The sequence below is a fragment of the Mercenaria mercenaria genome, chromosome 12 (assembly GCF_021730395.1).
Source record: "Mercenaria mercenaria strain notata chromosome 12, MADL_Memer_1, whole genome shotgun sequence".
NCBI classification, from domain to species: domain Eukaryota; kingdom Metazoa; phylum Mollusca; class Bivalvia; order Venerida; family Veneridae; genus Mercenaria; species Mercenaria mercenaria.
The window spans coordinates 74,041,261-74,185,439 of record NC_069372.1 but is presented as its reverse complement, the minus strand read 5'-3'; the positions used below and the strand labels follow the sequence as shown (position 1 = coordinate 74,185,439).

Genomic DNA, 144,179 nt, shown 5'->3' with positions numbered 1-144,179 from the left:
TTTAATTTTGTGGTTGTTTAGTAATCATTGTAAGTCTTTTGTTTCTCTAAGTCCACGAAAAAAACTCCTTACCAGGTAGAGATGTCTTAAAATACACCTAAAATTTGAAAGTAACATCCAGGTTGTACCACAGAAAAGTGGTCTTGTTTTTTCCCCTGTGGTCAATTATAAAAATATTACAACATAAGTTATTTATAGTAACAACTAATGGAAGTTAATCTTAAAAAAAAAAAGAAAAAAAAAATGTAAGTCCACACAAAAATCTTTACTAGGTAGAGACTGGTCAAAATACACCTCAAAATTGGATGTAGCATGCATGTTGTACTACTGAAAAGTGGTCTCGATTTTTCCCTACGACTAGTAATGAAAAAGTTACAATAAAAGCTATTTAAAGTAACATCAAAGGGAAGTAATTCTAAAGAAGGGAACTGCGCATGACACTTCGTCTCATGATGGTGTATAATTGTGCCAAGTTACATCAAAATCCCTCCATGCATGAAGAAGAAATGCTTCGGACAAAGTCATTCTTGTATCTGACCTTTGGACTCTGTGACCTTGACCTTAGACCTAGGGACCTGGATCTTGCGCATGACACTCTGTCTTGTGGTGGTGAACATTTGTGCCAAGTTATATCAAAATCCCTCTATGCATGAAGAAGAAGTGCTCCGTACAAGGTTTTCATTCTTGTATCCTTTGACCTCTAAGTGTGACCTTGACCTTAGAACTAGGGACCTGGTTCTTGCGCATGACACTCCACCTCGTGGTGGTGAACATTTGTGCCAAGACATATCAAATTCCCTCCATGCATGAAAAAGATATGCTGCGGACAATTTTTTTTAAGAAAATATGATAAAGGAGAATAACTCAAAAAGTAGGCAAGGTAGAGTTATTGTTCTTGCACACTGCACTTCCTCCCAATGTGTTCTATCAGTGTATGAAGTTTGAAGAAATCCCTCCAGTACTTTTGGAGTTATGGTCCGGGCAAAATTTTTTAAGAAAATATGATAAAGGGGAATAACTCAAAAAGTAGGCAAGGTAGAGTTATTGTTCTTGCACACTGCACTTCCTCCCAATGTGTTCTATCAGTGTATGAAGTTTGAAGAAAATCCCTCCAGTTCTTTTGGAGTTATGCTCCGGACAAAGATCGTTGCGGACGCACGGACGGACGCATGGAGAGCATTTCTAATATCCCCTTCGCCTTTGGCGGGGGGATAAATTATTTTGAGCCATAAAATATGTTCTTAGACTAGTTAAAAGTTTCACGTCCTTCTAAGGACATAGGTCTTGGCATCTGCGAGATAAGACAAACTGGTTTGTGGCCACCAACGACAATCCATATTTCAAGGGAACCATCTCAACATAAATTGATTATATTACATGCGGTTGGAAAATAATGCCCGCCATGCTGATGAGGTCTGCCTTATTATGCCGCCTTTTTGCGGTGGCGGATATAGAATTGTCTTTGTCTATCTACCCCTCTAGATCTGTTCGCCGGAGAAAACTTAAATTACACATATCGCTAGAAGTATTTGAACTTCTGTCGTTACACGTTACTGTACTGTTTTTTCAAGATTACAAGTTGTGCATCTATGACAAAGTGGCTTAGGTGAGTTCTGCTGTTACTGAAATGGCCATATCATCCTGGGTCGCTAACTTGATATCGCTGTTTGGCCCTGTATATATATATATATATATATATATATAGTAGGGAGAATTAATGCGAACTAAATCACCACCACAATATACCAGACCAATTACGGCAAAGCGCCTAGCAGAACAGGCGAACACGCACATGCCACAGCAAGTCTACTAACCCAATAAGATTAGTCTCGATGCTGCATTATATACGAGTCCGAATTGCACTACACATTCGAACTGGTTTAACATTTGCATATATATACTCAAATCTCTGTTTTCATGTCTCACAAATCAGAAGTGACATTTTCGTCTTTTTAACTGATTGAGACCAGAGAAGCTATATTTTTTCTCTCTGAAAGTTAACTGGACCTCGAGGATACATTGAATATATAGAGAAAGTTTGCATTAAGGGATATAATTAAATTCAGAACAGTTGACTTTCCCATACGTGAGATCCGCTAGGATACAAGTTCGCATTATAAATTATTATATAGTAGAGAGAATTTATACGAACTAAATCACCACCACAATATACCAGACCAGTTACGGCAAAGCGCCTAGCAGAACAAACGAACACGCACATGCCACAGCAAGTCCACTAACCCAATAAGATTAGTTTCGATGCTGCATTATATACGAGCCCGAATTGCATATATTGCCTCTATAGTTTTTTATTATTTGAGACACTAAACTTTTGTAACCGTAGACAACTTGGTATAGAACGTGATCTAGATTTTCTTAGAAAGTATCTAACCAAATATTTGACCTCTGATAATACAGTTTCAAACTTCCTCTAGATTTTATATAAAAACATTGACTTTTTTTCATACAGGTTAGCTCGAATATGGTCTCTAGATGGTTTACAGCAGTGTTGTTTATGGCGGCCGTAAAAAATCTCTCCTTTTCTCTCCGTACCTTCAATCAGAGCTGTTTTTTTTTCGATCTCTTCAGATGGTTCTGCACGGCATTTATGTTGTATCAGCATATCACAGAAACTGCCAAAAGACAAAATTGAAAAGTAGGCACCATATCCAAGGGGTGCATGAATAATAACCAAAGCTATTGGAACTGCCCGAAATGTTCAAGCTGAAAATTTTAACAGTACACTCATACAAAAGAAATGTCGTGCTGAACGATCGGAAGAGATCAAAATATAACAGCTCTGATTGAAGGTACGGGGAGCCACACGGCACAAACAACGCTGCTGTGATAATAAAATAAAAAAGAGGAAAACAACAGGTTTCTCAACACGATATAAACGAAACTGTTACAGGCTCGGTTTCATTGAGCCTATTCATGGACAGGACCCTTACCTTACCCCTAACCTTGTTCAAACCGAGTCTGCAACATTTTCGTATATGTCGTTTTGGGCGGCCTGTGATTTTCCACTTTTTATTTTACAAAGATTTACTACGTTTTGATATAGTGACCTAGTATTTTGTGATATAAACTAAACTTCATGCAGACAAATACCAAATATTTTCTCGATAGTGTTAAGAATATTTTCTAAAGTTTAATCTAGTTACCTAAATACTGAACTAAAAAATCCGGTTTTTAAACTGGACCAAGATGTTACAAAAATACAAACTTTCTGACATTTTTATGTAGACAGTTACATATGGACCCTATTGTGTTCAGAATGTTTTTGGTTAATATGCCTGTTAATATAGTTTTGTATTCCAGATAAACCTATTTCAAATAATTCTACATTTTATAAACAGAATAATTTTGATTATGTATCTTATAGAAAATATGGCATCTAGAGTATTTAGAATGATTTTCATTGATATAACTTTGTGAACAATCGAACAACCTTTTAACCCCAGATGGCTAAATCTCAAACTTTACCTAGATTTGTATAGGAATTGTACAGATCAGATAAACAATGTAGTCTCCCGAGAGTTAACAATTCTATTATTTGGCTTATTGAACTCGCTTTCTTTTCGGTTTCAAACCTAATTTGATTAAGGCGGCAAAATTCTGATTCGGTTTCATCAGATTCAGTTCAGAATATTGCCTCTACGATTAAAAATGCCTTTTCTATGATATAACCTCGTGATCCAGCCTTTGATCTCAGATTATGCAGGGTTTTTTTATATAGGAAAACATTTAGTAGATTTCGTACAGGTAAAATTCATGACATCTAGTATGTTTACAACTTTTTTAGTATGTATTTGAGTCAAGATGACTCAGTTTCAAACTCTGCCGAGATGTTAATACAAACATTCTGATTAAGTTTCTTTACGATGTTATTAAAAGATAACCCAATAGTATTGACAGTGAAATTGTGAACGACGGACGACGGCGGATGACGACGGACTTAGTGCTACCACAACAGGCCACCTTGAGACTTGTGCTAACCTGAGCTAAAACTCCTATAACATTTTCATAACGGTCGTTCAATGCTTTTGGCGGTATGTTTCTGATGGACGAAAGCCAAATTTACATCTTTCACCGCATACTCGTAGCATTATATGCCAGACCTTATTACCGTTACACCGGCATGTTTTTCCTACTGCAGATAAGATAATTAATTTATGTTGAGATGTCCCAATCCCAATTACTCAAGAACGTAGCCACATCAAATATGCAAAACTCTATCTGATTTTTAGATATGAGCATAAAAATATATTTTCAAAAATACATAGATGTAATAAAACAAGAAGGTATCTCTCTCCAAAGTTTCAAATGTAAAACAAGAGGTGTTACAAGAGAGTATTTTGCCGAATGACTTTGGAAACTAGCATGAAGATACAGAAGAGGAAATTTTTATTACAGAACTTTATCTTCCCAACATTCTAGGAGGCGTAGTTTTGGTTATTTTGTCAGTTTGACAAATCTGAAAGGTCTTTACCAAAAATACCATCAATACATTGCTCAAATTTTGTGAACATGTTATTGAAAAATACCTTTTATGGTATCTGTATTTCTTTGAATAAAGTGTTGTTTCGTCCTGTTCTGTTTTGTTTAGAAAGCAATTGTTAATGTCTAATAGGTCGATGCTCGCTGAAACTTTCTTACTCTTCGGAACGTTTAATATCATCACATCACGAATGTATGATATTCATAAACAATAAATGGTTTTTACTCAGATGAGTTAATTCATTTAAATGGTTAAATCCTCTCAGTCTGTCGACATTTTATCTGATATATTTGTATCTATTAGATAAATGAGTCGAATATTTTAGTGCCAAGCAAATGATGTAAATGCATTTCAACGTTGCATTTTTTCCGTGATGAAAATAGAATCATCTGATAAGAGATGTATCATTTTCAATTTCGCTTGCAATTTTCTGACCGTCAGCAGCTGCATTCGCATAATAACTTTATCAGGGTTCTTGTACTTTGTTGCAATAGTATCAATAACAGTTATATGATAACATGATAGGCTTATTTAATATATTTGGCAACTTAGAGTAATTACACCCGGGTAACTCTATGTGGGATCGACAATACAATGTGGGAACATGAGAAACTCTAATGTACAATCAAAAGATTCAAAGTCATAGTATAAATAGTGCATCATTTATTTTGTTTCTGTTAGGTTGAGAGTCATATTGACAAATTGTCAGTCAAATGGCGACACTTCCATCTTTATATAACGGATGAGGACCCCAAGTCCCTACCGGGCTTTGTTTCAGGCATGCATGGGCCATAACTAAAACCACAAACCTTTCCTAAAAGTAAGAAAGGATACGAATATATATAACATGAAAATGCCTGTGTAAACAATTATGAAAACAAAACAGAAATACCTTCGCATGTAGAGGGAAGAGTAACAAGACAGTCACAACAAAGGACAGCAGTAGTTGACACTTGTAATAAGATATTTCTAGCAAATTATTTAACTGGAGACCGATGTAAATGTCCAATGAACTATTAGTGAATGCTTGTTTCATACCATGCCTTTACGGTTTTTCTTAAGGTCTCTTTAACATCACAATCGACAACAGTGTATAAGTATAAGAAAGTAGTATATTTACGATGACCTCTGGTACAATTTTACAATACCCAATGTTATAATATAGAACTGATGTAAAATTATAGCGAGTAATGGCGATGTATGGCGAGTGGTATAGTAATGGTGCATCGAATTGAGTGCATTTACTGGCCGAGTGGACATAATGTTACTTGCCGCTTACCTCTGTAAATTCCAGTTATATCGCGTCTTTATGTCATGTAACTAGGTCGATCATTAAACCCATCTGTGGAAAGATATCAAGCGAGGCACCCGGTGTCATCCATCGCCAGTAAATCGTAACATTTGCTGTACAGACTAATACTTTGGGTGAGATTTTGAAACCCATCCAAGTAAATAAACAAAAGAAATTGCTACATTTTAAATTTTGATATTTACATTAGCCATTACTCTTTTCCATTGCCAATTGATGTTCATTTGTTATGAACAGCAAAAGGAAAGGCGCCCAAAGTTACGTCAACGCTGCTTATTGATAACGTCCTTGTATAGACAACGAGAACGTTTCTTAGATGACGTCGCAGTTGCTCCGTCTTGTGAACAGAAAGGTCGGGAAGCTCAGTTTAATGTCAAATGAAACAAAATGGGTGCAATCTATAAAATAACCTTGTTCACAAATGGAAAGGAAATATAAGATGTAAATATAAGAAATGATTTTTGTCGGAGTTCATGCGAAGTGAACGGCAAATTAAACATGACTAGCGCGATTCATGGATTTGCCGGTCCTATTCTGTTGTTCATTTCCCATGAACTCCAAAAAAAAAATCTCTTTTTTTGCATTATTATTCTTAATGTTTCGCACGCAATTCTGTGTTTGTTATACAAAGAACAACGTCGAGGCTAGTACTTTAATCAACAGATTTGTGAAAACATATCATCCTACCTATTTGTCTTTAGAACTGAAAGAATAAATGTATATTTACAGTTCTGTTCTCTTGCATAACGACACGTATTTGGAACTTTGATTAATCTATTAGCTTTGCTTATAGAGAATCCGGAGCAACTAAGGCCAGTTTTAGAAACAGTGATTTATAGCGTTCGAAGCATGTTCTTAACAAATGACTTTCTTGCCAGTTATTGTGTTTCGTCCAGTTAACCTTTAAGGATACATGCTTACTCCTAGTCAGAATTTTTAGAAACATATCTGGTTGTAATAAGGTAATTAATTATAACAACAATAATAATAATAATTATAATAATAATAGTAATAGTAATAGTAATAATTGTAACAGTAATAATAATAAAAATAATAATAATAAGCCATTTCATAAATAATTGGAATTCTGCTAGTAGTCAAGCTGACACTTTCAATCATAATTTCAAATTTAATGAGAATCATTGAATTAGAAGCATTTAAATAACTTTTACATATATGAGTTCGTTTTAAGCTCACAACTTATCATTTGATATCTTGCACTACGGTTTCTTCGAAATTAATTGCAGTGTTTATTTGATGTGCTTTTTAAAAACTTCATTGAAAATAAAAGTTGTCCCTAAAATTACACCATCTTCTACAGCATGTATAAGATCTTTTAAAATGTTTTTGTTTTAATGAAATGTGTAAAAGGTTTATGATAATTATATAACATTACAGTGACATATGATACGTTCAGCAGGTGTATCTTTGAATTCAATATAATATGGTGGTTTTGCCTGCTGTATCAATGTTTGTGTACTGTTTTTCATATTGTTCTTGCAATACGAATGTTTTGCAATTTTATCAATATTGCGCTTTCGATAATATTTCTACTGGCATTAGATGTTCATACCAACGAGTTTTCTAGACGTTTCTTTGAAGTGTCTGGCACAAAATCACCGCATTTTTTCTCTCTCTCTGTCCCACTTTGTATATAGCAAATATGTGTTATGGCTATTCTCAATGTACGGAATGTTTCTTAATTGTGATCTAATGAAAAGTTTCTTACAATTGATTTCGACGTCTTGCTTATTTAGAAGCAGAAAAGCATGTCATTAACAAAGGGGAATAAAAATATACAAACAGCGGGTGGGAAATTCGGAAAGAAATTCAATAAAACAAACAACACATGACTTTGATAAGTGACTCGTAGACAGGAGGTTACTTTACTGTTACAACATAGCAGAACAATTTATGCTGGAGAAAGCAGTTGTTGCACGTTCTTGGTTTGATAAACGTACTGTTTTTGTGACATCATGAGTTAGATTCTACAAATATATTTCAATCTACTGACAAAAACACGCATCTAATGACTATATTTTATCATTGAAGTCACTTGTTAATTTTTCAAGTATTATTAACTTACTAATAACAAATAAAGTGCATTCATAAGAACACAATCATACTAAGGAGGTAGGTTACCTTGTAAATTCAAATTAGCTGTACCGCAACGATTTTTTATATTTTGTGTAATTTAATGTTTTAACTGCTACAATCTCAATTTTGTTTATCTCTGTCCTTTCAAGTACAATTTTCATCTAGGTTTGAAGTACATGACCCTTCAAAGGTATTTCATGTTGAAAGAAGACGGAAAATACGGATATTTAACACGTAATAATAAATAACCTTTCACAAAACTATATTCTCAATAACATTACTTACCATCATCCATTTTCTGACATTCCGCATAACATATTTCAATATCACAACATAAAAGAAGCAAACATTGATCATTATTCGGAGCGCATGACTCATGAAAAATATTTCAGCAAGTAATGGCTGTTAAAAAATAGTCCAAATAAAGAAAATGCACAGAGGTACGTACTTTCAAAATAAAAGCGGTAACTGACACGTAACGTTATCACGTCAATGACGTCATTTTAAGGCAACAATGTTTTGAAGCGTTTCTGCGACAATTAATTCAGTATTTCTGCATTATTAAACCATTAATCATCAGATCGGAGACAGGTTCATGTTTTTTTCAGAAGAACTGGTATACAAACACATTTAGTTTGTTGTAAACGTAGTCGTAAATCGTCAAGTTAGCTTCCGGTTGGGCATGCGCAAATATAAATATTAAAGTAACTTACCTCCTTAAGATTTCCAAAGATAAATACGTATTTGTACAGTGAACTGAAGGATAATATCTAGCTTTATAATACGGTAGCCCACAGATACAATATAAAGTGTACATAAAGCTTGATTTATTCAGTGAAATGATAAGGATATAATTTAGTTTTAGATTTCTGTTGTCCACAGATAAATATAAAGTAAAAATAAAAGCTTAACTTACTCAGTAAATTAATAAGAATGTAATCTAGCTTTAAATTTCAGTGACCCATAGATGAATATGATGTATACTTAAGTGAATTGATAAGGAAATAATCTAGATATAAATTTCAACATTCCACAGGTACATGTAAATATGAAGAATAGATTTATATTAATGCTGACTAAAGTTCTCTTCTTAAAAGTTAGATCTGATGAGAGCCTGTTGATGAGAGCCTGTTCAAACTCATCTTTCTCTAAAATCGGATTTCCAATATTGTTATTTTTATTTCCACCAATCTATTTTAATTTGAACGAATCAGACGACTCGTTTCATCAGGGGACTCGACTCGGATTTTGGCTAAAATATTGTTACTTTAGAATATTTTGTTTGTTTGTTTTGTTTTGGGTTTAACGCCGTTTTTCATGGAACGGCGGGCAGTAAACCTAACCAGTGTTCCTGAATTCTGTTCCAGTACAAACCTGTTCTCCCGCAAGTGACTGCCAACTTCCCCACATGAATTATCAGAAGTGTAGGACGAATGATTTCAGACACAATGTCTTTTATCAAATCGTCACGGAGAACATATGCCCTGCCCGGGGATCGAACTCGCGACCCTTCGATCCGTAGCCCAACGCTGTACCTACTGAGCTAAGCGAGCGGGTTTTCTTTAGAATAAAAGTTTCGTCATGTTATGAACATAAGAACATGAGATTTTGTTTCTAAACTACCTTAAAAAATGTGAAATCAAAACAAAGTCACACCCAAGTGGGTGCCGCAAATTTCCTGCCACCACAGAGGAACACGTTCTTATCAATGGTTGAATATAAAGCTTTATGGATAAAGCGGCTAACCCGCACATTGTGGTGTCAGATTAAAAAAAAAATCTAACTTCTGCTATATTCACATATATGTCCTCAGATCCAATGCGTATCAATATTAGGAGATGATTTTAATCATATTGTATATTAATGTTAAATCACTATAAGTAACGTACAGATGCTTGTATTTGGTAATAAACGACATATTGTCGGGATAATTCAAAGGAGTAGAATACTTGCATATAAATACACGTATGCGTTAACTATAATGATAATCTGACGTTCGGACCAGTGACACCTAACAATTGTAACGAGTGAAAGAAAACAAACAACGCAAGTAAAACAAACAAAGAAAGCAGAGGCTGGTGTGCTTGAAACCTTTAAACATACTGATATATGAACGTGTGTATACAAAACAAAACTGAGAACGTTAAAAGTGACGGAAGAAATAAAGCAACACTTAACATTGCAAATGTAAGAATTTGTGAATATGGCTCCACTTTTTTTTAACTCTAACATAGATTGAGCACATCAAGAATGAATTTGAACTTTATCTAACTTTGTCATATTTGAAACATAAAACGGCTGCGTTGCAGATTGTTCGATTCTTTGCAATCTCGGTATATAATATGTATCCATAATGAATATAGATATTTTTTCTTTATAAATGACTACATTGCTAGATAAAAATGTTGATGATAAGAAGGAAAAGCTATATGAACTTCGTTCATACAGAATTGATTTTAGGGAACAAGAATAATAATTAATAAGAAAGATAGCAAATCATGTGTATACAGGACCACAGTCATTATAAATATAAACTAGAACATTTTGCTGCATTCAGATTAGTTCAACATTAATCAACCTCTTCGGCGCAATAGTACATGCTTTTAAATACACTTAAAACAGGCTCGAGTTAAATATTAAGGGTTGTGGAGTTCGACAAGTTTTCTGACTTTCTGATATTCTTGTAAAAATAACAATGAAATAAACTCTCACCTGCGTAAAAATCAAAAATCATCCTCTTGAATAAACCAGAACATGCTTTATTTCCACATTATTAAACATTTGACTCGGACAACTACATGTCCAAAGCGCTGAAAATTTCACTTCCAGTTCCAGACTCAGGTAAAAGATTTTAAAATTTTAAAAATCACTAAATTTACACTGATCCAAGAATTATAATTAACTGATCCAAGAATAATAATTAACACAAATACTTTTGCTAATACTTAATAAAATGTGCATGCCTTAAATTAGGCATAAACCAAGAATAAGTATACATTGTCAAGTGTATTGTAAAGCTTTCCAAGAATCGATGCATGTAAAGATTGTGATGCCATGATGAAAGTTACAGTGTGATGTCATTCAGTGAGCTATTGTCTATGTGTAAAATGTAGAGACAGATATATTCAGGGAAATTTGTTGAGATTACAGAATCTATTTAGAAAAAAGTTGTGCAACATCAAAACTGGGCTCTGTAATAAAATTCAATCTTGAAGGATTTTGATGTAAAAACTAGTCCGTCAGTATGTGAGGAGCTTAATTTTGATATCAGGTCAATGGCCTGATATCAAAATAAAATATCAGGCAAGTGATATCAGGTACTTTGCATAGTAGTTGCATGATTAGGAGATTTACATAGTTTTTCTCGCGTAATATGATATAAACATTAGATATGTTTTAAGGTGTGCACTGCTGCTATTTTATTAATCTAATAATCTATTTTTAGAAAAATGCAAAACAAAACGCTACAAACAATGATGTTTTACTGGCATGTTAAAAGATTATGCCGAAGTATTTTTTAGTTTTAACTCTAAAGTGTTTATCATTTTAACACTGCAATGCATAATATTCTACATTTAATTGTGTTACATTTTTTATCTCCCAATCAATGACTCTGAAGGACTTCATTTCTTGTCTATTGTAATTTCATAAAGGGTTTCTTAAATTAACGATGATGAAGAACATTTAGTGTTGGGAGAGATATATCGTAAATAAATAAAACAGCAATATAAACACGAAACACCACAGGTGTAATGATTGTTCAACAGTAGTTATTCAATAAGTTGTTGATAAGCTAATGGATTCTTAAAGACTCGCAGACAGAACACAACTTTGATTTTCGGGCATATTATATCTTTTTTTTCACAGCAGGCTGGTACGATGTCTCAACTTACATCCTGAGGTATTAGGTTTCTGGTTTGATGTCAAAAACGTATTTTCGTCTTCATTTTATTTTTGTAACAGACATTTTTGAAAGGTATGATACTCTTCCAGTATGTCTGTACGGTTAATTCTGCAGTTTAGAGATGGTACCTACCCAAGAATATTTAAGGGGAAAATCTCTATATTGACCAATAAACTGAAGCTAACTGAAGCTAACATAAAACATTGGTCAAAAGTGAAGGAAAAATTAAATAAAATATTAGGTCCTTTTCCCAACAACTGATCAGGCATGCAAAACATGACCCATACATGTTTAAATCTTTGTATTCGATATACAACCTGCACCCTTTTCTCATGGGTTACACTGACAACAATTTTATAAGTTATGCTGATGCCCTGCTAGAAAGTTTAGTAGTGCATCAAAATAAAATAATGCATAAATTCCGTTCAAGAAATTTTACTACATTAGGAAACGTTACCTCGGAGATTTAACTTTTGGCTCTCCGCAATTTCCGTGTTATTATGTATATGTAAGCTACAATTATTCGACATTCTCTGGAAGTAACTGTAGCTTAACACGGTCATTGTTTTCCATAAAAAAATGAAAAATGCTAAAAATGCATATGGAGAATACGTACCATGACAATACAGGTCCACTACGTTACAAGGTGGTAAACAAAGTAAGCGAGTAACTTCAGATATTCTCAATAATTTACGACTTAAACTGTTCACACAACTTGAAAACAGGTCTTGTTGGGACCTTTCATTTGCATTTTTATCAACAATTATCACCTGAATTGAGTGCATTCATGAGTGGCAAATATTGATGGTAAAATTGTGTAGGGGTTTGTTTACATTATAAAATCTTTAACAACTTCTTTCAGATCAATTTTTGGTAAGCCTATGATACACTGCATGTCATTCTCTTTCACTCAGATGTTTTTCAGGAGTTTAAGACTCTTGGTTGGTCTACTAAAAGACAAAAGAAAGTTAAGTATAGGCTCTTTCAAAGTGTTGAAAGCAAACTAAACTTACGCTTTACTCTTTTGAATTTTTAGCTATAAATGGAGACTTTTGATATAGACCACAATCGGTTAAATCCCCAAATCAATGAAAAATTGTCAATACAAGAGTTGTTAATTTTGCTTCAAATATTTTTATATTTTTAGAAGGTCATTTTTAAATATAAATTATTTCTATTTTTACATAGAGAGGAAGAAAAACATCAATATATTTAGTAAATTGGTGTACTTACCTATCATTTCACATTGAAAAATACATGTGAAGATCAATTTGAATTTTTTAGGTAACAACTCTATATAGATCTTATTGCTTATTGCTGAGTACTTGTCCGTACAAAAATATAGAATTAAATTGCAAAAATGTCCCCTTCCGATAAAACGAGTAAATACTTTTGAAACGTTTCGTTATCATTTAATATCATAATTCATTGATATCTCGTAAACTGTGCAAAACATTTTGTGTGAAGTTAAACCTGAACTAAGTAATATGATTCCTACCGCAGATATAGAAAATTGCTGCCTTCTAAAAATCGGTAAAGCGAAGAGGAAAGGACGAAATCAGTTAGTGGGGATTATTACATGATACCTTTATCTTGATTTATGTAAATTTGGTTTCTGTTATGGACGGGCGTTCAAAGAATATAGGACAATGCTTACAATAAAATGTGTAGAAAAAGTTAACACTTCTAATATTTACTTGTACTTACATTTCTGACGCAAGCACTGACATATTTACCATATATCATTGTTTTATATTTGAATTCTACGTCAAAAAATACAAGAAGTGACAGGAATACTTACCCTAAATATGCATTTATTGATAGAGTGCAAAATATTTTAAAAGCCCATATCAAATACACTTGGCGTAAATAATCAGTGAACTACAATATGTAAAATAAGTTTATGTTCTTTTTCACTTGAACAGAATTGTTGGCTATATAAATCCATATCATTTTGAAAATCGTTTAGTAATGTACAGCTTTCTTTGACAGAAATCATTTTATTCATCTCTTTGTCTGTATCATTACTCTTCCAAATTCATCAGTCAAGGAATAATAATTGATATTGATAAATCAGATCAGGACAGAGACGAGTAACAAAGAGGTTCAAGAAATCTACGACATCATAAAGAACTCTGGAATCTATATTTGACGTTTTGTATAAAAAGTATTTACTTGTTTTATAGTTTATTTGGTACCACAAATATTTATGGGACAATAAACTTTGGTTCAGGTATGATAAAATTATCTCTAAATGACAAACCCAGGCAAAGCTAGCCAGAAAAGTATTTAAATGTTATAAACAGGCTTGTGTGTTTGCTCAAGATAGAAACGCGTGTCATTTATGACTACAATAATATCCTGCAGCGAGTAAGTATATATAGCATGAATTTAGTTTATGTTACAATTCTTGATGATAAAGCAGTTGCTCAATTAGTCACGAAGAAAATCGGTCTCCAAAAAATATACTTACTGTCTGATCTTTACCGCGGTAGGAATTATAAATATGGAACTTATTTGTACATTTCACTAGTACTGGATGTTTTGACGAAGTAGAAATATCTATTGAAATAAAAGAAAATGTGTCCGTAACTCTCCACCCAACACATGGGTTTGAATCCCCCCACCACAAAAAAAAAATTACAAGAAAAAGTGGAATTAAGTATAGGTGTACATATCATTTATGTTTTCTGCTTAGCTCGTTTGTGATCATAGACGGAATCTCAGTTCTAGAAATTATTGAGTATTATGAAGGTTTCATTTTCTAAGAACAGCGTCCTCTGAACAACATAGTGTACTCTAAGAAAGACAGTTACCCTACCACCATGCATAAATATGATTTGACTATTGTCAGTGTTATGAACAATTCAAATATAATCATTTTGTGTAGCTGTGGTTATCGCATGCAGTTTGTTATCATGTGCCATTACAACAAAACGGCTAGACGTATAATCTTTTCCAGTTTCCATAAACATGACAATACTTAAGTTACAGTCAAGAAGAAGAGAAAACCACTCTTCGGAATGCAAGCGAAAGATAAATTCATTTTCTAGCTCACACTGTCACTTTCTTGCACTTGCTTAAATACGTCATATTACGCTTTCTGAGATATGTGCATGTACATGTACCGGAATTTTCTTTGGTAACCACGTATTGTAAACATTAGAACGTTTACTAATCAATATAAAGTTCTGCGACAAACACATTGGATGTATTGAAAACAAAAATGAAAGAGGAAAGATAATAAATGAATGACGGTTTGTGTAGTTGGTATGAATTCCGCGGTCACGTTTAAATTAAGCCTAATATAATCAAAACCAATGTGTAAACTACACAGTTATGCTAAAACATATCATATACAGTATATCATATACAGTAATGTTTATAATAAATACTGAAAATAAATAATAAACACCAAGTGTTGTGATATTTAAAAGAAAATATCTGTCTGTTCTGGTACTTTGTTTACAAAGTTTGTTTAAAGCTGATATATGTATAAATACGAAACATAAAGAGTTACTGTTTATTTTTATGCATAAATGAAGAGATTACCTTTCACATCTAATCAAACTAAAATATAGTTAAGCATAGAAATTGAGTGAAAACTACTGCTCTTCTGAAAAGGCCATGCTAAAACAATTCAGTGTCTGTTTTTCAACGTGTGAAAGCACGATTTCACCGTTTAAATCAACAATTGCACACAAAACGAGTAGTTCTTGGACCTAATCATTTCCTTTAATGTATAATTTGGTGAAATGAAATACTATCCACTTATAAACCTTTAGATATTTTTTCGCGCAGAGCTACCCCTTATTAGCGAAACTCGCGAACAGAATTACCCCCGAAAAGCGCAACTTACCAATAAAGCTACCCCGAATAGCACAAACCATGAATGGAGCTACCCCAGGATAGCGCAACTCAAGAATTTTTAACTAGTGAAAAAATTAAATGGCGTTAACTCTTTGTTGATAAAATGTACGAGCCGTAGAATTGGTGTTTCAGTATTAATTGTCTTAAATAATGTGATATGATGTTTAATTAGAGTAGGGTGTGGCAAAATTGCTATATTATAATTCTGTTTTAGTCATAAGATAAACAGTTTTTTTCCATTTTATCAACAGTGCGTTTATAATTATTTTTGTATCGACATGCAAAAGATAACACCGAAATGTTGTTTGGTGCATGCTCTGAACGTGTTTGGCACTGTAACACTGCAATACTCATTTTTCTATACTAATTTATTTATATCAACTTGTATTGCGGCCAATAAGTGGGTCTCTTAGAATGCATTCTTTGTCAATTACAATTTCAGAGCGGGGTAATAACATTTAAATTCATACATCTTAAGGAGTTTTTAAAATTGGAGAGGAAAGTCGATAGCATAAATATTAACACCATAGGTAAGTGGATAATTCAGGAAAGCACTAAAAAGTTTGTATACAGAATATTTCATTGATTTTCTGGAATAACAGGTCTTCTTTTATCATAGGATTGTTTCAAATTGCAACACAAGTCTATCATTTTATATTTATGTTATTTAATGGTGTAAAATAGTATTTCTATGTACATTTTTATTAGAGTTGAATCGTAAGTTACTTACTCAGTATGTTAGAACCATGTGGTTGAAGGAAAGAATATGTCTGTACGTACATGTAGATGAAGTACGAAAAAGTGACGCATTTATGATTGATGATCCCTTCCGTTAGTCGCGTGAATATTTCAGAAGAATAAAGCTAAAAAGGGCCCAAGTTTGTGTCGCATGTATCTCAAAAAGTATTTGAAGCAGGATTAAGAAATATTACAGGAATTTTATTCAGCACGTGAAATTCTGCACCTCAGTTTTAGCCAGAGGTATCACACAGCCAGACCAGAGTCATGCCCCTTGACTTAGTCACAAATATGCATAAATGGGCATATAAGTTTGTGTCGCACACATCTCAAAAAGTATTTGACCTAGGGTCATGAAACATCATTGTAATATTACTTAGCATTTGCATTTGTGCTAGTGGAATTTTGTTACGGATTTCTGTCAGTCAGATCAGAGTTTTGGAACTTGATTGTCAAAATATACATAAAGGGCATACAAGTTTGAGTCACATGTATCTCAAAAAGTATTAGTATTAAATAAAACATTAGAGGATTGTTACATAGCATGTGAAGTTGCGCATCTGGTGTTTTGTTTTGGATTTCACTCAACCAGAAGAGAGTTATGGTCACTGACTCTGTGAAAGATACGCACAAAGTACAGTCGAGACTGCCTTAACGACCTCCTGAATTTAGCGACACCCTGTCATATGGGACCCTATTTTATGCTCCGGACGCAATTTAATATTAAAAGAGTCTGAATTAAGCAACCCCCTGCATTACGCGACAAGCGACTGTGAAATCAGGCTCCCGATTATCAGACCGTTTTCAGCGACTTTGAGACGCTCCCTCACAAGATTTTACACGATAGAGTTACCGTTCGTTATCTCGCGTGAAGTTGTTTGTGACGAGAACTTACTTGTTTACAAAAAATGGCCGATGAAAAAAAAACATATAAAAGGACTGTTTTGAAATTAGAACAGCGTGTTAAGGCACTTGAATTGCTCGATTGGGGAAAACCAGCGTATAAAGTCGCTGAAGAATTCGGAGTCGGTGCATAAATTAACAATGTTCCTGGTGAAACAAAAAGATGGCGGTATTTATTAGGAGACGACGAAGAAAACACGGATTAAAGATGCAGTCAATAAACGGATAAATGTCAATGGACAATTAATACACAAAAATATAAATACCATAAGCCTCAGTGTGTAAAATAGTTCTAATGGAACATTTATATTTTACTGCTCCCCTTTATTTTCTCGCCTGATCATGAGATCAACATCATACTGATGATGCAAATTATTTGAAATTTATATTTTGTCAATATGCAATTAAAGAAATAGTATTTATTCATTTTTCACTCCTACCTTAAAAGAGGCCTATATATAAGTATCCGATATACATGTACTTTAACTGGAAAAATGTATAAAACCAACGTCATCCAGTTAAGTGAGACTGTTTTAAGAGACTCCCTGTCATATGTAACCTTTTTTGCTGCTTCCCAAAGTCGGTCTCTTAAAACAGTCTCGACTGTACCTAAAAGTTGCATAGTATGCATGTGTTGCATATATCGTAAATATTATTTCAGCTAAAGTCATGAAACAATGTAGCATGTCATTTTGTTTGTGTACCTGCGTTTTTCTTTTCTATTCCATTTTGCAAGACCAGAGTTATGGCCCTTGACTAAGTCAGAAAATACAAGTTTGTATCCCATATACATGTATCTCAAAATGCACTTTACCTTGAGTCATAAAACATTAAAGGATTATTATATAGCATGTAAAGCTGGGAATCGGGTGTTTTGGGTGTCGCTCAGCTAGGGCAGAGTTATGGTCCTTTCCATAGTGAAAAATACACATTAGGTGCTTAAAAGTTTGTGGTGCATATATCTTAAAAATAGTTCACATAGAATCATGAAACAATGTACAGTGACAGGAATGGGGGTGGGGGTGGCATTTGTTTCCTATTGACACACATGTTATTCAGTCGAGCAAAATATAAAGTGATATTGTTGAAGGTGGTGATAAAGTAAAGAGATTTCAAAAGTAATATATACAGATATTTACAGATATTTAAAAGCTCAGAATGAGAACGGAGTTACATGATAAATTATCTTACTATACTTTTGATTTTAAAATTTTATACCATCAAGAATGTAAAACATGTAGATATATGATGTAGAAAAGAATAAAAACACACGTCTTATCCACCTTTGTTTTAAAATTAATCAATTGTTTAATCTTTTTATTTGAAAAACAAAGTACTATGCTTATCATATGCACAGGACTATATTGTAAATTTACATCAACGCCACAAGTAATATAAACTTCTTTTTCAAGTAAAGTACCATGAGTGCGTTCGAAAACTAATTCTTATTGACATTTTTGAAGACTGTATGAATTACTGTTTGAGTGAACCCGTGCTTCCGTGAAACACACACTTGTATAGAAAACTGACTTTTTGATTTGTAAATTTGTAAATTTACCAACCTAAAAAGAAATAAGTACGACAAATGAATAAATGTAAATGTGGTGCCAAAACATACTTTTATTAGTTGAAACTTTTCAAAATATATTTATTTCGTTTAGCTAAAGTGACATAAACAGATAAATTATAAGAAACAAACCTTACGTTTTCTGTTAAAGATAATGAATTCCACAGTACAGAAAAGGAATATTGCGAAGTTGTTGTATCATTTTTTACTCAAAATACTTCAATTAAATTATTTTACAGAAAGTTTTGCCACTTTTTTCCATGTGATTTGTCAACTGTCGTCCGAAATTTTCTAACAAATTAAAATTTTTATTTGAACCACGATAACATAACTAATAATGCCGATTGGTTGAAGCCATACTTTGTACATGTAAATCAGAAAGTGAGTAAGTAAATAAAGAAGTTCGCTTTATGATCAATAGGTAAGTGATAATATGCAACTTGTTATATTCTCTTATTTATTGTACAATTATTTAGTGTGTTAATATATAGAGGAGATGTACATTTGATCTCAATCACTATTGTCCACAGCTAATGTGAAATTCGTTACTAGGGTGACTAGTCTTGCACACTTGTACATATTTTCATAAGTAGCAAATACATTGGACAACAATTGTGAAATATATATTTATATTAATTATAATATATTAATTTTCTTAATACAATTCACTACTTCATGTAAAACAATGGATATTTACAAAATTATGGCGAAAATACCTAGTCGGTATTTTGATAATTCATAACTTTATCATAACATCACCGTACACCAGGGGTCATAACTGACTAATCAGAGAGCTGCATTTTCGAGTACCTGCCAGTTTCCACTTGGGTATAACGAAGTATATTTACAATGAACATATAGTGACTTTAGAAATAAATATACACTATTTTAAAAATCAAATTAAGATTTTTCAATGCACATGCCCCATATTCTACAAACAACAAAACTTTGAAGTTTCATTGAAATATTATATGGATTTAATACCTTTATTTTAGTTTAAAGTTTGAGATTTTACACATGGAGTCTGTGATGAAGTCCGAGTAAAATGTAATCATTACCCAAGTGAAATTAGTATCATTCCGCAATGTTTTGGACATGTTAAAATTATGAATTTAGTCATTTAACCCGCTTTGTCATCTAAGAAATGGATTTTCCCAAACAACACATTTCGTTATTTATCCATTTCTTCTCATTGTTGAAAAGTCACAAAAATACACATTATTAGTTTGTATACGTCAAACAAGCAAGTATCCTGTTTAGGATACAGAGGTGTACAAAAGCAAGCCATCTAAAGATGGAACGTCATTTTGTTTTATGACTTTCCTCCGAAAATAATTACAATTTCTCTACATAAATCAGAATCAGACGTGAGTGACAAGTATCTCTCTTCCAAGGTATCATATTCTGTAAATATTCACGTATAGTGATCATCTTACCATGGAATCTAAATCGCGGCTTTTAAATTGCAAACAAGAGTGGTGTAAAAGTACTATAAGTACTGCACAATATTATGGCGTTCCTATTTTTAGCAATAAGTAAATTAACAAACAGTAGGCCTAGCAGTCTCGTTTAAAACACAAATTAGGATTATAAAAACTTTAATTAATAGCTGGCTTGCTGGCACAGGAGATGAGTGGATGGAATTGTGATCATTTTGTAGTGTTAGACTCTTGCACCAGTCCAAATACTTTCTTTTTATCATGCATTACATACTTTACGTAAGTTTGTTCTTCTACGGTTTCTTATTCATTGATTTGTTCTCATTTTCGTTTAAAATCTGCCGCAGTATCTTAAATTTATCAATAAGGGGAATTAAGGCCGGGCAATGTTTTTAAAGTGAAGTATAAGATTGTCATAAAATTTATAAAACCATCCCGTAGTGCTTTAATGGTGTAATGTTTTCTGAAACTCACCTGTGATATTTTAATTTACATTGGGAAAGTTGCATATAGACTTAAACTTTTGTTATTCTTTTGTTTGTTTACATTTCAAAAGGCCATAATACTGTGCGATAATCATTCGTCCTCAACCTATGATATTCATGTGGGGAAGTTGGCAGTTACTTGCGGAAATCAGTTTGTACTGGTACAGAATCCAAGAACACTGGTTAGGTTAACTGCCCGCCGTTACATGACTGAAATACTGTTGAAAAACGGCGTTAAACCCAAAACAAACAAAATTTATGCATACATTACCTTTATCGCTGAATACATGATCATCTGCTCTGAGAATGTTGTTGCTTCATGTCTGCTGTATTCAGGTTAGGTTAATGTGCTGTTTTCATATTGTCTTTGCAATACAAATGGTTTGCATTTGTGTCAATAAGACGTTCACGAAAATGTGTCTACTGGCATAATCATGCTTTCTAATCGATGCTCAGAAATGTTTGGCACAACATCACCAAATTCTTCCTTTCTTTATGCCCTGCTTTAAAGACCTATGAAAACACACAGACATATTAACATTTGTTGAATAAAGTCAACATAACATTATTCATATTAACATAGTTTTAGACCTATCAGAAATGTTTGGCACAACATCACCAAATTCTTCCTTTCTTTATGCCCTGCTTTAAAGACCTATGAAAACACACAGACATATTAACATTTGTTGAATAAAGTCAACATAAAATTATTCATATTAACATAGTTTTAGACCTATCACATGAAACATGTTCAAGGATTAATTTTGATCCCATTCCTACATGAAAGAACATAAATCGGTTGATTTAGCACAAAACTCATATTTATCTATCTGCGATGCATTTCATGCGACATGTGAGGTAGAAATGATGAAATAGTCTATGGCGAGAAAAAGGTCTGTCATGTTGCAGCATAATTTATTTACTGCGCTCAACAGATTTAGGCTTTGGTCCAGAATTTTCCTGTTCCAGGAGTCCAGCGTGTTTATGGCTGCTTTGTTCTGCATTTTACTAGGTTATAAACAATATATAAACATAATGGCAATACAAAAAATGTACCAGTATGTGAGAATCGCTAAATTCATAACGAGTCAACCATAGTAATGCATCAATCAAATAAGTTTATTAAAACTGAACGTTTTATGTCTTTGTAACTTGTAATCTTACGATATGGATTCAAATCCAATCAATTTAGATTTTTTTCCGTTTAAATAATCATACACTCTGTTATGACTTTAAATATTTCCATAAAAATGATGTGTATCCACATGAAGCAAGAAATAGAATTAAACAATGTAAATGAGCACGATTCAACATTGTTTGAATTCTGGATCTAATTACTCTAACATTAATATGAAAACTGCCTATTCCAATTGTAATCTGATAGATGAAACAGACAACTGCATCAACTAACTAAATATCTTTTGGTTCAATGGAATCTAGATGTGCGTATTCATAACAAGTAAATTTCTTTTATAAATGATTACATTGCCAGATAAACTTTGATAATAAGACAAGAAAAACTATCTGTTCTTTATTATTTCTTTGAATATGTAGAATCATTCAATGATGAGATAATTGAAGACAAAAATAAATCCATATGTCATTAAATTAAATGTTATGGCATAATTTTCTACATTTATATTTGTTCACCTTAATGCAATTTTGTGGATCTACGTAGTTGAGATAGTACATAAAAATTCAAATTACATCTGTTATTACTTTCTAGCGGTATATCTTCATTTCATACTGAATTTGTTTTCATACTTACGTTTTACGCAGAAAACCAATATTTATTTGGAAATAAGTGGTGCTACTCTGGAAAGTAAAAGCCAGTAAAGCCAGTGAAAGATAACTTTCATAGGACAATTTACTGATCTCGATAGTTAATAGCTGGATCCGGATGTGTTTCCAAAAATATATTCTACTTCGAGATGTTTGTTTATCATTCAAACAAAAAAGTAAAAAAAACAAATTAAAACTAACCAACACCTATAATTTTCAAGCAAATTAATTAAAGGAGAGAAATAGTACTTATTACCCCTGAAAAATTACATGTATGATACGATCGTAGAAAAGAAAGCATCATTCATAATACAGATGTTTATAATAAAATTATTATGAATTTTACATCCATCCATTTGTAAAGAATGTCTCATTGGACTGACACCCTAACCCCGAAAGCCATATCAACCACCTTGAAATGGTCAAACGGAGAGCTTTAGGGATTGTGAAGATTATTTTTGTTCTCCCGAACCAGCAGCGTTACCAATACATGTATGCTCCCCGAACTAAAGCTGGAAACCGTATAAGCTGGACGCAACTCCTAAGGAATAACCGTGTTGATACAACCACTGACCCATCACTTCGAAAAGCTAAGACCATTAGACGCTTCTGCTAGATCCGTGCAAGTACAGCAATCTGCCAGAACAGTTTCGCCCTGCCACCGTCATCCTACGGAACTTTCTGACTTATATTACTGTTAACGCTATCACAAGGGGCAACTTTCTTTAATGTGGAAATGGCGTAAGGGTTAGGCTAGAAATTGAGTAAATTTTGAAAATGACATAGGACAAGACTTGTTAAAAATGACGAGAAAAGATTGCTCTATTATAATGATCGAATGTAGGAATCGTATATAAACGTATAATTCTAGTGAATATTCAAAATTATGCTCATATTATAAGACACAATTTGGAATTAGACACGAGGGATTTAAAAATGTATCATAAAAAAATTTAAACCCGTTTTCGTTCACTTGTCGATTTTGATCCTCCTCCACCAAAACGCGAGGAAGGGTTGGGAGTAGTCTCTGTTCAGACCCTGTGTTTTGTTCACAGGAGATAACTCCTGGGACTATGCAAGTTTTGTATAATTATGTCCATTTTCTTCTCAAAACACTGTTTTAATGGTTCCTACCCCTGTGACCTTGACCTTTAACTTATTGACGCCAAAAACTATAGGACCTTTTCTACTTGATATGCCCAACCATGCTACCAGGTTTGACTATTCTAGATTAAGTGACTCTCAAGTTACTAGGCGGAAACCGTTTTAAGGGTTCAAGCCCTTGTGCCCTTGACCTTAGCCATACTGACATCAATAACTATAGTGATCATCTACTTGATAAGCTTAGTCATACTACCAAGTTTGAATGTTCTCGGTCAAGTGGTTCTCAAGTTATTGAGCGGAAATTGTTCACTTTACCGACAGACGAACAAACAGATGGATCGACCGACGTGACGACAGGTACAAAGCAATATACATCCGCTTCTTTGAACGGGGCATAAAAATCTTACGAATAAAAAATGCACAAAGATGTGCATCGGCCGGGAATCGAACCGGGATCGATTGCTTGGAAGGCAACCATGCTGACCTTTACACCACCGATGCTGTTGGTACATGATTTAAATAAAAGGAACACATAGACAACTCTGCTATACAAAATAAATTAGCTTATATGAGAGCCTGTACTGAAACTACACAAGTTTTAAGATCAGATAAATGAGATAATCTTTGCCTCTTTGTTAAACTCTCGTTTTACATTAGCTAATACTAAGCTAAGCTAGTTTCGAAATTGTTACCACAACACATTTAAATATGTTTCATACAGCACAGTGCATAACAGAGCAGATGATTCCGAGTGAGCACATGTACTATTTTAAATGTTCCTACCTCTTTGACTTTGATCTTTGACCTATTGACGCCAAAAACTGTAGGGCTTATATACTTGATATGTCAAACCATGCTCCCAGGTTTGACTGTTCTGGATTAAGTCGTTTTCAAATTACTGGGCGGAAAACATTTCCAGGGTTCAAGCCCATGTGAAATTGACCTTTGTCCTGCTGACATCAATAACTGCAGGGGTCATTTACTTGATAAGCTTAGTCATACTACCAAGTTTGAATGTTCTGGGTTAAGTGGTTTTCAAGTTATTTGGCGGATATTGTTCACTCTACCAACAGCCGGACGGATCGACCGACGTGACCGACAGGTGCAAAGCAATATACATCCGCTTCTTTGAACGGGGCATAAAAATCTTACGAATAAAAAATGCACAAAGATATGCATCGGCCGGGAATCAAACCGGGATCGATTGCTTGGAAGGCAATCATGCTGATCTTTAAACCACCTATGCTGTTGGTACATGATTTAAATAAAAGGAACACATAGACAACTCTGCTATACAAAATAAATTAGCATATATGAGAGCCTGTACCAAAACTACACAAGTATTCCCTGTTTGATATTTGTCTTTGTTTTTATGATAAGATAATTAAGCCTCTTTGTTAAACACCAGTTTTACATTAGCTAATACTGAGCTAAGCTATTTTCGAAAGTGGTTCAATCAAAGTAGTCTGTGTTCAGACCCTGTGTTTTGTTCACAGGAGATAATTCTTGAGGCTATTCAAATTTTGTATAATTATGTCCCTTTTCTTCTCAAATAAGAGCCAAGACTGATGAAGTCAGAATATATAACAGAATTTTACTTTTTCTATTCTTCCGGATTTACTTTATCATACAACATGAAAAAATGAGCAAAAGAACCAAATTAGTTTATCTTAATGATATTTGAATTAGCCTCATCTTAGCACCTAATTTTCTGTTGTCCAGACAATTACTTTTAAATTACTGAAAAGAATGTCATGAAACATGAAATAATGGTAGATGACAACGGATTATGACGTTTAAACTGCGCAGGGGGAATTAAACTGAAAGTGTTGATAAATGGCAAGGATAGTAATTGTACAGCGCGTGCCAAACAATATTGAATCTGTTTAAAATATTTCTTGAACTTTCCTCCTGATTAACAAAAACTTCGAACAGTAGTGTTATAGCAGCTCCTTTGCGATCATGAAATTAATTTAATCAAACTGCAATAGAGCTCTACCTAAAACAATTCTAGGGATACTAATGAGAATGCACGGTCAGCTTTTAACGAGAATTTGCAAAAATTCTCTCCCTTAATTTATTGACTGTGTTAAAGCAATTTCCTTCAAACTGGATTGTCTCCCTTTACATTAGCTAAAGTCGTGTCATTCACGACCCAAGTGAATAATTCTTTGTCATGGATTTTGCATTGATCTAAAATTTTGCTTTAGGTAATACAAGGAAATTAAGCTCGCATGTTACTCAATAAAAAGCAACAATATAACCGTACTTTTATTTAACTTTCATGCCTAGAAGTTTACTCTTTAAACATGATAAAATAAAGTAATAAACTAAGCAATACTGTATTTGACAGGCAATAGCAAACAAACAAAAAAAAAAACACAAAAAACGGAGCAACTAACAAACTTAATAAACATACATGTTACTAAAACACGCACACACATGTTTTATTTACTGGCCTTGATCCTAGGTTTTCCATAAAAAACAATGAAAGAAAAGAATCTATTTAATTATGAAGTTTCTGATTTTTCTTATCAGCACTGGTGTATGTATATCATTGAAATCCGAATTCATTTAAAAAAAAAAGCTCTGATTCACCCTGTCTACTTATTTATAGTGTCTAAGTTACTTAATAAATGATATACATAAATCAAATATGCCATTCAGATATGTGTTTCTTCATATTATACAATTCAATCATGAAATCAAATTTATCTTGCCTGCTACAAGTTTCTTGCATTTCTGTTGGTCAATAGACGTCACGTGGAGACATGATATATTCCATATCCTGCTAGTACATTTCAGATATGAATTTTGATTTTAAAAAATGGCTGCCGTTTTGTTAATTTACAAAATATGAGATTATAGCATGTAAGTAAAGGGTAGTCGGCAAGATAAAATCGTTACACTGCTTGTTGGTGACAGGATACGGGATATACGCTGTCTCGAAAATCCATATCAGGCTCGAGCCTCGAGTGTAACTAATATTATCTTGCAAACTAAAGTCTTTAGCTGTAAAGGCGGCTATTTTGCATGCTTTCCACGAACAAAACCTTGACAAAAAAATGTAGGTCGTACTAAAGAGATAATCCTACCGTGCAAACCCATGGAAAGCATGATATTATAAATGTTTGTTTTTTATACATTTTTTTTCAAGCTTGGATTTCATTTCTAAAAAATAGACATTATATTGCGCGTCTGTTAATTTCACCCTTTCTTTGCACATCGTGGAAACCATACTGTGACTTTTGTTTAAATAGATGTACACATTCTCTCCCCCTCTCACCAGCTTTCAATGAGCGCCTTACTTGCAAATTACACTATTTCATAAGAAAATTATTCTTTCACGTAGTCTTTCTCCTGTCGTCGAATGTTTCAATATTCCAAAAATATTTAGCTTTCAGTCAAAAATAATGTAATTTATGTTGATTCGTATTGTTCTCATTAACAGTTTGGTGAAAAACCAAAGCTCTGTTCTATTCTGTATTGTAATTTTTTCTATTTTTTGACGAATGAGACCATTATGAACGTTATCATTTCAAAAGACTATATTGAATCGTACGTAAGTTGTTGGTATATGCAGTTCCGTAGATTAACACGGTACTTTAAGAAATCCGCAAGTTTTTTTTTCTTTCTTGACACACTTTGAAGTTAGATGGAAGCAAGAAGCATTTGCCCTATTACACTTATAATTATACTATTATATTGTTTACAATGTAAAGAATACCTACATATGTGTTAATAAATTATCATGCTTTGGAAAATATTATTTATTTGCCTATAATCGGATAATTTTCAAGGGGGACAATCTATTATGACAAGCCAATCAAATATAATAAAGTCTGGGGATACTGCATATTTCACAACTTGAACAGTTACAATCAATCCAAGTCTGGTATGTTTCGCTTGGTTGGGTTTTATGTTTCAAACGGAACTCTTTATAGCTGTAATTATCAGTGTGTTTGTTTGTTTATTTAGAGTTAACCGCCGCTTTTCAACAGTATCTCAATTATGTAATGGCGAACAGTTAACACAAACAGTGCTCCTGAATTCTATACGAGTACTAACCTGTTCTCTATAAGTAAATGGCAACTTCTCCATATGAATCAGAGGTTGAGGACGAATGGTTTCAGATATAATGTCTTGTGGTAAAACATAACGGAGAACACAAAAAAAACAAGGATAAACATCAATCAGGGAAATCCACGTTTCAAAAAACGCAGCCTCCCCAACCATTAATCAAGCACGCAGACGAGCACACGACCAACACACACACACACACATACACACACACTCACATAAAGCAAACACACAAACACATACCCTCACACAAAGCAGATACTCTAGGACAAAACGAACAAATAAAGGAGTACAGTGGGGCACCAGTGGCAAAACCACCACTGGGGAGCTTAAACCTGTTTATGGTGCGCACCCATTAGTCTTTTCCGTGGAGGATCGAATTCACGATCCCTCGCTCCGTAAACCTAAGGTCTTGCTACACTATATATATATATATATATATATATATATATATATATATATATATATATATATATATATATAGAATGTGGTTATGACCGAATGTGTGAAGTCGTAACGTTTGCTTCTTTTCACACTGGCGGGAAATTTGAATTTCTCTTAGACTGCTGTTATTCTAAAATGACTAGTCAAGTTCAACGAAGAACTTCATCACGCATTGTATATTCTATGATAAAAACGCGGGTTTGAACAGTGGGGGAGTAAAGTATACACCAAATTGTCACAGAACTATTGCAATGAATGTAATTCAGCATAACTATTATAATTAGCATGGTGGAATAAAAGTAGTCGCTTCGTTTGGTATATTGACTTTTAAACTACGATTCATAGTTCGGACGTTTGAGTCTGAACTCAAAAGTGAATATAAAGTATATATAAATTGCAACAGGTCATAGTACAACTAACGTTGTTTAATTTAACTGATTTCATAACAGATTGCACAGATAACATTCGAAATCAACAACACACGTCACTGATAGGTTACTTTCTTTTTCACTGAAAAGGAGCGAATGAAGTATTAAACATTCAGTCGTGTTTGTCTTGGTCAATTTTGATAGAAATTATTTCGTTATCCTCTGCCTTAATCATTACCCCGCCACATTAGGATTATTTAGGATGGAACACACTAATGTAGATAATAAAAAATACGACATGATGGGGAATGATGGAAGATATATTTGACGTTTTGTATAAACAACTGTTTACTTGCTTTAATGTTTTCTTTTCTCCTTTTTGTTATGTTTTTGCTACCACACATGCTGGTGGGATAATAAACGTTGGTTCAAACATGATACAACTATCTCAAAGTTACGGACCCAAACAAAGCAGAACAAACGTGACAAGTTTATGTGTTTATTCAAGGTAGGTAAATGTTCCATTTATTACAATAATTACTACTGCAGGATGTATGAATATGCAGCATTACATATTAGATACTTTAGATATTCAGATTCTAAATAGGAATATTCAGTGGCTATATCTTGGGACAGTTACTCTAACTTGTTAGAATACCTGATTATCAATAGATGATGTCTTCCAAAACGGCATTTGAAGTACTAGTATACATGTACATGTCACGGTCTAAAAGAGTTTATTTGGAGTAGTTTTTCATAAAGGCTATATGCAGTTTGATATATAATATTTAAGCAAACGATTAGGAAATGTGAACATGAAACATGGCTGCCTATGACAGATTTAATCTGATTTAGAATATTTGATGTTATATTTTTTATGTAAATGCTTTGTTTATTATTTAATTACATGTAACACATTTTATACATGATACAATATATATTTTTGAATTTTGAAATTTAGCAAAACCTACTGCTCCTCAGATATTCAGACAATGTACATCACTATTACCGTTCAAATTTGCCAATTGAATAAAGTAACTATTTAATCTTTAATTTAAATTGTTAATAAAGGAATATACATGTATAATGTCTGTTTTCGAAACCAAATTAGGAACTGGTATTACATTTGGTTATTTGTTCCGCCTTATGGGATATCTGCAGTAAGTATTTTCTCTAATATTCCCGAAATATACAACTTGTGTGGTGAGATAAGTATGCATAAAATTGATAATTTCCCCAGACTGTTATTTGTTCCATCAAAATTATGTTCAAATCATTAAATCAAGCCTTTTACACGATATGTATACGACTGTGTTCTATCGGCACGTGAATAATAATGCTAAAATGTTTCCTCGCGCATGCTCTGATATATGTATCCAAATATGTACTACCTTCATTCCAGACTCTCACTAAATCAATGTTCAATATGCTGATACTGCTATCAATTCGTTCCCTAGAAGCTAAGTCTAGGGCAGGGTTCATCCTTTACTATTCAGTATGGGTAAATGAAATTTGTTATCAATATAAAATCAAATCGAAGGGATGATTTATGAACGAATGTACTGCTGCGCTCGCTCGAAACCATTAGTTTTTATAAAAACTATCGTTAAAGCGAATGATAAATTTGCGTCACAAAACACGTTCGAAATCGGAAACGCCCAAAAAGGCATGCTGATATAGCTAAATATCACGTTTCCTTCTGACGACAATCACCGATTTTATGTAGTTCAGAATACGTTTTATTTAACAATAAAAACAAAAAAAAAAACAAAAACATTATCATTTACGTTTCCTGAAATAAGGTTGTCCTTTGGTGTCTGTTTGATAACATAAACTATCATTTACCTTATATCTCAGAGACTGGTAATACGAACTAATATCGTGATTAGATGTAATTATTATTATAAAACACGATCATGATAGGATATTTCCATTGTTAAATTCAGTCACTTTGGGTACAAAAAAGTCCCAGCAATTACTGTTGGTATTATTAAGTGAGGAATCGTAATAAAACTTCGTTGGTACCAAACAACTTGAATATAAAATATTTTCTTCCTTTCAGAATCATAATTTGGACCGACTTTTACAGAGGAAAAATTGTTCTAGATCATTAGTTTTATATTTACCATGCAGCATTTCTAATAACCACTCCCCGAGACCTTAAGCACGGTGTATGATCATTACCAAATACCGGAAGGTTACGAATTTAACGTACAAAGTAACCTAAATTAGAGTGTTGTTTTCGGAGTTAAAGCAAATTTTATGCTTGTACATCTAAGGTATTTCACGGAACTTTACAATGAGTTATTTACCTAGTATATCCTTTTTAACTCTTTTAACGCTATTGCGTTTTTTCTAAGCTTCAGTTTGCAGAACGTTTTTGTTTACCAGTTAGGACCCCACGCCCCCACGCCCTCTAACGCCGAATTCTTTTACGCATGTGTCTAGGTAAGATTAAACTGTTAACGATAAAAGTCACTTTGGTTTCATCAAATACAGAAGTATTTACGATTATACCAGATGTATTTGCAAAAAAAAACATGCAATAAACAAAACGGGAATATACACTTTGTAAATACAAATGCACAATTTCCAAATTCTGGAATAAATTGAAAACATCTAATACTCCAACATAAACATTATTTTTGTGTAGTCTTATCATATTCGAACAGATGAGCGTCCTAAGTTACGTAATTATTTTGATTCGTTTGAATCTCGGTGTGTGTGTTCTTAACAAAAACTATTTGTTTCCTATTTAAATGTTTACATTGGCAGATAAACTTTGACGATAAAACATAATAAAACGAACTTCCTGCGCTTCGGTTATCATGAAAAGAATTGATTGCAAAATCTAAGAAGAAAGTTTTATGAAATTCAATATAATATTAAGGATTGCATGTATTTAATAGACCTAAGATCGTAACAACAAAGTAAATATTATTAGTTATACTGTTTGTTGGTGACAGAATACGGGATATACGCTGTCGAGGAAATCCATATGAGCCTGATATGGATTTTCGAGACAGCTTATATCCCGTATCCTGTCACCAACAAGCAGTGTAACGATTTTATCTTGCCGACTTCCCTTTACTTCCATTCTACAATCGAAACATTTTTTTAATTAATAAATCTACTTACAGTGCACACTGAAAATCCTGCAATCATTTGTTTGGTCATCATGTTTTGTTTATAGTTGATTAACACCAGACATAAAATGCACAATGAACTGTAATTTGTCTGAAATCACAAAACACAAAAGCTCATTTACACAGGGTATGAACTGTTTTTGATCCGAAACACACAAAAAACTTTGTTTCAGTCTTTCGAAAATCATCAGATTTCACGATGCCAAGAAAACACTAAATTTACTCTCGGAGCTGGAGCTAATTAATAATCTTACTTGATCCAATTACGCCAGTGATGTGGCAGCCATTTTGTTTTAATCAAAATTCATATCTGAAATGTATTGCAGAATATGGACTATATCCTGTCTTCACATGACGTCTATTGACCAATAGAAATGCAAGAAACTTGTAGGAGGCGAGATAACAGTTCCTTCACGCTTACTAACAATTACACAGCTTTGCATCATAGTGAATTTTAATAAAGTACTCAGCAAATCTTTGAAAGCTGCAAATTGTTAGCAAAATTTCAGAGGTTGTTTTAAGTTAATACTTAGATGAGTTAAAAATATTTTGAGGAATTTTATATAGGAACTCTGACTGTGATATATTTTAAAAGTTTATATTGAATTGTGTAACAATAACTAGAAATCACAGCAGTAGTTTGCCACAAATAAACTAAATCCCATTAGTTTACTGTGAAATCAATTAATTTTGAGGGCATGGAATTTCGAGATTTTGACCTCGATAATGATACCTACATCGATAATAATCTAAGAGGCTGTCTGATTTTAAAAGCAAGACGTGCATTTTTAATCAATGTAGCAGATTTTTATTTAGTCTTAATTTTGTCCTGTTTATTTTGAAATCATTTTGTTACGTACAGTTCTCTTTGAATGAAGTAGTTTTAGTCTCCTCTTTGTAGTTATTATCATTCTACCAATTCCAAAGTTAGCGATTTAATTAGTATACATTTATAACTACAAGGCAAGACAGAACAGATCAATCTCAAATGCATATGCTGTTTATATACTACTATTACTACTTGCTAATAATTTCATATTGAACATGAAATATGAGATATCTTTTGAAAATCGAAAAGGTAATTGTATTTTTTCTAAAAATACTTTGTAACAAAGAAACAGTTTCATTCATTCATTAGTAACGTAGAATACCAATTTGCCATTATATAAGATATAGATTTTGGATTCAGAGAGTTGTTATACTTTCATTTAATTATGAAACGCATTCAGTTTTACTGTAATAGACTCCCGCTTTAGCAGCTGACAGGGACGTGAGAGGTATTGCACATTTAAATAACTTTCATTAACAAGCTCAATCAAACAGAGTCTGTTAGTATTTTGCTTGGTGGCATTCTATGCTTCCAATGGGTCTTCTTATAGATGTTATTATTTATCACAACAGTAGTGCTTAAGTGCCGTGTGACGGCTGTAAAATGGTTTTCCGTACGTGGTCTCAGTGTTGATATATTTGTATAGTCCGTCTATTCTATTTTGCTAAAATAACATTCTACTTAAGCCGGCGCTAGAGGGCGTGAGAGGTTTTGCACTGTTCATAACCTCTCATGAAAGACACAATGAAAATATGTCTGATGTCATTTTTCTTGGTTGCGTTCTAAGCTCCATAAGGATCTTCTGGATTTTTATTTCTGTCTCCCCAAGTGAAGTCAGATTCTCCAAAGAGGCTTGATAGAAAAAGGTGAATAAGAAGCATATTTTTTTCTGACTCTGGCACATTCTATTTATATTATTTCACAGAAATATGGCTGTTGATTATCCTGATGTCGAATATTGCATATTTTTATAAAATAAAGGAAAAGTTTAGCAAATCGAAATAAAACAAAAATATGGCTAAAATTGAAATGTAGCAAACGCCATTGCTCTTCGGACACCATAGTTCAAATTAATGTGTGTTTTCTATATGTGACAGCACGAACGTTTCGATCAAAAATAAAAAATCACTGGAGAAAAGGGGCTTTTCAATCTAGATATTATACAAGCTATGTCTGACCTTGAACCATGGAAGGAATTAGCATGTCTCTTAATCGGTGGTTTGATATTAGACAATAAAATATGTGGAAGATTTATCTTTATACTACACATTCTAAAGGAGTAACTGCACTTGCTTTTAGAATGACGCATGTTGAAGAGCTTTTAGAAATGGAGAGCATGCCATTAGCAGCAACACAAACACAATGCACCGTTAATATGGTGTTTGTTTAACAGTTCTAAGACAAAACTTTGATTTTCTGGCCAGTCTTTGTAAATGCAGACTCCTGTGATATTTCAATTTGCATCTTGAGTAATTAAACTTTGTCTGCTATGATGCCAAGAACATTTTTTTCTGTCTACATTTTGTTCAGTGTATTAGTCTTTCTTGATATTTTTGGTTTTCTTTAGTCTGTTCATGGACGGTAGAGAAAATGATTGCTACCTGAAACAACCTCCAGCCCCACGTTGAGCAGAACTCACCATTTGCATATGTTACATGTACTTAGTTCAATCGAGAGACATCCGCACATCCGGCGGTGTACATTGAACCTTAGTGCAAGCGTATGGTTACTTGCACAAGTCGACTTTTACTGAATATAAAACATTTTAAATAAACTGGGTCTAATTTTAAACTGCAATTATGTTAGAAAATTTAGTTTAATCCACATTAGACACACAGGCAAACAACTTAACTAACGCTCATTTAATCTATAATGTTTCATTAGGAGTCTGAATTTACAAAGATTGGCAAGAAAATCAAAGTTTTGTCTTAGAACTGTTAAAAACAGGATGATATTTAATGCCACATTTAGATGATTTCATGGTAACTAAATGCCTCTCCATACTTGCAACATATGCACTCACGATATATGTTATAACTTTTCATAGCAATAGTAAATTTGTCTTGGGACAATAAGCGTCTATATATGTATGTATAAGTAGAGAGAATTTATACGAACTATTCACCACCACGCCTAGCAGTACAAACGAGTGTGCATATTTCACAGAAAGTCTACTTACCCAATAAGATTAATTTTCATGCTGCTTTATATTCACACCCGAAATGTACTGCACATTCGTACTGGTTAAACATTTGCATTTACACTCAAATCTCCGTTATTATGTCTCACGAATCAGCAGTTACATTTTAGTGATTGTTATGGATTAGGTCCAGAGAAGCTATATCGTCTCTGTTTGAAAGTTAACTGGATCTCGAGAATACATTTTATCTATAGAGATAGTTTGCATTGAGGTATATAATTAGATTCAGAATAGTTAACTTCCCCATACATGTGATCCGTGAGGATACAAGTTCGCATTATATATAATTATATCTGTAAAGAGAATTTATACGAACTAACCAGCACCATAATATACCAGACCAATTACGGCAAAGCGCCCAGCAGTACAAACAGTATTTCATGGAAAAGTCCACTAACCCAATAGGATTAGTTTCGATGCTGCTTTTATACATATCCGAATTGTATTACACATTCGTACTGGTTCATCATTTGCATACATACACAAATCTCTGATATCATGCCTCACAAGTCAGCAGTGACATTTTAGTCTTTTCTTTTGCTTACAAAGTTAGAATACACTGAATCTGTAGAGATAGTTTGCATTAATTGAGAAATATATATTTAGATTCATAACAGTTAACTTTCCAATACGTGAGATCTATGCTGATACAAGTTCGCATTATACATTACTATACAAGCATAGAGAATTTATACGAACTAATCACCAACACAATATACCAGACCAGTTACGGCAAAGCGCCTACATTATAGTATTTTTATTATGGTTAAATCTTAACAATAAAAAAGTACTAATGTATCAATTATAGTTTTCAAGCTTGTTACAAGAGAAAAAGTTTGATATTTTCACCATAATAAAATTGATAATATAACTCAACCAAGAAAAATTATTTTTGACTCGGATCGATGCGTCACTTCACGGGAAGTGATGTTAAGGAGGTAGGTTACCTTAATTTTTGTAAGTGCGCATGTCCAACCGGAAGCTAACGTGACGATTTACGACGACGTTTACGACAAACTAAATGTGTTTGTATATCCATTCTTCTGGAAATAAATCTTGAACCTGCCTCCGATCTTATGTTTAGTGGTTTGATAATGCAGAAGTAATGAATGAATTGCCGCAGAAACGCTTCAAAACATTGTTGCCCTTAAAATGACGTCATTGACGTCATGACGTTACATGTCAGTTACCGCGCAAAATTAATAGCTTTTATTTTGAAAGTACGTTATTCTGTGCTTTTACTTTATTTGAACTGTTTTTAAACAGCCATTATTTGCTGAAATACTTTTTATTAGTCTTTTGCTCTGAAAAATGATCAATATTTTGCTTCTTTTATGTAATTATATTGAAATGTTATGCGGAATGTAAGAAAATGGACGATGGTAACTGATGTGATTGGGAATATAGTTGGCTGAAAGGTAACTTATTACGGTCATTTACAAATAAAAAATGGACAGTTTGATTTGTTATACCTATTTCCAAGTTTCCGTTGATAATTTGTTACTTAAATACTAAAACTAAGCTCTAAATTTGTTCAAATTTCAGTATAAAATTATGTTGTCTTGAATTAAATTGATGTTACCATGGAAACGAAGCCCGTGACCTATATGTCTAATTGTAAAATTCAAAAGCGTTGACACTGGTCTATTTAAGAAACACAGCTTCGGCTTTTTATTTTCATTTCAACAATATCCATGAGAATAATAGCAGCATGCAGAACGATTTTTCAATAAATATGTCAGACGAAGGGGACTGCTGTAAGTATTTTAAGCTGTGAAATTTGTTAAATTAACTGCAATTCATACGAAAATATTACTAACGTTAGAAATAAGATGTTTTAAAGCTACATTAACAAGAAAGATAATTTTATATAATATATTTTTTATAAGAAATTACAATAAAAAGCAACATATAAGCTATTTTAAACATCTCTGTTGCCATGGTTACTCTCAAATTTAAGAAAAACATAGTACCATGTAAAGTTCTTGTTCTTTTGCTAATCATATTACCCAAATATTCCATGTTGGTCAATAACAGAATGGCACTGAAGCCGTCGAAAAACCCGTTTTCATACATAATTGTTGAAAAATGAGAGAAAATGCGTTACCATGGAAACACGAGCCCCGCGACATATACATTTTAAGCTTTTATTAGAAAGCTAATGCGCATACTAGTAAAACTATTAATTATGCAGACTTCTACGGATAACATTGAAACCAAAATACACTGAAAAGTGTTAAATATCCGTATTTTCCTTCTTCTTTCTATATAAAATACCTTAAGAGGGTCATGTACTTCAAACCTGGATAAAATTGTACTTGAAGGGATAGAGATAAACGGAACTGAGATTGTATCAGTTAAAACATTAAATTACACGAAATACAAAAAATCACTGCGGTTCAACTAATTTGAATTTACCCTGGTAACAAGGTAACCTACCTCCTTAAGTGCAAAAAAGCCCGTACGTTCCCCACAAGCATCGGTTTAAGGTGTATTATATGTATGATATGTATGGTGACAGATGGTTATAGGTACTTAACCATACAAAAATAGGTTATAAGATTGAAACAGATTATATCTTAAATTTCCTTGACAGCAGGGAATAGAGCAAAATTGCAGCGTCGCTTTTTGCTATAGGGGCTACCTTAGCTGTGACCCTTGTTAAAAATTGCTGAAGGGTAAGGCTTTTTGTTCCCTTTTGTAGTAAAACTCCATGATCAGTCTTGTTGGTCTGTTTACAGATTAATGATACCTTTCCAAACTGTTTATAAACTTTATAGGTATTAAAAATGAATACATGTAACAGAAAACCTTAAAGATTCTGGGACCGTAATTTCATCGAGTGGTATACGCCGCCTAAACGAATAACACTTTAAATTTACATTTATCAGTGATTTTTGTAGATTTCTGCATTGCATAACATAATAAAACAAGATACATTTGAATAAAATGATAAAACTTATGATTTAAATACTAAAGTTATTTAAAAGTGATTTGTAAGATACTTTATTAATGTATGTTTAGATAAAAGAATGATATGAAAATATGCCAAAAATCTATAAATTAGCGTGTATCGTGGCGCAGGTAAGACTTCTTATGCTTGTAGTTCTCTCAGTTACGTTTCTGAATGAAGAGTGTTTCAGTTAATGTATATTTAGTCTCAATAAATGTGCATCTCTGAGCTATGTTTGATTGCAGGTGTTGTGTTTGTTTATTTACATTATATATTTAATATTGTTATATCACCATTGTTGCATTATCATGCTGTTACTGTAGCAATTTAACATAAATAAAGTACTGTCCGATTTGTGGGATGATAGAGGTTAATAAAAATAAAGGTTCATATTGTTATATAGAGGATATTGCATGGGTGTGTTTTCATATTGCGTTTGTTAAACGGGTTGAATAAGATAATAAAACGCGAGGCTCTGCCGAGCATTTTGATAATTTTATTCAGGAAGTTTGATGGAGTCAATGTGGAAGGTCACGGATGTAATATTCTTTTAATCACATGTTAGCTTTTGCTATCGAAACATCAAAAAATTTACTTTCTTTTACTATATAATCAAGTTAATTTGACTAACGTCTTCTTTACTATAAAGGACGTCGACGTCAAGGCTTTATTACACTAGTGTTTTATCATTTTTAAATAATGGCTCTATTACACTTCCGCGACGTCAAACATGTGATTAAAAGATTAAAAGGTGTTACATAATGATGCTAGTCTCTGTCTGTTTTCATTGTTAAACAATCATTATGTATCAATATATAAATATATATATATATAATATCAACTACCCATTACTGTCGCCATATATGTATATGTATGTGTTTGCCACATGGGTCGATGACCTACTTGTGGTTATAAAATAAAATCTTAAAAAAAATCTGTCATGTTTAAAGACATTGCTGGTAATAGACCTTTTCGGGGTAAATCGAAAATGTACACGACTACGCAAATGTATACGTATTTCGATCAATCTCGAGGGTGTTTTCTATAAACACTGGACAACACGATTAAGCAAGGTCAGGTATCTTATCTGGGCACAGTTTAGATACATGTGTTTGAATGGTCAACATAATTACTGCACGAGAAGCAATACATATTTTATTGGAGGTTTAAGGATATTCTTGCTTGAATTAAAACCGATTACAACAGTACTGTCTGAATATGTAAGATATGAAACAGAATATATTTTTGTAGTTATTACGAGCGAAGTGAACGTACTTTTTGTTGAATATTCTAGGATATCCTTTAATTGAAACAAGATTATAACATTTTTATTTCAACTTACCTTGGCTGGAAGGCAGAATGATATGTTAAATACTATAATATTCATTGAGAGCGAAGCTAGCAAAATGTCTTATTAGATTTTAGAATATACTTCATGAAGTTTACTTTCTTTATAACTAAGACCAGACGAAGTAGAATCTGTACCAGTACAAATCTATTCTACGCAAGTAACCGCCCACTTCCCCACATGAATCAGAGATGGAGGACGAATGATTTCAGACACAATGTCTTTTTATCAAATCGTCACGGAAAACATACGCCCTCAAGGATCGAACTCACGACCCCGCGATCCGTAGATCGGCGCTCGCCCTATTCAGCTAAGAAGTAGTTGTGTATCATGAACAGTGAAACAAAACAAAATTAGTTGTCTTCTCCAGAGAAATCAGTTTCTGAAGAAGCATGCAAACAGTAGATAATAAAAATATTGTAATAAAAATAACATCATACGCCTTCTCGAAATTTCCACACCTGCACATTTAACGGTTTTCAGACGTGGAATCCCGTTATATTCGATATCGATTTGTCCGCAACTGAGAGCAGTGTATAAACACTCCTAGAACTCCTTTTTATTACACCTACCGTAATGGATGTCTTAAATCAAATATAAAAGTTGCTTATTTTTGCAGTGCGACTATAATAACATATGTGACATGTCTCTTATTTCAAACCTTTTAATATCAATTAAAATACGTGTTTTGCAGTCTTTAATGTGACACTTTATTGCAAAGTAGCATTGCATTGAAAAAAATGGTTAGCACCAATACTGTGTCCTACGTCACAGCATTCGACAAGATATTTCATGCGTTGATTTAAACATATTGTATTACCTATATATATTTATATACACATATATGTATAGTTCAGTTTTGAGGTCAACGATGTTTTTGTACTTTTAATAGTGGAACGGTCCGTTGATTAGGTAATGTTATTCAGTTCGATAGTGGTTCTTACCTAAAAAAGGCAATGTAAATCATTCAATATACGTGTCTATACATTGAACTCTCAAACGTCAAAATCAAACTATTTTATATATATATATATATATATATATATATATATATATATATATATATAAGCAGAGATTTGTGTATATATGTATATATGTGCAAATGTTGAACCAGTACGAATGTGTAGTACAATTCGGGCTAGTATATAAAGCAGCATCGAAACTAATCTTATTGGGTTAGTGGACTTGCTGTGGCAGGTGCGTGTTCGTTTGTACTGCTAGGCGCTTTGCCGTAATTGGTCTGGTATATTGTGGTGGTGATTTAGTTCGTATAACTTTTCTCTATTATATAATAATTTATAATGCGAACTTGTATCCTAGCGGATCTCACGTATGAGAAAGTCAACTGTTCTGAATTTAATTATATCCCTTAATGCAAACTATCTCTATATATTGAATGTATCGAGATCCAGTTAACTTCCAGAGAGAGGAAATATAGCTTCTCTGGTCCCAATCAGTTAAAAAGACTAAAATGTCACTACTGATTTGTGAGACATGAAAACAGAGATTTGAGTGCAAATGTTGAACCAGTACAAATTTGTAGTAAAATTCGGGCTCGTATAAAAGCAGCATCGAAACTAATCTTATTGGGTTAGTGGACTTGCTGTGGCAGGTGCGTGTTCGTTTGTACTGCTAGACGCTTCGCCGTAATTGGTCTGGTATATTGTGGTGGTGATTTAGTTCGTATAAATATCAGTACAGATAATCTGTACGAACTGATCACCACACAATATACCACATCAATAACGGCAAAGCGCCTAGCAGAACAAACGAATGTGCACATTACAAAACAAGTCCACTAACCCAATAATATTAGTTTCGATGCTGCTTTATATATACACCCGAATTGTACTACACATTCGTACTGGTTCAACATTTGCATATATATTCTAATCTGTTTTTAACTGATCAGGACCAAAAAAGCTATATTTTCTCTCTCCGAAAGTTAACCCGATCCCAATGATACATTGAACTTATAGAGGATATTTTGCATTAAAGACGCGCCTCAGAATAACTGTATTCTTTTGTATTTCCGTGATGGTAATTATATGACAGTGCCAAGACAATGTGTTTAATGTCTAAACATTTTGTTGAATGAATGTAACAGTCTTACTTCATGTATTAAGTTGAGTTTAGACCACACTCAGCTCCTACAGCGTAACATAGTAATTTATCTTTGTTTTTGAAATCATACTAAAAAGAAAATGACTGAATATTAGATAGCGGTACTATACCAGTATTATCAGAATGAATTTCACGAAGTTCATGTGGGAGGAAAAAGTAGGTCACTAGGCTGTAGTGGGTCGTTAAGGGATATAACTAAAATAACATTTTGATATAATTTAAATGCCTCAGATAACTGAATAACAATATACTTGTTGTAGTTTTTGCATGGACAGAAAGAAAAACAGGTACTTAAAACTAGTTGTAGTTTTTGCATGGACAGAAAGAAAAACAGGTACTTAAAACTATTTATTATACATTAACTATATCATGCCACTAATAAAGGTTTTCTCATGAAACGGCCCATATATATACTATTCTGATATTCTTTTCTCTGTTAAAACACTCTTACGCTACAATGACGTCACGTTAACGTGCGATGACGTCAATGTTTTCGTTGCGACCAAGAAAGAGCGCTATATTTTTATCTACTGTTTTAGATTAAGGGCATATTAGAATCGAAATAATTCATAGCAAAACCGTGTTTTAACACAATTTATACACTCGGGCGGTAATACGTCGTACAAATAATTTCACGAGGGCTGCGTCCTCGTGAAATTATTACGCCTGACTTATAACCGCCCATCATGCATATACAAATTGACAGAAACAAAATACCAGTGTAAGGGAACAAATTCAAGCATTATTACGAGGCACGTTCTAGCATTAAACAGACACTTATCATACCTCTAACCAAGTAGTAGAAATTCTTGTAATATTTTATTCCTTAAATTAACCGCTAGTACTGGTTTGATATTATCCGAACGTTTTTTTTTATATAACACATGGCTTACTATCTGTGGTCAACGCCGAACTCAAATGTTAACACGAAGGGAATATCAAAAATATGCTTACGAAACTTTGTGATACGTTTAACCAGAGTAATACTGTTTTTATTGTGGCCTGATTGCAGCAGAATAACGGCATACATTGTACCAGCTGATAATCTTATTTTAAATAAAATAGCTGTTGACGCAGGTGTAAACTCTGCAAAATAAAACAGAAATAATTCACAAATCGTTCACATGCGAAATTTATTTGAATCATTTATATGCTATTGAATTGTTTTAAGCTCAGGAATTTAAATGAAATAATGTTCCTCTAAACAATTAAATTCAATGAAAATGCATATACAAATGTACTTTTATACTTCAGTTTTATTCTAACGGATATAATAATAATGATGTAATACTCACATTCATACTGCTCAAAATGCCTATTTTTGGTAAATAAACAATATATAAAATATAATGATTAGACAGGGTTATCAATAATCCAAAGGTTCATACCAAGCAATCAACATTTTGACTTTACCTCTCAGCACTCAAATGAAACTAATGGCTAGAATCAAGCTATTAGAAATTATTTGTCAATTCAAGTGGGCTTTCTTGCCTCCAATGTCAGTTGTATTTAAGTCAGAAATAAGTCCAAGGACTTCCTTGGTCACATTGTTAAGGTGGATGACATGGATCACTTGCCGCCCTCACCGAGATCACTTGCCGCCCTCACCGATATTGGTTCGAAATCGCGCTTGTGATATAGAATTCGTCATATTAGGAAGCCTCAAGGTCAGTGGTTCTACACAGGTGACCGCCAGGAAGCCATCAAGCTGGCTTCCGCAAGGTCAGTGGTTCTACACAGGTGACCGCCCATACATGGTCTTCCATTACCACCAAAAGCCCGAAAAGTCGCCACGCGACTTAAATTCTGTCGACATGACTCTAAATCCTACACAGATAAGGCCAGGTCATACAATTCCAGTATTTCATATTACGGAATAATAAAACCATTGTTTGTCGTTCAGAAGCGTACTATTGCTGCTCCCTCGTGATATAATTCCTTTGCATCTGAACTCCAAACAATGATTTTATTCAGCGACAAATCGCTAAATGAGATATATTATTTCTTACATAACTACATGACAAGAATCGGAGCAAGTCTATATAATATACCCTATACCTCCTTTTCATATAGGTTACAACATGGATCAACTTTCATATTTCTGTATGTTTTCTATTAAGCTGTATCTATTATTATTAAATATTCTAGCTATTTAACGTTTAATGACAGTTTCAGTTTCTGTCACGTTCTTGTCATTCCATGAATCAAATACAGAAAACTACCACTGAACGAATGTGTAAAAGAATTGAATACTTTGTTTTTAATGCAAGTTCCTGTTTCAAGTGCTGTTCTAAAACATTCAAGTAGCAGAGACATTTTATTGCATCTTAAATCTGCACCAAATTGACAGGATCAAAAGCAGAGACACCTGTTATGCAAGCTTTTTATTGTTTCGTCAGGATATACAGAGAAGATAGCAAGTGACTATAGAAATAGAATATATATATATACATATAATTAAAGGTATGTAATTCAAAGATTTTTATCGCTTTTTTCAAAATTGAGATATAACTGTCACTTTACTGTAATTGTAGATGGAAGGAAAACACAAATTATACAGTGAGTTCTAGGCACTATCAGTTTATATGGTTGTTAAAATGCTTAAATAAATGCAGGACATCAGACGTTCCCGAAAACATTAGCATTTTAACTTCGAATGCCCCAAGCATAGCAATAGATACTGAATAAAACTTAGGAATCATTTTATCAGATAAAACTAACAAACACAAATCTTAATTATATAAATCCTTCGTGTCAGCTAATGCCGGCTCACCTCGGCGAGACTGTGAAAACTAGCTAAAACGTTCCGAACGTTTCAAAGACAGCACGCACAGGGCTTTCTCCTTTCATTACAAATTTAAAAAGTGAGCAACAAAAGCAGATATTTAACTCCATAATCAGCCGCCAAAATTCTCTAATGAAACAGAGAAAAATAATTGAAGAAAAAGTGTTCAGTGAGTCGGAAAGGAACCATGTGGCTTCCGTTTCTGTCTTTCATCCCATAGAAAGAACTAAGCGAGCCGCATTGTAGCTTGTCAAAACTCTAACCTGTATTAATCATATCTATTTGATAAAAATACCAATGTTACTGTCTGCCAGGAACACTGTATAAATGCATTTCAACGTTGCACGTGTTTCATTAATAAAAATGAAAAAGTCTGATAACGGTGTATCAATTTCACTTTCTGCTCCAAATTATAACAAATAATTTATATTTTAATGGCTATTGTTTTCTTTGTCAGCAGTTGCAAACGCATATAAACTACATTTTATATTCAATTTTGATAACAGGGTTCATTATCCATAATAGACATATATTTGATTCATGAGGCAACCGTGTGCTATTTTACCGCAGGATGTAATTTGAAATGTCGAATTTATTGTAAGCTGATAAGGACCGCTAATAAAATTTCACTAAATCACAAAATTACTTTTCACTCTTTCGGATAGACTTACATGTAAAACATTTGTTACTGCCTATAAAGCAAAACAAAAATTCACATATTCCACAATGGAAATTTTCCTTCTTATATTTCTGAAACAACTAGTAATATAATTATCAATATTATCTGGTGACCATACGCCGCTTTTCATGAAATATTCACATGCAACAAAACTTTTCAGCACTTTATGTGTATTTTTCACTAAGGCAAGGGCCATAACTCTGGTCTGACTGAGTGAAATCTCCTAAAAGTGCATAATTTCACATACTGAATAATATTCCTGAAATGTTTCATAATCCTAGGTCAAATACATGACACAAACTTTTAGGCCCTTTTGATGTATACTATCGACTACGTCAAGGGTCATAACTGGTCCGATAGTGTGAAATCCAAATTAAAACAAGAGTACAACTTCACGTTGTGAATAATAATTCTGTGAGGTCTGATGACTCTATGTAATTTTTTGTCGAGCCGACAAGGACATCTGTAAGTGCCCACCGTCTACAATATGGAGGTTGGGGAGTGGTACAAAACAGTTTCACACACAAGTTATCCAATTATGATATCTGTTTAATAACAGCTTCTCTTGTCAATATCTAAGGTTTTCTACATCACACCTTAGATGATAGTGTTAAAACTGAAATAAGGAAAGTTTTTATGAAATACTCAATATGATTAAGCATACCAAAATCAAATGCTACACTTGGTTTATATCAATGGCCGCCAGCATTGTTTTCAATTTCCAATACGTTTGTTTTGCAAATAACTATATACATGAAGTACATATTTCATTGCCTTACAACAGAAATAGTAAGAATTGTACTCTCGTCATCCTGCCAAGATCCACACGAAAAGAAAAATGATAACTACTGCATTTCGTATCTGTCGATAATCCCTAATGAGAATGGTGATAAATGTATTTCCTAACCCAATGCTTACTTCTGTAGACAAGTAAAAGCAGTTCCAAATGGAATTTAACCGGATAACGTGTAGTTAACATGTCCAGAAAGAAACTCAACGTATTTAAAATCACCACCAATGATATTGAGGCATTCTGTTGCAACTATATTTATATGACGTTGCCATGTGTTCTCAATGCTTGATTTTAATCAAATTAACATAATATGTACTAATATCGTAATATCGTACAAGCTTCATTATATGAACGGTGTCACGTATGATGATGATTCGATCGCACAACCGCTGCCCTTTATGCTATAACGAGAGTGGTAAGAGTCAAAAACTTTTGATGCGGAGATTACACATTTTCACCTGTTCATTATTACCATTTGAAATTCAGAAAACACAAACAGTGTATCTACCATCTACGTAAGTTGTAGAGAGGGAAATCCAATTAAAATGAGAATTGCCCAAGTTTCTACCGAGCTTTGGTACATATCTCGAACCGACGTTCCCAATTTAATGGACGCGATCAGTTTATTTTATCAACTTCCGGTTTTCCTTTTTCATGTTTTAAGGCAGAAATGGTGCATCTGCTTATTCCAGTACAATGTACAATAGTGCATAATCGGTGTATCGTAACATTTCCTCACACTGCACTGGTACTTTATTCGGAATATTTTGTGTCATAATAAACAAATGTCGTTTATTAAACATAAGAACTGGAAGTGTTTTTAAATACGTCATTTTGAACAGTGCAATAACCCTGCTTTTGTATCAGATTGTAGACAAATATGGACATGTAACAAACTCACATCTGATACAAATACAGTGTCGGATGAAATCAATACCTTTTCATGAAACAACTGCCGAAATTCCCAACTCGATCACATGCGAAACTTACTTGCATCATTTACATTTTACTGTGCATGTTATTCACTTGAAATGCATTTAAAGCTCAGGAATTTTAATGAAAGATTGTTCTCTGGAACAGGATTTTAATTTGAACGAAAATGCGTATCATGGCATTTATGTATTTATACCCTGAACTCTGATGCACTCTTATTAATGTATTATTTGCGCAGTCAAAGTTTCCATGATAGAATAAAATCTGTAAATAGATCAATTGAAAGCATAGAATGCAACCAAAAAAGAATAATAGCAGACTCGATTTGAATGAGTATTTTTATTATATATTATAAAGTGAATGGTAATAAATAGTGCAAAAGTTTGACTTTTCGTGTACTGAACTAGTAAAGTTTTGAAACTTGTTTTGGGGTGTTGGAAGAAACTCTTTTCTCTTTTATAAGGTGGAGGACACTACGATAGGTAGTTTGAGCAGATTTGATATTTAGTTCCTGGTCTGTTTCGTCGGGCCTTGAATGATGTTTCTACTTTCAACCTTTCTTCCATAAAGGCACTTGGTACATGCGATTTTTAGCCATGTCATCTGTTGACATTGTGTGTGTTATTGATTTACCCGGTGGGGATAATTTTAATTTACCCTGATCTGTAACTTTAGAACATAATGGGACTTAAGGGTGAAATTAGGTGCGCACCATAATAAGGTTTAAGTATTCAACGTGCCTGATATAGATACTGTACATAATCAACGCGTCAGATAAATCAATACAGCTCTATTACAAGTGTAAATTTAAGAACTTGGTGTAGGTTTGCAGTACTGTAAGCATGTCTTTTTTGTGTTTTTAAGTTTATCATGCAGTTATCCGACAGGATGAGTTTGAATTTAACTATAGATTCTTACTCATGGATAATTCCTTTTCATAAAAATGGTATGCCGCTTCAAAGTAAAAGACAAGGCATCATCCTGTTCATTTGAACTTTTGAACCATGGGCGTATGGAGGTTAACCAATCATAAATAACTTGTGTTAGCTTGTTAATGAAAAACAGTTATTTATTACTACCAGGCAAACATCTTTCCCGATTGAAAGATCATACGGTAATTGTTCCTTCTCTTGGTAAGTCACACTTGACAGAGCAACTGACCTCGATAACTGTTGTCATTACAAGCTGGGTAATCAAACTCCGTGACTTTAGATATAACCCCTGACGTTAAAAGTATTCTTTCCTAATTGACTCTCTGGCTGAACGCGTAGAGGATGGAATAGGAGCGTTACTGAAACATGCCAAACATCTTATTTGTCACAAAGGTTAACATACGTCGTTACCTTCGAATGCATGGTCAATATGTGAAAACAAATCCCGTTGCGACCCTCTTATTGTGCGCAACACATTCACGCATCGAATGTCTGGATGTCACACTCACGAGATTTAGGACAGATACTACAAAATTACAGCCATGAATTACTTGATCAATGACCACTAAGTTTGTTGTGTGCGAGGACGTAGACTGTTAGCGTATCAAATCACTACATTAGGATGTAAAACAGAAGAAAATAAAGCGAATATATGTCAATAAAATAGTGGTAAGAGTTCCAGTAACCTGATATCTAGACGACGGCCTCAGTAACTCAGTGGTAGAGTATCCGTTTAGAGTGCGAAATTTTAACTTTTCAAACAGATAGCTAAGTGCCTGTCCATTGCACAACTAGGTCAAAGAAGCTAAAATAGAAACTTTAACTGAAAACTTTAAAAATCTTCTTGTCTGAAAACACAAGGCTTATGCCTTTGATATTTAGTATGAAGCATTGCCTAGATGTCCTCTACCAAGTTTGTTCAAATTATGCCTCAGGGGTGAAGAGAGGCCCTGCCCGACGGTCCCATACATAGACTTATATTGGAAATAACTTTAAAAAATACTCGGCATTGCTTGGGCCTAGGACTCTCCAACTGATAAGAGTGGTGTGGGGGGGGCGGGAGTGGACCTGAAGAGTAGATGACCTTGAAGTCCAACGTCAAAGTCACTGTAACCTTTAGTACCAAAAACGCTTATAACTCTGCAATGCTTATGGCTACGACCCTCAAACTTTGTAGGGATGTAGATGACCCTGTGGGCACAGGTCATGGTCAAGGTCACCATGACCTTTAGTACCAAAATGCTTGATAACTCGGCAATGCTTGGGGCTAGGACCTTCAAACTTAGTAGAGAGGTTGGTCCTGACCCGTACATGATCTTGCGGGCAAAGGTCAAGGTCACCTTGGCCTTTAGTACAAAAACCCCTTATAACTCTGCATAGCTTGGGTCTAGGACTCTCAAACTTAGTATGAAGGTTCTTCAAGTGAGTCTGACATTCACTGACCTTTACCATGACCTTCTGACCTACTTTCTGTATCTGAAGCTATAGCAATGGAATTTGGATCACTTGTACTCGTTTTGAATGATAACAAACAAATTCCAAAACTCGCCTTGACCTGACATGGATTTGAACTCTAGACCTTGTGTTCTCTAAGCGAACACTCTACCACGTCGACATAAAAGCTAGCTGATAGGCAAAGGAGTAGAATTGCCGTATTATACCTCTACTTCACATAGCCCTCTTGTTATCTACAGTACCTTGAAATCTGAGCAAAACTTATTTTGCCTTACAGACATATCTATTGCAGTCATTAAAATGTCTTTATACTTTGTGTCCTGAATATCCTGGATTTCACTTTTTGTGCCCCAACCACTCGGTATTAAATTTGGTCTTGTCCTTGCGTCCAATCCTGGGGTTCCATTCACTGAAGACCAATATTTAAAACAGATATTGCAACCAAAATTTTACAAGATGATCATTATATATTTAAATAGATATGCTGTAGAAGGAACTTTTGCTATGCTTTAACTTGTTAAGTTTTAAGTAAAGAATACACAATTCAATTTTTTGAAACACTGATATTAATGAAGAAGTTTATATTGTCTTCACGAAAGTTTGACATAAAGGAACTAGTATTTATGTCATCACAAAAGTTTAACAATAAAAGATGGTACATCATACCATCCTGTCATCATGAGCTGTTTACATTACAGATGAAGTAAACAATGCCATTCTAAACTTTTGACATTAAGGATGTAATATACCATGCCATCTTTCTGAAGTGATTTCTTTTACTTCAGCTGCTTAATATTCTTTAATTTCAGATGTTAAAATATGCAATATTTTTATTTCTATATAGTTAGAAGGAATTCTGGATATATATTAGTTTTGTAGGTTATTTATTTATTTCTTTTCGATATCCTCTGTACACGTTATTGTTGACAATTCTATCTATATTGTTTCAATTAGCAAGAGTTTAAAGTTAAGAAATAGGTCAAAATATTGAATAAATATATGGATAGTATCATGATATATTACTGATTGCTACCTCAGATGCATCGAGAATATGCAAAAACAAAAGTGAAAATGATATAGCATAGCTGTTATCAACCTTGCTTGTTTTTATCACTGATGCACATGTAGCGTATCAATTTTCTTGGCACATTACAATTTGTTTTTTATCTAAAAGATCAGATAGGATTAAATCAGCTGACACGATAGTTTGAGATTATATATGAATAAGTTTGCCATTATATGATAATATGAACTATAAAGTGGATTTATAGGTTTTTTCACGTCTAGTTGCATTAGCTAATCTAAAGTTGAATGTTAGGAAAAAGTAGCGTTTAAATGCCGATTGTTTCACAAATTGTTCAGAATTTCCACTTAAACTTGTATTTATCGAGAAGGGATTCGTTTCCTTAACTGAAGTTCGGCATACCTTTGCAGATTGATGAATCCAACTAATTTTTCATGATCCTGGGTAATATTAAGATAATTTATTCATATAGACAGTGTCCCCTCTCGCTATCGTCACTCGAAAGACCAAAATGGGGGAGGCAATTTCCGATGAAATTTTCATCGCTGCCGACTGTTTGCATGCTATGGGTTTAAATGCCGATTGTTTCACAAATTGTTCAGAATTTCCACTTAAACTTGTATTTATCGAAAGGAGATTCGTTTCCTCATTGTTTTATGTAAAAATGTATCAAATAATATCCAAAATTACGAATTTTCTGATGAGTTTAACTGTGTATGTGCTGTACCACGCGCGCGCGCGCGCTATAAAACCCAGCGCTTTATATGAATGTGTACTGTGATTTATGTTTTGGTCTATTCAAAGTTTTGACGTTTTGATTGCCAGTCACAAACTTAAATTAATCTGAGTGTCGAATTATTTTGACTATATGAATGCTAACGAGCCAAACAACAAGTTGTTGTCTAATTAATTTAATTATATATGTATTTGCCGTGCTTTGTCTGGATTTTTATTTGACATGCTTTGTCTGGCCATTGTACCGAATTATAGCCAGTCAAAAAAAAAAATATATCCATAATTATGCCCTGTTTCGTGGGCTTTAGAATATTTGTATTTGCCTAATGGGCTTTGTCTGGCCACTGTACCGTATTGGTGCCAGTCAAAAAATTTTATCCATAATTATGCCCTGTTTGGTGGGCTTCAGACTATTTGTATTTGCCTAATGTGGGCTTTGTCTGGCCATTGTACCGAATTGGTGCCAGTCAAAAATTTTGTCTGCAATTATATGTTTGTATATAATACTTCCGAACTTCCTTCCGGGGATACAAATATATAATATATGAATTGTTTCCGATTATCCGGAATGATCACAATAATGTTGACTTGCCATTATGCCTTGCTGGCGTGCAGTCAAATGTTTATATACAGGCTTTGTCTGGTCATTGTACCGAATTCGTGCCGCTGTAATGAAGTATTTCGACCCCCATAGAATAATGACCCAACGGTCATTATTCTATAGAAAAAGTGACCCCCCGGTCATAGTATTATGACCTCCAGATCATAGTACTATGACTCCCCCACGTGAAGTAAACTGAACCTCACGAAGAATATTGACTCCCATAAAAAAAGACCCCGGTCATTTGGTCAAATTTAGTGATAACTCCTGTATCTAAGGCCTAATTGCTGCATTTTATGCCTCCACTCGGGGGAGGGGGGCATATAGATTTGCCCTTGTCCGTCCGTCCGTCCGTCCGTCTGTCCGTCCTTCCGTTTGACCATTAGCCCCAGATTGACACAGAAATCAGAGCATTCCGCAACGGGAAAAGGGATTCTATTTCTAGACGCTGTATCTTGGTGTATACATTTTTTCAGGAAAATAACAATTCACAACATGTTCACAAAACACACCAATGTCAATAATCCCTGCAAACTTCGGTATGAAGTAATTCTTCAGAAGAAAACTGCACAAGAAACTGCTAGCATAGAACTTAGTATTAATAGAAGTTGCAATACTTAGCAGTGGCAGTAAAGTACGGTAGCGGCAACAATAGAAAGTAGTAGTAGTAGTAGTAATAGTAGTAGTAGTAGTAGTGGCAGTGGTAGTGGCAGTTGCAGTAGCAGCAGCAGCAGCAGCAGCAGCAGAGGAATAAGTGACAGCAACAACAGCAGCAGGAGAAGAAGAGGTAGATGTACAAGACGTATTAGTGGAAGCAGGTATAGTAGTATCAGTAGTAGCAGTTGTAGTAGTAGTAGTAGAAGAAGAAGAAGAACATATAGTAATAGCAATAGAAGTAGCATCACCAGTAGCAGTAGTACAATCAATCAAAATGTTAACTATTGGCAATGGAGGGTATTAGAGTTGTAGATCTAGTAAAATTGTCCGTTAGGTTTGGTGGGGATCACTTTTTAATAGATATTATCGTCGAAAGTCTTTAGGAGCCGGTATTTTACACGGAAAGAGTAACTTTTTTAAATAGAATAATGTCCGGGAATCGATATTGTATGAGAGTTCGAATGTAGTAATTACGGCAGTGAGTATTTTACATGGAAGGAGTCACTTTTTCTATAGAATAATAACCGGGGTCGTTATTCTATGAGATTCGAAGGGAGTCATCTTTAGGGAGTCAGTATTTTACTTGGAGGGGTCAGTTTTTCTATAGAATAATGACCGGGGGGTCGTTATTCTATAGAGTTTTCAAAGGGAGTCAGTTTTTTATAAGGGGAGTCAATATTTTACAGGAAAGGAGTCACATTTTCTATAGAATAATGACCGGGGGGTCGTTATTCTATGGGGGTCGAAATACTTCATTACACCGGCAAATTATCTGTTTTTATATGTTTATATTTATATATTATACGATATTACAAAATCTACATATATATTATTTATTAAATTGTTCGGATTGATCGTTGTAATATTGATATGTCATTATCCAATTTTTGAGTGTAATATTGGCTTTCTATATGATACTCATTAAATTTCCAAATTTCTACGGACTAGTAGACTTTACAACACGTACCCTTGTTTTTTACCGCATTTACTAATTTGCAGGTTATATTAAGGATGTACGAGCGTTTATTCAGAATATCCGCCATTTTGAAAAATGTTTCTTCGAATATTGCTTTCTAACAAAAGTTTTGCAAAAAATTAACGTTTAATAATTAAAATATGGCTAATAATATACCATTTAACAAAATAGATTCTACTTTTGCGGAAAATTGTTTTTCACCCTTATTTTTGTCTGGCATTTGCCTAAATTTGACGTAAGATTTACAATGGGGTAGGGGTAGGTAATTTCAAATATCTATGAAAGTAGATCAGGTTTGGTTTTGATACTTTCCTGAATGATACATATAACAATAAGCTATAATTGAAATAAAACTCTTTAATATAGCACTTTATTTTATCTAGAAAATATAGATTAAAACAAAAAGAACAAAAAATATCAAAATTCACCAGTTTTTAACAGTTTTTTCTTAATAAATCTCTTAGATGCACGGTGACCCCATTTTTTTTCTTTCCATTTTGAAGCATGTTTGTGTGTCATTAAAGCTGCAAAATATTTTGAAAATCTTTACGTCAGAATTTTTTTTGTAGATCTAAATACATTTTTTGCATTGAAAATAAAGTGGGTGGGGTAATTATGTCAACATGTAAAAATGAAAGAGATTTGTTCGTGACATTTATGCTTATATAATACTGATATCACCTTTTATTCATATTAACATGTAAGACATGAAATCCCTTTAACATTAAATGAGATATTATATGTTTCATAACATACCACCATTTTTACAGTTTTACAAAATTTCAGAAATGCTCAAACACTGGGAGAAGAAAATGCCCTATAAAAATAAAACGAGTTCGGTGACCTGTGTTTTTTCTTCTCTTGTTTGTCTTAGAAACTAATGTTCTTCAAACTCACAGAGCATGAAAAAATTCTGACCGTTAGAAAAAATTCGCTCCTACATCCTTAATTTGTATAATTTGAATTTTATTTTTCAATTTTCAAGAATGTTCCCTATAATGCTTTAAATTTATTTCCAGTATGTACGATAGGTATAATTTTCCTTTCATGTTGACTGACATCATGCCTCGAGCGAGACGTGGTCGTGGGAGAGCACTCCGAAATCAAGTACATTATATGCGGCAGAGGCCAGATCCCCAGGTGGTGCCCCAGATACCACCCGTACCTTTGCCAGTTCCACAGATGCAGCCACCACTACCACTTCCACAGCAACCACCACAAATTCCACAAAACCTTAATCTACCACCACAACATCTCACACGTCAAAACATGTTACCTCATCTGCAAGAAGACATCCCTCAACCCCAACCACCTCATCTTAATCTACATGACATCCCCCAACAGCCGTTGGAACCAAATGACATGCAGCCTGCACTTCTTCAAGCCATTCCACAACAGATGCCGCCATTGCCTCAGCCTGGTAATGTTTTAACTCTGTTTGTAACGATATATCGTTACATGTTTCAAATCAGTTAAAGCAAAAAATATGGAATGGTGAATTTATAAATTTAGCTCTGTTATCGTTCAAACAGCCCGAGTCGGAACAAGAAATCATTCGTTAAATAATGGTCTTCTTGGATTCAAACCAAAAACAAGTAAAGAAAAAGTAATTTCCAATGAAAAATGGACTGATTTATTTCTGATATATTTTAACATATATATTGATCGTCATCCTCCCCAGTCTAAGTCTTTACTGCATTATATGCATACAATAAGTTTAGCCTCAAAAAGGCATCCAACAGGCTGGGTCTCTTACGACCAACAGTTTCGCATCCGTAAAGCTAGTAATCCGGCCTCAGATTGGCCACCATTGATGCGGAACTGTGGTTGTTATGCATGGTTTCGTCACCGTCCGATCAGCCCGCTCTTATTGACACAATTGAAGGAACAATAAAAATTCCGAAAGACAAAATTGAGACAGATAAGATTCTATTGACAGAAACCTTTCATTCTAAAAAACTGACACTTAAAAAACTACAGTCCATAGTTGGTCTCTTAATTTTGTTCGCTAGGAAGGGCTTTCAACTGTAGGTTTTATGAGGCTATGTCTCGAGTTAAAAACCTTTTAAATAGGATATCTTTGGGAATGAAAGAAGACTTAAAAGTCTGGCTTATTTTTATTGATCAGTTCAATGGACATACCATATTCAGTGACCTTCAGTGGTTTTCCAGTGATACATTGGAATTATTTACAGACGCAGCAGGTTCAAGATCTATAGGATGTGGGGCATATTTTCAAGGAAGCTGGTTATATTTTCAGTGGCCATCTCATTGGGATGATATTATCTTCAAAGATATCACTTACTTAGAATTGATCCCTATTATCTTAGCATTTTTCACTTGGGGGACTCATTTACAAGGGAAGAAAATAACACTGAGGTCAGACAATAATTCAGTGGTAGATATTTACAAAAAATCATCCCGAAATAATAGAGTTATGTTTTTGATCCGCCAGTTAACTGTATCTCTCCTTCTGAACAATATACAGGTTAAATCTGTACACATATCTGGAAAAGTTAATCAAATATCTGATGCTATAAGTCGATTTCAGTGGACCCGCCTATGGAGTCTTCTTCCGGACCAGGCATCCAGAATTCCTACGCAAATCCCAGAAACATTTCTACATATTTTCAACCTGAAAAAAACATTCTCATCCAGGCTTCTCTTTCGGAAAATACCCACAAAGTCTACAATAGCGGCAAAGCATCATTTGAACATTTTAGATCAAAAATGTTTTATGAATGAATTTAGCCCCCGCCTTTAGATCACATCGTTGAATACATAGCTTTTATGTCTCAGAATAGTTACTCATTTAAAACTGTCAATTGTCATATTGCGGCAATCAGTTACTACAATAACATTGATAGTTTTACTGATCAAACTGAATCATTTATTGTTAAGCGCATGCTTACAGGTCTGACTAGGCTCCAAAGGCTAACGACAATAGATTACCTATTACCCTTCCTATGCTTTCGCAAAATTTTTTGCCAAATTTGATTCATGTATGTTCATCTCGTTATGAAGCGTGCTTGTTTTCAGTTGCATATTCACTAGCATTTAGTGCTTTATTAAGAGTAAGTGAAATATCGTTACCAAACAAATCAACTAACAATTATGCCCTACAATTCAATGATGTTAAAGTAACGCCTTCCAATGTGAGGCTGTTACTTCGCGGTTCAAAAACTGACCAACTAGGTAAGGGTGCCGAAATGGTCATTCAGTTTTCACAAAGAAACAGATTTCTTCATGATGCCTTACAAAGTTATTTGTTATGCAGACCACTCTTCCAAGGATTATTTCTTTGCCATTTCGATGGCTCCCGTGTTACATCCTACCAGTTTAATCAGATCCTTAAAGAAGTTTTAGAGTTTTCGGGAAGGCCTATCACTTACTTCGAATCACATAGCTTTCGAATTGGCGGAGCAACATATTTGCATAGTTTAGGCCGATCGGATGATGAAATCAAAGCTTTAGGTCGTTGGAAATCAAATGCATACAAAAGTTACATACGTTTAAACATTCCAGACATGAATATTAGTATTTAATCCATTCATTATAGAAGTCAATAAGACCTTTTTTAGATCACTTCAAAGTCTGGGTGACTGGCTCCTCATTGATCAGAGATGCATTTTGAAGGTCTCAGCACAGACCGGACGGTGTACATCTAGGCTTAGAGTGTATAGGCGGCTCCATTCTTTGGGATTTCCAGCCCGGAATGAAAATTGAACACATTTGTCTCAGGTTAAACGGCTTAATTACAACTCCCCATCCTTTACCAAATATTATTGTTATTCACTGCGCTGGAAACGATATTGGCCAGACACGTTTATCTTTTATTGTTAGGTATTTAAAAACCTTATTTCATGATCTTGTTTCCAAATATCCTGGAATATTTTTTGTTTGGTTGAAAAGTTTATTTGTAAACCCACCCACCCTCTCCTTGTATCATATACTTCTTTCTGCTGCTGTTTAATATCTATTTTCAGCTTTCATTCTGACGATATGTACATGATGAAAAAACTTGATACACTCTAAACGTCATGGCTATTTGGACAATTTGTGCTGATCCTGTTTCATAGTGGACACTTCAAGACATTCCGTGTTGTTGCAGACTGGAATTTTTCTATAGCTTTATTTCAGTGTTAAATTGAAGCAGGGATATTAACTCTAAATAATGGGCATTTGTCAGCACTTTGTCTGTTTTTCAATTCATAGTAGATGTGAATAAAATATTATACTTCCGATATCCGGAGTGTAATTTTTGTTTCTTTTCAACATGTTTCCGAATTTCCGGAGCAAACAATTATATCAATACATTATTTCCGATAATTCCGGAATAAATATTCATATTGCATAATATTTCCGATTTTTCGGAATTTATACAAACTACAAATGTTTTCTATATTATTTCCGATTTTTCCGGATTTCTTACATGTCATTATTTCCGATTGTCCGGAATGACAAACTATTTTACAATTCTTTCATGTGGTAAAAAAGCCATGAATAATCAATGCCAAAACATTAAGATCTACATATATCAATTGATAAATTGTTTTTAACTGATCGAAAGCTTAATGTTTTTTATGTGCTACCTCCCTTTTCTGTTAAGTAGCATTATGGGAATCTTCAGTATTTCTATAGTGCATGTTATTTGAAAGGGAGCCAACTCCGTCGACCTTACCTACCAATTAACGATTATCCAACCTTCCCCCGTCACTGTTTGACCATTTGTTGAAAACAGGTACATTTTCTTTCATGTCGTAAAAAGCCATGAACAATCAATGCCAAAACATTAAGATCTACATATATCAATTAATAAATTGTTTTTAACTGATCGAAAGCTTAATGATTTTTTATGTGCTCCCTTTTCTGATAAAACGGTTTATTATTCAACTTTACAATATTGCACACTGTATTAGATCAATTGCGCACATCATATGAAACATGTAGAGCTAATACAAAGCATAACTGAGCCAATATGAGAAAAGCAGGTTAAATACGAGGAAACAGGGCCAATACGGAATTTAAGCATTCTGATTGGATCAAAAGAGAAGGCCAATACAGAAAAGTCACTTCCGTTAGATTTTTGAATGACGCCATTTTGTTTTACATAGAAATTATACATTACAATAGTTTTCACATTTTTGACAAAAATATTATCTAACATGTTCATGTAATAACCAAGTAAGACTGAGCGGACGTACGATGTCAATGTACGATTTTGTAGATTATAACGATACTTCCCGCTTACTCGTTATTGTATACAAACAAGTTCCTGTCAGAACTTCTGACCATTTTCAAGTGAATATATAGAGGATAATTGTTGGTTTCGGTGTAATATCACGTTATAATTTCACCGAGTGGGCACCAAAAGTGATAATAACAACTTTTGGTGTTCACGAGTGAAATTTCCGTGATATTACATCGATACCAACAATTTTACTGTTTATTTTATGTCTAAAACTCTACTTTTGTTGTGTTTATTTCAATAAAATGTCGAAATTGCGGGAAATTTTATCAGGAAGCATCGCAAAGATGACGTCATTTTAACGACGCCATCGTCATATTGTTTCCGGCTTTCAGTACGCTCGGTAAACTTTTTGACGTTAATCCGGGTATCAGATTTGATAATTTTCACTGAGTGGGCAGTGAGTTTATCAGGATATAATTCACCGTTATATTTCGATAAACCACCGAAAAACATAAAATAAATACTGAGAAAATATGTGAAACTCAGATTAACTGAAAGGAAGAGATTTATCTTAAACAAACATTTAGATAGTAAGGATTATTTGTGCAATAATAATAGCGATTCACATGCTTGAAAGTGGATAAATAATATTAGTCGCGAACTCAAATGTCAGTTGTAAACTGCAAACAATTTCGGAGAAGAATAAAATGAAGCATGGGGGTGTATATTATGTGATCGGTTGGTTGTATTATCTTGATCAACACATGTGTACAATTTTGTGTCTCGTTGCCTTCAACCCACAAAGAAATGACATTTAAAGCGGTTGTTCCTAATCCCCGTTTCTATCACAGCTCAAATGGTAAGATACTCACTAGAGAAAATAAAATTATACGGCAAGTTCCAGTTATTGCTGATGTCGAGGCATATATATCAAAAGTATTCACACATACCTGCTTACAACCCATTCTGTTTTACTGGCAAAAATAATAATGCTTAAAACACATATTTAGATCTTCAACATGTGTAACTGCCGTAAGGTAATTCAAAAGCTCTTATGGTGTTACCGGCAATGCTTAAAAGTTGAATAATACAATTATCATTAATCAAGCGATTTCATATTGGCCTAGTTATTTGTCATCGTGCAGTCGTATACAATACGACAACCCTTGGACAAATAACAAGGCCAATATGAAATCGCTTGATTAATAATATTATAATATTACATAGTGTGAGATTTCAATCAGAAATGTTTAACAGTCTTTTGTAAACCCCCAACCTCCTCCAACTGGCCACTTTTAACATAAATTTACATTTTAGAAACGTAAATAAGGAATGCTTCCATGAAAAAAGCAGATGTGATCAAGCATTCCAGGAACAAATGCGACATTAGATCGATGCCGTCTGCCAGAATGAATAGGATAAACCTGTTATACACGAATTACATATTCCATTGCTTTTCTACAGAAATAATTAGGTTTTAACCCTCATCGGCCTGCCTAGACCTTCAAAAAACAGACATTCGCGATGTATAATATATTACATTTTGTGTCTGTAGATAATTCATACTAAGAATGTTGATAAATGTATTTTCTAACCTCATCCTCAGATACGTTAGGCAGTTCCAACAAACGTTTCAAGATGCCTAAAACAGTACCTGGTCTTTACGCTAACATTAATAAAATATGTCATGTATATAATTAGTCGAGAAACAGATAAAAGTACAAAAGATTTCTGAGAAAATACTGAGGTGTGGTATTTGAATTATTAGCAAGGTATTTCACTTTCAAGAATATATTGCTTCTGAATATTTTATCCCCATTTTCGCTTACTTCGTAGACACTTAATATGACATTATAGTAATAATAAAATCTGTAAAAAGATCCTTTGGAAGCAAAGAATGCAACCAAGAAGAATAATAGCAGACTCGGTTTGATTGAGTCTGTTCACGAGAGGTAATGAAATGTGCAACACCTCTCACGCCTCCTAGCACCGGCTTAAGCGGAACTCTATTACACACATGTTGAATGGACTCCATGATCCCAAAGAATCAGAAAATATAACAACACAATAACTAAAGTCATCAAAAGGTGCTTGAAATTTATTGAGAACTCACTATTTAAAGAGAACAAACTACCGTGTTGATTGAAACAGAAGAGATAAAAATCGTGCAAATTGGCAATCTTTACAGTGCTTTTCTTTCGTCTTCAACAACATCAGCCTTATACTCTGTCATTTCTTGTTACAGACTAATATCATCCATTTAACTACCATATACACGTTCTCTTTAGTAGATAATACCTTTTTCGTGATTATTTTTGTATTTATGGTTTCCATTTTTAATGTTATAGATGTCTCTCTAATGTAAATTTCCACTAACAAACCATGACTGGAAATTCAATACGTTAGAAAACAAAGACAAGTATCAAACAGGGAATGCCACGTACCAAAAACGCAGCCTCCCCAAAACGAAACCCACAGCACGCAAACGTGAACACCACAAACACACACTCACACACACACAAACACACACGCACACGCGCGCACACAAAGTAAACACATGAGGACAAAACGAACAAACAAAGGAACACAGTGGGGCACCGCCTTAGAACGGTCAGTGGCAAAAACACCACTGGGGAGCTTAAACCGGTTTATGGTGCGCACCCAACCTCACTCTACCCCTACCATGTTCCAAAGACACGGGGCAGTGTAAATAAAATTAATCCCCTCCAGGTGAATCTCTAACACACGTAATGGAAACGAAAAGGCATGGCATGTAAACCACAAAAATGCTCGTGTATAAATATATAAAAAGCAAACCTTAAGAACCAAAAACGTATGTACTCAATGCCTTTTCAGAAGACAGAGCAACAAGAGAAACACCCTTAAGGGCCCGACGAAACAGGCCAGAAGACAGATATCAAAACAGTTCAGTCCTGGTAGGATTTAAAAACTGCTTATCATAGAGTCCTCCCCCTCTTCCGTCAGACACAATCAAAGAGGGAAGCGTTGTGTCCAACTGTAAACGGGTATGTCTCAAAACAGTTGGGTCGTAGCCTCTTTTAATAAAACGTTTTATAATTTTACCAAATACATTTGGAAAATTACCATGACCCAAGATCTTACTGAATTTTAACACTAAATCAGAATTGCGATAGTAAAATTTAGCAAATTATTTACGCAGTTTGTAATAACGGTAGCCTTGCTGAAGAAGTTTACTTGTAATATATTGATTACGTTCATTGAAATGCTTGACATGACTACACGCTCTGGCAAACCGAATTAATTGAGAAATATATACCCCATAGGATGTAGCCTGATGTAAATCCCCATCCAAATGGGAAAAATTTACAATACTAAAATTAAAATCATCCCTCTTGTCATAAATTTTGGTATGTATAATATTGAACCCGAGAGATTGACCTATGCAATAGAATGTGTTTACTTACTGAGGAAGGGTGTTTGATTTATGACCCAGTGCTAGATCTGCCCTTCTGTCCAACATTATGTCCTGTGAGTCATTTTGTGCACAACACAAATCGCTGAAAACGTAGTTAACAAAGATTAAAGTTTATTACTTATTTAAAGTAAAAGTATGTATTTTTGCAATAACATCAAGTGCCGCAAGGTATTTACACGTTACTAAAAAGAACATTGAAATTCGAACTAAACATGTACACATATAGATGATCTAAGTGTATTGCTAGAATTGCTAATTATAATACAATAAACAACAATTAAATAAAGACTATAACTTATAAATGATGTCTGTAACTAATTAGGTAAACATACTAGGATGAAACAAAGGCAATTCAAAGTAAAGGAATAATTTTATGCAAATAGAATATCGATGGTGTGAGCAATCAAGCATTTACAAATGATCTCGATCATTGCATATCAATTGATAAATTATAGGCTCAGTGACTGGGATATAACAGGAAAATGGTATATAATTTGCGAAGAGTACAGGGTTATAAAACAGAAAATATGCGGTAAGGGAGACTTGAGCGTAAATGTTATACTAAAAACTTAAATGGATGTACTTAAAGTTATTTGTAAATTGTTTGTATTTCATTGAAAAATGTGTTAAACAACTAAATTCAGAACACCATCCGTTTTAAAGTCCGTAACTGGTCTGCCTGCCTGCATCCAAATTGACATAACTCTTGAGGTGTCCATCGTTATTGAGTCGGCTGAAATATAACAGTTTTTCTACCCTTTTCGAAAGAATCTTTTCCAACACTCAGTGCAATACATTGATTTCTTGGCAATGGGTTCAGAAAAAAGGGTTAATGGTATATACATTTGGCACCATCTTCTTACGAAGGGTTTTTACAGACAAAACATCATGCCATAGGCAAATAAAAATGCAATACAAACGTAAAGAACAACATGGATGAATAATTTGTGTTGATAAGAATTCAGTAGAACAACAAAAACTTGACGTTTATCAAAATGTTTCATTCATTCTTTAAGGCGTTATCTGAAACCTTTGTAGCATAACAACACTTAGGATTTAATCAGAGAAAACTGATACGATAGCAGTTGATTCATTTAAAAAAGTTTCTGTCTTCAAATGAAACCGATATTTTAATACGCGTCTCATGAAATCAATCGGTAATTACATTTAGCTTATAAGGCAATGGACAATTCTGCACTTTTCTTATTTTGCAAAATATGTATACTAGACGACCATACGTAGGAGCCGTGTGTTTAATCAAACTATGAGTTATCCAACACTTATTACACGATTGTTGCATTTTCCTTCGAATTATTAATTTACTAAATTCCAAGATGACGGGGGATGGTTCTCGTCGTCTTGTTGTCTCTTGCAGCGTTGCCCATGGTTTCAAAGTTTGATATTTGTCTTTGTTTTTCAAACTCTCGAGTGTATTTCGTAAAACAAGATTTTATAATTTTGACAACTCAGATGCTTATTCAAACAAATACGGTAATCTTGAACATATGCGTAAAATATGAAATCGTAATTACTATTAAATCAACAGACTTATTATTTGTAGTAATCATTTATTATTTGACTAAGTTTTTCAATTTCTCTTCTCCTATTTCCTATGTCTGAGATATTGATATTCGTTATCCCTGGCATTACAACGTTTCAATTTTCTCGCAAGATTACATAAGTCACAAAATGATATTTCAAAATAGATGGTATTGTCCAAATGAGTTGAGATATACAATGTCAAATGCCCTATCAAACTTATTTTGTTTGTAGGAAAGTCAATACTGAATACGATATGTTAAAAACAAGGATAAACATCCAACAGAGAAAGCTACGTTCCAAAAACGCAGCCCCCACCTCAAACTGAAACCCAGCAGGTGGATGTGCAAATAACCAAACACACACACACCACATACACGCACGCACGCACACAAAAACACACACGAGGACAAAATGCACAAATGATGAAATAAAGATGGGCACCGTCTTGGAACGGTCAGTGGTAAAAATACCACTCGGAAGATTAAACCGATTTATGGTGCACCTTACCTCACCTAACCAACCACCATTTTCAAAGTCACAGGACAGAGCGATGTGTCTCAAAACAGTTGAGTCATAACCTCTTTAAATAAATTGTCTTATAACTACTTAATAAATACAACTGGAACATTGCCATGACCCAAAATCTTACGAAATTTGTAAACAACATCCTCATAAAAATCGAATTTTGAAATAGCTCCTAGCAGAAGTGTCTTTAAATTACTATTGAATTTTGAAACCAAATCTGAATTACGATAGAAAAATTTAGCAAAGTATTTACGTAATTTATAATAACGGTAGCCTTGCTGAAGAAGCTTATTTGTAATTTATTGATAACGTTCATTGAAATCCTCTGCATGACCGCACACACTGGAAACCCGAATTAGTTGAGAAATTTTTATCCCATCAGATAATCTAAAAAGTTCTGATTACCACACTTACGTTTTTCTAAGGTGGTATGTAATATACATGCCTTTGTCTCACATGTAAAGAGAAATGAACGAAAAACCTTTTTATTGAAAAAGTGAATTTTCAGCAAGACGAGCAAATATTATATGACATCAATACTTATTCTCACCGCGTTTATTATGAAAGAATGATTGATTAAAAAAGAAATGCTGTTTAACCTGCACATAATTGTCATAGCATACTTCAATTATTTTGAAATGTATCTAACTTCCATGCGAAAATAAACTTTAAATGCATATTGAAATAGGAATTAAATATTTCTTCTTGACTTTCAAAAAAATATTAGATACCTCATTTTCATTGTATTTGGCAAAGAGAATGTTATTTATTTCTAAGATAAGTTATTTTGTAACTTTGTAACAGAACAACGAAGCGAAAAAAGGCAAATAATTGTTATGGTATTTTGGTGTTTGAAATTGGGAGATGTAGTTTTCTCAAATGTTAACTTTTATGACGGTAAGAAATAAAATACACGTATATAACAAGATCTTTTTGAAGCAAAGCATACAACCAAGCAAAATAATAGTAAACTCGGTTTGATCGAGTGCGTTCATCAGAGTTAATAAAATGTGTAACACCACTCACGCCCTCTAGCACGGGCTTTTATGCGGAATTCTTTTAAATAGACATTATTCAGACTCCATGAATCCAAATGACTAGAAAACATAGCAACACTGAATGCAAGTACGGGGAGACTTTTTATAATATGACATAGAATGTGTTTATAAATAAATAAAAATATATATTTTATATATCTACACATTTCAACAAAACTGATCACAATGTTGATGATATCAGCTTTTTACCATTTGACATTGTTGATAATGATAGGGATAGACTATTGCGTGAAACTTCCTGGATTCGCCGGGTAAATACCGTGCATCAATCTGGAATGAACACCAGCGTTCTGTTCAATGTGTGAATTAATTTGTAAAATTTATATATACCAACTTAGATGTTATTATTATATAGATTTTGTTTTTCAATTAATACTCTTGTTTTTAAATAATATTATCATCTTTGTGGTAAAATATATTATATATATGCTCATATTTCCATTATTTTAATTATGTATATGTGGTTTGCTTTTAAACTATTATCATTATTAATATTACTATTATTTTCATTATTTCTCGCATACGCTTCACGTGTATATTTTCAAATTGTCATGTAGATATGTTGGGTTTTATTTTTTCTCTACTTTGTATCGAGGATATATACTTATTTCGATAAATACCTGCCGTATCTTTATGATCCCTGCCTATATATAAAATAATACAAATATATATATATTCTTTATTTTCGTGTTTTGTCACGTTGACGTTGGCGTCAAAACTGACGTGACATCATTTGTATTGTATGTTATTATTTCTGACGAAGACATCAAATCGAGACTAGTAAGAATGTGTTGTCTTGGTAATTTTAAATCCTTTGAGTCAGCAAATATGAATATAAATCATACTTGCTTTAACTTTTATTATTTTTGGTCCAGAGCGTCCATGAATATAAGACAAACCGATTTAGAAGTACAAATTAATGTGGTGCAGGATTCAACACATTTATGACAACTTTTGAACCTGCTTTTGATTATTGCGGAGTATAAATGTCTCCTGAAATAAGCATCAGCACAGCTTTGAAGGTAGTTACTATTATTGTTAGAAATAGCTGACATTTTCTGTCAACTATACAAAGGTTTTGAAGTAATGCAGAATGCCTCCTGTTAAATTATTGTCATTGATCTTCATGATAAGTTCTTCAGTAAGATAAAATGCAAAGAAACGGCTTTGCATTTATGCTTTTTGTTTTCAGAGAGGTAGCTTTGGCTTTCGCTGATGTTTGTCCTCATAGTAACACATTTCTTTGAATTCAGCATTTAATGTGAACACTTATTGAAGAACTGCCAACGAACCTCGGACAAGCAGCTTTGACTAGGATAGAGGACCAAAACAAAAACGAATGAAAAATACTTTTTATGTAAACTACACTTCAGAACAAATTAAAAACAAAACAAAATGTTCTAAGGAGTAGAATTAACACACTTTGTTTAAATATTCAAATGTTTTGTCTACTTTGATGACTTGCCATTTTCTTATTGTTCAAATAACATGTCTTTTTAACAAAATATCTAAAGTTTTCTTCTTCAAAATCTCTTCAGATCTTTCATCCCCTGGCTACATTGTTACATTGACGTTTCAATAATAATCCTTTTTACCTGTGATATAGTGAAACTTTGTATAATGTAAGATGTATGTAACAAATGTTACTGAATCTTACAAACGTCCGGAATAGTCAATCAACATTCTAATTTCATAACCTTCTTTATGAGCAACTAAATTGCTGTAAACATCACTTTACAAGGACCAATACATGATAGAAACGTAAACATTTGGCCTATGCGAATAATTTCTGACATTTCTGTACTGTGTTATTTCATAGATCTAACTTTTATAATAACAAGATCCGTTTTCAAACCGTGTCTGAACTAAATGCTGGTGTCTGAACTAAGTGATGTATAAATAATATCGATCATTTCCCTCCTTCATCTACAGGGCGGCCAACCCGAGTGACTTTTGAATACCTTACACATGGTGAAAACGTCCTGATTCAGGTAAGACTTTGTCTGTATTTTTGGCAGATTTTCATCAGATCAAGTTCGTCGAAGATAGCAAAATGAAGTCTTTCCTCTGCATAAAGCGTCCGCCATCAGTTATCAGTTATTTTCTAAAACACATAGCCCAACTTCTTTTTCAAGATAACATACACATTTAAGACTGTAAACAATTTCCCCGTAATTTGACACTGTGTAGGTATATTTTCTGGTCCTTTAGGTTTATGGAGTACATTCGTTTTTACTGTAATAGACTTCCGCGTAAGATATCCGCTTTTGCTATATGTAGCGCCACTCGCCGTGGAAAAGGCGCTATATGAATCTGGTATAATGATGATAAAACTAGTTCTACTAATAATAATGATAATTATAATAATGATAAGCCGCTGGTAGAGGGCGTGAGGGGTGCCGGCCATTTCGTTACCTCTCATGGACAGCGATAAGCAAACTGAGTTATTTTGCGTGGTTGTATACTACGCTTTTCGTAGATTTTATTAATTACCATTTCCTGGTCCTTTGGGGGCATGGAGTACATACAGTTTTATAACAACAGAATTCCGCTGAAACCCGTGCTGGGGAGGGGTGGGGGATTACCATTCATAAACAGACTCCGTCAAACCGAATCTGCTATTATTTGGCTTGGTTACATTCTATGCCTCCAAACGATCTTCTTATAGATTTTATTTCAAATATTTCTTAAGTTAAATCCAAAAATTTCGTATGCATGAAATGGCCACACTGGGCGTAATTTTAATTTGTGTTCATGGAATCAGATAAACAAACATATAATTCTTGGTAAACAGCTGTTTAAATTGTATTTAATTGAGAATATGAGAAAGAAGAGAACAGCCGAAAGTATGTTTCAAAGCATTCTTTCTACATTCCAGCAAACCCTGTGTTGTACTTAAACCTTTTAAAGACGCAAATACCTTTGCAAGACCTAACACATCTTGTAACAGCTTGTACCAGGTTTAGGGACACATGTGTGCCAGCCCGATGAACAAATGTCAAAATTTGAGACCGCATTAGTATTGATACGTGCACATTCATTCGTGGTCTTGGCTGAGCACTTGCAATCTGTATTTTAAAGACGCACCAATAAATGAATAACTGTATTCTTTTGTATTTCCATGCATGGAAAAATTGATAAATAACAAGCATCTTGTTACAAATTGACAGTGACATAATAAATAAGGTCGAGACAATCTGTTCAACGTCTAAGCATAGTATCTAATTAATGTAGTAGTATGAACATTTGTTGAAAGATTAAGATGAGTTTAGAGAATACTTTGTTTCTACAGTGTAAGACGGTTATAATTCTATGTTTTAAAGCTATAAAGAAAAGAAAATGACTGAATAAGTTTGTTGATGAAGTTGGAAAAATACATTTATTCAGTGAGGGAGCCTAAATTGTCTACCTGTCATCTTGTAGCCTTGTAGAATAGCTTTTTTATACCAGTATTGCACGAAGTTTTTGTGGGAGGAAAAAGTAGGTCACTAGGTTACAAGATGGGTCTTTAAGTTATTTGTTTATAAGTTTACAATGCTTAGTAATATCAATAAATGCCTTATAATATATAATTAGGATGTAAAAATAAGAGGTGGATATGTTTTAATAACTAAGTGTTCATGATTTGTATTGTCAGGTGTGTATACTACTGTCAGAAAGAGGCACCATAACATTGGATCTGGTATCCCAAAAACGTTACATAATTATAATTTCTATCAAAACAACCTTGGTATATGTCAGGGTACAAATAATGGTATGTTTTGACAGTCGAAATACATTGTTATATGATAGATACGACATTTTTTTTAACATAAACAATACAAAGCTAACCTACTTTTCATTGTTGTCAAAGGTAACATTAAAGGCTCATAATGCCTTTGTTTAAACTGTGGCTGCCATTTTCCATTTTGAGCATAAAATATATTAATTTCTTTTTACAACCTATTTCCAGTAATTGTTTTCTCTAATACTTGTCAAAGATTTAAATATTGGTGAACTTAGTAGAAAGTTTTATTGAATCTATTATTTTTGATTACCTCCCTTGTTGTCTCTAACTGTAAAAGTTTCATGTGCAGTATTTAATGTAGTGCATTGTAACCATGTAGGTATGCAAACCATTTATTCTGACAGCTGTTTAATCTGTTTTTAACCTTTTGGAACTTTAAAGGTTTAGGGTTTAATAAAAATGTTATGCGTTAATGCATTCTAGTATGACAAAAGAATATTTGTTTATATTGCTTTAAGATATTGTTTCAAATAAGTTTGATATAGATATTTCAGTCAAAATTCATGGAACGCCGATAGTACAAGTTTTAATGAAAACGGAATCCGGTATTACTAGCGTTGAAAGTAATAGAAGAACACATATTTGTAATAATAGAATCTGTTTATGGCCTTTTACTTTCCTGATCTTGTATGATGTTTATATGAATATGTTTTAATAGGTTAGTTGTGTGATATTTTTCAACGCAATTCTGATCTTACTTTAAAGCAAAATTGAAAAAATGAAATAAACTGATATGTATTATATATAATAATATAGATATTGTACATATTTCTGCCGCATCCAACACAAGTAGTTCTTATTCAATGGCTGTTTACCTGATAAAAACACGTTTCAAAGTATGATTTGATTCATTTATATTTGATCCTGTGTTGAGGTTAAATCAAACAAAGACGCCAAGACCTTTGCAAAAGGTTAAGCATATTGCAACAGATTTAGGAAACATATGTTCATGCTCTTTTGTAATATAAGAATCTTAGAAATTACTTCATGTTTTCTTTTCTTTCATCTTATATATATTTATGCGTTTTTTTCTTATCCATCATGACAAAGCAAATACCTGTATATAACGTCATGAATATATTAAAAGCAGCAGCACAGCAGTGGCAGGAGCAGCAGCACAGCAGCGGCAGGAGCAGCAGCAACAGTAGCGGTAGCAGCAGCAGCAACAGTAGCAGCGGCAGGAGTAGCAGCAGCAGCAGTTGCGCTAGCAGAAGTAGCAGCAGCAGTAGCGGCAGGAGTAGCGGCAGGAGTAGTAGAAGTTGCAGCAACAGCAGTACTAAGCTGTAGTAGTTGTCGTAGTTTTAAAAGTAGTAGTACACTCGTAGTTGTAGCGGTAGTGCCTGACGTAATAGTATTAGGGCTGGTTTTTGGGTAGTAGTAGTTGTGCAATAATGATAATAATGATTATAGTGGTGATGATGATATTGATGATGAAGACATTCAATATAAAGTTTGACTATTTTGTTCACAGCTGGGTTCTATTTGTATAAAAATGTTTTATATTCATGTTTACTTTTATCATTTAAATGTCCATGTTCGTTTCAAAAAACGTGTTCATTGTTCATCAGACAAGGCTGTTTTGTCAATAGTATTTTGTCCTAAGTGCAATGCATACTATTGTCTAACGACTTCCGTTTACCAAAAAATGCTTGTAATTGTCATTCATTTAACTTCAAACAAGTAATGAACTGAAGCATGAGTTTTAGTTTTGAAAAACAAAACCATACGTGCTGAAGAATAGTATTCCACTTAATTGTGTATATGTAATATGTTAAACAATGTACTGGGAATGTATTTTGCTTGCTTTTCACAACATATAGCTTGCTCATGCTCTTGTTGCCTTAAAACATTTAATGTTTTATTTTTCATTTAATAGAACAAAGGTTTTGCCATCAATATTTGGCTTAAGATAATAATTCACCATGGCATTGTCTATTACAAACGCTACCATTGAATTAATGTGCTGTGATTAAATGTGATTATATATTATTACATAACATAACAGAAATGACAGTTAACAATATTTCATTAAAATCAAAACTACTCCAAAACATAATTACTGTGCTTTTTTTCTGTAAATATTTATAGTTAATCAACTAAGCCCATACCTAAAAATGCTGAAATGTTCTTGCTAATTAGAAAGTGTCAATGACAGACAGTCGCAGTGTTTTTTTTTTCCTATAAATACACGCCACAGTCAGGGTAAATGTTGCACACAACAAGATAAAGGATTCATGAAAAGTCTCTATCCTCGAAACACAAGTTCTTATACCATTGATAATGTAGTTAATGAAAACTGCCAAAACATATGAATATAACAGTATTTTTACGTATCAAAAACCTGCTATTTTATTGATATATAAGACAGGTTGATTGCAAATAAATGATTTATGATAGGCGGATGTTTTTTTAACTTTAGATATCATAATTGTATTATACTGCATTAATAACTGTATATTCATAAAAAGGAATAGTTGTCATTGTTTTATTCGCCGTTTACGATTATAGTTTGTATTTGAATGTACAATGTGTGTTATCTATTCATGCTTTTGCAAGTTTTTGGCACTAAATTGCCAACATTGCATTTTATGTAATCTACGTTTTATGTGTCTCATTGCCATTTGGAAACCCGCACTGCATGGATTCCTTGTCAATGGTATTGTAATGGTTCATTATATTGGACTTTAGCAAGTGTTTTATAGACGGAGAAGTATGCAGTTAGCAATTACATGCAATACCGAAGCCAAAGATATGGTGATTGTCAAACAAATGTCAATAAAAGATATAACAGGACGTTGATAAATACGGAATCACGAATGACTCATTTACTTTGTTTGTGTGAGCAGACGTGTTCGACCACTATACAGGACTGATTACACCAAACAGAAGTGACTACTCAGCGTTACATGTGAAGTAGTCCAAAATGTAGTTTCATACTGTTGATGAAATCTGGTATAATGAGTCATATGATAATGTGGCAGTGATAGTTTTGGCTTAGTTTTATTGCTTATTGTTTTGAGAAAAGATCTAGACCATTTTCATTGTGAATTTCCAGGTTTTAGTTTTCTTCATAGAGAAAATGTCAACATACGCGTAATTGCTAAACGGCTAATTTCATGGGAGCATTTTCAGAGAATGATGTTTTTCAGAACATATTGATTTTTTTATATGTAACATAACTTGTCAATAGTTTAATTATTTTTATAAGAAGACATGTTATACTAAATGACCATATATGATTTTCATATCATTAAAATGCTCTAAAGTACTAAAAATGAGGTCTTAAGATTTCATTGTTTATATGAAATAAAGAAAGAACTGAATTGGTATAGTGTAACCAGACTGATTACACCAAACAGGAGTGACTACTAGTGTTACATGTGAAGCAGTCCAAAATGTAATTCCATGCTGTTGATGAAATCTGGTATAATGAGACATATGAGGATGTGACAGTGACATTTTTGCTTAGATTTTTGCTTATTGTTTTGAGAAAAGATCTAGACCATTTTCATTAAGCATTTTCAGAGGGTGATGTTTTTCAGAACAGATTATTTTTCTTATATAATGAATCTCTTATCAATATACAGAGTTAGTTATACTATCATGATGTATTGCGCCCATGCAGAATTTGCACTTACCGTCTTATCGTTAAAAATAAAACATTCCTGGATTGATAAGTGACGTACTGAAATCCTCAAAAAGTACTACCTATTTTGTTTCACAAGGACAACTACTGAAATAAAAATATAATGTATATATTAATGCCCATCACACTCAGACGAAGACCATGGGCCTTGAAGACCGTACTGCGTCCTAAATCTTTCGATGAACGCGGTAGGGAGGGGTCATACTCGAAAAATGTGCATTTCTCAAGTTCATACTACGCCCTTACAACGTCCCTGCCAGGTTCTCACTGTGTCTAACACGTCCCCACTAATTTCTTACCACGCGCATCACACATCCAATGCGTCCTTAATTACTCCTTACTATGTTCTTACTACGACCAGTCAGATTGCACCACGTGCTTACCACGCGCTTATGAGGTTCTTATTGCGTTTGTCGACTCCTTATAAATCCTGCACCACGCGCCGCGCTTTTTCATTGATTCTGCAAATTTTATTGTGCCTGCATCTACACTCAACAACAATCAAATACAATAAACAACTAGGCCGCCGAAGAAATCAGAGCAGTCTAAGAGAGGTCGTGGTGGAAAAAGCAACGGCAGCATGAAGGATACACGAAGGTCCAGAAGTCTACTTGTGCGTCAAGTAAAGCCTGTTGTCCTTGTAGCAGAGAGTGCTGCTAAAGTAATTCCAGATTATGTGCTTCATATCCATTCTGGTTGAAAATGAAGTGATGGGGGAATTGCATCCAGTATCAATACTCAATTCTCAGAACCTGACATAGACGCGGTGAGAGCCTGCTGCAAACGTGCCATAGACGTGTTAAGCAACGAAAGAACGTATTAACAACCTAATGCGGTCTTCTTCAGCGTCACACGGATGTACCATGGTAATAGCACAAACGTGGAGGGGTCGTAGTGAGAACTCCATTGACGTAACAAGAATGCAGTGACAACCAAGTGACAACGCAATGAGAACGCCATGCAATCTTTCCCGTCCGGTCGGTTTTAGTAACGTCGTTACTACGTCAATGCCGTCGTAACTACGGTATGTCCTTATTAAGTTATTACTGCGTCCTGATTCGATCACGTCCTCACTACGTTTGTTTAATTTGAGCTTGTCCAAAATTCGACCGCGTCCTCCACGACCATGGAGCCCATATCACGTCCTTATCGGTGTCTACTGCGTTCCTTCTACGTTGTACAACTTCTTACTGCGTCCTGTCAGTTTTTTAGCACGTAGTGGGAACGTGGCTGCGTGTGATGGGGGTATAACAATCTCCTGTATTCGCAACGATGTACCTGTACTAGCCGTGCGTTATGTCGTGTTGGCGTGCGCGCGGTTTATGTAGCACATTTCGTTTTGTCGTCATGGCGTACGCGCCAACGCGCCATAATGAAACTAAAATTGTCTCGCCTTGGCGATGAACGCCAGGATGTTTCGTTAGTTTCGTTTTGTCGCGCAGGCGCACATACCACTTTCAAAATTTCATTATGGCGATTGTGCAATAAAAACCGCGCACTTGCCAACGAAATTTCCAAAAATCAGCCACCATATATATGTACATTTTCCGAACATACATCATGGGAAGCTTCTATTTCATAAGCCTGCTTTGTCGATTTAGAGAAGTTTGCCAACGGAGGATTAAATTTTGGAAATGATACGCATTTGAAAAAATAATGACTACGATCTCTTGATAATATCAGTTTTATTTTTATAATAATTTACCAATTTATGAGTCAATATTTTTGAATATACGCTTCTCATGGAAGATGTTTTGGTAGTATTTTAGGTATTATATAGGTTAGTTTTACAAGAATGATATTACCCTTGGCTCTTTGGACCTCGGCCAATAATTTTGATTGGCAAATCCTCCAGTATTTGCTTTTATTATTTGACAATTCAATTATATTCTAGCTTAATATGTGTTGTTTTTTTCGGTTTATAGTAACACATTGCATTTTTCTTGGACTGAATTCTAAACGAGAAACAAGTTATGAAAATTTATTTCTGACATAATGTAATAAAACACTTACTGAATGGTACGCCAGTCAATATTCAACACTATTTGCCCGAGGTCAAGTGTACACTTGAATCTGTCAGTGCAATAAAACGTGAAGCATTCTGTGTTTTATTTTCAACTTATTCACGTTATTGCACTTGAAATAGAAATACAGAATTAAAACGAAATAGTTTCATTGATCATGTTCATTCTCTTCGATAACATAACAGAACAAAATACAGTAAACATATACAAAAAAAAATAAATGAATACAACACTCGCACTTTCATTATTTTATATAAGGATTTCATAGTGAGCTTCCTTGGAACCTATTATCATGTGTAAAGCTACACTCATTCGATATCATCGATAAAGCGATAGCCTAGTGGTAGAGCATCCACTTCGAGTGCGGGAGGTCGAAGGGTCGATCCCCGGTCGCGTCATACCAAAGACGTGAAAAATGGTACCAGTAGCTCCCTTGCTTGGCGCTCAGCATTAAAAGAGAAACTGGCCTCTTCTCTCATACCTTCGTGGCGATGGATTCCGTCGAGAGTGATTAATATAAGTTGTAGAACTTGCTTCACAATCGACCTAAAATAAATTAGTATAAACGTTTTGAACTGTACCAATAAACTTTGATAGCGTCATGTAAATTCATGGTATGCGTTTCGGAGGTCGTTGGGAATTTTGCAAGAAGAATGGTCGAAAACACCTTTTTAATATATTTGTACTGTGATACCACCTATGAGTTTTATATCTTTCGGCATTATAACATCAATACTCTTCTATACTGAAAGTCAAACGCAAAACAAAGTTTTAAGTGTTGTTAATTTCTGTTCGCAGAAAATACATTAAATATACTGAAATATGTTTCCCCCACACTTCAACTCAATAATTCGTTAATTGTCAAATATTAGCTACATGTACATATCTCTTTCCATATCGATTAGTTCTCACATTCTCATGTATTTGAAACTATGTATTGACCTGAACAAATACTTATAACAAAACGAGTTCAGTAACATATGCAGGTACGGCTGACTGTGAAAACCAAGTAAAACGTAAAAAAAGTTTTCTTGACAAAGAGTTCCCTTTTAATCCTCGATAACAAATGCACAGGTGAGATAGATCTGAATCACTGAAGAGGATTTTTTTACAATATTTATACTTTTACTTGAACAGATATGAATCACACAGCTGGCAAAACAGTTTAAGTGATTAAAGTATTAAATTTATAAGTACACACTGATTAAATGAATCCGGTGTACTTTAAACGTACTTTCATTTGTAATTAATTACCGCACCTTGTGCAGTTTTTCTGTGTTTTCAGTAAAAAATATACCGTAACGTTGAAAAAACTTGCATCCGCATTTTAATGAAATGAGATCCGTACGTTAATGTTATGAGATCCGTACCTTAATGAAATGAGATCCGTACGTTAATGATACTGTTCTCAATCTGTATGAAAGGAGTTGAAGAAAATGATAATTTATAAGATATGTTTGACTTTCTTTTAACAGACAGACGGAGGGACGATTGAACCATTCCCAATACTAAACAGAGTGACATATCTATTGTCTTTGATGATATATCATATATAATTTCAGTTTTGTAACAAAATTATGAACATTAGGTTAATGCACAAAGAAACTATTTTTACATTAGAATCGTGTATATATATACAGTAGAATATTAATTGCTTTTGAATTATCTTCTTCAATAAACAAATGAAAGAAAGACGTGCAACAAACGGAGTTGTCCATATAGATGTACATGAAAAATATTATTTTGACCAAATTCAGAACTACATGTAGTCCTACACGATTGCTATTTTCTATCTATTATACACTCAACATTATTTAGAGAAGAAATAAATTATTCTACGACGAGTCCGGCCATTCAAACAACGAATATGGGAAGCCAGTAAGTGTAATTTGTTTACTATAGTTAGTACTGCACGTTTGAATCATTTCTTCACAATGTAGAATTTGACTTAATCCTGAGTTTTCAAATTTTAAGAATATACTTAGAATATTCGGCAGATAAACGGATAAGGGTCGTGTGACTAATGTTTTATATACGGATATGAAAAATTTTGACACCACGAACATTTTCTTTATAGGAGTTTTTGAGAAAATCGGTTTTAATAAAATGTTCAGGAATATATTTCTACAAAGTTGATTTTATAGAAACTTTTCACGGTCGCTAAAAACATTTGGGCTACACTATGCATAATCCTCTATTTTTCTATAAAAGTGTTGGTGCAATCAATGGTATAGGTGAAGGATTTCTTCGTGTAACTACAAATATGCAACAATTCCATATACCGGAGGTTGGCCTTCAGCGGACTGTAAAGATCAACAGAACTGAACATATGGTAGAATAAAATGTATAGGCCTGTGTGCTTGTTTTTATATAATATTTATGCCAATTATTAAAGAGATCTGAGTTTAACACATTATTTAGTTTAGTTTTTACTAATTCGTTTAAGCTCGATTGTGATGAAAGCTTCAAGCTTATTGTAACCACTCTCGAATCGTCCGCTTCCTGGAAAAACCAGTACTGCTGTCATATTATTTAACGGGTCAAACTTTTAAATATCATATTTTTACTTTACAGATAGTTTAGCTGATTACTCACGGTTTGTCATTAAGTTATAAGGTGACTTTCGTTTCCGAATGCCGACGCGAGCTTATACTTTTATTATCCGGAAAAATTACGATACGCCATTGCATCCAGGTTGTCAAAGATGCATAACTACCTTAATCTTTGTCTGTAAAAATGTCTCTAAATATTTTATTATAAACGTAAGGAAAAAACTTGATGACGTGAATACATATGTTTTGTTGTTTGTGTTCAAATGTAGCTTACTATATATATATATTGTTATATATATATTGTTATATATTTAGATACACTGATGAGCCATTCACGGCGAAACTAGTTTGTGACTTTTCTATTTGTGTGTGTGTGTGTGTGTGTGTGTGTGTGTGTGTGTGTGACATCGGTGCCAAATCGATTCGAAACACATGCATGTCTCGAGTTTTCTACTGCCTTAGGAATCCGACACCTGGTGTAGGTACATGATCATTATATTATTCAAACTATACTATTAAACAACATTCAATGGATCAGAAAAATGTCATGCTGAACAGCACGGAGAATCCTTTACGACCGTGAAACAACACAGAAAGACTGCTGCTGTGATATTTTGATAACTCTGTTATGAGTTCCTTAGCAGTAAACTAAATCAAACACAAAAGTAGAAGGTTATTTTCAAGAGAGTTAAGAGTACAACAATCCTCCCCGTAGCACAGGCTTAGATAGAAGTCTATTATATAATTGAACAGACAACATAATCATAAAGTTTCTGATATATAAACAACACTTAATCAATTTAAGGCAATTTAAGGCATATTTGTGCCTTGCATAGACTTTGATCCTTCGGCAATCTTCCTGTAATTATTACGTCTCTAGTCACAATATCATTATCGTTTGAAATCATAATTCATCGAATTTATCAACGCAATTGTTGGACTAAATGACCTTTTCGCCGAAGGCTGTACATGAATAAACTGAAATTCTAATGTAGTGACACAGTTATGATCAGCGCGTATTGGATGTAAACAAAATTATTAGGTAAATGTCTCTTGTCGGGACGGTCATTTTGAATCAGAATATTTTTCTAAAAGTAACAACCATTCGCAAAAGGTACACAAAGTAAATTCTGACAACTTCTGTAAATGTCCATGTTAACATCTGCATTTAAAAAAATAAATACTTACTTCTTGAAGATAATTAAGATCATAACCGTTGGGGATTAATTAGGAAGATATTGAGCTTTATGATTTCATTTTGTAGTGTTTGTTTCTTTGACGGGGACATTTCCACCACTTTTCTACAGGCGTTAAACGAGTCAGCACACGACGGCAACGCATAAATCTATTTCTTTACGCTAGTCGGTCAATGCGTTAGCATGTCTGGACACATATATGGCCAGGAATGTTTAAATCAATGATAAACATTTACGGAATTGTGTGGAAATGAAATATGGAGACATTGTGTGAAAAAAGATATATGTATATGACGGCATTGTTCAAAGGCAAATATGGCGACACTGTGTGGCAACGAAATATGGCGACATTGTGAGAATGGTACGTTGTATGGAAAGGAAATATAAAGAAAATATGGTATAATTGTGTGAAAATAATTATGGCTACATTGTGTGGAAGAGAAATAACAAAAAACACTATGAGACGAAATTTTATGAATATTTTCGGGGAAATAACTAAACATAAACGTAACAGTTTTGAACATAAGTAACAACCATTGATGCAATACAGCTTTAACAAAGTAATCAAGGACAGAGAACTCTGTCAAATATCTAGAAACATGTAATACTCATAGGTTTGTTTTTGGATACTCGTTGCAATATTTACATTTTAATCATACATTTATTACACTGTACAATACTATGATATATGATAGATATTTACATTTATTTTGGATAGTTCATTTTCCATTATTGCAGTAATCTGTTCTTAAAGGTGAAGGTTCACTTTTGCTCCAACATTGCCTAGAAACTAAAAGTCTTTAATTGGAGTAAATAATACGTTTCCTTCACCCAAGAACAGCTACTGTTTATTCAACTGCATACAATATTTTGTAATTCATTGACTATAAGAGATAACATTTCACGTACTGAAAAAACATTTGTAACATTACGAGTGTTGGCAACCTTCAATTTTAATCAATTTTTAAACTAAATTTGACATGTTTAATAAGTACACAGCTGTCGACAAAAATCAAAAATCTGTAATTTCAGCAATATTAAGTGGCATGAGTTCAAAAAGAAATAGATACTTCTGTTTCAAAACATAAATACATTCTAGAAGATAAACAATAATCAAAATTTTCAGTTAACAGAGATTTAGCATTTTCCAAATTGTGTAGGCAATTTAAACATGTGCACATTACCCCTATGTATATACAAGGCATGCTTTGCTTGATTATCTTTAGCGATAAACATGCTTTAACCTTTAGCCAGCTGACGGCAAGTGATTCTACCTTAGCGACCAGTGCAGACCAAACATACTTTAACCTTTAGCCAGCTGACGGCAAGTGATTCTACCTTAGCGACCAGTGCAGACCAAACATGTTTTAACCTTTAGCCAGCTGGCGGCAAGTGATTCTACCTTAGTGACCAGTGCAGACCAAACATGCTTTAACCTTTAGCCAGCTGGCGGCAAGTGATTCTACCTTAGTGACCAGTGCAAGTGATTCTACCTTAGTGACCAGTGCGGACCAAGATCAGCCTGTATGGATGAACCTGTACATGCAGGCTCATCTCGGTCTGCACTGGTCGCTATTCAGTCAGTAATTTTTCCCTGAACACCCCTTCGAATAATAAATGGTACTGCCCAAATTGAATGATGGACCAGTCCATTTTAGAAATTTACCAGGGTAAAGGCTAAAGCTGTAATTCTTCCCGGTAATAGTATATGTTTAGTAATAATCAGACAAGTTTTATTATTGTAGCTATGAATGTAAAGAAAATAAACTTGTTTTTCTATATTTTGTTCGTACTTTCTACATGGAAATAGACAGGCCTTGCTTTATGAATCGCTATACGCTACTATAAATCATCAACACTACTATATGATTTTATATTACCTGAATTGTTGACCAAATGAATAGATATTGTCACATATAAAGCATGGATGATGTAATGGAATAGGATAATATGGACCTGCATATCAAGACACATGTTTATGATAAATTTTATATTAATCAAGACAAAAACGTTTTATTCAACTATACATTAGTACTTCTGTAACATGTTTTAGCGAAATTAATATAGAGGACAATGGAGCCGTTTGTCCCAGTCATTTATAACTCCAATGATCAGCTGGATCTTAACCTAGTTTCACTGTCGTTACAATTATACACTCTCTCTCAACAATATAATTTGCAACTTGAATGGCACAATATAGCTAACGAATTGAAACAAACAAGGTTTCGTGTTATGCGTAATAATACAAATAATTAAGCATGCATACTAATGCGTAACAATACAAATAATAAAACATGCATGCAATTAAGAACGGAATTAAGGCAATTAATACCAATTACTTTCTGCTAGTACTTTTGCCTAAGGTGAAATTATAGTCCTACATCTGATATTTTCATTATGATCTGTGACAATTGACTGTATATAAATAACCGTTTTAGGCGGTGCCCTACTGTGTTCCTTTATTTGATTAATTTGTATTTGCTTGTCTAACGTTTGTCCTTTATCTATTTACGTGTAAAAGTCTATCATTTATCTATACATTCTCATCTAAAGGGTTTTGTTGTTGTGGCTATTCTTGGGGGATATTTGTCCTTTGAATGAGCATCGCAGTCATGTAAAGAATGTTCAATACAGTATCATATTTAAACCTTCTTACCAGTTACAAACTGATTTGACTGCCTTTTCCTAAACCTTGTTTGCTTCATTTCATCTTTTTTCGAACTTAGAAAGGACACATTTACATCAGCTTAAGATATGTATATTATAGCTTGATTCAAATTATATGCAGATTGTATAAGATCTAACTGGCTATCTATTTTGAATTTTCTGATAATATCGTCCAGTCAGTAGCATAAAGTGGATCAAATGCGGCAGTGACTTTAACGTCAGTAACAGTATTGATGTTGCGTGTATTAAATCATAAAAAGTTTTCAATTTCCTATTCTATTTCAAAAAGAAATCAGAAAGCTATTTAAAAAAAATCCTAACAGGTTCATCAGTACCTTTAAAAGCATATTTTCATGTTCAAAGTATAGATTTTCTTAGTAGGATTTGAATTATATTACCGGACAAGACAGACTGGCGCTTATTGTTAAATATGGGTATCCGCATACAGAAAAAAGTTAAAATCGCAACCAATCTAAAATTTATAATTTTACGCTGAATACGTTCAAAACTAGTTTATGCTTATCTTATTCATAAAAGCAAAGTCTAAAGACATGAAAAAATCCTATTTCTATATGTAATAAGGCAGTGTGATCATTATCTACCCTGAAGGGTCCTAGTAACGTTTATCACATTTTGGGTTATCAAAATATCAAAGTTTTCCTGCCTGAAACACTGAAATAGTAAACACAATCCTTGATAAATTCTTTATATTTCTGTGAACACAGAGCTATGTCAGTTTTATGCATGTCGCCATTGTATGTATGTTTTAACTAATATACATCCGTTATTGTGGTTAATTATATCGATGAAAATAATCTTGCAGAGCCAAGGATACCCCCTTGAATGAACTTCAATACTACATGTATAATGTTGGTTAGCTAAAGATCACAGTGATATATTTGTAAAAAGTCAACTGTCTGATACCGTTTGTTTTCTTTTCCTTGCAGCAGCACTCGTAATAATAATTATTTCTACTCATTTGCTATTTCGCCGCTCTTCGGCAGTATATAATAAGCTCATACGAGTACATTATTTTCAATATCCAAAATGAGTACGAGGAATACGCAATTTAATGCAAATGGCCGATAGACAATACGAGTCCACTTCAAAAGAACGCTTTCGGATTATGTTACCATGAGTCGACCTAGCACTTTTTTTCTGATCATGCATTTCAAATACAGAATTAACTGAGTAGGGTTCACATCTATTCATAAAACATAACATCATAAATCTTTCACATTATTACCATTATTGCACAAGTGAGCATTAACGAGAGTGATTAGATTTTAAGCTCAGGAATTTAAATGAAAGAATGTTTTCCATGAGAAATTCCTCATTGCTATGTAACATAACATGGTACACGTGCGCGCATTTATGCATTATATCCACCATAATTAATTTATAATTCATATCACATGCTTTCTTCTAAAAACAAAGTGTGTGGTAAATAAAGAGATAAAATAGAACTATGAACGATTTACACGGAACTGACAGGCTTATCTATAATTCCAAGTTTCATACCGAGCCATTTACATTTAGCTTTCACATCTTCTTGTACTAAATTGAAGCACATCGCGATTAAAGACAAGCCAAATACCAGGTATAAAGCACAAGACACTAATTTTTCCTGCTGATCCCAGTCTGTTTGGCTCATTCCTGGCACAACATCTCCAAATCCAATAGTACTTAGAGTAATAAAACAAAAGTAAGTCCCTGTCACCAAATCCCATTTTTCCCATTCCGCGAATAACAAAGTTCCAAGCATGATATATGATGACATAAGTAACAGACACACGGAGGTAGGTACATGTACTACTTCTCCTGATTTTTCATTCTCTTGCATTATCATGCGTTCTTCGGCCCCTGAAAGCCCCTTTTCTGGATCCAAACGGCGGCGTCTGCGAGGGCGGAATAATATGCAACACAAACCACAGCAGACCTTGCCATAAAGCGATCTGAATCCATGTGCCATGAGGTCACCAATATTTGTGAGGCACAGAAGTGTCAATGGAATTCCTAATACTGCATAAGCTATAGTCATAATTCGACCTTCGTCTGTCTTCGGCGCTACGTGACCGTACCCTGAAAAGAAATTATAAAAAAAGACTGGTAAAAACTTGTAACAATACAAAACTCATAAAAAACCAAAGGTGTTTTACATAATTAAGAAATGAAGTAGAGAAAACCGTGTTTTAACGTTATTAATACACGGAAAGAGGTTATACGTTCGCGGAATAATTTCACGAGGACGTAGCCCGAGTGAATTATTTTCGCGACGTATAACCGATTTTGAGAGTATTAATTTAAATAAAACACGATTTTGCTATACATTATTTCGATTCTAAAACATTTGTATGCCCTTAATCACAGTAGATAAAATATAGTTGCGCTCCTTTTGGTCGCAACAAATACACTGAGTCATCGCACGTTAACGTGATGTCATCTTAACACATTTTAACAGAAACAAGCATATTAGAGATTTCGTTAGATATAAATACAATAAATGTAGCACGAATTAAACTTGCATATCGTTAGATAATCGTTACTCCAATCTACTATGCTATAGGCTTAAATGCTCTTTCCTAAAATAATTATATTTGAGTTTATTTATTGTCTTCATACAACTGTCTCTTTACATATGGAAATACAAAATCTACAGTATCTATGTGGTATTTCTATCATAATCTGTCATGTATTTATTATATGAAATCGTTGTATTTTAAAAGTTTCAAGCATGTCTTCTCTTCAGAGAATGTGACCGTCAATTATATTTCTATTTTGGATATATTATATTTGTATTTGACAACGTTATCCTATAAACATTTTCAGCACAATTTCATTAACAGGCACAATATGCTATATTTCAGAGAACACAAATACAGCTAATATATCACAAATATATATAATATATACACATGTAATGAATGATATTTTAGAACATTTCAACACATTTGGTCAAGCTTGCTCGAGATATCACGCTTGTTATGAGATCACTTGCGGTAAGAGACCACATTTTCTTTTCATTTATGTGATGTTAAAGAACAAATTATGTTGTATTAAGAGACCATTTGTGTTAAGAGACCACGCTTTGCCCTTCCCATATATGGTCTCTTAACACAAGTTGTATTGATTTTAGAGTGTAATTGTTGTACTTGTGACAAGACACGCAATACGTGCGAAATAACCAAACAGGTCTCTTTGAAACGTTCCTGTAATACAAAGACCGAGATCACACACATGACGAACATGTGGTAAATGCAAATATGATTTATGTCATATCGGTGCTCTGGTAGCATTTTATTTACGAGTTGAGAATCACAAACGAGTGATTCTTTATTTTAGATTTAACTTCATTATTGGCAAGACATGCAGACACATTCAAGGTATGCGTAAATCTGTATTGACAAATGTGTCTGGACCAAACGTTCTGATAATGTCAGCTTAGTTAGTGACTTACAAGTACCATATGCGTGCTAGTCTAGACATTGGCTTCTAGAATGCTTTCCAGATCCAACTGAGTAATAAAAGATATTATTTAGAAAACAATTTCAAATCTTTCTTTAACGTAAGCTATGCAGCACTAAAGCTTGATTCGCCCATACGCATCGACATGTTTATCGATACTAGTAACTTAATGTATTTTAATTATTCTTTTTTTTTTTAATTTTGTTTCATTTTTGATTGATATGAACATTCTTAGATACTAATGAAACAAAGTGTATAACATTTTGTTTGTTTGATTGTTTGATTTTTTGTTAATTACGGAAAGTAAAGTAACGCCAGATGTATGTTGATTTCCCCTACTGAAAACACTGCGAAAAATGTTGACAGTTACTTATGTCTTTAAATGTGAACAACTGAGTCATCAGAATATAGAACGATGTTTTGTGATATCATGTCACCAATGTTCTTCATCATATCAGTTATTAACTACTATCAAACAAACATAGCAACTAAGAACAATAGTTCGAGGATTGAACGCAATATTGGCATAAATCCTTCCTTATCTTATACGAGTTTCGAAGTATATTGTATTAACCCTACTACGTAAACGATGCCTGACATACTTAATAACGGATGGAACTTCCTTCACTCAAGTTTTCTTTATTTGTGTCAGTTGTTGCTATTATCACTACTGTATGACGAAGTCAGCCACTGATATATACCAGCCATCAAACGTGCACAGATTAAAGAGCAGACGAACAGTATCTTTCTTTACAACTGCCTGTAGTCTTCATGGCTTTTCTTAAAAAATTAATTGCAACATGCTATGTTTCAAAATGTAACGCTTACTATGAAGGTTTTAATATTCTTTATCAAAGAGGCTAGCCCACACAATTTAGGCGAACAATATTGTTTTCTCAAAAATCCATGAAAAGTGAGCACTCTGAAAGTGACTACTGATACAAACTTATTGACATAAGATTTTGGCAATATATTCTTGTAAATAACCACACATATTGTGCAGAAGGTAATAAACCGTTGCAACGGTTTTGAAATGTTGCAGAAAATTTACATTCTTCTTGCATTTTTACCAATATCTTACATTTAATGTCACCCACTTTAACATTTTTCAGTGTCATATATACATTCTATGTCAAACTTGGTTGAAAAGAACATGTTGAAAAATTTCACCCAAACTGTGGTCAAGCAGCTTTCATGTTTTGAAAGTTTTGTCCAGATAAGGCAAAGCCATTCACTTATATGACAATCAAAACTATGTATGATATTGCGAAAACGTTATATTGTAAAACATTTGGAACTATCACCTCTGTGTCTGGTATCAAAGCCCATTACATGATGAAATATCTTTGACTGGTATTGAAACATGTAACTTGATAAATTATTCAAAACCATCAAACCTATGTGTGGTATTGAAACACGTCAAAGAAAAAGCATTCAGAACCATCACAACCTTGTCTTGTATTGAAACCCGTGACATGATAACTCATTCAGAACCATCAGCCTTATGTCAAGTATGGAAACATGTGACATCATATAACATTCAGAACTTCTGGTATTTAAACACGTAACATGATAAAACATTTAGAACCATCAGACCTATGTCAGGTATGGAAACATGTAACATCATATAACATTCAGAACTTCTGGTATTGAAACACGTAACATGATAAAACATTTAGAACTATCAGACCTATGTCAAGTATCGAAACATGTAACATCATATAACATTCAGGACTACTGGTATTGAAACACGTAACATGACAAAATATTTAGAACCATCAGACCTATGTCAAGTATCGAAACATGTAACATCATATAACATTCAGGACTACTGGTATTGAAACACGTAACATGACAGAACATTCAGAACCATCACGGCTATATCTGGTTTTGATTCATATAATAGGATAAACATTCAGAACCATCAGTTATCGGTACTATGTCTATTATTTGACAGTTCAAGGGAGGTAAATTGTATTCCGTCCAAAACAGAAGACTTCTCTTCGATTGCCATTGACTACGCGGTCGAGCGGTTAGAGCTTCGGACTATTCATAGGTTCCACCGTCACAACAGCCACATTTTGAATTCTCTCTTTCATGTTTTAAATATTTTTGATAGGTTTACAGCACAAATATATACACATTTTCATTTTTTTTTTTCAAACAAATAATAATATTCATTAAATAAATTACTTTTAAAACAAATGACATAAATGATAGGAGGATTCCGTTTTAAACTAGTGTCACACGCATATATATCTGTTAAACCAGTGTCACATGCATATATATATATATATATAGCTGTTAAACCGGTGTCACACGCATATATATCTGTTAAATCACAGGTTGGGTACCTTGCATCGACAAAACGACTCTGTAAGCACTATGTAATAAATATTTCAAAGCATTCTTCTTACATTATACTTGATTTCGGTTAATACTAATAGCATGCAGAAACGTTAATGCTTCTGCAAAACCGTAGGAATTGTTGTAACAGGTCTAAGATAACATATGTTTCTAGTCACATGTCTTTATAATCTCGGAGATAACTGCATGTTTTCACTTCTTTTATCTTCTATTTCAGTCCATTGAGGAATTTTGTTAATCTATGCAATAATTCGTTTTTGCTTTCGGTAATACGAAATCCTGACCATTATAGCCAAGTTTTTAGCAGAAGACTGAATTAATGTGCAAACAAGCAGCCAAGACATGGTCTAATTTAGGAAGAATAATTTATCACTAGATTCTATGTTATACATTCCAGATTTCATCGTAATACTATACCACTTAGGTAATGTATAAGTTAATACTGTCGTACGTCAATTTGGCTTTTATCAAAGCTTATTTTGTGTATTGGCAAACAGCTTCTTTAGTCTTTTTTATGCTAACTCATTTTCTTTACATCAAAATTACTGTCAACACAATGCAGAAACACGCGCAATGCTATAAAATTTGATGTTCGGAGTGCGTCAAGAAATACATACATTTGCATTTGGTTCTTTTAGAGTACCCGTTACGGCACTTGCAAAAAACATATACAAGATGAAAATGTACGATTTTTTGATAAAACAAATCATAAATAAATTCCTTCACAATTATAACTTTTAATAAATAAAATATAAAAAAGCGGATAACAGTGACAACCAGAGTTCTTTTGTTTATCTTTAAATTGTATAATTATACAGTACATGTTAAAAGAAAATAGGTCACTGAACTTGACTCATACAAGTTCATGCAATTACACTTTGTGTCACTGGTACACAAATTGGACATACCTTTTTATTACGGTATGACGTACTTTTTACAGCATTTGACTGAGTCTGGAACGTTTAACAAAAGAATATTGCACGCCCTTTATATGCCATTATTGTTCAATTATCAATGATAGATCGTATATGACGTACAAATATTAGATATAAATGTGCCAAAGTATCTATGCACACAATAATATATAAGAAACAACATGTGTGGGAATTACCTGTGGGAAATCATAAAACAACGCTAACTAATGTATGGCTACTTTCTCTAGACATAATCCGTAATGTTACAATAACATATATATTCTACAGTGTTATTTTAGTAAATGAGTGTGATACATTCACGTGATCTGCTCATAAATAATAGGTGTCACTTTAGGTAAAGAAAAACAAGGAAGAATATCCAACAGGGAAAGCCACGTTCTAAAACCGCAGACTCCCCAAACGCAAACCCAGCATACAAACACGCACACCACACACACACACGCACACACATACATACACACACACAAACAGCAACAAACAATGACAACAAACAAATAAAGGAACACAGTGAGGCACCGCCTTGGAACGGTCAGTGGAAAATCCACCACTGGGGAGCTTAAACCGGAATATCTAAGATTTTGAGAATGCTTTTATTAAAGGTGCTATAAAGTTTTGAATGCGTAGCACGTCGACAACTAATTTCATGTTAAAACGGGCGTTACTATGCCATGAGCAATTAGTTACCAGAAATATGGCATTGTCGTATTAAATGAAGCTCATCCTCTCTTTATATCAGCTTTTGACATTCCGCTATTACATGAGAATTTTACATGTCATGTTCTGTTTACCTAGTTCTATCCCTGTGTATGTTCCCAATATCGTCTTTTCTAATCATTTACCGTTAGCTTTCATATCAACAAAACTATTAAAACATGCCTGTTTTCTGTAGAATCCAAGTAGAAAGATATTAAAAACAGGTGCTGTTTCCATGTTGGTACGTGGGGGAGGATATAAGAACATCATATTCTATTTCTGAGTTTAGCCTTCTACAAATTTTCTGCTTTCTTCCTTAATTGCATGCATACAATAGAACGCACTAGAAGTAACAGATGGTTAAACAGTTGATCGCAAGCAAGTACTATTTGCAATATAGCTCTCCAAAGAACATACAGTAAAGGATATGGGCTTTTTAGAAAATACAAACAATTAAATCGTTTCCAAGATTTTCAAATAATTCCCCCCCCCCCCCCCCCCCCACACACACACACAAAGATATCATGCAAAACAATTGCAAAAATGTGTTACGAATATATTGGAATGCTTGATTTGTATGTTTGTGTCAACTTCCACTAAGTCAGAAGAATACTGATGTAAACAAATTATGATAATAGCAGGATTTTATTCAACAGGAAAAAAAATATGATATTGAATATTTTTCTACTAAAATATCCGAACGAAAATAATCTGTGTTTCAATAGTATTTCAGTTTCCTAACCAGTGTTCCTGGATTCTGTACCAGTACAAAGCTCTTCTTCTGAAGTAACTGCCAACTTTTCAACATGAATCAGAGGTAGAGGACGACTGAATTTCTTTAATTAAATTCTCACGGAGTATATTTGCTTCTCTCAGAGATCGAACTCACGACCTTAAGACCAGTAGATCTGTGCTCTCCATTTCGAGCTAAGAATGCGTGCTTCGAAAGAAAATAAATCCTCTTATCAGTAACGTTATCAGAAATGGCCACTTGTAATGTGCAATTATAAATGTTCCCCTTGTATTTGATTTCAAGGTGCAAAGCATATAATAAAATATTACATATAATTACAGCAATGTTGAATTTTCAAGTAAATTATTGCATAAAATGTCATATAACAGTAGCTGCAACATTGCAAACATGGAACGCAACCAAGCCAGATAATAGTGTTACAGTTTGACCGAATCTGTTAAAGAGAGCTTATGAAATGTGTAACACCTTTCAAACCCGCTACCACACGCTTAAACGGAATTATGTAGATACATGAAAAGGCCAGTATGACCACAAAGGACCAAAAGAATTAGGAACAATTATTCCAAGTACGGCACGGCTTTTAGAGTCTCTACACGGCACTTAATACTGCTGTTGTGATAGTTAATACAATCTAATATGTTACTACCCGTTGGAAGTCTGAAACACAACCAAATAAGATAATAGCGTGCTGGGTAGTGAGGGTAATGAAACATTTCAATTTTTTTTCAGGTTTGTAAACCTCGACCAAAGTCGTTATAACTGTATATAATATAGGGTATGTGTGTCTGTTTTATTTTTTGCATGGTTTTACATCAGTGTCTTGCTTTTATATTATCTATTCCACTTTATATTCTATTATATAGAATATTCATAATTACTACTCATGTATTAATATATTGCGCACCCAGGCCCCCGCCTAATCCCGCAACATACCAAGTTTATTTCGTATTCGAGCTATTTCTCATACCGATATTCTATATAACAGCATTGCAGTTCTTTCCATTTTCCCCTATCGCCCCCTCCCATCATTTCCCCTTGCATTTGCGCTCCCTTCGTTTGGCATCCCCTCTCCTTTTACTATGAGTAAGTTATCGTGCCCACCTTAATTTGCTGCCGGAATCCTTAGGCAATGCCTGATTGTTGTTTTTTCATGCCTGTGTGTGTGTGTGTGTGTGTGTGTGTGTGTGTGTGTGTGTGTGTGTGTGCTTGTGCGTCTGTGTGTCTTGGGCGGTGCCCTACAGTGTTGTTGTGTCTTACTTGTCTGTTTGTTTATCTATGTAAGTTAGTTATGTGTGTGTGTTTGTCTTTTGTACGTAAGTGTCTGCGCTGCTGTGGTTTACGCTGAAGGGTAACTGTGATTAAGGAACGTAGCATTCCCTTTTGAATATTCATCCTTGTTCCGCTTTCCCCTTCAAACCTCCCCCTTTCTACCCCCATACCCCTTCCTCCCCCTTTCTATATTTTGTATAAGATTAAAATGTACTTGTAGGATTTTTGAAGCAACTCGTCTTTAATATTTTTCCGTTACAGCTTCTTTTTTTTGTGGGCCTACTTTGCAAATGTGTGGCTCCGAGGTTGTGTTTGTGGTGCTCTGTGCTTCCGAGAAATCTACTCTTACCTATTGTCATTGAAATTGCTATTTAATTGTTATGTTGCATTCTGCAGTATTTCAGAAGTACTGCAACTTAAACCATAAATTCACGAGTGCTTACATCTTAAGTCAATGTATAGATCAAAAAACATCCGAAACGCTCGGGAAAAATTGTTCAGATTGAAACTTGTGTATGTATTCATTTGCAGAAAATCAAGATTTGGCGCCTGAAATGTCTTCACAAATGTGTGTAATTTGGTTTATATAAATGTTTATTTAGTATATTAGTATGTTTATAAAGAAATTGGCAATTCGTTCCGACATGCAAGAGAAAGATTTCGAATATGCCTGTTCCATATTATCAAGTATTAACTAAAATTACTAGACTTTCTGGTTTCACTGACAGCAATGGATTGATGAAATCAAAGCTTGTTATCATGCAACAAACACAGTGCTATTTGCCAAAATGTAATTATAAGAAACCAAACATTGTCGGTTTGTTTAATGAAACACTTGACGGGAACTGACACTGAAATGCCACTGAAATGCCAAAAGAATGTTCTGCCTGAACGAAGATCCAACAGGAAAAGGACTACCTCTCTGAAACAAGGAACGAAATACTTTGGATTCTGTATACTTATTTTAGCTCCTATCTAACAAACATCGCTATAACAAGTAATTTGCCGAATTGCTCAACAATCCACAAAACAAATGTTCACTTCAAGGACGTTACATTTTTTTAACATGAAGAACACATGGGGATCAGCCTAATGTAATTAAGATGGTATGCTGTGAAGAAATTCATCATTTAATTGTTATTGTCAGTAAGCAACTTTGACAGCCTCAAGTTCTGTAGCTGTTTTGAGTAAAGTGATCAATTACGTCTCATATATATACAGAAGTAAACAAATGCTAAACTTTGAGCCTGCTGACGGCAAGTGATTCTGCCTTTGCGACCAGTACAGACCAAGATGAGCCCGCACGTCCATTTATTTAGTCACTTAATTTTCAGTGAACACCCCCTGGAACAATAAATGGTACTGCCCAAATTGACTGATAGATAAGTCAATTTTAGAAATTTAGTAGGACAAAGGTTAAAGCCACTATAAGGTTCCGGAATGAGATTGAGTTTCTTCACAAACACACGAATTCCGCCATATTCGTATATCGATAGTTACACTGTGCATTCTGTGTAAGTGAACTGAACTGAAATATGTTGAATTTGAAACAATCTTGGGTATAAAATCTCGAATTCATCAACCTGTTGTTTTACAAACCGCAGTATATACCGACTATTACGACAAATTCATAAAATATTTCCGTAGCAAACCTATAAAAGGATAAGTTTCTATATAGGTTTTATCCCATCCACGGGTATTCAGAACGGTTGGAATACTGAAGGAACGCAATACAGACATATGACTGATTGTGTGATCTTAAAAGCAAGTAATGATAAGTAGTCTGAAATTCGAAATGAAATGAAACAAAGTAAATTTCATTGTATTATATAACTAAGATCTACGTTATGTGCTGCAATGTTTACGGATAAAGGTTCGTTATATAAACCACTCGCCCTGTGACTATATATATATATATCTCACGTATTAGAAAGTCAATTATTCAAAATTAAAATGTATCCCACAATGCAAACTATCTCTATAAACTTGTGATCCAGTAAAGGTGCTACTTCCAGAAAGAGAATAATGGCTTCTTTGGCTTCAATCACCTAAAATAGACTAACATTTCACTGATGCTTTGTGAGAATGGTAACAGAGATTTCAGTATATATGCAGCTGTTGAACCAGTACCAACGTGTAGTACAATCGGGTTTGTATACAAAGCCACATTGAAACTAATCTTACTTGTTTAGTGGACGTATTGTGGAATATGCACGGTCCTTTGTACTGCTGGGCGCTTTGAGTTTTTATTGGAAAGGTTTCATGATGGAGTTTTGTCCTTGTTTTTCTATTTCATTTTGTGTATCTAAAGCTTTAAACGAATGAATAACTAGTTTGTTTAAAAATACATACACTATTCAAAATCAAAATAATGATAAAACGTAAATTGACATTAATTTGTAAACAAAATCGCTTGTTCGTCTTCTGTAATCAGTATAAGATAAAATTTGAAATAGTACTGTTTTAAACATTCCAAACTTTCACAATTTATGGATCTTAAACCATTCCATTCATTCAATCAGATTGAAAAGATAAATGTCAGTTTTAACAGTATGTTAGTGGCGTGTATAGAAATAAGAAGGCAACCAAAATAGAAAACAGCTGTTAACAATGTTGTGGTTTTCACTTGCATGTCATTTCAGAAGATGATATCTCTGACAGACATGGCCAATTACTGTCGTTATAAAGCTATCACAGAAAAAGACAGAAACGAAATTGGAAGGGAAGCCTGTCGTGTTGGACAAAATGTTGTTCTTAGTAAATGATAAAATCATACTCCTACACTTGGCAGTGTAATCCAGTTAGAGGCAGAACGTTGACAAAACCTGCTTTTGGACCAAATTATGGACTAACAAGACATCTAAGTAAATATGATGATCCATAGCTTGAATTTCTAGCAAAGTTTTGTTTGTTTGGACCTAAGCAGGGTTACTATTCAAACAGAATAGGCCAGCCAGTTTTGACCATTAGGTTATGCACGAAAGGCTACACAGACAACTTAAACCCACCGAAAATCCACAAAATCATTTTTAAAACCAAAAACCAATTTTCAGTTTTAACAGAAAATGCAACTTGGAATTGTGTCAGGAGTAGTAATTTTTAAATTACATAATGCACACAGTAGAGATACCGTGCATATGTTACATATCCGACTATTGTTATGCCAGAAATTCTCGTCTTCTAAACTTCCTAGATTGCTGTTTTAATTAAGTGTTTTCATATACAGTTTCAATTTGATGTATTAATTTTATCAGTATTGCATCACAGAAAATACTTAGAAAAGTGCTATCTGCTTTATAGGAATTGCTGATTAATTTATAATGACTTGTCTACTTAACTGTAATCTAACGATAGTTGCTGGCAGCATCCCTATTTTTATGATTTTGTTTTATTTATGACTGTTTTTGCTACTAGTGCAAATATACAACCGAACAAAATAGTGTTACAAGAATAGACGGTATTATAGAAGTACTCTGTACTGGTGCTGAAAAATACCGTTCCAAGGTGGTGCCCCGCTGTGTAAATTTATTTATTTGTTTTGTCTAATTATGTAACTTCGCCTATATATTTCGAGTTTAGGCCTAACTATAGTGAAGGAACCAGTGTGGGAAAAACAAGGAAGAACATCCAACAGGGAAAGCAACGTTCTAAAAACGCAGCCTCCCCAAACGCGTACACGATCAACACACGCACACACACTCGCAAGCACGCACACAAAGCAAACACACAAGGACAAAACAAACAAATAAAGGAACACAGTGGGAGCAATCTTGTCTAGTCGCGTAATTGCGGGCAGGTTTTTGAACACTATTTTGGCATAGCCACAGAAGCCTAATTTAAAGCTGGTTTCTCTTTAGATTTCATTTTGGATGTATTTTTGACATTTTGGTAGAAAAAATGGGAGAGGAGGTTATATTTGGTGAAGAAAAACTCAATTTTAGTATGAGTAGTACTTCCAGGTCACAGACGTGTGATTTTGATGTGATTTTACAGTAAGCATATGTGACAAGAGGAATCTCTCTTAGAAGATAAATGACCCCTACTTTTCTCTCCTTTTTATATCAGTTTTATAAAGATAACTGTTTAATATGAGGTAAGGATTCGTTCTCCTCTGAAATGGGTCTAGATATGTTTGGTAGCTCTTTAAAAAAGAATATATAGGGAATAGTACTGGTGTGTGACCTATAAAAATGTGGGCAAAAATTGAGGTTTGTCCAGATATCTGTAAAAAAAAGGAGCATTTCATTGAAATGTTGCTACAAAAATTGACAAAAAATCACATTTCCTCTGGGTTTTTTTGTGGTGTGTTTTTTTAGATGCACATCTACACATTTGGTATATTTCAAAGTGTTAGTGTGTAATTTGCTTGCAAATTATAGTAAAAATATATAAAAGAGGGCAAAAGCAAGCTCAGATTAGAAGAAGTGACTAACAATTATATCGCGACAACAATTATGGAGGAAAACTGACGCAAAGACACACGTTACTGAAAATGTCATAAAAGCTTAAAAACTAATCAAGCTGAAACTTGGTATTTTTTCATTCATATATAATACTAGTACTACACAAATGAAACTGAGATTATTACAGAAAACTAGTTTTTCTTATAGGCCTAATAATAGTAAAGGAACCAGTGTGGGAGCCATCTGGTGTAGTCGCGTAATGGCGGACATGATTTTGAATACTAATGTTTCACTTGGCATGGCCACAGAGGTCTATATTAAAGCTGGTTTCTGTTTAAATTTTATTGTGGATGTATTTTTTACATTTTGGTAGAAAAAATGGGAGAGGAGGTTGTATTTTGTGAAGTGAAACTCTTTTAGTATGAGTTGTACTTCCAGGTCACAGCAGTGTAATTTTGATGTGATTTTACAGTAAGCATATGTGACAAGAGGAATCTCTCTTAGAAGATACATGACCCCTACTTTTCTCTTCATTTTATATCAGTTTTATCATAACTCTTTAAAATGAGGTAAGGATTTGTTCTCTGAAATGAGTCTAGCTATGTTTGGTAGCTCTTTAAAAATGTCAGTTTTATATCGAATATATAGGGAATAATATTTACTGGTGTGAGACCTGTTAATATAGTTCTGCGGAAGTGATGGCGTAACGTCATTTATCCGGATAACGTAGTATAAAGCCTGGATTCGGCGTACGGAATTGCAAATCATTGTATTGATTAATGGCAACCGTTGAGTAACTGTATTACAACAGCAACGTAACTATCTTTCTAAGGTTATAATATTATGATATTAAATCATCTAACATGTTAAGTAATTCCGAAAAATGTCTTAAAATCAGCTTAAAATGCGCGGATCTTTTAAATCATGGTCAAATATCTCATAAAGCACACGGACCTATACATTTTGTTTCACCATATGATAGGCCATATTTTTAATAACGACTGTGAAAAGTTAAATTAAAATCTACATTGAAGAAAAAAAATCTATTCGCGAAAATGTTATCAAAATTGTGATTTTGCCAGAGATTTCCATTATGAAAACTTTTTTGAGGTCCGCATTTTTCAAATCAGTCTAGCAAAGAATCAAGCAGACGACTTTTTTTTTATTTGCCGAATTTTCTAAGTATATACTGAAAAAAAAACAAGAATGCCACGTTCCTTTGAAAAATCAGGGTTTAATCATATTCTACATTGAAAAAATGTTTTGATCCGAACGTGCAGAACTATCTTAATGTCAATCAGTAACATTTAAAGGCTTCTTCGTAAAGAGGAGTATTGCGATTACATATCGGGAGATTTATTTTATCGCTTTACTTCATTATTATTGCTTAAAAACGCTGAAAGGCAGTGAAAACACAAAGTCTTCTCATAATAGGGCTAGTAGTATTTACTTATACAACATACCTCAGTCAAAATATAAATAAAACACTGAAGATGATGAAAGTACAAATGTAGTTGGATTTGTGGCGACAGAACTGAACCAAAATCGAACTTGCTATGACACCGAAATGTTATTCGTACCGGCAACAAAACATATAACAGGTGGCCCGGGGTCAAGTGCAACACACTTGATTGCCAATTCAGATGTTTAGGGTCCGAAAAGTGTTCAAAACACGGGAAATTTCTGAGAGCACCATCTGAGGTCATCTCTGATTTTCCCAGGAAGGCGATCTACGCGTGTATCGGTTTTATGAACCTGGCTGGGTAAAGAAACAGGTTGTCAATTCAAAATTCAAAGCTAAACTTACATGTGTCGGACAATCGAATAGAATTCCTCCACAACTCTCTCTCTCTCTCTCTCTCTCTCTCTCTCTCTCTTTCTCCTTTCTCGCTCACTGAGATTTGTCACATCACTCCGTGCCTATAATAATATGGTATGAATTTTGCGGAGTTGCGGTCCGTGTTTGGAAAGCTAATTTGAACGCGTTATAATGAAAAAATGTGCTATATAAATATTATATAGTATAACTTCCATTTATCAATGTTTTATTCATGATATTAATATTTTTTACGTTGATATTGGGCTCATTTTACGCTTAATGTTACGCAGGCAAATTAAACTCCACGTTGCTTACCGACGACAATGTTTTCTTGAGTATAAGGTTTAGAGCTGAAGTTAACGAACTTGTTTAATATAAAACTTTATGCTCAGAAGAGGCAAGCCTAATTTTGTTCATCTCGTCCAATAAATTTAGTGCTGGACCTTAGATCGTGTAATTTCCTATATATGAATCTGTTTGATAAATTGTATATTCGAACCACCAACCTTTTTGCATTCTTAGAATAATTATATCCTTACCAGTCAATGGCAAAGAAATTTCTTGTTGGCAATACACAAGTCTGAGCACATGTATTGTTTAGTTAATCTATCAAACGTTTGTGATAATCAAAATTCATATAACAAACCCAGACTGTTACGATCTAACAGATAGGATAAATGTTATTTCCAGATTGGAAAAACCTTCTAATCTCCTCCCGACACGTAATGTGCCATTTATGAAACAAGATAATTGAAGTGTAATAACATAAACAGACTTTAACCGATAATCGTATCAATTTGTATCTTTGATGAACAAATTTATAGTGAGCGCATATGTACCTGTCAAACGTATTCTGTAATTATCATACAATTATTTACAGTGTCATTAATAATATTACTCGGAAAAAGTATAAAATGAAGTGGCTTTTGACTGTATAGTCACCTATTAGCCATTTCCAATTAAAACGACAGACGTCATAACTCGACATGTTAGTTTGCACACACTGTATCACTTTCAAATGATAGACTCATTTGAAGTTGCTTACACGTTTAATGGTCTGTTTTGCTGACTGATTATAGCTTATTATAGTTTGTACTTTCATTAATTAAATACGCTACAAACCCTAGATACTGGTGATATATACAATGATAAGAACTGTCTGTACCAATGTTCACATATAAAAAACAAGGCACTGAGGAGTCTCTCAATCTATCACGCAGATAGACCTAAAACACTAGCTATGCTCTTAATAATATCTGTATATACTGTAAACGAAAGATATTGCCCACGACTGTCATTATAATCCCACAAACGAAGTTTGGGGTATATAGGAGTGAGCTTGTCGGTCGGTCTGTCGGTCGGTCCGTTGGTTTTCATGGCTTCCGGACAATAACTCCTTAAAGGCCTGACAGATTTCAATAATATTTGGTACACAGGTGTAACATCATACAATACAGGTCAAGTTCGACTTCGGCTACAAACCACCATTTCTGACGTAGTTATGGCCCCTTTCTAACTTAAAATTTGCCAAACTCATGGTTTCCGGACAATAACTCAGGAAAGGCTTGACAGATTTAAATAATATTTGGTACAGAGGTGTAACATCATAAAATACAGGTCAAGGTTGACTTTGGCTACAAACCACCAATTTTGGACATAGTTATGGCCTCTTTCCAGCTTAAATTTGCCATAATTCTGTGACAATGTCGTATTGTGGGGGTATTATTCGACACTCCTCTGACAGTTCTAGTTTGATTTTTATCAAATTAAAGTTAAAGGTACGAAACCAAATGTTTGTTTGCCACTATTTGTATTTACAGAATCTGGTTAATACACTCGCGTTTTAATAACTGTGTACATGTGAAAATATTGCAAACGTTAACCACCTGTCTAATGTGTTCCGTCAGGAGGCAGGAATTCAAAAGTACTTGACTGAAGTCTAAAAATAAAGTTTTACATGTCATGGCATTTTAATGAATCATTTACTTCAATTATCATTATTTCAATAACTAATATAATACAAGATACATTTATGACCAGACTTTTCCATTGAGCGAAAAAAAAACACTGCTTTCTTAAGCCTTCCTTTTAAGTGTCTGATTTTACATTTTCTGGCCATTTGCGACAATTTAGTACATTTATTTTTACTGCACTAGAACTCCGCTCAAGTCAGTGCTTGTGGTGGGTAGCGGCGTGAGGAGTGTTGTTCATTTCATTATCTCTCATGAACAGACAACATACTCAATCCAACTGGGTGTGCTATTATGCTTTCTGACCGCATTCTTAACAGGTTCCATGTTCACCGCTGTTTGAATACATCTGCGGATGTCTCTAAATTGCTTTTGTACTTTTAGCATGTGTAAATGTTGAGTTCTGCTCAACCCGGGGCTAGAGGGCGTGGACGGTGGCATGCATTCCCGCTACCGTCCATGAATAGGCTCAATCAAACCGAGCCTGCAACATTTTCGTTTTTGTCGTGTTGAGCGACCTGTGAAGTTTTTACTTTTCTCTACTTCCAAAAGGTTATGTTCAAAGATTTCATTTAGAATATGTAGTAAATAAAATGCATTAATGTTATTTTTATTCTAAATAAAATGAAATATCAGAACAATACTATGTTTCAATTTTGTTCCACTTTCTTTGAGAAGAGAATGAAATATGTCAGGTGTTTTTTGTTTTGATAAGAACTTAGATTGGGGCTTTTCGAAATTTGAATATACTAGTACCTCAAAAGAAATATCTGTACTGGTCGCAAATGATATCAAAATAAAATATAAACTATGAAAACGTGTGTCGCCAATGAATGTAGTATCTGTCAAAGTGCATCGATAATTTTATACTTTAGTGACAGGATAATTAATTAATACTTGCAGTAATGACATTTACGGGCGAACATGTTTTTTTCCGTTGGTGCGAGGGGAGTATTGAAAAGATCTGATGAATGTTTGAAGTTCTATAGAACTGTTTATTGATACATACATACATACATACATACATACAGTAAGTAAGTAAGTAAGTAAGTAAGTAAGTAAATTCTTTATTTATAGAGGGTAACCCATTTAGCAAAGCTAATCTTCCATGGGGCCCTCTTACGACGTGAATGAACGACTAGAATGTACAATACAGTCACCATTTCTTAACTGTGAAGTTTGCGTCTCTAAATAGACAACTCATGACCTTTATCAAACAATGTATCAGAACGCTTGAAAAGTTTTTGATTATATAGTTAAAAATTGATTTGTGTTCAAGTATATTTACATATTTATACAACTCTTATAGAAAGCAACATACAAACACTTGATCTGGACAACTTTTTACAACTGGCTTTACTGCAAAGTATGTTTTCATAGTTGATGGTAAAAATGCAGAAGGGAATATTAATACATGTATTAATGACTAGAGCTGCAGTATATCCCGTAAATCCCGTACATTAATTCAAGTGTTCTCCAAGTAAATATATTACATAGTACAAATAGATAATAAAACATAAGTATAGCTCACGAAACAGTAATAAGCACACTTCCCACTGAATATTACTAACACACAAATAGATGAAAAAATAAACTCTTTAAATGATTCGCACAACTTTAGCATAAAATACTTACATTTTTGTATTTATGTACATTTATGTACAATACATAATGCATTAACATAATGCAATATATTACATAATGCATTAACATAATGCAGTATAACAGCAATGTTGCTGTATTTATTATGGAACGGCTATATATTGTACCTAGGAAACAGGGAGCCCCACAGGTCGCCTAACACGATAAAAATGAAAACGTAGTAGTCCCGGTATGATTGCGTCTGTTCATGGACGGTAGTAGAAGCTGAAACTGTTTTATTTGATTAAACGCCTATTTTTACGCAAAGCATATTCAATGGCGTTTTACAAATACATAAAAATACGACAATAATTAAGATATTTTAAATGACATATGACATAAATGAGCATAAATATCATTGTGAATAAACTATTTAGTAAGCATTAAAAAAAAGATCAGGCATCAGATAAGATTATACATTAGTAGAAATGCATGTTACCGTTCATGCTCTTTAGCCCCTGGTTTAGCAGAAATCAACATTTGCACATATGTTCATACGGAGGTGTACATGGACCCTTCAATGATATATTTACGCAAGACTTGTGTATAAAATCAAGTGTATAGTCTTTATCGTACGTTCCAATTTTATCCATGCTAAAAGAAACAATGAGCAGTACTAAAATATCATACTTATTAGACACTGAAATTTGAACTTTTACACTTATTCTATTACCTACGCATAAAAATGAAAAATGTTTATTGATATATAAATGTTACCCCTAGTGAAAAGGTGACCAAGTTTTGACAAATGAAACACCTTGCCTTGCATAATTTTACAACCGGAATACTATGCGTGCAATCTCTTTACATGTGTATTAAATATTCTAATATTGATGCTTGATTTGGAGCTCTGCCGCTTTAAAAGAAAGCGGATAGAACGGGACTAGCAGGTTAATGCATTCCACGGAAGTACCAAACCTTTTACTCATAAAAGTACAGTCCTAGTATAGAACTACCTATTTAAGTACTTGTGAACATGCTGAAAAGTAGTAAGTTTTTATTTACTACACGTGCTTTATTTTATAATTTACTTTAAATGATATACAGTGGTCATGTTCTGGTATTATAAAACAACTATACCTGTCTTGAATGTCTCATCATAATTTAATCATAATTTTCATTGATCAGTTTTCTATCGTATTTTTTATTGAACGTAATTATTATCATTACGCATTTAGACTTATCAAATGGCTTGCCCGTTAGTAGCTAAAATATTGAAAGTAGTTCGAAGGACCGAGGTTCATATACTTTTGACTATTGTCCGGCAAGCTATACAAGAAGTATTTTATTACACGATATAAGAAATAAACTTTCTTATTCATTTTTCATGTTTTAACTAAAACCTAGCATAATTTAGTGTTGCACTACAGACTGGTCGATAGTGCAAACTATGGACCGACGATTTATGTATGGATCATGTGATATGTAATATGGTTTTCTGTTGGATCACTTTTCTTTTCTTTTATAACGCGACTTATCATTTCTTTCCCATAATGTCATAAAGTTAGATAGATGAACTTTGATAAATTTCAGTGGTAAAGTATTTCATACGTTAATTTCTTCAATTTGCTTTTTTATGGAAGATGATAGTAAAGCTGCTACTGTCAGAAAATATGAGGAGTTGTAGAACACACACGATAAATACACTTCAGATTTTATAGATATCTGCAAAAAAGAGAACAATTGTTCCTACTTACTGTCGGTAATAGAAACGTTAATTAAAACAAACATATTTCCCTCATTATAGGATGCCAGTGAACTCAAGCTAATTATAGACGCGAAGTCACAACAGCCATGGGTGAAATGCTGAAAACTATACACTGTACACGTAATTGACCAGAAAGTGGTACCGCTTTAGAATTTTAGTTCCTTCAGAAACACAAGAAATATATTCAATATATAACAGAAATATATTTATAAGAAATACTGAGTATAGAAAATTCTATTTTCTAAAATATAGCTCAGGAAAATAAGTATTTGTGCGTTTAATCAATCTCTTTGGACATGGAATATCTCAGTAACCGGCGGAAAAACTAGAACACCAATGTTTATATAACACTCTGAACAGTTTCCTTATTTAAATACTGACGAATGATGCGACAAGACTTATCAAGCACACCATTTTCCACAGAGGAACATAATGGTGCATTTGGTCTCTTTCGACTATCTGGTATATTTAGAATATAATACAGTCAAAATGATTTTGTTTTGTTTTTGTTGTGTGAAGGAAGACGACCCCAGGTGCCCCCCAATGCATTATTTCATCACGGACGGGCACCTAATTAGATCAAATAATCTTCCACAAGCCAACTGCATGGCTTCCTCGTGTGAAGAATTCTACACCCTGAGTGAGGCTTAAACCCACTTCGGCTAGGGGCAAGTGACTTGAAGTCGGTGACCTTAAGCAATCGGCAATGATAATCCTTACAGATCTAGTATCGTGTACGTACCCCTGTGTATATCCATAAGTTCCAAATGTATTTCTTGTTTAAACGGTCAAATTAGTTGGTCAGGACAGCCCCGCTCTTTCTATTTTGGAAGTATACACATTGTGATTATAACTATCCACCTTAGAAAATGCTTCTATTTTACATTAATCTTATACTTAAGCATTGTCACACTAATTGTGGTGATCCGCTATATTTCTATAGTAATTTATTTGCCTTATATTGTTGCGTCCATTCCCTCCTGTTACTAGGATGCTGTACAATGTTTGGCATTTCATCTGATTGCTGTACACATGAATTCACTTGTTCGGGATTCTTAAATATTGAATTAGAAATGACAAAAAAAAATATTTAGTGGCAGAACTGTATATTATAACAAATACGAAAACCGAAATTGATTCCAATTTTTTTACAATAAGACGTTTTTGATGACTTTCATTAAAAGTGTTCTTGTTTATATTTACATACATTCAGTCTGTTTTAGAGAGACGTAATGTATAAAACATAATCTTTTTCACATGTTAAAAATGTTATAACAATGTATCTACATACCAGTGGTTGGTGATATTTCATAAATGAACAAAACATAACACATTTTATGTCATTGCTTATACCTACATTTTATTGCTTACATTTAACATTCCATGAGGCTTTAAATATTATATTAAACAGCTGTCCAAATATTCAAACTTTATACTATGTAAATCAATATTCAGACCTTTGTCAAATATTAGAGGTAACAATTACTGAAAACAGCATTTAACAAAGCATTAATAGATTTTAATGTTCATTATAAAAAGGTGGCAGCCAAATTATTAACAAAGACATAATGAGCCTTTAGCTAAGTGATCTCGAAATGATATATAAAGGGTGTAAAGAAAGTTCATTCCACCTGAAAGGTAAATTCCACCTGAAAGGTAAATCAGTGTAGGAAAATAAGGAACATGAAAGAATTATAGTTTTTTAGTCACATTAATAAATGCTGAAACGTTATTGTTTTGCTGCTACAAAAAAAATCGTATTGGAGAAAATACAATTTATTCTATATTTATGTCAGATCCTGAATTATTATCTGTATATAATACAAATTCAATTGCAATAATGTGGGATGAAGCAAATAAGTTGCATATTCCTAAATATGAAGTGAAAATTCCATTTTCTACAAAACAAAAATAAGTATAAATAAGGGCAAATTTGTATTAAATGTCACAGTAAACTTATCCAATACTAAAACGAAAAAACCTACTCGTATGTAATACTTCAGTGACCAGTGCGTATCTTTCGTATTGTCTTTTACATCTCAGTAAAATATTAAATATAGTTATGAGCTTAAAATAATATACCAATGTGCTTAAAATAACATAGCAGTGTGCTTACTCGTACAATAATAAAGCAGTTTGTTTAAAATAACATAGCAGTACCAAGTTTCTTTACAGCCTTGCATAAGTCTAGACAGACTGATAACGATCATAAATACTTGATACAAAAGATTGGTCACAATACACTAAATCACATATAATCTATTTATTCTTTATATTTCGGTAACTTCTGAAATCTGTACAATCAAACACGGAACATTCCAATAATCTAAGCAGGGAAAGGGCTGATTTCTGTACTGTTTGTAAACAGAAAAAATTATTCAATAATCTTTGTTAACAGACGACAACACGAAATTACCTTCACCTTACCAATTTATTTTGTATAATTACAAATAGTTACATTTCTTTTGACGTTTTGAAGGGTTATCACTCATCTAAGTTCAGACCCGAAAAATACATCATAGGCCACCATTTCATATATATATACATATATTACATTGCAAAGGGGAAGACCTTTATAAGTTTAGCTTTCGGATCTAATCCTTTTTCAGCATGTATGATATCAATATTGTAAATTGTAAATTGTGGTATGCACATATGTTCGAAATAAAATATGTTTAAACTAAAGGGGAGATCCACTGACCCCGTTTTCAGGAGGGGTGTATCCACTCCCGTACCTACCTTAAAAGTTGAACAGCACTATTTTTCCGCGTTTAGGTTAATGATACTTCGGTACTCAAATTTTAGACACAACGTGCACAAGACCACCATTTCGTACAAATCTTTCTTAAATTTCTTAGGTAAGACACCCCCTCCCCCATCCACCCCCGAATAAAAACCACCCAAACTTCTGCCCAAGTAAATAAACTCTGTTAAAAGATCCTTTGGAAGCATAGAATAATAGCAGACTCGGCTTGACTGAGTCATGACCTTGCTGGATCTGGATCTGGCAGTATTTTCAGTAAGATTTCTGCATAATTGTTACATTTTTGCATTAATATAATAATCAGAACTGATTAGTCGCACAGTCCTGTACACCAGCTCCATTGCACTTGATAGACAATCACCTGGCGTAAGTTGAAATATCTCTACGCAGGCTTTTTTCACACAGATGCACTTCGCAGATGTACAAAACTGTCTGTAATTGAAGAGAAGACCTGTACAGTGCTTGGGTGGAGCGTTACGGTTAGAAACGTGGTTACAGCAGGTAGTATTCCTCTTTACACCTGTATGATTCATCGGGGACTACTTTATGATGTTAAAAATAGTGACATGACGTACTTAGTTCTGATTATATGTAGCTAGCTAGCTTTCAAGATTGTGCTGATGAGAAAAAAGTTATAACATTCGATAATAAACTTAAACATTATTCCAAAGATTATAGACAACTTGGTGAATAAACTACAAAATGACAATTATGATAATAAACCTTGTAATTAGGCGTTGTTAGATAAGTAGATTATGTCTCGGTTTATATGTACTACAGTTCGCATTTGTATTATATTGTATTTTAGCATTAATTAGTCTTCCAGTAGGTGGTGGGTTTATATAACAAAACAGACTACACTCTGGCAGCCAGGGTGTATTGATACTAAGTAACGTACAATATATAGTTAGCAGACTATTTGTAATTGATTAACCACCGACACGTTGTTTATACTCAGTGCACTTGGTTATTTAGTATTATATAGCATAACTTTATATTAGATCTGGCTGTTATATGCACATTGCAAGTCTGGTGATAATAAGCGTACCGCATAAAAGGATATTAGTTTATAGAATTAAGTAGTCTGTAATGTGATGTGAACGATCTGCAATCAACACAAGTTCCCTGTACTGATTTCAAAATTTTAATAAAATGTGTACCTTTCTCCGATACCATGTAAAAAGCACTTTTTAAATAGCTTTCCAGTCAAAAAGTAACATTTATCGAAAAGTTGCCGGTCATTTGTCAAAGCTTTTGACTTATAGTATACACGAATTGAGTGGCTTTTCGGTTGATAGTCAAAACTATAGCCCTCAGTTTAAAATGTTTCATTACATGAATTCAGACACTATTTTACAGTTTTCAAATTAATTACTTTTTCGCTTAGCAGCCCAGTAAACATATGTTCAATATAGACCAGACATACAGTACAAACATATGTAAGGAGTCATGTAATAATTAAGAAATAATGTACAGAAAACCCGTGTTTTAACGTTATTATTTTACTAAAAGAGGTCAACGTCCGCGGAATAATTTCACGAGGGCGTAGCCCGAGTGAATTATTCAGCCGACGTATAACCGATTTTGAGTATATTAATTTAAGTAAAACACGATTTTTCTATACATTATTCCGATCTAATATGCCCTAGTAAAATACAGTAGCGCTCTTTCTTGGTCGCAAACAAAAGCATTGACGTCATCGCACGTTAATGTGATGTCATTTAAGCGTAAGCGTGTTTTAACAGAAACAAGCGTATTAGAATTTTGATTACTGAACGGCAAAACATTAAAAAAACTGTTTTGTGAGGACAATACCGTTCCAGCTATACCAGTTTTAAGAACTAAACTAGAAACTGTTCCATAAGTAAATTGTCTGTTGGAGTATGAAGCGAATCAAAAATATCGTTCGAAATAGTTTGCTGAATGTTATTAATGTTTGGTGTTCTTAGTTAATTAATTAATTAGTTCTCTAATTAATTTACATTGTGATATTTTTTCGCGACATGAAAGACCTTGGTAAGGTCTCTTCAGACTCTACTGAAGAACTAAGAGGTGCATTCCTTATTTCCGTATAGAATTAATTATTTGTATGACGACTTCATAATTTTATTATGTTGAAAGTAATTAACATTTAGAAGTCCCACACTTCAATATGTTTATATCTCATATGAGTCATTCAAATGCCTAATTATGCTTTGTTGTAATGTTTAATTCATTACTTCTGATAATCATCCTGTGACTGCGTGTGCTTTAACGTTTTTGTTTACAGACAAATCCTTTAGGGAAATATAAGTGCACGAATATCTTTAATTGAAGTAATCATTTCAAACGTCTGTTAGCCATTACGGTGGATCGGCGGATCAAGAATGATGAACTAGACCATTAAGAAAATAATTACTTTATGTATTTTGTTGGATTTAACGTCGCTACGACTCAATTTAGGCCCTATGCTTTGATGGTGGAGGAAGACCTCAGGTGCCCCTTCGTAAATTATTTCATCACGAGCGGGCACCTGGGTAGAACCACATTATGCAATTAAAGTATGAAATACGATCAAGGTGAACAACACTGTGCAATAGAAACTATTAATCATAATTTATCTTAAACAGACATCACATCATGAAATGCACATTATCATCAAATTCTCATCAAGTGTTATTCGTGTTGTAAATGCACAGATATATAATGCAATCATATGTAGATACAAAATGCATTTGCATAACAAACATAATTGTTGGAAATGATATAATAATTAGAGTAGTGAAACAGAAGCAAATATAATGCATCATTACAATCAATTTATAGATTCCATTTTCCATTTAGTAAATATATTACAGCTGGGAAATGCATTTTAAACACCCGGTGTTTGATTACTGTAACATATCTAAATAGAAATCAGATTGTGTACTGTACTCTGCTTCGCATCTTCACAACGCTGTATAATATAAAGCTCTGTCAGTTTTGTTAAAGTATATTGCCAATGTAAAGTGGTATATTAGCCCCTGATTCAAATTCTAGTTCTTAGCTGTGAAATTCTTATTATAGACGGCCTACGATCGGTTGTAACAGTTAATAGCTTGCTAACTTTCACGATATATATATATTTTATCGGTTTACTCCCATTAATAAGTGTTTTGGAAACTTTAAGTAAATATATTTATTACTATAACTAAAAACACTATATCGGAGTAAAGCGAAACAAATATGTAAAGAAAAATATGAAAGAAATCACCAGAAATTATGGATAAGTTACAGCAAATATGTATATAATGAGCAAACATATAATCATTTATCGGTAATTTATTTTGATTTAGTTCTAAACCACTGTCTGTAGTATTTAAAACCTTAATATGTTTATAATATTTAGTGCTCTAAGTATTTTTTTTTCATTGTAAATATATAAGAAGATTAACATGTCTTAAAAGTGTTACACTTTGAGTTCAAGAACAATGCACCAAGTATCACACAAAAAGCCATTTTGCTTATCAGTAGTACATTAAGATAAATAACATTTACATTGCTTAATTAGAGACATATTTATTCACACAAACGCAATTTCGGTTCTGTCAAGTGATAATGGATAATACAAGTATACACGATAGTAGGGGAAGCATTCCATGCGCTAGGTATATGCCATTATACATTCTTACTTACTTTGTATGTATGGATAAAACTTTATAACAATAAACCTGTAAATATGTTTCATCGATCAAGGTATACTTTATGAAATTTAGGAGCTTTGCATGCTGTTCGGTCGGTTAAACTAATTAAAATCAAATGTTTATCCAAAGTCACGCTTGAACATTAAGCTTACACTCGCGATGCCCAATGCCTATTTATGAATTATCATATTAATCTTTAATACTGAATTTACCTAATACAGTTTTTGCATATAGCTTTTGCCTGTGGAATGGTAATTTGTAGATGCAGATGGAGTAATAAAATACCCGGTTCGTAGGTGACTGTTCTTGCCGTACTGAGGCCCTGTCAGTCGTAGATTATTTTTCTTGCATGTGGTATTACTTAAACAGTGAATAAAGCGAAAAGAAATAATTTCTTTGTTGTACTTTTTCTTATAATAGTTTATTTTATAAAAAGGTGCAATCAGTGCACGAATCTTAGACGTCTTTTACAATCGAGAGTCGTGTCACAGATGGGTTTTAAACACCGGAGAAGCAAATACGTTGTGCAAGAAAAAACATGGCACGTTATAAGACCTTATTGATTATTAAAATTAATAACCTTGAACGTTTTTCTGATAATTTATACATCCATCTGTTCGGCATTATTAATAAATAAGTAATCTTAGTCTGTTAAAAATTTCAATATAAACATTTTGGATACTGTCTCAATACACCGCCTTCGCATTCTTCACAGGTATTTAATACAGGTAATTTGGAGCCACCTAAAGTATTATTAAGAACTGCAGATGTGGATATGGAGTAAAGTATTAATCATTCCAAACTTATAAAAAATATTTGTAATATTATAGAAAAATCAATTATGAATTAGAATTCCAAGAGTGTATTTATTCTGTAAATGAATTTTAATTATCTTTATTGCTTGGATGAATTCACCGGAATGTGTATTTTTTGGCAAAGGAAGATTTTGTCATTCAGTTATTAGGTTTTAGTTCTTTGTTTGTTCGAATCGGCTCTAGAATTACTCTACGAGTTTTTGGCAATCATTGTGCTTTGTTTCGTTGGTTTTAACTTGTACTCATGTCGACATTGTTTTTCTTCGTTTTGCTATAACCTCGATATTTAAAACCAAAATCAATAGCTTTGGTCCATTTATTATCTGCGCTTGACTAACATGTCCTTTTAAAAATGAAATTATGAAAAAAATGAAATAGTCAGGAGTGGGGTTGTTTTAGCCTTTAGTTTTATTTCATGGTTTTCAGTGGCAACCTGAAATGAAAAGGTACAGAAGGCTGTGATTACATGTAATCTTAAAGTTGTATTTTTATCCATTCCAAGAAAATGCATTTTCTTACATGCACCAAATATGTGATTCATGGAAAACCTGCTTTTTCCAAAAGGTATACAAGGCCCAACGTGGAGCCTAAAATAATACGCCGACATGTCCATTTCTTTTAGATTTTTGTCTTTAAAGGTAGGATACTTCCCTACAAAATCAGTTATTAATTTCGTTTGTAGTATATTGATACATTATTTAGAGTGTATTTACTCGGTTGCCATGACATCAGTACTCAGACAAACTGTCTGTGATTTTGCTGAAATTTGCCAATGAATGCAAGTATTTGCATTTTTCATCAGAAGAAAAGAGCAGTGGCGGTTGCCGCTAATCATTTCTCTCTATCACCAACAGTTAAACAGAGGTAATGATAATTCCATATTTCTCCGGCTGGTAAATAACCCGTAAGAAAATAATTTTTGGTCTTCTTCTTCATTTTTACTATAGCTATAATAATATCGTAGAGGTATTTACAATACAGTACGAGTTTGTTTAAGAAGCCGTGGAAAATGTTGTTATACTATAATCTGCAAGAATTAGTTTTTTCTGTCTTTTGGTGTTTACTTTGTAGTGTTGTTTTTGGCTTTAGATGTTTACTCTGTAACATGGTTTCTGGCTTTTGGCCAGCATACCTTATTTATATGAATAAATAACGCAAGTTACCTTGTCACATCCGAACATAGCCTAACATATAAACCAAGTGGTAGTTTATCCCCATCCCCACTGTTATGATGCATTTATTTAGTAAGTCTGGAAATTTGTAAAATGCGATTTTAATTATTTACATTCCCCCTGTTCTTTTCCATTGAAAATTATGACGTTCATTTCGTATGAAAAGCAAAAGGAAAGGTGCGAAAGTTACGTCAACGCTGTTTAGTGATAACGGGTCGCTGTTTTGACGACGTCCGCGTATAGATGATGTCGCAATTGTTCCGTCTGGTGAACAGAATGGCCGGGAACCTGATTTTAAAGTTAAATGCAATAACATGTGTGCAATTTATACTATAATCTGGCTTACAAATGGAAAGGAAATATAATGTAAGAAATGAAACTGTTTTTCCGGTGTTCATGTGAAATGATCGAGAGAACTGGATCGGCAAATTAAACATGAATCGCTTGCCGATTAGCCGATCCTATTACTGTCGTTCATTTCGCATGAACATATAAAAACCAGTTTCATTTCTTACTTACATAGAAATGAACAAGCATTGCATCTTGAGTCTAAAATTGTGAAAAAGGTTAGACAGACGACTAAGCTATAGGATGAAAACGAAAGAAGTACATATACTTCTTTATATACATGTAATGAGTCCTGCGCTCTGACCTTCGTAAATTAAAAACTTTATAATTCAATAAAATAATTGTATTGCATATTCTCTTAACACCTTTTAGCTTTTCTTTAATGTTTAAACTCTGAAATATGTTGATTTCTCTCAGTTCTTATTCCTTTACATAACAGAAATTGTTCATATATTTTTTATACATAAGGAACCGTTAAAACTGGAAACAGGACAAAAACTCACGTTCTCTTTGAGATTGCATAATCATTGAATAAGATAATAATACAGAAATTACACAGAAAAGTTAAACAGGAATGTAAGTAGTAATACATTTACGGCATGTTGTTCTTCATGCTTAACCGATTATTTCTCGTAAAATAATGAATATTATTAAGACATTTTTGAAATATCATATTATGGATTGTTGCACAGGGTCGTCTGCTAGTATATGTCTAGAAGAACGCAACCGGCATCTACAACCACATAGCTTAGAACAATAAAAATGTTTATTTTACCATTATCTACATTCCGAAAGAATGTTAAAACAATTTGAGTAATAAGTAGAACACTAGACAGGTTTTTTTTTTTGCTCCGTTTTCTTCATGAATATTAACCTCATTCTGTATTGATATGACCAGCTTAAACTTGAAGTCTGCAGGGTCGTAAAGATTTGAGTTGACGGGAAAATATTAATAAAAAGGAGGGAAATACGTTGCTTGCTACAAATGTGCTTTCATAATTCTTATTTCTACTATCTGTTTTCAAATACAAAAAAAAACCTACTAGATAAAGCGCTAAAAGCATAATTATTAACGTACACATGCGTAAGTATAGTTTAATTATGTAGACATTTTCGTTTTATTGATTTTTAATTTCTTATTTTTTGAGCTTTTTTTAGCGAGGGGACATGGTTAGTCCATGTTAACGGGGAGCTGTTTGAGGTTAAGACGAACAAACGGGTTAATACAGGGACAATCGTTACCAAACAAGTTGTTCAAATTCTGTTCACCAGCGAATTTTAGTAAAATTTGCCATAACATTAGAAACATACAAAGTTTACAATAGCCATTTTGTCTATGCTCAGATTCGAAGCAAAGTATCCAGGCAGACAATACTCCAGAATCAGTTCAGGATACTTTTCTCAGCAGATATGCATTTTACGCCATTCAAACTAACACGATATTTTAACAAACAAGCAAGATTCAGTCAACATTATTTATTTTGGGAACGCAGCTAAAGTGCAACAGTGAGCTAAATATCGGTCAACTGTCAATCCAATCTCAACATGCATTTCTAGCATTTCACCATGATTGGCATTTACTAGGCATTTCCCGACAGTTAAAGGTTAATGAATTACACAAGCTGCTCTTCCATGCTTAAAAACAAAAGGAAGCTTAACACACTAGTTGTAATTTTAGCCTCAGATAGACAAGCACGATTCATGAACTGCCAAGTTGGTTTCAAAACCCAGACTTTTTATTGCTGTAATTTGTCTACAAATCACATTTTTACTACAGCAAGGTGTAAACAAGAAAATAATACATGCGTAATTAAACTCGATGGCTTTAACAGAATATTATTAAAATGACTGCGATGGTTTATAGACATATTCGTTCTAGAAAAAAATAAGTACTTGTTAAGGATGAATCACATGTGTTTGTTGCGCTGCGATTAACTGTTTTCCAAATGCTTTAATAATGCTGGTAGGCGACTTCCAGGAGGCTAAGAATGGAAGCATAGTCAAGAAATAGGGTAAAAAAATATATCAGCAATTTAGCAGAAAACATTTGACTTCGCGGCACTAAACACCTACTACGCGTTTGCAAGTAAAGACATTTCAATGCAGACATTTCATTAGGCGTTAGTGGTAATCTGCTCGTCAAAATAGCTAACTTAGACATCGGCGACTATTGTTTATTTTGTTAATTTGACGTTATATTATCGTCTTTTTATTTCATTCGCACATCATATAGATACAAACTCAAGAAAAAGTAGTGTTGTCACAAGTAATTCTTAGTTGGAGAAGGTCTTCATGATAAGAACAAGTCTTACAAGATGCGTGCTTCCTGGAAGAAAAGATAGTCTATCAGTCATACAAAGTCGAAGAAACGCAGCAAATTCAACAGCTATATGCAGTCAAAGAAGCGCGACAAGTCTAACAGCCATTGAAAGTAAGACGCGCAGGAAGTCTATCAAACACAGAAAGGTTAAGAAACGCAACAAGTCCGAGAAGCACAGCAAGTTTATGAAACGCTACAAGTCGAAGGAAATCTACGAGGCAGAGAAGGTCCAAGGAGCACAGCAAGTTAACAATAAATACCACAGCTGATTAAAGAGGAGCACCACGTACAAGGAGATTACTAAGTCATAACAGGAGCAGCAAGTCCAAATAATATGTTTATCCAAAAATACAACAAGTCAAATTTATTAAGCAAAACCAGGGAGATGCTGCAATTACATATAGTTAATAATCACAGAATCGTCACTTTGATAGGAAAACCACTGACTAAAATATTCTGGAGAATGTTGAGTATCATAAAGCTAATGAAGCCATACTTCCAGTATAAATTATGTGCAATAAAACAGACTAAACTAATATCTATTCATATACTTTATGTAGAAAAAAACGTAAGCTTAATATCCCCGCCCAAATGTGGGGGACAAAGATTTGGTATTGTCCGCCCTGCTGTTCGTCCGAGCACACATTTGCATACTTAGATGGCTTAGGAGGCTGCGTTTTTAGTGCGTGGCTTTCCATGTTGGATATTCATCCTTGTTTTAGGAATAACAGGTAACTTTCTTTTTCTTTGATGTCATTCATTCCGTAAGGCTTTTATGTGGCTAATTTTCTTTTACGTGGAACAAAAGAGTAGCCACATAAATACCCATATGTAGGAACGTCCGTCTATGCGTTCGTGCATGCTTCCGTCCGTCCGAAATTGAAAATACTTATTTTTCAAAAAGTATTTTAGCTAGAATCACCAGACCTCAAATAGTTTATAATAAGTGCATGACTTTTGGTCAGATATAGTATTATCACCATTGACTCGGTAAAAGCAGAGAATTTTCCCTTGATTTGGTAAAAATAGGGATTTTTTACTGTATCTAAATAACCTATGGATGGATCTTCATTAAACTTTGAGCAACTGTAGATAACTACAGGGCGTTGGTGCACTCATAACTTTTGTCAGGATCATTTCAGTGACTTCAAAGTTATTGCCTTTAATAGTTTTTATGGTCCATAACTTCCAGCATAACAAAATAAATTCAATACAAATAAGATCACTTTAGGGAGGTGGTGCTTTCACATCTTCCGTCAAGGTCTCTTCAATCACTGCAGAGTTATTGCCCTTTAATCGTTCAAAAAATTATAAATTCCACAAAATAAAGTATCCCATCGGTAGATCTTCATGAAACGTAATGAAAACGTAGATCACAGTAGTGATGTAGCGCTTGTGCTAATTCGTCAGGTCTCTTCTGTAACCGGAGACATTGTCCATTTATTGTTTTATCTTTCAAAATGGAATACTTTCATTCAAGGCGGGGATAATTCATTGAATTTTCTTGTTAGCTTTACAGACAGGCTTAGGAAACGTCTTGAACTTTAAATAAACTGATACAAGCGGAGCGAGTTTCTTTGTGACAAAAAGGTGATCTTCTATCTTTAGGTAAGAAATAGTAAAATGTCTGGACCCATTTCATGAAAAGTGGTCGCATCATCTTTAAGCAATCTTATTTACAAGAAATCAGTTTTTGCATATTAACTATTGTGTGTTATATCAATGATGACTGGTATACTTCATGATCCAAGTTGTACATTGAATTTACCAAATTATGACTGAATAGAGTGCATTCTACAAAAGAAAAATACTAAACAATTATGTATATAGATCAATGTGCTAGTAAAAATGTCTACGAAGTTCAACAAAGGTCAAAATGGAAGCGAAGTGCAATGACTGATACCACAGACTATTAGGTACAGCACAGCTTGGTGCCACCAAACACCATCATATTAGTAGATTACAGTGTATAATTGTTGTTCTTTTGCACTACGAGGTTTATGGCTTACAGCCATTTGTGGTTTTAGAAACTATTGCTTTGGTGAGTAGTAAACAAAGTACTCAGGTAAAAGGTGATATTTTAAAACTGAGTAAGACAAATCATACTTCGGAAAATGGTTCAATTTGTAAGTACTTCTTCTACTAAACCCACACATAAAGTCTACAAATAAGACTTAACAAAATCAATTGATGATGAAAAGGATCATGCTTTATGATGTTTGTGAATATCCTGCCTGGTAAAGATCTTAAAGAGTTAATCGTCTATTCCGTTATATTATTTTTTAAATAGGTATCTCTAACGTTTAACAGAGGAAATATAAATTGCAGGATTAAAAACAAATTATGGGATAAAGCACTTGTTAACGTTCTGAGTAAACATAATCTTATGTAGCCATCTACTGAGACTTAACTTTTAGACTTTAATTTGCTGTTATTTGAAGTTACTTTTGCATAGTTATAACTGAAAATGTGCTTGTTTATCGCATGTTAGCCATGTTTTAGAATAGCGTAAATTATTACATACTCATTTAATAACTCCGTTATGTTTCAATGATCCTGAAACGTAAATAATTTTCCATACTGACGTTCAAATTTCATATCGGGTGTGTGACGTCAGTGTCATGTATGCTGTCGCGTATAAAAGTTCTTTTTCGACGATATCTTCAATTTCACTCAGACTTAAAAGCAAATCTGTATCATTTATATAACAATTTTAAGTGAAAATGCGTATGTAATAAAAAGATTATTAGATGCACATCCAGAAATATGCACTCGTTCTTTCGCGAGATAATAATGCGCTCCTAAAGTCGCGCAATATTTCCGCTGCATAACTCATGCATATTTCTCGATACAAATCTAATGACCTATAATTATTATTCTGCTGGACGACTAGACAAGCGGATATTCTTATAATAGAACATGGATTCAGATTTATTATTTAGAGTGAGTGTTGATTTCCACCCAATCGTAAGAATTCACTATGGTCAGTTTTTTTAAGTACACGACAAAAATACGTATCAACACACTAGATAAAACCTTTAATGTTTTTGGGTTTTTTTAAAAGTAGTCTGGCTCTAGAACAGACATTTCGAACATGCCATGAGAATTTTTACACGATCATTAACAGTAAAGAAAACTAATCATCTACATAAACGTTTAACGCCTTTCTACGGATTAAATACATGTAAAAAACACTCTTTGTATAATCTAAGAGATCCTGTATATTTAGTTTGCTTCAAAGACATTGCTGACGTCATTTTTCTCTTCTTCTTTTTTTCAAACATAAAGCAATACTCTTTAAAAGCATCATTTATACATTATAATTATTATTAAACAACCTTTTCGATGATAGAGCACTGTTATGTCGCAGTTGTTTATTAAATACCTATGAGATTGCACTTAAGTTCATAATTATTTTTGTTTGAGTTTTGGGAAGATAAACAAATTTTAGGATGAATCACTTTGGTATATACTAAACTACGTCTACTAGAAGGATGGACGCATAGGTTTAACTTCCATCTGTTAACAATGTGTCGTGAAATATACAATTTTAATTCCAACACTTTGTAAACGCTGTAACAGAAACGTAACTGAAATCCGCGTCTTTAATTAAGAAATAATTTATTGCAAAATAGTGTTTTAACAATTATTTATGCACGGTGGGCGGTTATACGACGGGCATGAAATTATTGGTACGACGTATTACTGCCCGTGTGTATAAACAGTGTTAAAATACCGTTTTGGTATAAATTATTTCGATTCTAATATGCCCTTAATCTAAAACAGTAGATCGAATATAGTAGCGCTCTTTCTTGGTCGCAACGAAAGCATTGACGTTACCGCACGTTAACGTGACGTCATTCTAGCGTAAGAGTGTTAAGACAGAGAAAGGCATATTCGAATCTTCACTCTAATATGCTTGTTTCTGTTGCGACCAAGAAAGAGCGCTACAATATTCTGTCTACTGTTCTAGATTAAGGGCATATTAGAATCGAAATTACTTATAGCAAAACCGAGTTTTAACACTATTTATACACTCGGGCGGTAAAACGTCGTACAAATGTGCCCTCGTGAAATAATTACGCCCGACGTATAACCGCCCATCGTGCATAAATAGTGTTAAAACACTCTTTTGCTATAAATTGTTTCTTATTTACAAGAGAAAACTTGAAAAGAGCTTTACCACAGTTATACCCGATAATGCCCAAGCTTTAGAATGCATAGTTTGAAACGTTTTATTGTGTAGACACTGATCAAATGAAGTTTGATTAATATTCAAAATTATACATTTATATGAATATGTTTAAAACATGCACAAAGAATACTTCTGCGAAATAATTTCAACATCTCTTCACTTAAAAATACACTAAATGTCGATGTTATTAAGGTAGTTCTGCATGTTTGTCAGAGTGATTTGAAAAATGTGGACCTCACACAAATTTTCATCATGTTCATAATGGGAGTCTATGGGAAAATCATAAGTTTGATAACATTTTCGCCAACATTTTTTTTCTAAAATGTAGATTTTAGTGAAACTTTTCACAGTCGTAAATAAACATATGGCCTATAATATGGTGAAATGAAATGTATAAATCCTTGTGCTTGTTTTTGAGATATTTGCCCATGATTAAAATTTTAAGATTTTAAGATTTTTTGGGGACATTATTTAACATGTTAGATGTTTTAGTATCATATTATAACTTTAGAAAGATTGTAACGTTGCAGTTGTAACACATTTACTCACCGGTTGCCATTTATTCATAAAATGATTTTCCTTTCCATACGCTGAATCCAGGCTCTATTCTACGTTATCCGGATAAATAATGTTACGCCATCACTTCCGGTTTATCAAACGTACAGAACTATATTAAATGAAAGATATGATTTTAAACTGTTTGGAAATCGCAGGTAATATGCTTATGTAGTTCTCTCTGTAATGCGTCAGCTGACGATGAAGTACTACGAACTGACATAATATTTATAAGGTATAATGATATATTTTCACCTTATTTAGAAATACTTATTATACATTCTTACCTATAGTTGTCATAACTGTAATGGCATACAGAAGTGAGCTCGGATAAGACCACTGCTCGGGTTCAGGTTCAACCGATTCTTCTCCGTCTGTATTTACAGTCATTTTCACCTCTTTACCATCCCAACCTGCTTCTTTTGTCTGTTTATGTATCATTACAGAAAAGTTCTTTAATATCGCATTCACTTCAATCATAAAGATGTCTCGATTGCCTTTTGTCAATGTTGTTTCAAAAGCAAGCCTATAAATTTTCTCTGTAAAATTTTGCCGCAGCTCTTTTATTTCTTTCTTTTGTTCTATTTCGTTTTCGCCTTCTAAGGCTTTGAATATTATTCCTCCTAAAATACAGTAACCCACGACAAGTGAACATAATCCTATATGTGAAAACAGGAAGGCAATACCTTTCTTACAACAATTTATTACTTTCTTTTGCCGTTGTCTGACTTTACTTTCTCGTCTTGAAGTTAACCTTGTGTTTCGTTGACGCTGTTTTATCATTTCTTCTTCTGATATTGTATCGTCGCAGAAAGGAGCAAACTGTATTCGTTTGTCGTAAACAAGATCTTTTACCTCTTTGTCCGCATCTTCAATGAGTGAAAGAGAAGTATCAGACTTCCCAAGGCTAGTGTTTATCTCATTTTCATAAAACACTTTTGCCACGCTCATATCGGTATCCTCTCCTGTATGGGACACATCTTCTATCTTTAAGTCAGATTCATCAGTTGCCTGAAGCACTTTGGCCTTAGCTTGTTCTTGTTTTGCTCTTTTCATACGAGATATTTTAGCTCTTATGGCAACAATTGCCGCAATAGAAAGTTTTGGTTGCTTAACATCTTTTGCATCCGCACTTTTACTATCTTTAGGAATAGGTTTTGGTGGTTCTTCCTTTTCCTTTGGCTCACATGCCTTGTTTTCAATATTAGTGTTTTTAGTGATATCGTCCATAGACCTTGATCGTTTGTCGCAAAGTGATACACTTTTCCTTCTTTCTGCGGATTCGCACTTGTCGATAAACTGACTTAAAGATGCTGTCCTTGTTATAGGCTTAACTGCATCTTTTATTGATTTAGTTCCCTTATCCTTGGATCGTCTTTTCAGGATGCTTTTTCGTTTTTTACCTTTAGAATTTTGAGTAAGAATTTTCTCATCATCGTTGTCAATTTTAGATAATGACTCAGTGGTAATGACTTTTTCGTTTATTTGTAAATTTTTACTTTCAGCAGATTCAATCGATTTATTGCTGCACCCACTTTCCTTCCTAAGTTTTTCCTTTTTCTTTTTAGATTTTCGTTTTTCCTTTTTGCTTTTCCCTGACCAAGACTTTTTACATTCTTTTTCCATTTTATCATGTTCGGTTTCTTTTTTGTTGTCCGTATCTTCTTTTTCATGTTTTACTTTTCTAGTATCTACGTTAAGATCTGTATTATTCTCTGAATTTTGTCCATTTTCTATCAGAATATCCGTCGAAAGTACCTCAATCTCGCCTATTTCAAAACCTACGTGGTGTGATTTATGAATTTTGCTATCATTTTCGATAGGACCTCGATGTACATACAAATCACTATCAGATTTTATAGGTCTAAACATGCTTTCGTGGTCATGGGTTTGAATGTTCTTTTCTGATTCGTTATCAATAACTATAACTTCGCGTTGTAGGGATGATACCTTATTTATATCTTCAATAGGTTCTTCAACAGAAAGCTCGGTCAAACACTCTTGTTTGAATATTGTGTTCTCGTTCTCCAAGCTTTGATTAATTTCATCTTTAGTGTGCATTTCTGTAACAACATTATTTGGTTCACTTACTGAGTTATTTAAGGCATTCCCATTGTCTTCAGTACCTATAATATTAGAAATATCTAAATTATTAGTGTTCTCCGCTATTACAGATGTAAAAGGTAGTTCCTCCATACTTGTGCTTGCGTCAACCATCTGTTGAAGGTATTTAGTCTCTTCGCCTTTGTCTTCCCTTGGAACTTTTGATTTGCTAATTTCTCTGCTAAAATGTCTATGATACTTTACTGGACCTATTATGGGTTCGGTAGGCTTTTGTTGTGGTTTATGTTCAGAAGATAATGAACGGTTGCTTGTATCAGATCTATTTGAAGTCACACTTGTCCTTGACGATCGACTGAAACGCCTGGGTGAGACATAAGACGATCGTTTCGTCTTTTCACCTTTATGCGGTGAGATGTCATTGACGGGAATGATAGAAGCTTGTTTATGTGCATTGATTGTGTTGGCATGTTCTGGAGACTCAATAGCGTCTTTGGTATCTTGAAGGTTATTATAAGTTTTTTCATTTTCAAATTTACTTGTCAGATTACACGTTTCCGTTGTTTGTGAATTTGAACTGTAAGGGGTTGATTGTGAACTATTTACCGTATTTTGAACCGGTTTTGTATTTTTCATGTCATCACTTTGGTTTTCTGTAGGGATGTGTACTTGTGATAGTGTATGTTTCTTTTCTCGCAGAGAAAGAAATGTATTATATGTGTCGTGCCTTCTCTTTTCAATGTCGGATTGTTCGTCAGGAATTTGAAGTTCTTTTCTATTGGAATGCGTTTTGTTTGTATCGTTTCGTATGTCGTAATCAATACTTGTTTCAACATTATGTGTTCCATCAGCATTTTTGTTAATTAGATATTTTCGTTTATCTAACGGGAGAATTTGAATAGGTTTATCATGTATACTGGAAATGTTTGAGCCTTGAAAATCACTTTGCCTGAATTCTTGAGCATCTCTACCATCTGACTGACCACGTCTTTTCTTAACACGTGGTAATGTAGACCCGCCTCGTGCTTCATAAGACGTTGATGGCTTTGCGGGTTCTTCAGATTGGTCCTCTGGAAATTGATCAAGAAGATGTGGAAGAGAAATAGAAAGGTTACCGCTTGATAAACGGGCCTCATTTTCTAAAATTTTCTTTTCTAATTTTTTAGTTCTACGATTAGGTGATCTGCCTCGATGACGATCATAAACTAATGCTTCGCGTACAGTCATACGTTGTAAGTGACCACGTGGGTTGATGCGTGGATTGATTACTTGTTCAGTCTCTGTAAATAAACTTGCATCTCCACTTTGTAAAAGTGTAGACGTGTCGTTGCTTTCTGCTCTGGAATTAGACTTTCGGAAGATTGAAGACAACGATCGACGGCCTCTTGATCTACTGCGACTATTACTTTTCCCACTAGCATTAGTTTTGTTTGTTTCATTTGAGACATCCTTCTCTTCTGTTTCTTTCTTCTTTTCTTGTTTTTGTTTTTTCCGTTTCTCCTTCTTTGTCATTGTTTCAGTTATGCAATCTGAGACTTGCTATCCATTTGCCATCCGGTGACACGATTCCATTTTAGTATTACAGTCAATGTACTAAATTGTTATTATCACTAAACTGCCAATCTGTTACTCTGTTGGCAAAATCCTTCCTTTTGATTTTCTAAAATAGAATAAAAAGAGAGATTTTAGTTATTTTTTAAAATGAAGAACTTGAATTATACATGGTAATACAATTACTCTGTTTCGTTTACAAATAATACAACATCGCTTGTTTTTGGTTGTTTGAGCCCAAATGATAATTGACAGAACTAAGGGATAAATAGTAGCACAGTGCAAAATGTAGTATGTTTAAGCAATGGCGTAGAAAATGACTATCATACCGATGAGTTTAATATAACCACATGCTGAAGATACGAGACTACCCATATAACAAAACGTGTTTTCCCTTTACTTTTGTACATGTAAATCTATTTCCTAGACCCTGCAATATGCACCGGATAACATTTACGAATGACACGTTAAAATGCTCTGAATTAGCAAAGTTTGCCAGCTTATTTGTGTAAATCGTCACTTTATCTGCTTAACAAGATATGTTTTTCAGACAAGTACATCAGTTAACAGGAAACCTGTCGGGCCCATGCACAGGAACTATCACTTTACAAATGTTTAATTATTTCTCTATCATTTTATATGTTTATCCTGTTCCAATTAATATCAGTTAGTAGGTACAACTGCGTGTCAAGCAGTGCATGCCATATTGCATTTGTCCTAGTATTTAACAGGACGACGACGTGTTGAAATTGCAAATACAGTCTATGCAACTCTAGCACGTGTTGCAATATCTAAGGCCTTTGTTCTTTGCTATATATTTAAATTATACGTTATATTCAAGTTATACGTTAAACGTCATGATATCTAATATTTTATCTCAGTCTCACTTCTTCAGTTGATCCTGACCCATTGAATTACTTAAGTTCCAGTTCAATCTAAACATTACTTCAGTAACTCTCTTTTCTTATGTGTATGTGACATGTACCCAATTTAGACAACAAGATGTTAGAAAATAAGCGCCAAGTTCAAATCAAACCCTCAAGTAATGTAATGAAAACAAACTCTTTTTTGAAATTAATTGTTCAAATTAAACATTAGATACATGAAAATGTGTAAATATAATAAATATAATATGTATATTCTTGAGAGAAGTTCATCTGGTCTTCATTCTCTTCTCATTTACTGGCATATTTTACTAATTAGTGTTACAGTAAAGTCCCAATGGAGTCTTAAGTTATTGCCGTTAATATTAAAATTTTGAAATTGGACAATTTTGTAAAAACATCATGAGCTATGGGACTTTATATGTAAATATGCTGTATGAGCCCATAAGCTTATGTAAACCATTCTCTTATTTCAAAGATATCTACCGAAAACAATAATGTTGCGACACATGCAAAAGAATGGAATTATATTGTCAAACTACAATTACGGACGGATAAAGTGATGCCAATATAGGTTTGGTTCAGGTAAAACAAAATATTGTCGAATATGTGTGCTTTAAAGAATATATATATCATTTAGATTGATGCATTGGGTTTTCAAAAGCGTTGCAGGTGTACATATAACGAAAACGCTAAAGTGGAGGCAGAAGTAAAACGCCCTTCCCAAAGATACACGTGCAATATAATGAGATAATTGAGAAATAGACAAAATGGTAATTTAATAAAGACATCTGAAAGGTTTGTGTGAGGTATGTGTTAATTGATATGCATGATCCTTGAAGCTGCAAATTTGTAAGTGTAGTACACTTTTGCGTAATTTAAACATGAAAGAAACAATTACAGCTGCACTAAGCGTACATGTTTATATAAAACTACGAGTTGGTGTGCCTGCAAGAAAACATTCCATTCAAATTGTTAGAAGAAAAGAAATTGTAAAAACACTATTTATTCGTTAAGCCGTATGCAGACCTGTTAAAAGCACTTTGGTAAGAGTGTACAGCAAGTAAACGTAATTCTACTATTGTTTTTCTTCAGACAAACCACATCACTGACAATTGGCCGCTGCTCAGTGTTGCTACATTTTTCTGGTCCTATATGTGATCATAGAGTCCTTCAAGTTATTTGTATAAAGAAGTCAGGTTAAGCCGACGAGGTGTTGCATATTACATTTCCTTCCACGAAAAAACTCATTCAAACCATGTCTGCTATCATTTAATTTATTTAGTTTCGTCCTATTCTTCCAAACATCCATAATATGAATCATATTTCGTACATTATAGACGGTAAGTCATAGAATTCCACAACTGCTTTCATAACAACCTTAAACATGTTTTATGCTTACTTCTCAAGTTCATCCCTTCCATACGCTAGGGCTTATGGCTCAGGTACGTTTATGACCATTGCAACAATACTGTACTAGTTCAAACTTTGCTATATCAACCGTCCTTCTTATTGTTTCTCTGAAGAGTCATACTTTGCACTCATTGGACATGATGGCAATGATTGTGTTTACGAATCCACGCTTGTTATTTTGACAGGATTTTATTTGTGAATAAAATGGCGTCATGCCGTGTTCCCGTTATAGCTCTAACTAAATGTAATACTGATCATATAATTGAGGGCATTAAGAAAATAGATAATTAAGACAGAAATGAATCATTTAGCGCACTCCCACCACCCCATACACTAACAATTCGAGGTAACGTTAAAAGATACTGTTGTTTTAACGATAGAAATAATAATAAGCATAACATAAGCATTGCCACCAATGATGCTACTCAAGAAACAAACTGACAAACATTAAAGATTGGAGCAGATGCGAATGTATATCAATGCAAACTTTATGCTTACTGTGTTATTTCATTAGTCGAAAGTAATCTTTATTGTTTTAATTGCGCTTTAATCTTAAGACATTGAAATGCCGTACAATTTTATTATTTGATTGTACTTGTCAGAGTATGTGCCTTCTTATTAGTTAAAAAAAGTGTGGTTATTGATTATAAGTGCATTTATTATTTCAGGTGAAACTACATGTATGTGCATTTCGAAGTGTCTGTCAAAGTTTAAAATTCTTATTTATGTGTTGGTCTTCCGACGAGTTATCAAGCTTTTGGAGTTCACGTTTCTGCAATATCGTTACGCTAACTAAAAGTACTGACCATTTCGGACAACATGCCAGTTGAAAAGATCATAAGAAACGAAATTATTTAAAGCGAGTTTACCAATTAACTAGCATGACCATATCAACTTTGTACATAACATGTACATAATTTATTACTATCATGCCTGATAAGGTAATCATATCACATGTTCATGTTTATATAAACCAGTTCACATGACGTATCAATTCATTAGCATTAATGATTAGTCAGTATGTACACCATCACTGGCGTGTTAAATTTGTATAGATTATTTCATTTTCTTTTAAACATCAGTCTACCGAGACATTATGTACGCAGAGTATTTTACTTTTAACTAGCATGGTCATTTTTTTTTAATTATTTTATGAAAAATGTATCAAATTAAGAAGAAAGACAATTTATCTTGAAAGTCACGTTAAAGAATCACCATACAGCACTCCACATGACATGTTTTTTTTCTAGTGTAAATGGAAGCTTTCTTTCTAATATGTCGTTTGTATCGAATTCTTTTCTCGCATACATGTAACAAGCAGAAGATCAGACTTAAGTGTTCTTGTGTAAATCACACATAATGAGAACAACAAAACAGGTATCTCGGAAGAAATAGCTGGCCGACAATTATAAATGACTGACACTTTCGAAACGAGATTTTTCTCTAAGTGTGTTTCATACATGCGGAATATTGTGAATTACTCCGAAGCATTCCGCCCATTTCTCTGATCCGTACACGTGGAAGTTATTTTCTCTCAACTGGAAGTAATTTCATCAAGAGGAAAACACAGTAATTGTCGAAATGTTTCTTACGCATTAGTTTGTATAGATGTGAAAGATTATTTAGAAAGTGTGCTTGTTTTCGCAAAGTTACAACTGGAATTTCATTCAGTACAAAAAGGCACTTCAGTAGTTAAAAACCACTTTCTATTTACAGTTCAATGATTTAGACAAAATAAAGCAATCACACAGATTAACTGGAAAGCAAACACCAAATGCTCCGATTTCGGATGCCAGCTCTTATATACTATATATCTTAGAAAAGGCATCTGATCAAAGCATATGGTGGAGGGACCTCCGTAGCCGAATGGTTAAGGTCGTCGAGTCAGAATCACTTGTCAATCACCAATTAGGATGGAACGTCGACTAAGGTGTAAAATTCTTCATGTAATTAAGCAATCCCAGCAGCCTTGCAGAATGCCGGTAGTTCTGCCTTCTAATGCCTCAATAAATCGTCAGATGGGCACCTGTGGTCTTCCCCCAAAAAATGAAAGCTGAAAATGTCACCATTCTACCTACATTGGTCGTTGTGACTTTAAACCCAATAAAACAGCAAAGCATATGGTATGCAAGATAATCTACTAACCGAGTGTTTTGTAATTGGACATTTTATACAGTTTACATTAAGTTTTTTTCCACTTGTCAAACTTTTTTTAAAGGCTTCCAAATCATTACTAGCCTTTTAATGTTATCTAAATTAGCTCATTCATGTAAAACGACAAACAAAATAATTTTCATACTATACTCATATATATACATTTTATTACTGGTGTTTTTATCTATAATATGTTATTATTGTAGTGTAATTATTTTGATTGCAGAAATAATCATTATAGTAATTGCAAGTGATAAAAGTGCAATTATTACAACAAAAACAGGTAGACGAAATATTAGAAAGATCTTTTTTCTGCAGAATGCAAAAAAAAAGATCTCTAAACAGGAAGAAAACAACAAAATTATCGATGTTACTATGCAAATGGTACTATAGTGCAATGCCTCATTGCATTGTCCTTGCAGATTATTTAAGTAGTATTGAAACAATTGGTTTGGTTCCGTTTTCGATCTATTCAGTGTTTAATACATAGCATGGTACTATGTGAACATATCAAATCTAGAAACAGTTGCCTGGCATTACACGTAAAAAAAAACATTATCATTGTTTGGTAAGTTCATGTTTTAATAAAACTCCTTTCGACGTCATGCTCATCATCATGATTACGCTCTCTATTTTAAGTATTTTTATGAATATGATAGAATCATTTATATTTTCAAATAAATGGATGCAAATACATTTTACACTACATCTGTTTTTATTGACGCCACTTTATCTAATTTAATTAACGACAGAAAATTGACAAAAACCGTTGAAGTTCTAACCTAATAAACGTTCTGAAAACTATGAGTATGTTAATTCGTATGAAGCATGTAAAACATTAAAAGTGCACTGCAGTTTACGTAAACAAAATAGATGTTACGCTATCGGCTGTTTTCTTCTATTAGATGTATCAATTTTGTTACAGTGTTTCCTTAAAATACTTCTTTCGAAGGAACCAAAGACAAGCTACATATGATTCAAAAAGTCTCCAGGGATAGCAGTTAGAAAACTTTCAAACTTGAAGTTTTTTATATGACCAAAAATAAATATTGTAAACATATTTTATAAATATGTACATAAATTATACGAACAAATTGTTTTTTTTTACTACCCAAGATAATAAGCTTGAAATTTTGAACTCCTCTATCCAGTCACGAATGTCTGCAAATGTTTAGATTTTTCTAATCCTTCTCTGAACTTATCTTTGAATTGTTGTCTAATAATTAAAGAATTGTTACTGTTAATTGTTAGTTTCTGTCCATAGGAGTATTGACTGTCTCTCGTTTGATGTCGTTCTTCCAGGTCGATATATTGTCATATTGTACGCACTTAAAATGAAATAAGTGTACCATATCATAACATAAAACTCAATGAAAATATCTTATTCCAATACTTACATAATGAAAGTTAAATCTGAAGGGACTGGTGACGGAACAGTAAGGTTCACTTTGAATAGACAAAATCAAGACAAAGGCCCCTGATGCACTGTTTAACCGAATAGGCATGTCTCAAGGTATGTGATGATAAATACCCAGTAATGCTTAGTTGATTCAGTTTTGTTTTGTGTTTATAGAAAATATGTAATTATAAAAAATAAGGTCAAATATCAAACAGGGAATGCCATGTTCCAAAATGCAGCCTCCCAAAAACGAAAACCCACAGCACGCAACGTGCACATTACCAACACACATACTCGCATACAAAGCAAACACACGAGGAAAAAACGAACAAATATGGCCTTGGAACGGTCAATGGCCGAAACACCACTGGGGAGTTTAAACCGGTTTATGGTGAGCACCCAACTTCACTCTTACCCCCACCATTACAAAAATCACGGGACAGTATGAATAAAAGTAATCCCCGCCAGGTGAATCTCTAACATACGCAATGGAAGCAAAAGGCATGGCAATGCTCCTGTATAATTATATAAAAAGCAAACCTTAAGAACCATAAAGTTGCTGAAATTATGTTACACTATTAATTTTTGCCACATTGCGAAAACGACTGTTACCCTTAGAATATAGTATAAAGAAATATAAAAAGTTATGGTCGTTTCGTTGTAAAATAACGTTGATTATAGCTCAATTACAAAGTATTATTGGGAGAGACAGTCATATAAATATTATGTAGATTCCAAAGCTACCACATAATAACTTTTATCAAAGTGCTGTAAAAGTTATCATAAATGCCCCTAATCTGAACATGTCTGGAAATGATTTCGGAGCATGTATACTGTAACTGCTGCGTAGTTTATTCCATGCTAAAGACTGACTTTGGAATGCAGTTATGTTATTATTGTTGTTGGTAATAAACGTATAATAATGTTTGTACAGCGAAACAATGAGTGTCCGAATATTATCATAATTAACACAAAAACCTACAGAATTCAGTAGTGGAGGTAATAAGATGCGGGAAAATGATTGTCCTATGTACTTATTCATATACTTCTACGTTGTACTTATATTCAATCAGATTGAAAAAGTAGCCAGGAAAGAAAAGGTTTAGGAAAACTATTTGATTCTATTTTAATAAGCATAGAACATGTTACAGAAAGCTGCAATAGCCAAAACTCTGAAAAGAGACTATTGAGTAATTCTTTGTTCTGAAATTCCTGAAAAAAAAACCACTCTAGAAATGGCATATTAGTTTTCGCTTAAAATCAATCAACAACAGACGATCGGTATATTGTCTAAGTGTACAATTGTCTCGTCGTAACTTACTTTTCCTTTTCTTGTTGAAATCAATAAATAGATAAAACATAAAATAAAACAGATGGTTGTATTAGTGCTTGTCATACTGTTAAAATGTTTTAGATATCAAATTTGTGAAAAGCATCTCTTTTTCAAAACTATTTCCCATTACCTCGAGTTTTTAAAATAATGTCATTTTTGTGTTAATAAATCTTTGAATAGCTTGATGCCACTTCGAACGACTTCGGTATCAATAATAAACTGCTTATCGATGATAAACTACTTATCATTGATGTTGGTCTAGAATCTTTGAACTCAAAAGTAATCAAAAGTAAATCAATGCTTATTGATAGATGCACCTGCCTAAGTGGTAAAGATTTAAAATGTATTACTAATTGCTTTGAAGTATTAATATTATTGCGGAAAGGTGCTAGATATTAAGTCATATCAAGTCATCTTAGATGTTTTTGTGAGCAAAAAACGAAAAGTTCATTTTAGCATCTTAACTGAATCTTAATTTTGTACTTGAAAACTTTAAATTGGCTAACAGTTTCAAAAGCAATTACAGTAGCACTTATAGCTAGTTATTCTTAATTCCCCACAAACAGAGGAACATGAATATTACTTTGCCTCTTTCGTAGTCAGAATCTTTCAAACATATAATGACTGTTATGTTCTTATCACAAAAGATAAAATGTAAGGGTAGATTTCCCGGAAACACAGAGCACCCCAAACACAGCCATAGAGCCGAGCATCGCAAAGTAGGCCCACAACAAAAAGATGATGCTGTAACGGAATAATATTGTAGACGGGGTTGCTTCAAAAATCCAACAACAAGTACATAATAATATATATGAAAAATACAGAAACATGGGGGTGGGGTGGTAAGGGGTAAATAAAAGGGTCGGGTGTTGGGTGAAGGTGGAGCAAGGACGAATATTCAGCAGGGAAAGCCACGTTCCTTAAACGCAGTATTCCTACAACGTCAAGACAGTGAGTGGGAACACATTCTTTCTACAATCGACAAGAGCGATACAGCCCATCAGTATATAGCACGGCGGTATCAGTTTATTTTATGGTTTATCTCAACTAAACAAGAACAACGAAATTGTGCATCTAAAAAAGAATTAAACTGCTGCTTTTCAAACTAAGCATTGCTGAACACCAAGGACAGGACATTATGCATCTGACGCTTGAACCGCAAACTCATAAACTACATAGGTACTTTGGCTATATTTTGAACAGATGACAAAACAATGACGATCAGAACTGAGGGGATACAATAAGATGAATTACGTAATAAGCTGATACCATTGCTAACTTATATTAGCTATACACTCGTAAATATTAGCAGAGATAATTTTTTCGCAATTTTCGCTGCTTGTATTCGTGAAAATAGATATTCGTGTGCTTTTATTTATGTGCCGTAAACACTTGATAAAATTTCTTAGTCACCTTTAACTTGCAAATATTTGTTTGTAAATACATTTTTACATATTTTTATTATCATCGTTTACCTGGAGACGGCAACATTGGCACTTGTAGTCTAATTTCGTATTATTGGTAAGAGTTTTCGCTCCTTGTATAAAACAAACTGCTTCTTTTCCTAAAGTCATAATAATTATGTCTGTAGTATAAATCAAACCTGCAGTAGGAGTGTAATATTTAGAAAATCTGGCCCCGTGTTCACAAAACGTTTTTCGGTCTCAGCTGAGTTTGAGTTTGAAATTTTAATATCAATTTTACTAAAACTTCTAGGTTAAATTCTAACTGAGACTGACCATCATTACTGAAAAATCGTTTGAAAATCGTTATTAACTTAAAATTTAGTTTTGATCATGCTATTTAGATATAAATGACAAATAAAGTTTCATTATCAAACTCAGCTGAGACTGAAAATGTTTTGTGAACACGGGGCCTGGTATTATAGAGAAAACTTAATATTTCATTTAAACATTACATGAAGATCTTACGGAAGCATCACACAATGTAAAAATTCAAATTACGCCCCTTTTACTACTAGCATATGAAATCATGTTTGATATACATAAAAACTGCTAGTACAATTTAACTTTTTTTCTATGAAAACTAAATTGTTACTAAACGAATTTTATTTGTAGTTTTTAAATAATCATTTACTTAAGATTTAATTTATTATAGCTGTTGGAATTTTCAATCGGACGGTAATGCATTAATACTATAACCGCCTGAAAACTACAGAGAAAACACCTGTTTTACCTTTCATTAACTATCCCGAGTAATTAAGACTTGCGTTTGATTCTGTTCGATTGGGTACTGCCTATTTTCATTCATTTTGCTGTATCACATCCGTACGTTGCAAACAAATGCCAAAATATGTAATTAAACTGGCTCTATTATAGTAATATTTTGCATGGTTTTATGTTTTTGGGTGGCTCTCTTCTGAAGTCTGTAATTTTGTTAATAACACGTGTTATACATTAATGTTTTCAGGGTATGGTAAACCCATTTGTTTTTATGAAATTCATTGAAAATATTTTGTTATCTTGAAACCCGTTTAATATGAGGTGACAGGATAAAAGTTTTACTCAAAGTATATATCATGAAAATAGTAACGTATCACAAATATTCTACCTCGCCAACCAATTCTTATATTAAACATAGCTCACTCTCAGTCTCGCTAAAACATATGATTGTATAGCATATTTGCAGATTGACTATCAGACATCGTGAATAGTGACAGAAAATGTTGAAACCTCGTAAACAAATTTTTAAAGGCTCTTCTTGCCTTACCGCTGGACTTTTTGCTAAAAGTGTAATATGTTTGTAAATGCATGTTATAATGATATTGGTTAATCAATAACAAATTAAAGCAATATGATGAGAAAACTGTCTTCCCATTTCTATGAAGTAGTATGGTGTGACTGACAAAACTTTCTTTTGCAATGTAAAACGGTAGGTTCAAGTCTTTTTACCAAACAAAATTCTGAATATGCACCGTTTTAGTGATCAAAGTCAAACAAAGAGACTTATTTCAGGATTGGCAATAGTACTACTATTTGAACCACCTATTCCGAAACATATCCTATTGAATATTTGATAAAATGAAACATATATTTAACAGCATTCATAAAACAATGTATAGATGGCAGTATGAATTATTTTACTCTGTAAATTATATTGTAATTTGTTACTTCTGTATTTCTCATTAAACTCCATTACAGTACAGTCATTTTGGATACCAAAACGTTTATGGTCGTCATCTACATACTCTTCTACTGCCATCCATAACGACTCCCTTTAGTAAGAAGTATAGCTAAAGTTTGATTTCTGAAACATAACACTTTTTCTTTTTGTATTATAGAAATGATGAACATTTGTGTCACGACATAACATCTGTTCCATTGCCAGAACACGTATTAATTATATTTACACATTTTTCCCAGAACATTCCCAGCTAAACTGGTCCGTTTCAAGTCGGGTCTTTAACCGAACGTGGTACCGCACTTTGAACAATGCATGTAGCTCACCTATGAGATGACGTTACACTTATGACGCAGGGGCTTTATGATATAAAATATCTGTCGGAAAGCAAGGTCAGTTCGCTTCTTGTATTGCAAACTGATGTTGAATCCTTAGCCTGCTGGCGGCAAGTGATTCTGCCTTTGCGATCAGTGCATAACAAGATCAGCAGTTTGATCATGGTCTGCACTGTTCGCTATTCAGTCAGTATCTTTTTGGTAAGCACCCCTTTTAACAGTTCATGGCACTGTCCAAATTGAAAGATGGACACGTTCATTATAGAAATTTAGCAGTGTAAGGATTAAATAAATAATGTCCAGAACAACAATGTCATACATAACATTCATAGTATATATGTGAGTACATGTGTACTGTATATTTCTGCATTTTTTTCCTTTATTATTTTCTTTTTGTTTGTTCAATTCAATATTGTAAAGTCAAAAGCCAGTCAATTTTAGAGACTTTCTTAGAGGAATGATGTTATTATGATATTGGACATAGGATATAGACTGGCTCCGTTCACCTCACTTAATCATAAAAATGTAAAATAAGATATATCTCAGTCTAGGAGCTAGTCCATCCTGGACCATACGGCCGTAGAGGGCAGTAGCAGCTATGTTCAAAATAACATGTAGTTAAATGAGAACAACATTTTACAAGTAACATAAAAATAATAATTATCATAGTTAAGATCAGTTGTTGATTATTTATCTAAAACAGAAAATACCTGAACACTGTTATTATCATTACAATAGCTAGCATAATCCTATTCAATTGCGTTGGCGTAAAGGTTTAACGGTAAGCTTGTTAAACATATCCTATATCATCAGAAAGTGTCTATATCTGAAATTGTAATTATAAATATATCATAAATATTTATCTGATCAACATTATTAACATTCGATTGTAAGCTACTGCAGTTTTAATTTATTTTATGATTATTTAAGCTTCATAAGAATTGAGGTTTTGTTCAACATTCATATGTAAGTGAAAATACCTGCACATTATAGTAACTTAAGCGCTGTAACAGCTCTCTCATAAATAGCTAGAAACGCAAATGAGAACATACATGTATTAAACACCATAAACATTCAATTAACGATCATTATTCTGTAAATCATAGTACGAATGAAAGGTACAGAAATATATTTAAAAGTAAATTACTGTATATCAAAATGTCATATCTGTTTCAACTGTTATTAGTAGCAATCATACTCAGGTCAGCTATTTCATTTCATTCGTTTTCTGTTAATTACGCATTGCAAAATACCTTTGGCAAGCTACAATATCTTTCAAAAATATGCACAAGGCATACAATTTTTTGACATAAACACATACATACAGAAAGACAGACAGACAGATAGAAAAACGTATGTTCATATATACCTACAAAGATGCGGATGCATCCATCCATCCATCCATCCATCCATCCAAACAAACAAACAAACAAACAAAACATAACATTCAAAATAAGACAAACAAAAACTAGACGCTTGTTATATACATTTGTAGATATGAACGTAATATATATTTTTTCATGAATAACATGCAATGATAATTCAGTCGTCCAGCTAAACGTCCCTTGCATAGTACGATGGTACTAAGTACGTTGCCTTGTTTACTGCATTCCGTGGAGGTAGAAATGAGTTGTTGTGTAACTGAAAATTCCATCCAGTTTGTGTTGTATGTGCATTCCAAGATTTAATTCATTACTATAAGATAAGAAATAATGATGTCATGCTGTGAGTATGCTGGATGTAGCAGTCTATATCAAACCAACACACAGTAACACCTGAAATATATCTAATAAATTCGAACCTGCTGTATCAAACCATGCTGTCAGTTAGTGGGAATTACACGACAGCGGTAGTTGCTGATACATATGACGTCATCGTCCTAGTTTTCCTGGAAGTTCATACTATAAAATGCATTTGCAAATTTACAGAAGCGTCGAATCAAGGGTGATTTACCTATACATTCATTATTTCCGTTCTATATGAATTTTTTTTATTTACCATCACTGATTTGTATCATAGAGAACTGCAATGCACAAGTACATTTTCTCAAGGAATGTTTACTGATATCGTCTTGGCACCGGATAAATTGTAAAAAAAAAATGGTCTCCTTGAAAATGAAATAAATTAAAAGATTTAAGTCTGATATCCGATTGTTAGAAAAATAACACGAGGTTAAACATCCATACATACGGAGGAAATAATGCTTTTCGTAAGCATTTTCACCAAAGTACAAAACAACAAAAAGTTAAGTGAACCTGCTAATATTTTATAGTCTTTTTTTTAACGTGTGAGGCAAAAAAAAAAAGAAATTGTAATACGAATTCTTTTATCCTTTTGTCTGAAATAATCAATTGTTATAAATGCAAAGCCTGAAACACATGAACATGGGTAATCAACAGATTCCAGGGACACATGCGAAAGATATAGAGAAAACTTAACATGATAACAAAAACCAATAAAACGTACTTATCTGCCAATCTTTATATTTTATTTTGTAATTTATTTGATAATAAAACAAAACATGCCATTTCCTGCTTAGTAAAGAATTGAAGGTTATTTCTTGTGCGTTCATACGTTTGTAAACCACATTGATAGTGATACTGTGATAATTTTCCAGAAGTCCCAATGTGGTTTATACGCATATAAATGCATACGAAAAGCATTCACTCCTTATCTTTAAAATTTACATTGATACAGATACATAGACACAAATATAAGAAAATCATATAAAAAAAATCTTTTATAAGCGATCTTTACAATAAATAGATAGAACAATCAAAAAGGACCTACCCATGTAAAATTTTATTTCACCTTTCATTAAAAATACAGTTCTGATTTTTATTTAAAATAGCATTAAATACAAGCAAAAATCGCAAGATTGTATCGAGAAAAACGAGTTTTAGCTGTTATAATATGGGGGGGGGGTGAAATTTTGATCGCAAAATTTTAAGTATTTCTTTTTCAAAGGACACTATTTTGACAACGTCCGACCGCTTGTTCGATCTCGCGAAAGGGCCGCCCTTGTTATTACATGACCAATGCTGTTTATACGAAAATAAACTTTATATACTTTCTATAAGAACTACACAATAACTGTTCATACGTGTATGACGATTTTAGTGTCACTGCGGACAAAATTAGAAAAATTGCACTTAAATTATCATCTGTGTATATCCTTTCTTGGTCAGACACCTTATTCATTAACGTTTAAAGTTCCAGACTTTTAAAGAGTTTAAAAACTAAGCTTCCCTTTTGCGCCGTCATTGTTAAATTCACATTTCGCATCTACAGGTGGCCGAGCAAAATTACTTCCGTTTTTATTTGCGAGGAATAACGTTATGGAAACATGATTATTTGCCGTTCTTGAATTAAAGTGTTAGATTCAGATATTGTTGAACACAGTTGTAACCCTTTGAATCGCATCCGATTGTTGGCTGTATACACATCAATAATGAAAGTTGGAGTTGTTAAGTTCTGCTCAACCCGGGGCTAGAGGGCGTGGACGGTAGTATGCATTTCCACTACCGTCCATGAACAGGCTCAATCAAACCGAGCCTGCAACATTTTCGTTTTTGTCGTGTTGAGCGGCCTGTGAAGTTTCCACTTTTCTCTATTTTCTTAGAACAACAATACTATAAGCTACGTCTATAATATCGACACTCATGATTTTTATTTAAGTTCAATACTTTTATCGTAAGCTTTACACAATTATAAGTTTTACTCGGGTTGAGAGAAGTATAATGATTTCCTACAAAGTCTGGAGATTGCACGAGAGTGTTGATTAAAAATTACTATTGTAAAATTGCCACGTGACCTTGTTTTAACTTTTAAAACTAATAATACAAGAGATATCTTTACTCAGTTAAACTTCCCATATTCTATTTCCCCACTTTGTACTCGTACATAAACAACAAGGATAAATATCAGACAGGGAATGCCATGTTCCAAAAACACAGCCTCCCCAAAACGAAGCTCATAGCACGCAGATGTGCACACTATCGCCACATACACACTCGCATACAAAGCTAAAACACGAGGACAAAGCGAACAAATAACGGAACACAGTGGGGCATCGCCTTGGAACGGTCAGTGGCAAAAACACCACTTGGGAGCTTAAGCCGGTTCATGGTGCACACTCAACCTCACTCTTACCCTCACATTGTTCCAACGACACGGGGCAGTGTAAATAAAAGTAATCCCCGCCAGGTGAATCTGTAACACGCGCAATGGAAGCAAAAAGGCATGGCATGTAAAACACAACAATGCTGCTGTATAATTATATAAAAAGCAAGCCCTAAGAATCAAAACTTTGCAGAAGACGGAGCATCAAGAGAAATACCCTTAAGGGCCCGACGAAAGAGGCCAGAAGACAGAAATCAAAACAGTTCAGTCCCGTTCAGCCGAACAGAAACATTGTTCAAACTTGTATTTTATTTCATATGCGTGACGAAAAAACGACGACAAAAATGCAGTAGGAAGATCTACCATAAAACAAACAAGTTCTGCAGTAACGCATATATTCGGACAGTCGAGAACATTTTGAACATAGTGGGCTACTGTCTGACAAAACTCTCTCTGAGTTTAAACTGCATTTAACTGTACACAAGTCCTTATCCTCACTCATTACCCCCATCATGTTCCAAAGTTAGAGGTCAGCGTAAAAAGGTGTTTCCCTAGCCTTGGTTATCTTAACTTTAGGGCGACGTGTTTAACTGAATATTATGTCTGAAGTGTGAAGATGACGTCATAAATGCGGAAATCGCTACACTAGTAATCTGTCATTTTCTGAATCTTCAAACAGATGTACCGCCTTATTATAATAATCCGACTAGAAACAATTCTGTCAGTGTAAGAGTTTAGAAAAAAAGTTTCGAATAAATTCTACATGCATGTAAAGAGACATTCCTTTCCAATTAACACTACTGTAAATGAAAGTAAGAATGTCTGATGTAGTGATCATCAGGTATCAAATTAGGGGTACTTTTATTTTATTTCTTTTTAATATCAGTTACACAGGCAAGAATGCTTTATGAATGGCCTGTTATACTTTGACTTAAGAGTGTGGTATGACTTTTAAATTGATTTGGTTCTTAACATCAGAATCTATATCAAAAGTGTTTTCTCTTTTGCTTTAATCTTAAACAATGTTTGGTTCATTTACGTAAGCTTCTTCCTTGGTTTACAAGTACAAAATCAAGTTTTTAATAATCGTAACTGTTTCACGAGGAGAAGTCTACTGATCTTTTCATTAACAAGATATATTGATACAAGGGCAATAACCAACTCAGATATTCAAGTTCTATGAAACTTGAGGTTTCAGAAGAGAGTGGATGGGCAGCAGCGTATAAACCTGCGTGCGCGTGTGTGTGTGTGAGGATTAAGTGAATTTTCTTGGAAAATCATTTTATTATTACTTTTCGCTAATAGAGTACTTTATAACCGTGATCAGGTGCAGAAGATTTCTAAGGGATTTGGGAGTTAGAAAATACTTTTATCAAACTTTTGTGGTCCAACATTTACGACGGAAGAAACATGGACACGAGTCATTCTTGTAACACCATTATCATTATCAAAGTTGAGTTATTTAGACACCACGAACAGTGTGAATAAAAACAACGAAAATCATTCTTATGTAAATCAATTATAAGTCATGTATTTCTAAAAGTATGTTCCTGACGGGACCACAGTTACCTTAAATGTGATAACGGGAACCAGAACAGTGTTGATCAATGCCCCTGTACAAGTAACTCGCTCTAAGCCAGTAAATAAAACTTTCGGATGAAATATGATTAATTCCATCGACAGAAGTTCAATTTCAACCTCTTAATCAGAAATTCAAACCACCGCTTCTATCTCAGAACAAAAACACATTGATTCCACAGTCATTATTATCTGAGGAAAGTATCCGGAGGGCCTGACTTCAATTTGACTTTAATGTTTTTGATAATAAGTTATTTATTGTAAGGTAATGCCTTAGGCACTTACCATGCAAAAGAAATTACGTGAGGAAGCTATTAGATTGGTTTCCCATAAAACTTACAAATGGTGCTTCTTTTTGTTGCAGATCAACATGTCTGATCATTCCTTCGATAAAACAACTGATTGCTAGAACAGCCACCCTGTGATGTATACCTTTACAAACGATTAATGAATTGATGTGGTGTATTATACAGGTAATCCTTAAAGAAATAAAAAATTATCTAGACAGTAAATCTTTTTAAAAGGAAAACATGCAATGGGGCTTTATGTTCGATAACTACAACTTAGGACTTCTTTTTCAACTGTACTCCTGTTTCATTTTCGTTTTTGCTGTTGTTGCGATTGTTGCTTCACTGATGAAAATGTTTTGAAAATTTTCTGTTTTTACTGTTCAAACGCATTATGATAGAATTATTTTGCGAGGGGGATATATTATTGCTGTTGTTGATACTTCAGCTGTCTTCATATATGTGCTTTCAGATACATGTTCAGCAAGAATGAATAAATTATGAGGCAATTTTGTTTCACCGTTGTGAAAAGTTCTCTAAATTTTAAAGAAAGGATTTTGTTATGTTTTGCATATATTTTGGAGAAGGGATAATAGTCTAAATGACTTCTTAAAATTAGATTAGCAGTTTTAAGTGTTGATTATCGTGATAAATCATTCTGACAAGTTTGATTAACGATCGTTAATGATTACTGCGATCTCACATTAATACGTTCAGGTTGTGTAACTATTAATGCCTTTGGCTGATTTTTCTGACATTTTGAATGATGAAAAATTCAGTAAACTATAAAAGAAGAACGTTTTGCTAATATATCTATGTCCGCCTTGGATAAGAAATAACAAGAAAAAAGCAAACTACTGAATACATTACAACATTTGCATTATTTTACCAATTCAAAGTGCATTTATATACCCCTAAGCCATGAAGAGTGAGTACAAAAATCTGCAAAATGTATTTACGAGCGCATACCTTCAAAATAGCATGAACAACACGTGGCTGTTTATCAGATAGTAGAGAAGATAATTTTTGTACATTGAACACTGCATTCAAAAGCTGGCAAAATAATTACATGTAACTGCTTGAAGTATATGCAAAATGCATTTGGAACGTATCGTAAAATAATCGATGCAACTTGAACCGGTTTAAAGGAAAACGAACTCATGTTAACACATCAACATATCAACGGTCCATATACTCCTACTACTGTTAAATGAAATGCATTAACGTTATAGGCGTAAAGAAGGAAAATTTATCGAAAACGTGTGTGTTAATTGTGGCAGTAACCGTTGTACGAGGATTGATAATTCGAACATTCGGGGAACGGGGAACATCCAATGTTTGCATACTCGTATCAATTGAGTTATAATCTGTTCCTAATTGTATTAATAAAAGATGTAAAATAATTAGGCCCATTAATTAAAACAATATCATTAATTTCAAATAAAAAACAAACATTTTGACGAGTGTGGAGGTTGCAACACGTATTCAACCACAATGATAATAAAAATAGTAAGTTAAATTACATTTTTGAATCTGATTTAAAAATTATCTAATCAAACTAATCAAAGATAGTTCATTTCATGTAAAATGTATATTTTGTTGATGGGTACATGAAGTACAACTGCGGTATCTATTTCAATACGGTATCTATTTCGGAGTTGATTTATGGTTGTGCTGGACCACTGGCTACATAAACTTTTAATTTTATGATATTGCAACATTTCAGTTAAATATAATCAAATATTTCGCTTCTAGGTGTTTGAAGAGTAACTCGTGAAACCGTCTTTAAAAATGGAATAGTGAATTTGCACGGTATAAAAGTTGGCTCGTAAACCACATATATTCCTGTTGGTTTGAAATCTGCGTGTGGTTTCCTGACATCATACATTATGTCAAGTTTCCAAACCAGAAATACGCCGTTAAACTATTTTGATATATAAATAGTGTGTTAATTATAATTCAGCGATGTACGTTAGAGACATCATGCATACACAGCAGGACTGTAAGTGCTTGTTGTACCAGAAACCTCGTTCTTTGTTAAAACCTACTAAGCAAAATATGCCTATGGACAGCTTTAACACAATACGACCTACGAAGCCGGGGAGGGGCTTCTTAATTCTTTATTCTTATTTCATACCCCTAGCTTCTAACGTCTATGTTGTCCTTTTATTTCAATAGTAAAACATTTAGAAAAAAGTGCATGTATCTATTTAGAGAATGTCTTAATAACGATTAACAATTACGGTATTTACTTCTAACTATAGTGATGTAGGGTTGTAAGCTCTGTTGAAATCGGTTAAACTTTATAAAATATGGGCCTTAGTCCGGTGATAAGGACATTAGTATATGACTATAGTTCTACATATATAGCCGCAAAGCAACTTGTAATAAATAGCAGTTTATATATAGATAGTAAATGGGAGACTTAAAATCAATACAAGTATCAACTTCATAACTTTATCAACAAAATATTATTTGTTTTGTTATCCCTGATAATGCAGTACATATGCACTCGAAACATTTCGGACCTTAATTTCTTCGCTTGGTTTGTCAGTCAACTAAATTCGAGAGTATATTATTGATAATATCGCCTCAGTAGCACAGCGTTAGAGCGCCCGCTTCGAGTGCGGGAGGTCTAGGATCGATCCCTGGTCGCGTCATACCAAAGACGTAAAAATGGTACTAGCATTTCCTCACTAGTCACTCATCATTTAGAGAATAGTACTATGACTGGTCAGCCCAGTGTCATTATAATGTGACTGGGTGGGGTATCATGTCACGTGCCTACGGCCTGATATTCCGGTGAGGCAACACTATAAAGTTGGGAATTTGGCCAAAGTTATAAAATTGCAATTGTAAGAATGATATGCGCACCATAAACCGTTTTAAGCTCCCCAGTGGTGGTTTTGCCGCTGACCGTTCCAAGGCGGTGCCCCACTGTATTCCTTCATTTATTCGTTTTGTCCTCGCGTGTTTTTTGTGTATGCGAGTGAGTGTGTTGGCAGTGTGCACAGTCTGCGTGCTGTAAGTTTTGTTTTAGGGAGGCTGCGTTTTTGAAACGTCTCATTTCCTGTTTGATATGTATCCTTGTTTTTAGAACTTACCAAGAACCATTTAAAACATTTCGAAGTGTAAACCTCAAGATGTCGACTTTGATAATAACGTGGTTTACAACGTCTGTACAATATCAGAAAAGTAATTGAGTACTAAAGTTATGAATATGATGCATTGTAGAGCTAACATCTTTTAATTGTATACCATATTATATTGCATAACTATAATAGATGATCTTTGTACTTATTTTAAAGATTTTACGACAAAGATCTGAAAAAAGGATGTTGTATTACTTTTGATGATTTCTCAACATATTTGTTTCTGGCGTATTTTGAGGAAAGTATAAGTGTTAGTGATCTAATACCTTCCAGTCTAGAAACATTTTAAATCCGTTCACCTGCTAATCAGATTTAATGCACCTGTACATACCAGGAAGGAGCAGAATTAATGCCCTGGCTGGCATGACAAAGTACGCAGACGTTTGTTACCTCATCATCACGGTACGGGGTTCATGCCAGGCAATTAGGGGTTCATGCCAGGCAATTAAGTTTTAACGTTTTAAACATATCAGATCACGAGTAACTCCCCATTATAGAAATGTGTAGTTTGAAACTTACTCTTTTCTGTACATTATATTTGAAATTACAAGTGTTCATGATTATTTCCATCTTTATATTTCAGTTTTGCCAAGAACAAAACGGTGAAAATCATTTACAACAGGCGAAGTCAAGACAGTATTCAACAGTACTAATCGGATAAAGTGTTTTTTAAGGTCTTACCATGTCCCAGTACATATAAACATCAGTTATTCATTTTGGTCACACGATTACAATCAATTATTTATTTTTACCGTAATGACCCCTCAGTATAAAATAATTTGCCATTGTCGCAAGAATTTACAAACTTTTTGTATTTAGACAATCTACAAAAAATAATGAAAGTGTGACTAAAGTGTTTGAATAATTGCAGTCGCTTTATTTAACTTATTCTTTGTCTTGTATGTCAATGACGTTGCAACGTTTGGCAAACACTTACCTACATATTTACTTAAACAAGATTTTGGCAAACTTACCTTCCATTTTAATTGACTTACAGAAACATTATTTACGATGCGAAAAAGAAATCAAATATACATCAAATGCTAGATACAAGTGTACTTATGATTTGACTATATATTCCGAAACTCTGTGGAAGTTAGAAACATACACGTTTTAAGGCTATTTAAAGAAATAAAGAATAAATTATAGAAGTGCTGAACAATTATTACATATAAAATTATTATGGAGTATAAGACTCATCTAAACGTTTAACGTGCATGATTCATTTATTCGATTAATTTGAAAATGACACACATAAAGACATTTAAATATTATACCTTTCAACCTTATCGTTTCATTTTAAACATTTATAATTGCAGTTTGGTTATAATTTGACGGATGATTTTTGCAAAAAATACAAACTACATTCCGGGATGACACTTGTACAATGATGGATCAATGCATCAATTAAAATTGAATATAACCATATACAGGTATGACACTTGTACAACGTAACAAGTACAAAATATAACACTACATTAAATATAACTATACACCGGTATTACACTAAAGTAGACCTATGGAAGAAAATACCAAGGTCCTTAGCAAGGATCCAACCCCAGTCCTTGTGATCCACCCTAACCACGTCGCTAAAGAGGTAACCCATTAGCACGGCTGATTGAAGTGGCCTATAAACTTAGTATAACTATACTTCTCATTTACTTGTCAGAGTGTACTAGCCTTCTAGAATGCCCGTCAATGTCCGCCGATTGATTCCGTCAAAGACCTCTGACACCAGCTAACCCAGTAAAGAAAATACCGGGGTCCCTAATGTGGATCGAATCCCGGACCTCGTGATATGTAGGCAGACAAACTAACAACGTCGCTAAAGGGTTATACTATGTACTTTAATATATACTCATACACTGGTGTGACATTTGTACATCGTAACATTGACCAAATATAATCCAACATTGAATCTAACTACATGTATACACTGATATGACACTCGTGCATGCAAGTATCTGACAACTTGTATACAGTATGATAAGCTCATCCCACTTTAATCCCACCTGAATTCCATTTATCCCACTTTAATCCCACTAATTCAACAATTCAATCCCAATAGGGATTACATCCTTTAGGTATAACTATTTGTAAGAATGACCACAGATTTTAGATATTTTTTTTCAATCGAAATAGGTACTTTGTCTATGTGGCTGATATAAAATTAAAAGTAAAGAAATAATTTAGTTTTTATTAAAACTATAATAATTCATTGAGACGTAAATCAAGTATAAATAAAACAAATGAGTAACTTAACATTACTTTGTTTTATGGTTCCACTGCGTAAAGGTAAAATTAGAGATAGTAAGTTTTAAGAAATATCATGATGAAATCTTTATCAAATGTACTCAAACTATCATACACTCTAACGTGTTGTCTATGCACTTCAATACAAACTATAAATAAAATGCATTTATGTTAATTCTAGTTTCCGACAGTCTGTTCATTTCTAAGATGCACATTTATTAAACAAGATAAATTTTCAAGCAGGTATAAAACATATTAATTTATATGCCAAAAGATTCATGGTGCTCATTTATCATTACAAAAATACAACCACTAAATTTACACAAAATAACAACAGCCATAACAGACAAACGTATAACTGTTTTAACGTATATGACCGTTATACATATTTCTTAAACCGTCTTTCAGTGCAAATACTGGTTAGTTTTAAGTGAAATAAAAAGTATTTAACCACATTTTTCGCTAATGTTTCCTATTGTGGTCAATTTATGACAGTTTAGAGGCAATGTGTAGATTCCTTTGATATTGCAGCATCTTGCAATTGTTAATCTACTTCTGAACCAGTAATATTTCATTCTGTTGTCAAAAATGATTAAAAATGTTTTACATTGTTTTTTTTGTGGTTTTTTTTTTTGTGTCTGCAGTTAGTTCTTACCTTAAACACGAATTATATGTATACAGAAAAAAACTAAATATCATGAAAATAAAACTAAATAAATGAAGTTTTATTCTACCTGTTTAATTTCATAAAATCCTGATCACTCTATGTTTAATACCACTTATTCCATAGATTTCTAACGAACACGTCTTTAATATTTCATATCAGTATGTAGATCATGGAACAATTAGCGTTACCTATGCAAGAACTGATAAGCACCACCGTACAGAACAATATGTTCACGTGCTTAGATTTTCTCATGAATAATCTACCCCAATCCGCCTTTTCTATAACCAAGGTAAATGCATTTTCCTTCTCTTTGGCTCGTGGTAAAGGCTGTTCCAAAAGTTCGTACGCTAGATGTTAATGTTACGTTTGCTGTAAACTTGCACTTGTCTTCCGTAAACATCCATTGTACCTTATACTATACTTTCAAATGCATTTGTTCTTAGTGGCAATCATCCTGAAAATAACAGCCTTCCGTATGCGAAATGGCCTCTGACGGACAGGTCAGTTCAAATAGGACACACTCGTCTTACGACCAATTTCTTTCAGGAAGCGTTTAAAGTTAATCATATGATTTGCTGACTTTTCACA

The 144,179-nt window shown here is 33.6% G+C and overlaps 1 protein-coding gene and 1 non-coding gene across 2 annotated transcripts; both read right to left on the bottom strand.

Moving 5' to 3' along the window:
* Nucleotides 1-24,128: 24,128 nt before the first annotated feature.
* On the bottom strand, nucleotides 24,129-24,200 carry Trnag-ucc (transfer RNA glycine (anticodon UCC)). Its single transcript has one exon. It is a non-coding gene; the product is annotated as a tRNA-Gly (tRNA).
* Nucleotides 24,201-79,232: 55,032 nt separating this feature from the next.
* On the bottom strand, nucleotides 79,233-143,924 carry LOC123534111 (uncharacterized). Its single transcript, XM_045316191.2, has 3 exons — nucleotides 143,659-143,924; nucleotides 117,549-120,982; nucleotides 79,233-82,488 (listed from the first exon to the last, which is right to left on the bottom strand). Exons 2-3 carry the CDS (start codon nucleotides 120,832-120,834, stop codon nucleotides 81,884-81,886), a joined length of 3,891 nt encoding a protein of 1,296 aa, XP_045172126.2. The 5' UTR covers nucleotides 120,835-120,982; nucleotides 143,659-143,924; the 3' UTR covers nucleotides 79,233-81,883.
* Between the last annotated feature and the right edge of the window lie 255 nt (nucleotides 143,925-144,179).

Coding starts and splice junctions, on each gene's coding strand:
- LOC123534111 (XM_045316191.2), bottom strand. CDS start 120,834: ATGACAAAGAAGGAGAAACGGAAAAAACAAAAACAAGAAAAGAAGAAA. Junction 82,489..117,548: donor TACAGTTATGACAACTATAG/GTAAGAATGTAT, acceptor ATTTCTTTTCAG/GGTACGGTCACGTAGCGCCG.